The sequence below is a fragment of the Aquarana catesbeiana genome, linkage group LG04 (genome assembly GCF_042186555.1).
Source record: "Aquarana catesbeiana isolate 2022-GZ linkage group LG04, ASM4218655v1, whole genome shotgun sequence".
NCBI classification, from domain to species: domain Eukaryota; kingdom Metazoa; phylum Chordata; class Amphibia; order Anura; family Ranidae; genus Aquarana; species Aquarana catesbeiana.
The window spans coordinates 562487075-562625663 of NC_133327.1; the positions used below are offsets into that span (position 1 = coordinate 562487075).

The following is a 138589-nucleotide window of genomic DNA, read 5'->3' on the forward strand; positions in this document are numbered from 1 at the left end:
GAATCACGGTGGCGGCTATGTCAAAACCACCCAAGGATCCAAAAACCGGAGCCTGGGTGTGTGTGGCTGGCCCCGCTCTGCCCACACTGATCCACCCCCAAAAAAAGAGACACCGAATCGCAGAGCCCGTCCAAGAGGGTGCTGTGTCAGAAAGGCACAGACCCAAGTGCATGTCTGAAAAGATAATAAGAAATATGGCATTCAATTAAAAATTGTCTAAATCAGAGTATCAATCCATGGGTCATAGTTAGCTCAGTAAATAATATCGTACCTGGGTGCTAGGAACTATACGCTGGTGAATCTAGGACGGGTAAAAAAGAAGGCTATATGGAGGAAATGTGGGGTACCAATTAAATGGTCATTGAATAGCTTGCATGAACGTATTGATCTTCACAACAGCAGAGTCTGCAAACAAACAGAGAGAGTGCTGTGTGAGAGAAGGTAAATCGTTATAATATAAGTAAAGTGCCTAGACTTACATACAGCAGCAAGGCAGAGGCTTACATACCGGTATAAGGCTCTTTTGTTGGTGGGCGTCAGATCTTGAAGCACCTATGTCCAAACGGGTCACCTCCGTTCAGGGCAATGACAGAGTACACTGATCACTGCAGCGTTTAAGAAGGCTAAAAGGGGCGGGGTCGGGCGTGGCGTCACATTGGAGATGCGGCGTCATCACGTCAGCATAAAGGGGGCAAAGAGAAAGGAACCTCCGGGTGAGAGTGATTTAGCGGCGGCACTGCGCTCTCACTCCAGCCAGGGTTGACCCAAGACTCCTCCTACTATTCTGTGAGAGGAGACAGAACGTAACCACCTGTATCTTAGCAACCAAAAGCATCATAACAATGCAGCGTCATCACGTCAGTTAGCATGAAGGGGGCAAAGAGAAAGGAACCTCCAGGTGAGAGTGATTTCGTGGTGGCACCGCGCTCTCTGCGGCGTCCCCACGCTCTCACTCCAGCCAGGGTTGACCCAAAGACTCCTCCTACTATTCTGTGAGAGGAGACAGAACGTAACCACCTGTATTTTAGCAACCAGAAACATCATAACAATATACTGGCCGGCTATACAGTAAGACCACAGGATAGGTGGATCATGTCAAGCACAGATGTATCCATGGTTCTCCATATTTTTTATTTGAACATATTGAACAAAAATGGAACCTATTGTATGTTCTGAGTATTTTAGAAGAAGGGGGCATCATGTAAAAGGTGCCAGACAGGGCGGGGGGGATCCCGAGCCGTCACTGCACGGCGCACCCCACAGGCGTTAGCCTGAGAGGTGGGTCATGCAGCGGCGACCCACCGGCACAAAAAGGGCAGCCGAGCCAGGCATCAAGATGCCCGCAAGGACGCCGCATGAAAAAGGCCCCCCCCCCCCCGAAAAAGGACGAAGAGTCCCTGGGAGGCGCCCCTGCGCCGGGCGAGGCAAAAAGGGGCCAACAGATGTACCCGAACATATAGTGCACCAAAACCGGACACGGCAACGAGAAATCCAACAACTGCAGGACATAAAAACAGGTCAAATGTACATCATCAAGAAACTGGAAAATGATGAGCAGGTCAGGGGTAGACAAATCTGAGTAGATGATTTGAACATGACACTACACAGGTGAACAACCTAAATTGGACGATCAGACAGTATGTTTGACAAAAAAGGGGGGGAACGGTATAGGAGACTATAGATCTTTCTCACATTCTCCTGATGCAAACCCCTCTAGGAATGGCCTATAACTAAGCTGTTCATTTAGGCCCGGGGGCGAGGTGGCAGCAAGGTCAACAATCCAACGGACTTCCCGTTGTAAGAGGACCTTGTTCCAATCCCCGCCCCTGGGGTTGGGATGGATTCTATCCAGGATCAAAAATTGAATTCCTGGAAAAATCCCATGGTGTTCATGAATTACGTGCCTTCCCAGAGGGAGATCTGGGTTTGCCTTTTTCATGGAAGTGATGTGCCTGGAGGCTCGCAGGGAAAACTTTAGTTTAGTCTTCCCAACATAGAAACGTTGGCACTGACAGGTGAGAAGGTATATCACCCCCTCGATCTTGCAGTTGAAAAAGTGATGGGGTTGGTGCGGTCAGCCATTGGGGAGAATGATATTTTTGCTGGTGTTCATGTATCTGCATATTGAGCAGCCACCACAGGTAAAGGTCCCGAACCTTTTACGTGGATCGTTTCGAAAATCGCCTACAAATTCACTGTGGACCAATTGGTCTCTTAGTGAGCTGGTGCATCGATATGTAATGGCTGGTCGTGCAGTTAGATGTGGACGTAGCATGGGGTCATCATATAAGGTATGCCAAAACTTATTGAGAATTGATTGTATGGATTCGTGTTGATTGCTAAACCTCATAATGATCCTGACTGTCGGGCAGTCATCAGACTTCCTTCGATGGCTAAACAGTAGCTCGCATCTGGTATGTCCATTGGCTCGCTTGAATGCTTTTTTCAGAGTGGAAAGAGAATAACCTCTACTGAGAAGTCTGTCTCTGAGTGCAGAAGCCTCACGTAGGTATGATTCCTGATCGGAACAATTCCGCCTTAACCTCAGATACTGGCTGTAAAGGATAGCACGGAGAAGGGGCCGAGGATGGGCCCCTTCAATTGTATATTTAACAGAGCAGAAGGCAGCATTAATAAATGTTATTTGTTAGGATTTGCATATACCTTATTCCACAATACAATACAAAATACATTTACAGTTCTATATCATAAAAACTTAAACCAAGATGCTAAATATTAATTCTAGGTTGGGCAATATCACAACCAGTGAGTCTATGGTACTCATGCTTTAGCTTCAAGGGTTTTTTCTAAATTAAACAAATTATTAATTGACTTAATTTCACAGATATATGCGCCATGCTTACATATGTATATCGGGGTCTATTTATATTGCTTTCACATTCCAGGATCATTTAGGAAGTGAGCTCTTTAACATTCCTGGATGCATATGCTTTGATGGAGACCACTGCAGCTGGCAAGGTTAGAGTGGTCATTTCATTATGTTGACAGCATAACTTTCTTATATTTTTCGAGCCTTCACAAATAAACCACTGAATATAAGCCTATTTTTGTTGTAAGGCTATACAGTTGAGGACCTAGAAGGTAAAGTACAGTAAAGTAAAGGACAGAAACCTCACATAATTAAAATATGCATAATTTAAAATATGCAGAATATAATTATTTATATTATATGTTCAGAACAATGCCAATACAAAGCACTGTGCTTATAGGGTTGAAATGATGACAAAAGCCCTGTTGGGCACAAAACATACAGTGGATATTAAAATTCTACATACCCCTGTAAAAAATGCCAGTTTTTTTAGATGTAAAAAATCTGACCAAGATAAAGCTCTAATTCAAATAAAAACAAACTGAAATTGTTGTTCAGTGGTGAAAAAATAAATAAAAATAATATAACATGGCTGCATAGGTGTACACATCCCCTTATAATTAGGAATGTGGCTGTGTTCAGAAATAACAAATCACATTTAAACTGATCCTGAATAGTAGTCAGTACACACCTGTCACCAATGAAAATTACTCTGATTAAGCCCATATAAAGTTCGGACATTCTATTAGGGTTTTTCTTACAGTTACTCAGTTACAGCAAAAGCCATGGTTTGCAAAGAGCTTACAAAGCATCAAAGGGATTTCATTGTTGGAAGGTATCAGTCAGGAGAAGGTCCAAAAAATTTCCAAGCCATTAGATAGATATACCATGGGACACAGTGAAGATGGTCATCGACAAAGGAGAAAATATAGCACAGCAATGACATTGCCAAGAACTGGATGTTCCTCCCACTTTGATAAAAAGACAAAAAACAAGATGAAAACTTGTCCAGGAGGCTGTCAAGAGGCCTATAGCAACATTAAAGGTGCTGCAGGAATTTCTGGTTGTGTACTACATATGACAACAATAATCTCCAGTATTCTTCATATGTCTGGGCTGTGAGGTAGGGTGGCGGGACAGAACCCTTTTCTTACATTAAACCCCAGCTACATTTTGCAAACACCTACATTAAGGCTGCCAAAAGCATGTGGGAAAAAGTGTTATGGTCTGATGAGACCAAGATTGAACATTTTGGCCATAATCCCATAAAAATATGTTTGGTGCAAAATCACCAAAAAAACCCCCCATACCCATAGTGAAGCATCATGATGGCAACATTATGCTTTGGGTTTATTTTAATTCAGCCAGATGCAGGGTTTTGGTCAAGGTGGAGGGACTTATCAACAATTCCAAATATCAGTCAATTTTGGCACAAAACTTTAAGGCCTGTTAAAAAGCTGTAGATAAAGAGGAATTTCAAATTTTAACATGACAACAACCTGAAGCATATCTTCAAATAAACAAAAGAATGGCTTCACCAGAAGAAGATCAAAGTTTTGGAATGGCCCAGCCAGAGCCTGGACCTGAATCAAATTGAAATTCTGTGGTGTGACCTGAAGAGGGCTGTGCACAGGAGATGCCCCGCAATGTGACAGATTTAAAGCACTTTTGCAAGGAAGAGTGGGCAAAGATTCCCAAGACAAGTTGTGCCATGCTGATAGACTCTTACCTCCAAAAGACTAAATGCTGTCATAAAATCAAAAGACGTTTAAAAAAAAAATTATATTTTAATTGTGTGCATATTTGTGTAATCAAATCCTTGTAAGTTTTTGTTTTTTTCCCCTTTTAAAGATATATAATGGAGCTGCCACTTTTTTCATTTGTGTAAATCTACATGAATACATTCTTTACATGTTCGGTATAATTTTTTTTTTTGCAAGTCCTTGAGATTTTAGTCAAGGTTCAGTTTAATGCCTTTAAGGAATATCACTATACAGTATTTACTTTTTTTCACAAATAAAACTAGATAATTGCAGCTGTATTAAATTTGAACACAAGATGGCGCTGCTGCTTTCATTACCCACCGTATGTCCCTTCCACGCTTGGGTCACTCTGTCTCACTACAATTCAGCATTTAAATGCCACCCATGCAAAAAGCAGGAAGATGTTTAAATCAAATGTATGCTAAACTTTATGTGGCAATCAGACAAAACCAGTTTACTAAGATGTAAATGTGCTTTTTTTATTGTATTTATTTTAAATAATGTAACATGGAAATATGCACAGAGTTTTCAAGAGAGGGTGTTCATACCACTGGGCATTTCTGGAATGGCCTTGCCTCCTCCAAATATGGACAGACCTGTTTAACATGTGCCCCTTATGGGGGGAGGAGACGGGGGCACCAACCTAGGTGTAGTCATTTAATTTATTGCAAAAAGTATAGTGGCTACTCACAAAGGTAGTAATATATCAGGCATATCTCAAATAATGGTGTCTGGGCCAGATGGAAATGTCCCCAGGATCAGTCACAGGTGGAATGCCCTTCCAGAACTCTGCTCCAGGAGCTCTGAGAACCGAGTGATCGGCGGTGTTTGATCCCTCGGTTCTCAGCCAATTAAAAACAATTCCCATACTTTTCTTTTAATTGAACAAGCTGAGCTTAGAAGCCAATTGTTTTTTATGCAGAAGTGAGCCTGATTTTGCACTCTCCAACTTTAGTAAATAAACTCCTTAGTGCTCCTAATTGAGCTTTACAATGACAAACCTTGAGGCCTCATGCACACTGGACGTTTTTTGACAGTTTTTACAGCAGCTGTTTTTGGCTGTAGATGATTTTTTCTACAGTCATTAAACTCTCCATCATGTTATCCTATGTGTCCATGCACACATAGGCTATTATCAGCAGTTTTGGGCAGTGGCATTTTTGAGCAGTAAAAAAAAAACAAAACTAGTGGGTTCTGAGAGACGTTTTTCAGCTGTAAAAATGCTCTAACACTGATAAACGATGATAAACGCTCAAAAATGTCGCTCACCAGCGGTTAACATTTTTGATCCATTGAAAAAAAAAATAATTAATTTATTTCTTCAAAAAACAAAAAAGGCTAAAAAATGCTACCACGGAAAAACGCTAAAAAACGCTATTGCAAAAACGTTGCAAAAAGTGGAAAAACTCACTGCAAACCTACCAGTGTTTTTATAACGTTATTTTAACGTCCAGTGTGCATGAGGCCTTATACTGCAAAGAAAAAAAAAACTGTACCTATTACTGCTTAAAAAGTGTTAATTAGTGTTCGGGAATAATTTGTTAGTCACTTATGTAAATCTAATAGTCCATCTAACACTACCCTCTACAGCTGTCCACAAGTGTTGCTGTTGCTTCTCCATATGCAGAGGAACCACTCTGTAGGCAGGTGCAGGTTTTCCTCCATCCAGTAGGTGGCTCTGTGACATTATACAGAAGGAGTAGAGTTTTTTAGGGCAAATTGTCCCCTCGTGGACATCATCTGTGTCTCAGAGGGAACAGCCATTTGATTGGACTCCAGCTGATTGTCCTCCAGCAGCCATCTTGGGTAAGGCCACCTTTTTTAAATAGGGCTCCTCACATCATTTGGGCTAACTACTGTCGAGTGTGTAGTAGGGAAAGGACAGTGATTATCTCAGGGTTAGGTTCCTGGCAAGGAGGGATAGCTCAGGGAAAGCTCATTCTTCACTATAGATATACTTTAGTGAGCGGTGTGGAGCCTGCAGGAACATCCTCTGCCTATTCCTAAAAGGGACACTACCTCTGGTAACAGAAGCCGTCCTCTGGTGCCATATACAGTAAATGCTGTATACTCTTTAGACTGCTGATATCGGTGCTGAAAATTAATATCTGTTGCGGCAAACCAACTGTGCAAGATTTAGATAAAAGACATTAGTGCCATATATTGTATACTGTGTGCAAATATTTCCTCCCAATGTGCTCAATGTAAGCCCACCTACAACTCTGATGCCCTGTACACGCGGTCATATTTTCTGATGGAAAATGTGTGATAGGACCTTGTTGTCGGAAATTCTGACCATGTGTGGGCTCCATCACACATTTTCCATCGGAATTTCTGACACACAAAGTTTGAGAGCAGGCTATAAAATTTTCCGACAACAAAATCCGTTGTCGTAAATTCCGATCGTGTGTACACAAATCCGACGCACTAAGTGCCACACGTGCTCAGAATAAATTAAGAGACGAAAGCTATTGGCTACTGCCCCGTTTATAGTCCCGACGTACGCGTTTTACGTCACCGCGTTTAGACGATCGGATTTTCCAACAACTTTGTGTGACCGTGTGTATGCAAGACAAGTTTGAGCCAACATGGATGGATTTTGTTGTCAGAATGTCCGATCAATGTCCGACCGTGTGTACGGGGCATAAGACAGCAAGTGTCCTACTGATTGGATGACCAAGTGAAAATAAGTTAACGAAATGCTGCTTTAAGCCCCTTATGACTTAGTCAGTCCCCCATCACATCTGTAGCAGTGCACAAAACATCTGTCAGTCCCCCATCACACCTGTACCAGTGCACAAAACACCTTTCAGTAACCCATCACATCTGTGCCAGTGCCCAAAACATCTGCAATAGTGTACCATTGTGACATCAACATCTGTCAATGTCTGCCAGTGGCTAATAAACATCTGTCAGTGTCTGCTGGTGGCCGATCAACATCTGTTAGTGTACCAGTGTCCCACCAATAAATAAATAAAACATTTAAAGCGCCCCCATTTGCCCCCTCCCCCGCTAGCTTGCAAAGGCAAACGCAAATGTTGGTCCCGTATGCAAACGTAAACAGCGATCGGACCACACATGTGAGGTATCGCCGCGAATGTCAGAACAAGAGCAATAATTCTAGCACCAGATCTCCTGTGTAACTCTAAACTGGTAACCAATAAAGGCTTATAAATGGTCCCCTATGGAAATTTTCAAATACCGAAGTTTGGCACCATTTCACAAGTGTGCACAATATTAAAGTGTAGTACCCTAGTAGTAGGCAGGGTTTCTAACAAATTTAGCTTGCTAGGTGGTAACTAGCCTGGCTGATTGATAGGGGATTCACTGACTTTTCCCAAACTCTGGATTTGATGCACCTCTCTTTTCTGTCATTAGGTGACATTGTTGCCTGTGGCATTAGAATGACCAGGGCATAGTGAATTCAGACTAGGAGTGGATGGGTTGTCTCAGCTAATTGGCAGGGGTTTCTTTAGTCCCTTGGCCTGCTGGGAGAGCCTATTTATTCGGGAGGAGTCAGGTGATCGGTGTTCTGTGCCACCTGGATGGCTGTCAGGGTGGATGTGTGTCACAAGGCTCCGGGCTGCTAGGCCAGAAGCCTGAGGCCTATCCCGGGAGCACCTGGCTGTTAGGCAGTCTGAGGCCTATCCAGGTTTGAGAGAGGCAGCGCTGGGTTGGGGCTTCAGGCTGGAAGCCCAACCAAGTTGCAGAGGTTCCACTGGATGGAGGAACTGGATCTTTGCCAGCGGTGAGGGAGAAGCAGTTGCCACAAGGGATGACCACTTCTGTCGCCACGGGCAAGTGATAATCAAGGCCAGAGGTAAAGGGAGGAATAGTCACCAGCAAGGGACAACCATTCCTGTTATCAGAGGCCAGCGTATGGAAGTCTGAAGAAGTTCCAGAGCAGCCTTTTCACCAGCCGGGGACGGTAAAGAAGTAGGAAAGCTTCAGCAGAGTGCCAAGCCAGGGACCCAGTGGGTTAGCGTGGGTGAAGCTTGAGGAGTTTACAGCCGGTTAGCTGTGGAAGAGCTCAGAGGATCCAGTGACATCTGGGATCTTGAAGTCTAGTGAGAGACCTGAAGTTCAGTGAGAGAAGATCTACAGTAGGATACTGTGAGATGTGAGAGAAGATCTATAACGGGTTACTGTGAGTTACGTGTATGGGTTTTTATTGACTGTTCAAAGTTCAGTTGCTATAGGAGACAGTAGTTCTACAAATACAGTTGCTGCATCCAGATTAAAGGCCCTGTACCTGTATAGCTGTCTGCCTATTATTTTGTTTCGGAGTCTGCCAATTACTATTGCATCTGCCTAAGGGTGTCCTGGACCTAACCCTCTCTCTCCCAGTTCTGTTTAAGAGACAATAAACCTCTTTTCTTGCATTCCAAAAAGTCACTGGCGCCCATGTTTCCAACTTGCGATACACCAACCATGCCTAATAACTCACACTACAAGGAAGGATGTCAGCTCTCCTTGACTCTGGAGGTCACCATTAGGCCTTTGGAGGTCGGGGATGTCGCTACAAAAGCTTGATTATATTTGGTATATATATTTTGGCGCAACACCGTATTTTATATTTTACCAAAAATGTGGGTATTATATTGTCTCTGTGTGCATTGAAATTCATTAAAATGTATTTATGCGTTAGTGTGTAAAATTGTATTTTATTCTCTAGGGCCTCTGCTACAAAAATATGTAATGTTTGGGGGTCAGGTGCTATTTGAAAGTTGCGCTTCTCTATGTGGCCAGTCTGTGAAAAAGTCTCACACCTGTGATATCGCCATACTCAGGAGCAGTAGCACTAGCAGAATGTGTTTTGGGGTGTAATTGCAAGTATGCTTATGCATAGGAGAAATTACCGTATATATCGGCGTATAACATGCACTTTTTCCCCCTTAAAATCAGGGGGAAATCGTGGGTGCGTGTTATACACCGATCCCTGCTGTCTCTGAGGGAAGAGGAGCGAGCGCCGCTGAATTACCGTACATAGAGCTGCGATCTCCTGTGTACCCGGCGCTCTGTCACTCACAGCCACGCCTCCTGGCTCCACATTGGGCCACTGTTCTGTCTATCATATGAGCAGGGCCAGGAGGAGTGGCTGTGAGTGACGGAGCGCCGGGTACATAGGAGATCGCAGCTCTGTGTAATTCAGCGGCGCTCGCTCCTCCTCCTCTTCCCTCTGAGACAGCAGGGATAATCCAACACTGGCGAGGCTGTAATGATGGGAAAGGTGAGGCTGCAGATGGGCACGGAACAGGCTGCATTGTTGGTCAATTTAATAGCTGCAGATGGGCACTGAACAGGCTGCATAGTGGGTCAATTTAATGGCTGCAGATAGGCACTGAGCAGGGTGTATTGATGGACAATTTAGAGGCTGCAGATGGGCACTGAGCATGGTGCATTGATGGGCAATTTAGAGGCTGCAGGTGGGCACTGAGCAGGGTGCAATGATGGGCAATTTAGAGGCTGCAGATGGGCACTGAGCATGGTGCAATGATGGGCAATTTAGAGGCTGCAGGTGGGCACTGAGCAGGGTGCATTGATGGGCAATTTAGAGGCTGCAGGTGGGCACTGAGCATGGTGCATTGATGGGCAATTTAGAGGCTGCAGGTGGGCACTGAGCATGGTGCATTGATGGGCAATTTAGAGGCTGCAGGTGGGCACTGAGCAGGGTGCATTGATGAGCTGTGACCCTAACACCTGTGCATGTTATACACCGATAAATACAGTACTTATTTGCAACAATTTATAACAGAAACTAAGAAAAGCACATTTTCTTTTCAAAATTTTCGGTATATTTTAACTTATAGCACAAAAAATAAAAACCTTGGTGGTGATTAAATACCACCAAAAGAAAGCTCCATGCGTGTGAAAAAAAAATGATAAAAAATTAATTTGGGTACAGTGTTGCATGACTGAGTAATTCTCATTCAAAGTGTAAGAGCTGAAAATTGGCCTGGAGTAGGAAGGGGGTGAAAGTGTCCAGTATTGAGGTGGTTAAAAAACAGAAAATGTAATAAAAAATCAAGTCCCTCTATAAGTGAGCTTATTATTGGCAACTCTAGGCAAATCCCTCTGACCACTGGTAGGGGTCTATGGAACTATATAAATAAGAAGAAGCCACAGGTTCAATTATGTTTCCATTTCAAAGTAGCTGTGGAGGTGACAGACAAATCAAACCACTGTGACAGCTGGATACCAAGGAGGCAGCTGACCAGCTTACCCTGTTTCATTTCCTCTTTCAACACAAAACAGAAGTTTGGGACATGCTTTGAAACAAGTCATATTGGCAGGTTGAATTTATTGCATCTGTTAATGGGGATCAATCATCACTACTTAAAACTAGTCCACCTTTTTTACTCTAGTCACTGTTGACATTTTTTGTTTCACTCAACTTGACAACATATTATTATCAATAGGTGTCCAAACATGGACCATGGATACTATACCTCTAGCATAGATGAACATATACAATGAATGTTTTTGCTTTTTTTTTTTTTTTTAATATCCCTCCTGTACATTTTAGGACTTCTGTCACCTCTTGTTTTGCTATACGACATATGAAACCCTGTTTTGCTTTTATGTATATGAATCTGTACAAAATGTACTCTTAAACCCTTTCCTTGCCAGAGCAGTATTTTTTTTTTTTTTTTTTTGCACACACATTAAAATGCACATTTTAGGCCTGAAGGTTAGGTAAAACCCCCAAAATAAAGAGAAAATAGAAAATTAAATGGTGGTAGTGGCAATTTTTCATGTCACATGATGTTAGCGAACAGCGATACCCATTAAAAGATAAGATAAAGTTGCGTTAAGTATACAAATATCATACATGAGCTGAGGGAGCCATAGATGATGATTTAAAGCCTAATGCCCTGTACACACGAGCGGAATTTCCGTCGGAAAAATCTTGGATGGTTTTTCTGACGGAATTCCGCTCAAGCTTGGCTTGCATACACAGTCACACAAAAGTTCTCTGAACTTTCGACTGTCAAGAACACAGTGAGGTACAACACTACGATGAGCCGAGAAAATTAAGTTCAATGCTTCCGAGCATGCGTCAAATTGTTTCCGAGCATGCATGATTTTTTGCGCGTCCGAATTGCATACAGACGAACGCATTTTCGGATAGGAACTTTTTACGACCGAAAAATAGAGAACCTGCTCTCAATCTTTTGCTGGCTGGAATTCTGCCAGCAAAAGTCCGAGCATACACACGGTCGCAATTTCTGAGCAAAAGCTCTCATTGGACTTTTGCTGGCGGAATTTCCGCTCGTGTGTACGGGGCATAAATGTAATTACAAAAGTAAAATAAAAAATCAGCACAAGGGATGTTACTTACCTTCAGTAGGATGTGTCCCTTGTGCTGCTGTGTCCTCCTTTAGATGAAATCTTTCTGCTCCGATAATCCCCACCCTGCCGCCATAATGTTAGTACAGCTAAGGGGCTATCACAGGCTCTCCTCGGAAGAGCCTGAACATGCCCGTGCTTTCCGCCTACCTGCTCTATTCATAAAAGCCTTATTACAACTTCAATAAGTGAAACAGGATCTCTGAATAGAGGGGGTGCAGCTGTCAATTATTTGCCTGTCCTCCATTCTGAGATTTTGTGGGGAGGGGGGGCAAGAAGATTTCATTTAAAGAAGGACACAGCAGCACAAGGGACACATCTTCCACAAGGTAAGTAATGTGCTGTGTGCTGATTTTTCTTTCCCTACACTTAAGCTTTAAAAGCCTTTACAGGTCATCAGCTTAATAACATCATTCATTACCCATGAATGAGGGCCCTGGAATTATTGCTCCTAATCTCTGCCCTGCACTCTGATGAAGCTAATTAAGCACAGATCACGCTTGCTTAGCATGAAGGCACTAAAAACTTAAAGTGATGAAATGCTTATGGCTTCTGGGTACATTCTCTGGATGAACGATCAGTGAACTAATGTTCGCTGATTTGTCTCTGCTCTACCCACCAATACCTGCCATGGCCATCCAGGGAACACATGAGAGACGGTAAAGCCCAGGATACATGGCAAAGGGAGTCAATGAATGCAAACTGCTCCTTGACTGAACGAGCTGGAGATTATTCCAGCATGATTCATTGAGAAAAATGCTAATTTTCCACTGAACTATGCCCAAGCATACTCACTTTACAGAGAGTGGTGAGGGAAGTTTTTTTTTTTTTTGTTCCTAAAACTCATTGCAACTGAAGAAGTGGCTTGGATATTCTACAAAAAATTTTCAACATTACAAAACAAGCCCAGCTGAATGAGACTAACTTCTGTATAGCAGCATTCTTACCATTAGGAAAGGGCAGTGCTTGGGAATTAATTGGAGCAATTTCCAAGTACTTGGAAATTAATTGGATTTCTGTGAAAAGAATAGGCATAGCCAACTTCAGATTTCTAATGTACTACCAAAAGGATCATTCACAGTCTGGCAAATGGGTTATACCATATCAATAAAGCTGAAGTACAAAACCCCAAATGACCATTGATGCCGTGCTTGCTGTGCAGGGAAATGCGTAGTTATTGGGATACAAAAAAATCTCACAACCGCCCACACACTGCAAGTTCACACTCTCTTTCTCTCCATGCTATGATTGGGCAGAGTGACTGGACAAGGAGAGGAGAAAGAGCCAGCCGGAGGGCACATGCATTTTGATAGGGCTACAGCAGGAGAGGATGGACTCTTTCATGTAATAGCTATGATTTGTCAGCCAAGAACAAGGTTTCTTGTGTAATGCACCCCCTTAAAGGCTGCAGATAAACTGGGATCCCCCACCCTGCACAGCCAGGCACACCAAATTTCCACGGGCACTCCAGAGACAAAGAACAGTCCTTGACTTTGTTTTTTGTGGTTTATTTAAGGTTAACAACTCAGTCAGTCAGATTTAGCAATAGCCCTTTGCAAGCAGGAACTCAAAGCCCCTTGTTGTGTAGCAGAACACAGTGATTAGCTGCAATCTCCCTCCTGTGGCTACTGGTCCCAGCACTACCTCTTCAGGCACTGCCAACCCACCTGGCTGCAGCTGCCCCTTTCACTAGCCCTCCAGGCTAACTTTCCTCCACAGTCCTCCAGACTGACTCACACCAGCCCACCGGCTGACTCTGCAGGAAATCTCCCAAGGAAGGGAGACTTGGGAAGACTTGACACAATGTGGTCTCCCCTCTTGTAAGTCCCCAGTAGTGCTGCTCTACTCACACTGTCCTCTCACTTGCTCCCATGCCTCCAGGAAGCACTTCCTCTGTGTGTTGTGGCAGGATCCTTCCAGCACCCGAGCCCCAGTCCAAGGTCACCCCCCCAAGACTAGGGGGTACCCCAGAGGGCCGCCGACAGTTTCCACAGCACTACATCTACATCTTCCACCAGACTCCCCTGCTGGCATGGCCCATGCCCATTTATGAGGTAAGCCTTGTACCCTGCCAGCCCTCTAATGGGGATTGGCTGAGGTCCTCATAAATATTCCAAACAGATCCTCCTAACCTCCACCCACTAGCTCTAGAAGTTTCTACAACCTTCTAGAAACAGGGGGAGGCACCAGAGGAGCTACATAGTTACATAGTAGGAAAAAGCAGCAAAAAAGCAGCAAAAAAGGGTGGCACTTTAAATTAAGCTCATGATAGAAAATGAATAGAAGGTGCATGATAAAATATTTAATAATCCATAAATACATGTTTACATACATTACATTTCATATACATAGAAATGCACACTTTCATAGTGTCAATTTCTAACAACCCTATTGTGGGGTCACTCACCAGTATGGAATTTGTAAATTGAAATCATATCCCCTCTCAAGCGTCTCTTCTCTAGAGAGAATAAATTCAGTGCAACCTTTCTTCATAACTAATATCCTCCATGGCTTTGTTGCCCTTCTCTGTACTCGCTCCATTTCCAGTACATCCTTCCTGAGGACTGGTGCCCAGAACTGGACAGCATACTCCAGGTGAGACCGGACCAGAGTCTTGTAGAGTGGGAGAATTATCACTTTATCTCTAGAGTTAATCCCCTTTTTAATGCATGCCAATATTCTGTTTGTTAGCAGCAGCCTGGCATTGCATGCCATTGCTGAGCCTATCATCGACTAGGACCCCCAGGTCCTTTTCCATCCTTGATTCCCCCAGAGGTTCTCCCCCCAGTGAGTAGATTGCATTCATATTTTTGCCACCCAAATGCATTATTTTACATTTTTCTACATTAAACCTAGTTTGCCATGTAGTTTACCCACCCCATTAATTTGTTCAGATCTTCTTGCAAGGTTTCCACATCCTGCGGAGAAGTTATTGTCCTGCTTAGCTTAGTATTGTCCGCAAATACCGAGATTGAACTGTTTACCCCATCCTCCAGGTCGATTATGAACAAAATAAATAGGATTGGTCCCAGCACAGAACCCTGGGGGACCCCACTTTCCACCCCTGACCATTCCGAGTACTCCCCATTTATCGCCACCCTCTGAACTTGCCCTTGTAGCCAGTTTTCAATCCATGTACTCACCCTATGGTCCATGCCAACGGACCTTACTTTGTACAGTAAACGTTTATGGGGAACTGTGTCAAATGCTTTTGCAAAATCCAGATACACCACATCTACATGCCTTCCTTTATCTAGATGGCAGCTCACCTCCTCATAGAAGGTTAATAGCTTGGTTTTGGAAGAACGGTTCTTCATGAATCCATGCTGATTACAGCTAATAATACCATTTTCATTACTAAAATCTTGTATATAGTCCCTTATCATCCCCTCCTAGAGCTTGCATACTATTGATGTTAGGCTAACTGGTCTGTAATTCCCAGGGATGTAATTTGGCCCTTTTTTAAATATTCATGCTACATTGGCTTTTCTCCAATTAGCTGGTACCATTCCAGTCAGTAGACTGTCAGTAAAAATTAGGAACAATGGTCTGACATTTACTTCACTGAGTTCCCTAAGGACCCTTGGGTGCAAGCCATCTGGTCCCGGTGACTTATTAATGTTCAGTTTTCCAAGTTTATTTCTAATTCTGTCCTCTGTTAACCATGAGGGTGCTTCCTGTGATGTGTCATGAGGATAAACACTGCAGTTTTGGTTACTGAAGCCCCCGGATTCCCTCGTGATGACTGAGGAGAAGAATAAATTCAATACCTTCGCCATCTCCCCATCCTTTGTAACCAGATTTCCTTCCTCATTCTTTATGGGGCCAATATGGTCTGCCCTCCCTTTTTTATGGTTTATAAACTTAAAGAATTTCTTGGGATTTTTTTTGCTCTCCTCCGCTATGTGTCTTTTGTGTTCTTTCTTAGCTGCCCTAATTGTACCCTTACATTTCTTGTTGTATTCTTTGTAAAGTCTGAATGCTGATGATGATCCCTCAGCCTTGTATTATTTAAAGGCCTTTGGTGTTCTTTATTCCTAAGATTTAATCCCAATTTATATCTTCTAGCAAGGTTTGTAGTTTAGGGAAGTTGGCTCTTTTGAAATTCAGTGTGTATTCCCCTTATGTTTCCTATTTGTGTGATTTATACTGAAGCTAATTGACCTGTGATCGCTGTTTTCTAAATTGCCCCTTATTTCCACATCCGTGATCAGGTCTGTATTGTTGGTAATCAGTAGGTCTAGTAACGCTTTGTTTCTAGTTGGTGCCTCTACCATCCAAGCCCATGAAATTGTCCTGCAAGCCATTTAGGAACTGGCAAGCCTTAGACGAATGCGCGGTTCCTTCTGCCCAGTCTATGTCTGGATAATTAAAATCCCCCATTATGATGACACTTCTTATCCTTGCTGCTAATCCAAATTGTGATAGGAGGTCCCTCCCCCTCCTCCCTCAGGTTAGGGGGCCTAGAGCATACTCCTAGTATCTTTTTCCCCTTAGTTTTATCCCTTTTCAAGCTCTACCCATAAGGGTTCCACCTTCTCCCTAGCTCCCTTAGTGATCTCATCTCTCACATTCACTTGTACATTATTCTTGATATACAGGCATACCACTCCCCCTCCTGGCATTGGTGAACATGCCACGTAGTTTAAACCGGTCACATACTGTCCTCTTATTGGGTGTTCCGAGATTGCATATAGGACTTGTTACTATACTTGCCTCGGGTTTATGTGCTTTAGTCAACCTACCACTAATGCCCCCAATACTACCCTCTAGAATATGTTCCACGCTGACTATCTCCACCTCTAGACCCTCCCCCCGTCACCTAGTTTAAAAGCCCCTCTAACTTTTCGTCTATTTTCACTCCCAGCAGATCTGCACACTCCTCATTTAGATGCAGTCCATCCCTTCTATAGAACTGGTGACCGACTGAGAAGTCGGCCCAGTTCTCCAGAAACCCAAGGAGTTGTCAGAATATATGTCATCCAGCCCTGACTCACTGAAACCTGACTCAAACTAAATTTCCCTACACTAACAGACCTACGCTACAAACCTATACTACCCACTAGCACACACTAGAGGGTGCTACACTTGCAAGGAACATGACTTATTATGAAAGAGGAACTGTAGTCTGCTCCCATAACTTGTAATGACATTTTTTTTGCCATTCTGAAGCTTCCCTCCAACCACTTTGCATATTATTTTATATATACTGAGATTCTGTATTTGCCAAATATGCTGCATAAATCTCCCTCCACTGAGCCTGGCTGCAACCATTTTAACTGTGGGCAGCTGAAGCTGCTGCCTTGTTCACTTCCTGGATTTACACAGAGGTCCAGCTCTGCAGCTTTCATTGGCCCTCTTATGACTCATCCCTCCACCCTTCCTGGCAAACTCTCACAAGAGTCAGAGAGCTGTGCATGATGTCATAGCCTAGGCTTTTTAGCAGGAAAGAAACAGGAAGTGGGCTGTATAAGGTATTTACTGGCAAAAAAAATGTTTTACTATCCAAAGTTAAAACAACAAGGGCAGAAGATTTAATAGATAGAAAGTTGAAAAAATGACTGAAAGTCCGCTTTAATCCGATGTGTCCCTTGTGCTGCTAGTTCCTGGACTCCTTGAAATCTTCCTTCTCCAACTCCCATCCACCCCCTAGCCCCACCACCATATTCTTCTGATGGAAGCTGTGACAGGCACTCATCAAGAAACCCTGACTACACCCGCCCTTTCCACCCAGCTCCACCATTCAAAGAAGCTGTAACTACATCTTTCTATAACAGGGGTGTCAAACTCAATTTCATTGCGGGCCGCATAGGGTTGCCACCCATCCGGGATTCACCCGGACAGTTCGGGTTTGGAATCATGTGTCCAGGTTTCAAACTGCCTGAAACCCGGACACATTATTCAGACTGGACTATGGCTTCTCAGCAGGGTTGCTGGCTTCAGCCGAGAGTGTCTGTTACACTCTCAAACTGTCCAAAGCCAACACTAACAACCCCCCCCCCCCCCATGCACACACAGACAGGAGAGAGGGCTTGATTTGGTCCTCTTCCTCCCGCCCCTACCCCTCTGTGTCTACCCACACCCCAATCCCCAGCGCTGTGCCTCATAGAAGGAAAGTAGGGGTTGGAAATTTGAAGTCCAGCAGTCTCAGACACATCTGGATGAGAGGTGCCGACTGCCAAGGGGTGAGTGAGCTCACCATCCATCCCTGTCTGTGACTGAAGTCTCCCCCTTCTCTCTCCTGCCTCAGAGTGAGTACACTAAGGTAAATCACATCAGAGTTCCCCTTTACACCAGAAGTCACAGTGTTCCCCCTTACATCAGGGTCCTCACCATGCATCAGAGTTCTCAGTGTTCCCCCTTAAATCAGGGTTCCCAGAGCATCCCTTGTGTTAGAGTCCCCAAAGTTCTCCCTTACATCAGAGTCTGCAGAGCCCCCCTTACAGTGAATGGGAACTCTGCGAGTTTAGATGTAAAAGGGAAACTCTGTGGACTCTGATGTAGAGGGGGACTCTTGTGATTAACTTCATATGATTAGAAATGTTATTTAATTGCAAAATATATGTATAGTTTATACCATTAAAAAAATTGCTGTGTGCCGCTAAAGTGTTCGGGTTTGATGTGAAGAAAAGGTGGCAACCCTAGGACCGCATCAGCATTATGGTTTCCCTGGGGGGGAGATGAGCCTCTCAACAAATGCACAGAGAAGCATGCAGAGAAGTTCTGCCATGAGATAAAAATTAGGATTTTTATTATCTAATTTTACTCTTTTCTCATCAGATACAAGAATCTAAAAGAAACAGCCTTCAATGATAACAAGAAAGAGGTGAGAAATACTTTAGCTTCCATTGCTGACATTCTTCTGAAAATGCAAATGTTCTGGTTTTCTTATTCTAATCCATTAGCTTTACATCTGACTGGCTCAGAGCAAGTAGGCAGCCCAGAAAAGTCAGAAAGCAATCCACAAACGGGTTTTAGCAAATTAATGTTCACGCTGGTGTATTGCATTGGGTAACAGCGACACCTTGTGGCTACAAGCAAAATGACCATGTGAGAATGATATTGCTGGATTTGCTACAGTATTGACAACTAGTATTTTTTATAGATCTTCACCTTAACTAATATATAATACATAACATAATATGGCATGGCGCAATTAATCTAATCTACAAAACAATTATGAAAAAAGGGGATGGTTATCTATGGCAGCCAGTTTGAATATCTCAATTTTTGCACAACGCCAATAAATTGTTATACATAATGCTGATCTGTACACACTGTCAAATTTACAGTGCATTTGCTTCACTTTTCCCACATTGTTATGTTATTCCAAAATGGATTAAATTAATTATTTTCTTCAAATTTCTACAAACAATACCTCATGACTACGTGAAAGAAGTTTGTTTGAAATATTTGCAAATTTATTAAAAATAAAAAAAGGAAAAAATCCCATGTACATAAGTATTCACAGCCTTTGCCAAGACACTCAAACTTGAGCTCAGGTGCATCCTGTTTCCACTGATCATCCTTGAGATGTTTCACCTTTGGAAAATTCAGTTGATTGGACATGATATGGAAAGGCACACAACTGTCTATATAAGGTCCCACAGTTAACAGTGCATCGCAGAGCACAAACCAAGCCATGAAGTCCAAGGAATTGTCTGCAGACCTTTCGAGACAGGATTGTATTGAGGCACAGATCTGGGGAAGGGTACAGAAACATTTCTGCAGCATTAAAGGTCCCAATGAGCACAGTTGCCTCCATCATCCGTAAATGGAAGAAGTTTGGAACCACCAGGACTCTTCCTAGAGTAGGCCACCTGGCCAAACTGAGCGATCGGGGAGAAGGGCCTTAGTCAGAGAGGTGACTGAGAACCCGATGGTCATTCTGACAGAGCTCTAGCGTTTTTCTGTGGAGAGAGGAGAACCTTCTAGAAGAACAACCATCTCTGCAGCACTCCACCAATCAGGCCAGTATAGTAGAGTGGCCAGATGGAAGCCACTCAGTAGAATGCGCATGACAGCCCGCCTGGAGTTTGCCAAAAGGCACCTGAAAGACTCTCATGCCGCATACACACGACCAAACTTTCCGGCAGAAAAGGTCAGACGGAATCATTCCATCAGATATTCCGATCGTGTGTGGGTTTCATCTGACTTTTTCTTATTTCTGTCGGACCTAGAAATAGAACATGTTTTAAATCTTTCCGACGGAATCAATTCCTATCAGGAAAACCGTTAATCTGTATGCTATTCCGACAGACCAAAAATGACACAAGGGCAGCTATTGGCTACTGGCTATTCAACTTCCTTTTTCTAGTCCCGTTGTACGTCATCGCGTTTTAAATGATCGGACTTTGGTGTGATCGCGTGTAGGCAAGTCCGTTTCAGCGGAACTCCGTCGGAAAAACCATCAGAGTTTATTCTGACGGAAAAAACAGTCGTGTGTACGCGGCATTAGACCATGAGAAACAAAATTCTCTGGTCTGATTAAATAAAGATTGAACTCTTTGGCCTGAATGGCAAGTGTCAAATGTAGAGAAAACAAGGCACCACTCATCACCTGGCCAATACCATCCCTACAATGAAGCATGGTGGTGGCAGCATCATGCTGTGGGGATGTTTCTAAGTGGCAGGAACTGGGAGACTAGTCAGGATTAAGGGAAAGATGAATGCAGCAATGTACAGAGACATCCTTGATGAAGACCTGCTCCAGAGCGATCTGGACCTCAGACTGGGGAGAAGGTTCATCTTCCAACAGGACAACGACCCTAAGCACACAGCCAAGATAACAAAGGAGTGGCTACGAGACAACTCTGTGAATGTCCTTCAGTGGCCCAGCCAAGGCCCAGACTTGAACCTGATTGAACATCTCTGGAGAGATCTGAAAATGTCTGTGCACCGACACTCCCCATTCAACCTGATGGAGTTGAGAGGTTCTGCAAAGAATGGGAGAATCTGCCCAAAATAGGGGTGCCTAGCTTGTGGCATCATACTCAAAAAGACTTGAGGCTATAATTGGTGCCAAAGGTGCTTCAACAAAGTATTAAGCAAAGGCTGTGAATGCTGTGTGTACATGTGATTTTTTTAATTTTTAATAAATTTGCAAAGATTTCAAATAAACTTCTTTCACATTGTCATTATGGGGTACAATCTCAGGCTCCAAGCATTACAAAATTACCCAATGGGTAATTATCAGTCTAGTTCTCAGCAGCCTGTCATTCTATTTGGCTTCTCTTTATTCGTATGGGTTTGGAGCTGCCATAGACCTTCATGTGTATCTATGGTCAAAATGTAAAATCATATATTCATTTCCACATTGTATTTCAGTGGTTTCTTGCCTACTCATATTGCTTTGAACAGTCTTGAAGCTTGTAAACTAACTTGGTGAAGATCTACACACATTTACTTCTTTAGAGTCTGAGAAAACAATGCAGCCACCGCAACTAAGAATTGGTGAGCTGCAATACAATAAATTATGCTTTTGGGCTTAATCCTTTCGCTGCCAGTGCCTTTTATGTATTACTTTGCACACATGCTTAAAAAATTATTTTCGGCCTGAAGATTACGTAAAACCCCCATAACATTATACATTTTCTAAAAGCAAACACCCTACAACACTAAAATAGTAGTAGTTCCAATTTTTAATGTCACACAATATATTACTGCAAAGGTTTTACGTAAAAAATACACTGAAGTTAATTTTAGGGCATGCAAATGCATTAAAATTACCAAATTTATGGGTTAAAATATTAAAGATGAGGTTGCATCAAATAAACAGATATCCAACTTGTCAAACCGTAAATTTGCCTGTGCCCATGAAATGGCGACAAACTTCAGTAACCTATATTTTCTATAGGCAACACTTTAAAAGCCCACCTATCGGTCATCAGTTTAGTGTTATGGAGGGGTCTGGTGCTAGAAATATTGCTCTCACTCTGGTAATATGTAACATCTGTATAGCAATCAGCGTTTTCATGCATGGGCAACAAACGCATGCGTTTGTATGAGTGTGTATGTGGGGGGCCTCAAAGATTTTTTTTATTTATGTGCTTGGGTGTAACTTTAATTTTTTTACAATTAAAAAAAAAAAAAATTTTTTTTTTTTTACGTAACTTTTTTTTCCATCACATAGGGGACAAAAAGTTCCCTATGTGATGATTTTTTTGGTGATAGGTTATCTTTAATGGTACACCCGAGGTCTAAAAGATCCTGGATGTCTCCCCTGTGCTTCAGACCGCATTGCAATACATTCTTTCCTGGCTATGGTGGTAAATCTAATGCTTACCTGGCACTGTCTTGTAATGTGCAAACAGCTGAAAAGACCACAACGACCATCACTACCAGCGCAGGAAGCTAATCTATTGGGTGTGTCAGTGGGAGTTACGCAGTGGTGAACCAGAGTTGTTGAACCATTACACCCCCACCCCAATTTCCTATTAACCCTCTAAATAAGCTCTTGCGCAACTAACTGCGTTCAGAAGTCACATAATTAGTTGAAAGGAGCCCACTTGCGTTGCAATTAAAATGTCATATGATCCAAAAACAAATACACCTGTTGTTGGTAGGCCCCAGAGATTGTTAGAGAATATGTAAACAGTCAAGACCAAGATCGTATCAACACAAGACCAGGATTAAATCCTTCAAAAATGCAGCAATCAGGGTTGGGTTTTACAAATTCCCTAAACTTTGAAGGTCCCTTTCAGCAGCACAAACCTATTATTACAAAATAGAATGTGGTATAACTCTAGAGAAACCACTTAAACTAGGAATAGGTAATGAGGGCATTAGTCAAACTACCAAAACGCTAATGGCATCTCTCAAGGAGCTGCATAGGGCATCAGCTGAGATAGAAGAAACCAGCCAAAGGACAATTATAACCTGAAAGCTCCAAAAATGTACTTTATCCGGACTTTATAGAAGAGCATCAAAAATCTGTCACTGAAACAAATGCATAAAAAGCTTGCTTTATGGGAGAAGAAATTGTTTTTTGTACTGACCTTAGGGACACAGGAAGTCATATCTAGTTGGATTATACTGCCACCTACAGGAGGACTGAGAAAATAAAAAATTTGTAGCACAACCTAGGCTAACACCATGTTTTGTTTTTTAGCAATGCAGTACCAAAAGCATGATCATGTCACAGAGGGGGAGAGATATGTCCCTCAACAGACTCAAAAAATAATAATTTAATGGTGAATACAAAAACGCTATTTCCTTCTCACCACTGAGAGACACGGCAATTCATATACTGTGGGGATATCCAAAAACAGATGAGTGGGTTGGGCAACAGTAACTGCCAACAGGCCCACCAAAACTAAACGGGGGCTACGTGTGGCCAGGGATGCGGATAGAAATCATGGGGCCCCCGTAGAGGCTGACATCTCACTTTTGAGAATGAGAAAGACTGAGGACATAGATTCCTCAGTTTCTTTTCTCTGGAGCCTCAGCTGCACAGATTCATGAATAGGAAGTGCTCTGAGGCTTCCTGTTCATTCAGAAATGGAAGCATAGTAAACATTTCACTATGTGATGAGGACAAGAGCGATTGGTACCTACTGCTCACTGTGTTCATTCAGGAAAGGAAGGGGCCAGTAACTGACATATTTACCGCCCCCACCCTTGTGTGGCCACAGCAGCCGTGGGGAGAGGAGGGCACACAGGGGTAGGAGTGATCAGAGTTGGGGGTGGGGGCTCAGATACCGATCCTCTGCAGTGCAGTCAGAGGAAGAGAAACCGGCAGTATTGCAGGGGGAACCACAAGAGGAGACAGTACAGCCAGCCCTCCTGCTCAGCAGGGAATTTGGTCTCATCTGGTGTTTGATTCAGGCAGCTCTTGGGCCACAGGCAGGGCAACTGATAAGGCAGCACAACTGGCCCTCCTGTACCAGACTCCATCAGTTGTACTGCCTTATCAGTGTCCCTGCCTGTGTCCCGGGAGTGACCTGAAGAACCAGTGCCTGAATCGGACACCAGATGTCACCATATCTCTGCCCGATAGGGAAACCTGCCAACAGCCCAGAGGGATGACACACATTACGCAGGAATAAGAAAAAGAGCCAACCAGAAAGGAATGACTTGGAAGGGAACACTGACCCGTGAACCAAGCAAGAAGCTGGTCAACCTAAACCCAAAAGGGGTGGAGCAAACAACAAATTCCTATTAAAGAAACAACCCACAACCTGATGTGGTCAACAAGGAAAGTGAGTGTGCAGAGACAGGATTGCAGAATCATAAGCTGGGGCTATGCCATGACTCTGGACCTGAGGAGTGTTCCACAACTAACTTTTGCTTGGATCTGCCACATTGCAGTGCCCAGGGGTAGAAGGTCATATACCAAACAATGTCCAGTCTGGGGAGGGGGGGCTGATCCGAATAGCTGCTATGTAACCAGATAACGCAGCAAAGAAGCAGGAATCTTGAAGCAGAAGTAAACCCATCTATTTAAGTTTCAAAAACATTTACATTCCCGGCTGTTACATTGGTTGTGTGCCCAACAGTGGCGGCTGGTGAAGTTTTAGGATGGGGGGGCGCCAGACCCCGCCCTTCCTTTTTGACCCCTCCCACTTGGTGAAAATGGGCGTGGTTTCAGCGAAATAGTGGGCGTGGCTCTAAGGTGGTGTGGTTAGCGTCTGAGATGAACGAGGGATGGAGGGAGAGGGATAGCAGGCCTAGATCCTACACAATAGAAATGTGTATTCTACAAAGTTTAACAATCAGCAGATAAAGATACTCCAAACACCTGGTGTTAGCGCTTCAATCATCCCGGCACCATGGTTGTTATGGTGTCAGGATGATTGAAGCGCATTATTACTATTATTACATTGTAATATAAAATGAAATCATTCAACTCACCATAATGCAGAATCAGTGGGAGCCCCGAGTGTGTCACTAGCCACGTCGCCTCCCACCAGATGCCATCAGGTGTCCCCCGCAGTTTGTCCTTACACGTAGCCTGTGTCACATCAAATGCAGCCTCTGTCCCCCCCCCAAATGCAGCCTGCCTGTGTCCCATTAAATGCAGCCTCTGTCCCCCCCAAATGCAGCATGCCTGTGTCCCCCCCCCCCCAAATGAAGCCTCTGCCCCCCCCAAATGCAGCCTCTGTCCCCCCCAAATGCAGCATGCCTGTGTCCCATTAAATGCAGCCTCTGTTCCCCCAAATGCAGCCTCTGCCCCCCAAAAATGCAGCCTCTGTCCCCTTACATCAAAGTTGCCATCAGTGTCCCCCCACAGCAGGTGGCCCCCATCAGAGCCCCCCACAGCAGGTGGCCCCCATCAGAGTCCCCCACCAGAGCCCCCCACAGCAGGTGTCCCCCATCAAAGCCCCCCACAGCAGGTGTCCCCCATCAGAGCCCCCCACAGCAGGTGTCCCCCATCAGAGCCCCCCACAGCAGGTGTCCCCCATCAGAGTCCCCCCACAGCAGGTGTCCCCCATCAGAGCCCCCTACAGCAGGTGTCCCCCATCAGAGCCCGCCACAGCAGGTCTCCCCCACAGCAGGTGTCCCCATCAGAGTCCCCCCAAAACAGGAGTCGCCCATCAGAGCCCCCCAAAACAGGAGTCGCCCATCAGAGCCCCCCACAGCAGGTGTCACCATCAGAGCCCCCCAACAGCAGGTGTCCCCATCAGCAGGTGTCCCCATCAGAGCCCCCCAACAGCAGGTGTAGACAACAAAGCCCCCCACAGCAGGTGTCCCCCATCAGAGTCCCCCCACAGCAGGTGTCCCCATCAGAGCCCCCTACAGCAGGTGTCCCCCACAGCAGGTGTCTCAGAGCCCCCCCACAGCAGGTGTCCCCCATCAGAGCCCCCCCACTGCAGGTGTCCCCATCAGAGCCCCCCCCACAGCAGGTGTCCCCATCAGAGCCCCCCCACAGCAGGTGTCCCCATCAGAACCCCCCACAGCATGTGTCCCCCATCAGAGCCCCCCCACAGCAGGTGTCCCCATCAGAGTCCCCTATCAAAGCCCCCCACAGCAGGTGTCCCCCATCAGAGCCCCCCCACAGCAGGTGTCCCCATCAGAGTCCCAGCGGTACTTACCTCGGGTCTCCTGCGGTGTCCTCCTCCTCACACATGCAGCAGCATTCTTCCTGTTTCCTCTCTCGGGCGCAACGAGAGAGAGAATCAGGAAGTGACATCTGACTCAGGGCAGAGGTCAATCAAATCTGAAGTGCCGTGTAGCTTCCGCCCGGCGCCTGTAGTATCTATTACTATGGCCGGGCGGAAGCTACTCGGCGCTTCAGAAAACGCCACAAGGCGGGCTAAACGCCCGCAAATGCAGCGCCACGTCTGCAATCTCGTGATTGCATAGACGTGGCGCTTCCTATAAGTGCACGTCCGAACACAGTGCACTTAAGGACCTTTTTTTCTCTTTTTTTTTCTTAAGGGCCTGTAATAAAAAAAATTTTTTTTTTTTTTGCTGCCCTATGGACGGGCCGCCACTGGCGCCCAACCAAACTATCAAACAGTCCAATGGCTGGTGTCATAACTGATCACATGGGCAACATCGTGGCAGTTAAAGTTTTAACAGAGGCAAAGATGGCAGCTTCCTCGGCTGAAACCGATAGGAGGATTTACTTCCACTTTAACTGAAGGTAAAAAAGGTAGCTAGTAAAAATGTTAACACATTCATCCTCCTAGGGCAGTAAAAAAAGAACATGAAGCATGTGGGGAGTAGGATGGGTAATGCTAAACTTATACATATATTTTTGTCCAAATCTGTGATGGCAGTATAACCCTGTTATTTACAATGTGTAATTTTGTATCTGTATACAAGTAGTTATGTTTTATTGTTGTTATTCATTGGCTAGGAGGATTGCTTGCTGCCGATCTTATCTCGGTTATCTTGAATTGAAAAAAGTTCACTTTTAGTCCAATGTTGTCAAACACCAACCGTGGTATCCAAGGACCATTTTATCTTTGCTTAGGCAGTTAAATGATGGAGATCACCACAGGATTTTATTTTTCCGCTCTAGAGAAAGGTACCAAGTTAAAAAGTGAAAGTAATTGTAAAGGTTGCAATTTAAAAAAAAAAAAAAAATCATGTTATACTTATCTGCTCTGTGCAATGGTCTTGCACAGAGCAGCCCAGATTCTCTTCTTTTTGGGTTCCTCACCAGTGGTCCTGGCTTCTCCCCCTTTTTCGAGTGCCCCCCGTTAGCAAGCCTCTTGCTATGAGGGCACTCAGGCAGGTTGGATCCCGAGCCATGCTCCTGTGAATGGATATTGTCCATTCACACACAGAGCATGGCTTGGCTCCACCCATGCTCTCTCCTCATTGGTTCACTGGCTGTGATGAACAGCAGCAGGACCCAATGGAGAGAGACCCGGGAGAGCTGCTGCTCTCATACACATTGCTGTATCAAGATGGGGCTCAGGTAAGTATAAGGGGTGTCTGGGAGGGGGAGCTGCACCCAGAAGGTTTTTTTACCTTATTGCATAGAATGCATTAAAGGTAAAAAAAAAAAAAAAAAACTTCTGCCTTTATAACCACTTGAATTCTGTAATTATAGGCACACTTTAACCTGTAAAATGTAACATAAATCCTTGGACCATCAGATTCGTCCTGTATTGAATTGTATTGTAACTGTACTGTCTGCCCTCATGTTGTAAAGCACTGCACAAACTGATGGCGCTAAATAAATCGTGTATAATAATTATATACTATTATTTTATGGGTCCTAGCGGGCCTGTGATATTTAACTAAAAAATTAGAGAATTCTCATGAGACACGACTAACTAAATGTAACCCACTACTTCTTGTTTCCGTAAGACGGAAAGTCTCCTGTTAAATGCTCATCACACTGAATACACCGTGGCAAGTGTGTACTGAGACACGTGTGGTGATCCGACAATCCCAGCGCATCACATGGTGTACTTTTTTTTTTTTTTTTAAATAGAAGTTTATTGAAAGGTCACGATTTACTTTTTACATTTTTTTTAGATGCGAGAATGCCAATCAAAAAGGAGGATGGCCACAACATTTGGCATGAGTGACATTTTAATACAGTTCTATTCACTACAGCGGCGTTGCAATGAGGTGGAGTTCATATCACAACCCACTGCACTGCAAAAAGTACTGGATGCTGTGTTTTTTTTTCAACACACAGCAACAATGTGGTGTGAACACACACAATTGGAAGCCACGCATTTTGCATTGTCTATGTGTTGGAGATGTGCTGGTAATAGTGGCCAGCATATCCTTAGTACATCTAGTGTGAACGAGCCACCAATGATCTTTGTCATTGGCACACTTACAGTAATGTGAAAAAGAATGAATATATAGGGATTGTTTTTTAGATAGCAATATCAAACTATTTATGCAGAAATCGCGTGTGAACTTGGAGTGCCACTCAAAGCTGGAGGATAAAAGGTGTTCCAACCAGTATTCAGAAAGTGGGAGTAGGCATCAAGCACAAATTTAGAAGTGTAGACATATGTGGGGTAAGATGCCGCTCAAAACTGACCCAGTGCTTCAGATGTGGATACGGCTGTGTATGGCCTCAGCCAGGGCTGCTCTGGCCGTGCCCCCTGAGATGTTTTACCCTGCCTACTGGTGCTTGGTCACAGAGAGGGCAGGGCCAGAGCAGCGCTGGCTGAGGCCATATACAGCCATACCCACATCTGAAGCACTGGGTCAGTTTTGAACATCGTCTTACCCATTTTCATGCAGAAACCCAGATTATTCCTACAAGTTCACAATTCATTTATCCCACAACCAGATCTCCAAATATAGGCGAGTTTATTAATCTTCAAAATATTTATTCAAGCAACACTTACCCTACAGAAATTGACCTTTCATCATGGTAGCTCAAGTAAGCGTGGTCAAGTAAGTGCTGTCCATGCACATTTTTTCAAATTTTTGTTTATTTTATTTTGTATAAATCAAAGGGGAAAAAAGACCAGCATACAAGTTTAAATGACTTATTAAAAAGACAATCTAATCTTTTCTCAGTGGAATCGACTCCTCTTTTATGCCATCCTTGGTGACAATAGAAATTTTCAGTGCATCTCCTGTGTACACATCTCTCTCAGCTGCAGAAATAAATACATCTTTGACAAGCTGCAGAGCCTTCTCCAGTGTCAAAGGAAGGTGCTCCACATTCTGCATATTCTTGTAGCCAATCTGAAACCCAAAGAAATACAATTAATATCTAAAGTACAGAGCAGGAGAAACGTGTTCTTATAGTAAAAATCACATGGGAAAGCGAAGGATAAACTTTAACAGGCCCAGTAACATTTCACTGACAGATTTAAAGTGTAACTCAACACAGATCTAATGAGTGGAGCCCGGGGTGGGGCTTATTGTGTCACTTCCGCCTTCATACTTTCCATTTTTCCAATCCTTGGAGAACAGAAGGCTCCAGGAAGTGTTTACATGTGATTAAGTTTGTGACTTACAAGCAATATTTTGGAGTAAGCACATTTTAATTTTAACTGCAAATAAATACAGGTTTACACTATTGGAGGCCGCCTCCTGGTTTCTTCCATTACATGCATGCACTGGTAGAGAGGTTTCAAGAGGTGGAGATACATTGCCTGTTGAGCAAGTCCATGTGTGGCAGGAGGAAAGATATATCTTAAAGCGTTACTGACCCACTTATAATCAATAGGGGTCAAGGAGCTCTGGTGAGTGTGGTGTTCAGGAGGGGTGCATGATTGATTACTGTGAATAATTGGAGACACAGCAACTGGCCGAAGCAATTTTTATTAGCATTGAATAAAAAAATTGCACTGAATAAAAATTTGCACTTTATTGCACAGAGACTTGTTTTTTTTTTTTTGGTTTTTTCCCTTCTGCTGGATTTATTGCACTTTATTGATAATTGCATTTTTTTTAAGGTGGTGATTGTGTATAAGGGGGAAGATATATTTATTTGTATGTAAGTGCTATGAATAGTAACATTGTAGGATAGGGGGAGGTGTTTCCTAGTACTGCTAGCACCACACCAATATATTTGGCTTTATTTAGCGTTATATCCTAATCATAGCGTATAAACATGGTGGAGGCAGCTGCACTTGCTGAGGGGTCTGCAGCACAGAGTATTGAATTGATCAATGGTGAACTGCTTTAACGCTTTATACATAGATGCCTTTATATTGTGGTGGTTTTTGTGGACACAGGTGCACTTGAGCTTGGGTTCACACTGATGCAGCCACCAGTCCCAGCAGGGCTCCGGTGCATCCCTGTATACCTATTTAGTTGCAAATCGGGTCCGAATTTTTGCCTGAGTTCACACCTGAAACTGAGCCAAAAGACACACAGGACCCTTTTGCAATGCGGACCGTAGCCGCCTCGAGGGGAAACCCGCATCCATTTGCATAAGTGTGAACCCAGCCCGACAGTCAATCACAAATGCATTTAAGATTAGTAGACAAAGAAACCAAATGTGCTCAGATCACCAATCATGTAACTGCAACAGTACTTGATCCATAAAAATATTCTCATAAAAATGAAGTCTACAGTTTTATACAGTGCAGTAGAAAAAAAAAACCCTTTCCAAACCAGGTGATTTTTTTTTGTGATACAGCACTGTGTTACTTTAACTAATTGGCAGTCATGCACCGCTTTACCCAAATAAAATTTATGTCCTTTTTCCCACAAATAGAGCTTTGTTTTTCACCACTGCAGTTTTTATTTTGTTGCGCTATAAAAAAAAAAATAAAAAAAAGTGTATACTAATTCGTTTGCACAAAAGTTATAGCGTCTGTAAACTATGGGACATATACTGGAATTTTATTTTTTTATACTAGTAATGGCAGCGATCATCGATGTATAGCAGGACTGCGATATTGTGGCAGACAATCTAAACACTGACACTGTGGAAACCGGTGACGCCAATACAGTGATCAGTGCTAAAAATATGCATTGTCACTGTACTAATTGACACTGGCTGGGAAGGGAGCAATTAAAGGGTTAAATGTGTACCTAGCCAGGGTTTTTTTTTGTACTTAGTTGGGTGCTTTTGCCAAAGGATGTGATGGATTTTATTGCCTGCTTTCTAGGAAAAGAAAATCCATCACATCCCTGCTGTCAGAATGGAGCTCTTCCTTGTTTACAAAGCTCCGTCCAGCCTCTCTTCCCATTCATTCACCGGCACCCACTGATTGGCTTCTGCTGTGACTAATCACAGCAGAAGCAGAGCGCCCCCCTAGGCATGAATGTATGTATACACACACACACACGTGGATCCTGCACAGAACGGCAGCCCTGTAGTAGTAAATCTGCTATGGGGCAGTCAGTGAAATGGATATGATATAATGCAAATAAATTGTTCATATTCACAACAGATGCAGATCTATAAAATCTTTTTGTATCTGTTGATACAAACCAACAAATGTGAATCACAGCCCCTCCTCTCCTAGCATATATGGGAGCATCTTAACTACATCAATACCAGGCCAATTCTGACAATTTACTCATACTTGCTAGAAAATTACTTCGTACCCCCAAACATTATATATTTTTTAAGCTTAGGCTCTAGAGAATAAAATGGGTAGTGTTGCAATTTTTTATTTCAAATAGTTTTTGCACAGCGGTTTTTTAAACGCAATTATTTTGGGGAAAAAATACACTTTAGGGAATTTTTGTGAACACAAACACAATAGCCAATTTTTTGGTAAAAGATTAATGATTTTGTTACGCCAAGTAAACAGATACTTAACATGTCACGCTTTAAAATTGCACACGCCCATAGAACGACGCCAAACTACGGTATCTAAAAATTATAGGTGATGCTTTAATTGCCTTTACAGGTTAGCAGACTAGTTACACAAGAGGTCTGGTGCTAGAAATATTGCTCCCGCTGTGACTTTTCCAAAGATACCTCACATACAGTATGTTGTGCGATTACTGTTTACATTTCTGAGTGAGCACAGGGCGATGGGGCGCTTTAAAATTTTATTAAAGAAAAAAACTTTACACTGTCCATTTTTTTTTATTAACTTTATTGCTATCACAAGGGATGAGCATTGTGACAGCATGGGCTGTGACAGGTCCTCTTTATGGAGAGATCTGGGGTTTATTCTCTAGCCCCCGATCAAACTAAGATCAGTTTGATCAAATGCTTGTACAAACTGCTAAACAAAAGACCAAAACCGGAAGTAACAAAATCCTTGTCGCTTCTCGTTTCTGATCTCACAAAAAGGGAGGAACAATATCAGTTCACAGGACGCCGCTGGTCGGGAACAATCCTGGGCTCCCCGATTGGACTCGGTAGCTCGGGAAAGGTGGCAGAAGGGGGCCTGTAGCAGTAGTGATCGAATAGCTGTAAAGCTGCTTGAATCACTTCTGCACAAAAACATCGCCAGCTGAAAATATTGATACTGGGATGATGTCTGTAGCTGCACACATCATCCCAGTATAACCACTTCAAACTGAGGACATTATCTGACATCAACCCGGGGGGGATAATTAGTCAAAAAGCATGCAGACAGCGTTGGGCATTATTAGTAGACACTCCACACTGCTGTGAAAAACATGCCATGGATGGAGCATGCAATAAATATTTGTAAAATGATCACATTAGTGCGATTTCTGACGCGGCTTGAGTCACAAAGAATCACATGACAAAAGAAACCAAATTTTATTCAATGGTGCCTGTTCTCATCAATGCCACGCAGCCCGCTGCAATTTTCGAAAAGGTTCCTGTGCTAGTTTGGTGTGATTTACAGTGCGACTTGGCCTGCTAGAATATGCAAAACCGGTGCAGAGTCGCGTTATATTGCACTAAAAATCTCGGCAAAATTGCATCGCAGTAGTGTGAACCAAGCCTAACATACAAAACATCAGTTCAATGAAAACATGCAAACGGTTAACAAAAAGCTAAAAAGACAAAAAATAAATAAATAAAAAAGGAAAAGAAAAATAATACTAGACATCTTACCTGATTGTCCAGAAGGGGCTGGAGCATGGCACTTGCAGAGCCACCAGCTTTGTATGCATCTCTCTGATAGGATCCTACTGGATCAAAACTGTACACAGCACCTTTGCCTGGAAAGTAACAATGGCTTTCAAATTATCACATGAAACAAGGCAAGAAAAAAAAAAAAAAAAAAAAAAATGTGTACATAATCCCTAAGCGAGTACAAACTCAGGGGTGGTCTGGTGCTGCCCAACCTTCATAATTGTTTAGCTGGCATTTGCCCATAGTAGATGGCGTCGGGGGGGTGATGGGGGCACTATTGTGTTAGAAGCTGCACTCCTGGGGTCTTAAAAGGCCCCATTAGTTTTTACTATAGAGGATCTGTCAGCTTCCTTTCTCACATGTTCAATTTGTGTGTTGGGGCAAATTCAAAAAAATTCTGTACTCCTCGGGAGCTAAACCCTCCACATACTCCCCACAGTAGCATAATCCTCCATTTTCACACTTCCTAGAGAGTTACCAGATCCAGTGATCTGGGACACCAAGGTGGTTAAAGAGGAACTACACTGCATCTGAGCACCACAAACCAAAAACACCATTTAATTCATTTATAATGTTCAGAGCAAACTCCCCTATCCTTTCATGTCTCGATGATTTATTTTGCTGACAAATAACTTTGGAAAAACACCCCCCTAGCATTTCTGGCTGTGGCCATCTTGAGTAAGGGCAGATGATTCATGTAACATTTACTTCCTGGAATCCATCTGCCTTTTGCTCAGACATGCAGGCAGGAGGGTGTGCTTAGCTGAGAAAACACTTCCTGCCTACCTGAAAAAACCTTGGGATGTAGGACATCATTTGCCTAGGCATGGAAAGCAGGAAGTAAAAAAGGGTTTAAAAGAACAAGCAAATATTATATAGTTTCCAATTTACTAATGCTAGCAGCATAAGGATTAAAATAGTCAATGTTGCTTTAGAGAGCGAAGTTCCCCTTAAAAACCCTCTGAGATATTCTACAAAAGGAAAGCTAATGATGTTTGAGGATCTACAGGAACCTATGACGCTATACAATTTCCAGTTGGATATTTGCTTACTGTGTGTAATGACTCTTTAGGAAAGCCCCTTTCTGGAATCTATAAAGAACTGCCCAGATCTTCAGGGTTAGGGGACTGGAAAGACAAGTGGGATTACCCATTTATGCACTTAGACTCTGCTACAGACTGACCTATCCATTAGAGGTTCTGCATAGAATCTATCCCCCCCCCCCCCAAGCCTGTGGGTATTTGCCAATCACTCTCCTGAGTGTTGGCATTGTACTTATTCTTTCACCGACATCCATCATATTTTTCTAGAATATATATTTTAATTTAATAGCATGTGTATGATGGATGATAATATTGCTGCTATAAACAGTACTAATAGAAATTTCATTGTACAATATGATTTCAAAGTATTTATCTTATCTAAGAGCATCTGGTTAGCAACATTTATATATATATATATATATATATATATATATATATATATATATATATATATATATATATATATATATATATATATATATATATATATATATATATATATATATAACAAAGCCCTCCAGTGGCACGCCATCACTGCCGAGAGGGCTGACATCTTTCCCCGGTCTTTTTTCCGGGTTCGTGGGCTCCAGCAGTGTGAGTGGCCGGAGCCACGATGACGTCACTTCTGCGCATTCACGTGGGAACCCTCAGTTCCAGCACAAACTTCTGAAGGCCTGGCACCCTGGCTGCATCCAGGGTGAATATCTCCTAAACGGTACACGTTTTGGAGATATTCATTTTACCTACAGGTAAGCCTTATTATAGGCTTACCTGTAGGTAAAAATCACAAAGCGGACTTTATTACCGCTTTAACAAACTGTCAATGACCACATTAACACTGCACATGTCCTTGACAATTTCAAGGCTAGACGGTTTAAAAAAAAATGTACATACCATGGTGGAATTCAAATGTAGCGCGTGCAATATCATTAATAAATTGTCTTCCAAAGCAAGCATGACATACATTTATGACACCAGCTGCTCTTTTCTAAGCCTGCCCCTTCTACTTCTTTGACTTAGATGAGGAAAGGCTCTCTTGACATGAAAGAGCAGAACGTTCCTGCTAAGCACACTCCACTAAATGCTGTTTTTTTCCCTAAATTTCCAGCTTGTGCATAGATTTTAGCAACTGGTTCTGCAAGTGTATGTCCCACCTGTACCCAACTACTACTCACACCATGCACCCCTTGGAGATATAGATCAATCAATGCAGACTGGTCTTAGAAACTCACCTTCTTCATCGAGGCCTCCAATGATATTGTATACATAATATGGAAAGAAGCGTCTTGAGTAGAGAATTGTGGAGAGCATTGCTGCAATTGCATTACTGGTCATGGTCTTGTTGTTTGAATGCTTATACATCTAGAAAGAGAAATAGTTCACACTGCTCTTACAGCATCTCCAGTAAGGCTGCATAAAACAATATACCATCATACTGATAGAAATGACTAGAAAGATTGGGTTATTCTCAAAATAGACACCTTTTCTGAGAGAAACATGGAAGGCTACCATTGCTGACTTTTTGCTCGGAAAATGCAAGAAGCCTGGTTGGCATGATAATCCTCTGGCTTCAGTACTTTGAGCTACTGGATTAAGCACACCAAAAAGAATTACAACTTTATCTGGACCTTCCTGACCTGCATACTTATTCTGGGTCAGTGACTCAAAGTAGTGAATTCAGGAGGTCAGCAATGGCAACCTCCATATTCTTTTCTTTAAAGTGGAACTCCACCCAAAAGGGAAAGTTCCACTTTAAAATAGAAGTTCAGCCCAAAATTAACTCTAAATCAACTGGCAGTCACATTCTATGACTAATCTATCTAATCCTGTAAAGCAAAAATCGCTATAAATACCTTTTTCCTGCAGCCAATCCGGTCCAGTCCCACGCTGAGCTGTCATCGGCGGCTTCTCTGTGTAGGGACATGTAGGAGAGGAAGCCGACAATAGAAGCCCCATAGTAAGTCTATGGATGACGTCACTTCTCTGGCATTTCCCAGCCACTGTCGGCTGTCTCTTCCACACAGCATCCGCCGCTGGATACCAGACCGAACCAGCTGCAGAAAAATATCTACAGCGATTTTTGCTTTACGGGGTTGGATAGATCAGTCTTAGAATGTGGCTGCCAGTAGATTTAGAGTTGGTTTTAGTATGAACTTCTACTTTAAGTCCTCCTCTCCCCCTACTCTGCCATATAATTTTGGGGGGAGGGGGAGTGGGTACCTAGTTGAAAGATTCCCACGCCTATTCACATAGGCAATCTGAGCGGAAGTTCAACCCCACCCTACAGTCTTCTGGGACACGTCACAGGCACTGTAAACAGAACAAAGACCAACTTCAGCCAAAACATTTTTTCACCCAGTTATCTTCCAGGACAGCACACGAGACTGTGGTTATACTAATAGGAAACCCAAACTGTCACAAACTATAAAGAAAAGACCCATGCGGAAGCCATTTAATGTAATGTTTAGCCTTTTCCCTGTAGTATACAGAACAGGGTGCTAATTTTTTTTTTACATTTTGTTATTAAATCTGCCAAACATTCTACTGCAGTATGTGTCTTTCAAACAGGAGCACCAAATAGACCGAGGCTAAAAGCTCTTCAGATATTTCAACTTTTTAAAAAAAGTAGAATTCTGGGATAGCCCCAACTATGTCAGATCGCTCTGGTCCAGTCACGCGATTCTGCTTCAATGTGTCAGCTAGTACCGCTGCAGGGAAGAGGAGGAAGCGCCAACAATGGATGGGACATTGAAGCCTATAGGTGATGCCACTGCCCCAGTGCTCTCTCCTCTTCCCTGCAGTTACCACTTGCTGACACAGGAGATTCACATGGTCAGAATGGATCTGAAAAAAAGCAAAGTATACACATTTTAGGTTAGTAAGCATAGATGTTAGGAGGGGGAGGAGACAGTTTAAGAGTAGTTAGTGTTGTCCAGAAATTCCACTTTAAAGAAAGGTTCTAAAGTTGTTTAACGTGAACATTAAAAGGCTGCATAATATACCTTTAATCTGGCCTCGATTATTTTGGTGAGGGTGAGGCAGTCTCCATGGAATCCACTACATCCAATAACGGTTTTGTCTGTCCTACGAAACAAGGATGAAATTGTTTTTTAAGTTGAATTAATAACAGCCATTAGTGCTCAAAGACTACAATATGGCAATAAGCAATCTATGGGAAGTGAACAACGTTAGAGATTAATATTTTCCATTATGCACCTGGGAGAGATAGTACGTACATACTTTCAATTTTATCTGTTCAAAATAAAGAGGCTTAGCTATAAGAATATACTACCAAACATGTTTTACAACATAAATGTGTCCCATGCCAAATGAGCAAGATGTGCATTAACAGTTTCAGCCCCGGAAGATTTTACCCCCTCCTGACCAGAGTACTTTTTACAATTTGGCACTACGTCGCTTTAACTGACAATTGCGCGGTCGTTCGACACTGTACCCAAACAAAATTTGCGTCCTTTTTTTCCCTCAAATAGAGCTTTCTTTTGGAGGTATTTGATCACCTCTGCGGTTTTTATTTTTTGCACTATAAAAACAAAAAAAAGCAACAATTTTGAAAAAAAAAAAATATATATATTTTTTACTTTTTGCTATAATAAATATCCCCACAATTATTTTTTAAAAACAAATTTCTTCATCAGTTTAGGCCAATATCTATTATTCTAGCTGAGTTAGACTTACCGGTAACTCCTTTTCTGAGAGTCTTCCAGGACAGCCCATGAGACCTTGGGCTCCTCCTACCAGGACAGGAAACACGTCACCCCCACCAGATAAAAGGGCAGTCCTTCAGGCCCATGTCAGTCTTCTCAAGAACCGTAGGACCCTGCAAAACATATGCATAATACACATAACTTCAGACAGAACCGGGTGGGAATCCGGCTGTCCTGGAAGACTCTCAGAAAAGGAGTTACCAGTAAGTCTAACTCAGCCTTTCTCCAAGCGTCTTCCAGGACAGCCCATGAGACGATGAGCCAGAACTTACCAGTCTAGGGAGGGACAACTGCCTGAAGGACCTTACGACCAAATGCCTGCTCCTGAGCGGATAAGAGATCCAGGCGATAATGTTTAATGAAGGTCGAGTAACTGGACCATGTGGCAGCCCTGCAAAATTTGTTCTGATGAGGCACCAGCCCTCTAAGCCCAAGACATAGACAAGGCTCTAGTTGAGTGCGCAGTAACAAAAGGTGTAGGAACCTCCCTAATTTTGTAAGCTTCAGAGATGGCTTGCTTTATCCATCTAGCCAATGTGGCTTTAGATGCACTATTCCCTTTGTAAACTCCAGAAAAGAGGACAAATAAGGCATCAGTTTTCCTAAAGGTCTTGGTGACCTCAAGATAGACTAAGAGAATCCTTCTTACATCTAGAAAACGAAATTTTCTTTCTAGGTCGCCCTGTGGCGAACTACAAAAGGTTGGCAGTACAATGTCCTGAGATCGGTGGAATGTACTTGCCACCTTGGGCAAAAAACCTGGATCGGTTCGTAAAACAACTCGATCGTCAAAAATCATGAGGAAGGGCTCCCTTACTGATAGGGCCTGCAACTCACTTACCCTACAAGCTGAGGTAACAGCTATAAAGAACACAGTCTTTAATGTAAGTAACTTAACTGAAATACTTCCCAGAGGCTCAAACGGAAATTCCACCAGAGTTTGAAGTACTAGGGACAGGTCCCAAGTTGGACAACTTCTCACCACTACTGGTCTGGCCCTAGAGATAGATTTGAAAAATCTGGCTATAGTGGGATTTTCCAGGAGAGAAAACTGGAGGAACACACTAATAGCTGCCGCCTATACCTTTAAGGTACTAACTGAAAGACCTTTGTCGACACCCTCTTGGAAAAATTCCAAAATAGACGGAATATCATGGGTTAATCCTTCATTTTCAGATAACCACGAGTTAAACCTTTTCCAAACTTTGGAATATATGGCTCTAGTAACCGGCTTCCTGCAATTAACGAGAGTCTTGACTACCTTGTCAGAGATCCCCTGGGCGCTCAGTATCTTTTCTTCAGATACCAGGCCGTCAAGTTTAAGGAAACCACCTGAGGGTGTGATACTGGACCCTGCAATAAGAAGTCTTCCCTTTTCGGAAGACTCCGCGGAGGCTCTGAAACCGGAGACTGTAGCAGGGAAAACCATGGCCTCTTGGGCCAAAATGGGGCAATTAGAATGAGATCAGTCTCCTCTAGCAGAAACTTCCGGAGGACTTCTGGAATCAGTCTGATTGGCGGGAAGGCATAGCATAGGCCTGAAGGCCACGGGTTTGCCAGAGCATCGATCCCCAAGGCTTGGTCTGCCGGGGTCCATGGAAAAAGAATATCTCCGTCTTGCAGTTTTTTCGGTTTGCGAACAAATCTGCTATGGGATAACCCCACCCCCTGGTGAGGTCTGCAAAGACTTCGGGATGAAGGGACCAGTTGTCTCGGTCTATCCTGTGACGGCTGAGATAATCTGCCAGGCAATTGTTTGTCACCTTCAGGTGTACAGCCGAAATTTAAGCTAGATTCCCCTCTGCCCATGAAAGAATCTCGTGGGCAATGGACTGAAGCATCCGGCTTCTCGTGCCTCCCTGCTTGTTGATATACGCGACTGTCGCGATATTGTCTGACAGAATTTGGAGGTTGTGACCTTTGATCTCCATCTGAAAAGACTGCAGGGCTCTCTGGACTGCTAGCAGCTCTCTTTTATTGGATGAGGCCCTTGCCTCCCTCGAGGACCACTCTCCCTGTACTACTGAATTGCTGAGGTGGGCCCCCATCCCCAGGAACTTGCATCCGTGGTAATTCTTAGGGATATGGGAAAGGACCATGGGAGACCTCCTGCTAGGTGCTGGCCAGTTCACCACCACAGGCTTCTTTTTATCCTGGCGGGAAGCCGGATCCTTGACTCCAGGGACCTTACGTCCCCGTTTCTTAATGGAAACATTTGTAACGGACGCTGACGGAGTCTCGCCCATGGTACCGCGGGAAAACATGAGGTCATAGGACCCACTGCCCTCGACACCTGTCTCAGAGAGACCGACTGGTTGGTCTGCAATGCTGACATAGTCTGGAACACTTTGGTAAATTTCTCCTGAGGAAGAAAAACTCTTTGGTTCACTGAGCAAAAATCGTAACCCAGATAAGTTGTTTTCTGGGCCGGGATCAAGGATGATTTTTCTTTGTTTATTAGCCAGCCTAGGGACTGTAAGAAGTCCTGTACAGCCTGGAGATCCTCCAACAGCCTCTGGTATGATTTTGCCACTATCAGGAGGTCGCCCAAGTAAGGGATCACAGTTATCGCCTTTTACCTTAGTGGAGTCAGCGCTTCCCCCAACACCTTCGTAAAGATGTGTGGGGCTGAGAAAAGACCGAAAGGGAGGGCTTGAAATTGAAAATGTTGGGTTCCCATACTCGTCTTCACTGCCAATTTCAAAAACTTTTGGAAGGCTGGATGGATAGGGATATGAAGATAGGCATCCCTTAAGTCCAACGTGGCCATAAAGCAGTTTGGGTATAGTAGGTTTTTGATTATAAAAACTATCTCCATACGGAAATGCTTGTATCTGATGGACTTGTTTAAGGTCCGGAGATTCAGGATAAGTCGAAACTTTCCCGACGGCTTTTTGACCACAAATACGTGGGTATAGAATCCCTTGCCCTGCTCTGACTGTGAAATAGGAATCAGGACTTTTTGATCCAATAAGTCTCCGATCTGGAGACCCAGAGCCCTCGCTTTCTCTCGATCTTGTGGAGGAAAGGTGACCAACTATCGTTCTGATGGTTGGTGAACAAACTCCAGCCTGTACCCATTGGGCACTAGGTCCAGGATGAAGGGGGTCAAAGTGACTGCTGCCCACTGTGGGATGAAGGCCCTCAATCTTCCTCCCACCGGGGAACACAAGTCACTGTGACTTGGCGGACTGTTGAGGAGGCTTAAACAGCACTCCCCCTTTGCCTCTGCCACTGTGCCCAGTCCAATGTTTTTTCGGCCTGCTGTCTTTTTCTCTAGGACTCTGTAGCCTGCCTTGGCCACGAAAAAATCTTCTGGCTGTCGGGATTCTCTTTTTCTCTGGAAACACCTTTTTCTTATCAGCCGTGCGTTCCAGAGCCTCCTGCAGTCCTGGGCCAAACAAATGATCGCCTGTTAAGGGAAGCCCACAAAGGCGTAATTTGGAGGCTGGGTCCCCTGACCAGGTTTTAAGCCAGATGCTTCTCCTGGCCGAGTTCACTAAAGCCGAAGTCCTGGCCGACATTCTTACCGACTCTGTGGAACAATCTGCCAAAAAACCTACAGCCTGAAAGAGGAGAGGAAAGGACTTCAAAATCTGCTCTCTCGAGGTACCCGCTGACAGGTGTGACTGAATCTGAGTCAACCAAACCTCCAGATTCCTGGCCACACAAGTGGAGGCTAGAGCTGGTTTCAGGTTCCCAACCGCTGAGTCCCAGGCTCTGTGGAGAAGGATATCCCCCCTCTTGTCCATCGGATCCTTAAGCGTGCCCATATCATTGAACGCTAGGTCCAAATTTTTTGAAACCTTTGAAAGAGGTGCGTCCAGCTTCGGTTTTTTATTCCATGGCTGTGCAATATCCTCATCAAAAGGGAACCTTCTTTTTAGGTTACTAGAGAAGAATGGTTTTCTCTCCGGGTTATCCCATTCCAGTTTAACAGTATCAACCAATGAACTATGGACTGGAAAAACTCTAGTTTTTTTCTTATGCAATCCCCTATACATAAGATCGTGTTTCGATAACTGAACCTCCTCCTCTTTCAATTCAAGGGTGATATAGATAGCCTTTAACAAGTCATCCACATCCTCTACCGATAACTTAAATCTCGAGCCTCGAGTGGATTCTCTATCCCTGGGCTCTATATCTGACCCTGAATCTTTAGGGGAAGAACGGGTAGATCTGACCTCAGCCTCAGAGTCTTCACTCTCTGCCTGCTGCGGAGTGCTGACTGAGGCTCTCTGTGTGGACGGACCCTCAACTGGGGTCTGGAGTTTGTCAATAAGTGTTCAAAAGAACTAAAGGTGGATGCAAGCTCGTCCCTTTCACCAGAAGACACCAGCGGCCAGTGTCTCATGTTCGCGCCGTTTAAGGAGACTGGAACCGGCGTCTCTGGCGCTCGGCGATGATGTCATATGCCCCGGAAGTGACCTGCTCTCAGTACTTCCTGTGGGCCAGCTTGGAGCGCAGATGCCCCGCCCCCTCTCGAGCACCGCAGCTTCCTGCTTCTCCTCACACAACTAGCCACGCTGCCTGTGAGGAGAGGAACCGCTGGTTTTCTAAGAATAGCGCTAGGGGAGCTGACACCATGCCGGTCCTGGCCCTCTCCAGGCACTGAGACACAGGAGACCGCAGCACAGCCAACCTCTCCAGCGGAGTGCTGCTACTGGCAGAGGAGAGGTTAGTGAAATGCCCCAAATAGCCCTATAGAGCCCCTGCTCATGAGACCTAGGGACCAGGTTCCAGGAACATGTTACCCCCCGTCCGGAGGAAACACAAATAACGGACATGGGCCTGGAGGACCGCCCTTTTATCTGGTGGGGGTGACGTGTTTCCTGTCCTGGTAGGAAAAGATTTATGGCATTTTTATTATTATTTTTTTTTGTACTAGTAATGGCGGTGATCTTTTAGCTGTACTGCGACATTTAGATCGGACACTTTACACTTTTTTTGGACCATTGATAATTATACAGCGATCAGTGCTATAAATATGTACTGATTACTGTGTAAATGTCACTGGCAGGGAAGGGGTTAACACTAGGGGGCAATCAAGGGGTTAACTGTGTGTTCCCTCAGTGTGTTCTAACTGTGTGGGGATGGGAGTGACTAGGAGAGGAGACATTTTTTCCTACTTAGTAGGAACGAACGATATGTTTCCTCTTCCCTGACAGCACAGGGATTTGCGTATTTACACACACACACACACACACACACACACACACACACACACACACACACACACAATCCCATGCTGGCGCACATGGCCGGCGGCAATCGTGCCCGCCGGCCACGTGCATCGGGTCCCCCGCCATGCAGTGCACGCACCCTCTGGTGGCCGAAAAGCGGAAAGACATACACGTACAGGGTTTCTGCCAGGGGAGCCATTCTGCCGCAGTATAGCTGCGTGAGCCAGTTGGGAACCGGTTAAAGAAAGCAACAAAATAAACACATAACTAAGGTGACCCAGGGGCAGGGATAGATATGGCTTTTCTTACACAACAAAATTTACACAACCCACCTCCATTTATGTACAGCAAGGGGAAAAATTATTTGATACCCTGCTGATTTTGTATGTTTTCCCACTGACAAAGAAACGATCAGTCTATAATTTCAATGGTATGTTTATTTTAACAGTGAGAGACAGAACAAAAATATTCAGAAAAACGCATTTAAAAAAAAAGTTATAAATTGATTTGCATTTTAATGAGTGAAATTAAGTATTTGATCCCCTATCAATCAGCAAGATTTCTGGCTCCTGGTGTCTTCTATACAGGTAACGAGCTGAGATTAGGAGCACTCTTAAAAGGGAGTGCTCCTAATCTCAGCTTATTTCCTTTATAAAAAGACACCTGTCCAAAGAAGCAATCAGATTCCAATCTCTCCACCATGGCCAAGACCAAAAAACTGTCCAAGGATGTCAGCGACAAGATTGTAGACCTATACAAGGCTGGAATGGGCTTCAAGACCATCGTCAAGCAGCTTGATGAGAGGGAGACAACAGTTGATGCGATTACTCGCAAATGGAAGAAACACAAAATAACTGTCAATCTCCCTCAGTCTGAGGCTCCATGCAAGATCTCACCTCGTGTAGTTTCAATGATCATGAGAACGGTGGGGAATCAGCCCAGAACTACACAGGAGAATCTTGTCAATGATCTCAAGGCAGCTGTGACCACAGTCACCAAGAAAACAATTGGCAACACACTACTCCGCGAACGACTGAAATCCTGCAGCACCCGCAAGGTCCATCTACTCAAAAAAGCCTGTCTGAAGTTTGCTAATGAACATCTAAATGATTCAGAGAACTGGGTGAAAGCGTTTTGGTCAGATGAGACCAAAATCGACCTCTATAGCAGGCATATGCAATTAGCGGACCTCCAGCTGTTGCAGAACTACAAGTCCCATGAGGCATAGCAAGACTCTGACAGGCACAAGAATGACACCCAGAGGCAGAGGCATGATGTAGTTTTGCAACAGCTGGAGGTCCGCTAATTGCATATCCCTTCTCTATAGCATCAACTCAACTTGCTGTGTTTGGAGGAGGAGGAATGCTGCCCATGACCTCAAGAACACTATCTCCACTGTCAAACATGGAGGTGGAAACATTATGCTTTTTTCTGCTAAGGGGACAGGACAAATTCACCACATCAAAGGGAGGATGGACAGGACCATGTACCGTCAAATCTTGGGCGAGAACCTCCTTCCCTCAGCCAGCGCATTGAAAACGGGTAGTGGATGGGTATTCCAGCATGACAATGCCCCAAAAACACACGGTTAAGGCAACAAAGGAGTGGCTCAAGAAAAAGCACATCAAGGTCCTGAAGTGACCTAGCCAGTCTTCAGACCTTAATCCCATAGAAAATATGTGGAGGGAGCTGAAGGTTTGCGTTACCAAACGTTAAAGTTAAAACAACAACAAGGGCAGAAGATTTAATAGATGGAAAGGTGAAAAAAATGACTCAAGTTCCACTTTAATGACTTGGAGAGGATCTGCAAAGAGGATTGGGACAAAATCCCTTCTGAGATGTGTGCAAACCTGATGGCCAACTACAAGAAACGTCTGACCTCTGTGATTGCCAACAAGGGTTTTGCCACCAAGTACTAAGTCATGTTTTGCGAAGGGGTCAAATACTTATTTCACTCATTAAAATGCAAATCAATTTATAATTTTTCTGAAATGCGTTTTTCTGGATTTTTTGTTGTTGTTATTCTGTCTCTCACTGTCAAAATAAACCTACTATTAAAATTATAGACTGACCATTTCTTTGTCAGTGGGCAAACGTACAAAAATCAGCAAGGGATCAAATACTTTTTCCCCTCACTAACAGTCAAATGGAAAATAGGGGTTTATATGAGAGGCCGTTAGTGAAACATTTGTATAGAAAAGTACATAACTAGAGATGCACTGAATCTTCGGCGGCCACAAATGGTGTATTTAGCATTTTGCTTATAAAGAAAAAGGTGCCGATACTGGCACCGAAAACGCACACGATTTTACCGTGCTTATGGTGTGTTTTTCATAGGTCATTTGACTCAAAAACCACAACAAAAAAGTAACGTGTGTTTTTAAAGCGTTCTTTCTGCGTTTTCAGTGCATTTCAACTAGGAAGTGCGTTTTTTTTTTTTTAACAAAAATGCAGCAAACAAGATTTTTAACACCACAAAAGGACCAGTGTGAAGACATACATAGAATTTAAAGGAATGCATTTTCTTGAGGCTTCATTGCGCTAAAGGTGCTGATAATTGGCAACAATAAATTCATATTAAATTTAAATTCATGCTATTAAATTAAAAAGTCGATTACAAAAAAATATATATTTTTTAGGGTAGCGCATTAATCAATCCTCCTTTCTTATATATATATATATATATATATATATATATATATATATATATATATATATACTGAAAAAGTTAATGCTGGTTCCATAAGAAAGGTGTCAGAGCACACAGTACATCAGTTTGTTGCATATGGGGCTGTGTAGTGGCACACTGGTCAGGTTGCCCACACTGACCCACGTCCACCCCCAAAAGTGCCAACAATGGGCACGTGAGCACATAGTTTAGTCCATGCCTCAAGAGGTTATGGTCCATGATAATATTTTGGCTGATCGGTGTGTGTCTATGTATTAGAGATAGATTGAGAGAAATTATATATACATACATATACACACATACATAAACAATGCATATGTAGAGAAAGCAAGAGATTTGCCTTTAGGACAGGTTTACCTAACACCCATAACTCAGGTGTGATGTGCAACATGCTCCAGACCTGGCCCCCGGACCCCTTTTTTCCTGCAAAAATATGTGCATTTATTTATTTTTTTTTCTTGGAAAGGTGAACTTAGCCTTTAGGCTCCTTTCACACTGAGGCGTTTTGCAGGCGCTAAAGTGCTAAAAATAGCGCCTGCAAAGTGCCCCGAAAGAGCCGCTCAATGCACTCCAGTGTGAAAGCCCCGAGGGCTTTCACACTGGAGTGATGCGCTTGCAGGGAGGTCAAAAAAGTCCTGCAAGCCACATTTTGGAGCGCTGTAGGAGTGGTGTATTTACCGCTCCTAAAGCGCCCCTTCCCATTGAAAACAATGGGGCAGCAATGCAAACCCGCCTGCAAAGCACCACTGCAGCGGCGCTTTGCAGGCGATTTTAACCCTTTCTCCGCTGCTAGCGGGGGGTTAAAACCGCCCTGCTAGCTCCACAAAAATGACGGTAGAGCGGCGCTATATTTAGCGCCGCTGTACTGCCAGCACCCACATGCCTCAGTGTGGAAGTAGCCTTAATAACTTTCACAATGGCAATGATTTCACTAGACTGGATGTAAGGCAAACTCTGCAAAATAGACATCTTAAAAAATCTGACAGGTTTTTTTTTTATTACTTTGTGTTGCTATTGGAGATTTTCTTTCGCTTTCTCTCTGAAAGAACTATTATCACCGGGGCTGTGTGTGAGGGCAATCTCACACAGCTCAGGTTAGCAGCTGCTGCTACCCAATAAGTGGTATTAATCCATCCCCATTCAGTCAAAAGCTGGAAAAAGAATTGGCTGGGCTTTACATTTTTGATAAAGGGGATCATTTGTTTATTAAAAAAAACAAAAAAAATTAAAAAAAAAAAAAAGCTGTACAAAAGTGACAAACATTTGCACAGCCACTATGAAAAACTACTGTACCATCTAGTGGCCAATTTTTCACTGCGGCTGTGCAAATGTTTGTCACAGTCATACAGCATTTATTTTTTTTATAATATAGACCGCACCACTTAGGAGTGCTAGCTTTTTATTGATATTTATCCTCTATTTAACAATAAAAGGTGCGTTGTAGCCACTTTGTATTAGTCACTTACAATTTGTAGCATTTTGGTGTGTTCCTGCTGTGGATTGAATAATCCTCACTTAGCCGTGTATCTGAAGCAACAAGTGCAAAATCTTCCCCAGCAAGAGCCAATACGGTACTGGAAAAGAAAAACAATTTTAGACACAGACACAACATATTAGACACAGTAAAAGACATAAAACAGTGTACAATATTTATACCACTTTAAAGCATAATCTTATCTATGAGAATGTTAAAAACTGGCCTCACTGATCAGTGTAAACAGCTGCATGTGTTGTCCAACAGGACACAAAATCCTCCCCGAAAAATGAAAGCGGAATGTGACTGAATGCTTGCAGACACATATGGTTCTACATAGGCCCATTGTTTGTTTTTGCAGTCATCATAAACAAAACAAACATGGCTGTTGCTTTAAAGTACAAACGTAGAACTATAGGTAAAACTTTTTTTCCTTATGGAAAGAGCAAGGGAGAGTTATCACACCTGTAAGTTTTTTTTTGTTGCCATTTGTGTCCCATTGGGGAGATTTCCTTCACTTCCTATCCCACAGCCAAAACAGGAAGTGAGAGGAAATGCCTGCAAATGAATGGAATCCCTCAAGGTCACCAGATCTAATGTCCCCATTGGAAGATATCACCTCTATTACTTGTTGGGGGGTTTTGGGGGGGGGATTGACAACCTAAAAAAAATTGATTTTTTTTTTCACTTTCAATGGTAGACAAAAAGAGAGGGTGGAACTTAAAAAAAAAAAGTTTTGCCTTTAGTTATACTTGATATCATGGTGGAAGCTGAACTCCTGTACCATTTGGTTCTGAGTGACTAAAGAACCTGAGGAAAGAGCTTGTCATTGCCTGAGATATGAAAGCAGAACTCGCTGTGACTTCCACAGTATTGTAACTAAAGGGTCCAAGTGGGAATTTTTAGAGATTCAACTACTGCATCCTACCTTATGAACTAATACATATATGAAAATGGTAATAGAACGAAACTAGTAGCCTTGGCTACAGTCATTTCAGCTTGATAAACAGTGACAGCTCTGCACATTTAACTAAAAAAATAAAAATGGGGGGGTGGGAGGCAAACCCAGGAATGCTGACCCGTTACTTCTGGACCACCAGCTGCTCCCCCATTCACCTCACGTCATCAGTGTTTTCACAGCAAGTAGAAAAATCTCAAAGGATTATTAGTGAATGACAATGCACAGTAAACAATGACAGCAGATTTATAGTGCTGCAGCTTTCACTTTTAGCCTGGTTTCACACATGTGCGGTGCGAATTGAAGCTCAGGTTTCACTGGGGAGATAACAATCTCCTGTTCAACGGATTCATTGCGTTTTTGCTCAGGATTAGAGAGCAGGGAGAGGGGGAGGGAGGGGGGGGGAGAGGGGGAGGTGTAGTGAGGAGAAAGAGAAAATCCTTGTTCAGAACGCAATGCATCTGCGAATCAGATGCGTTCCCATAGGAGATAATAGGCTTGTAGTTCGCACCGCAATGCCCAAAAAACGCACACGTTTTTTGTGCAATGCGCAGTGCGAATGCAACGCACATATGTGAACCAGATACATTCATATGAATGTATTTTAAAATGTCCTGCGAATTAGATGCGGTGTAAGCCGCATCTAATTCGCATAGGTGTGAACCCGGGCTTAAACTTATATCTTTCTGCTCACTTTTTGCAGGTAAAAAAAAAACAAAAAAAAGTGCATTTATTTTTTCTTAGGAGCCTGGCTTCTGCAGACTGTCAGTGTAGCTGTCTGCCTGTACCTCTGATATGGGCGGGCAGTTACTGAAGTCTCAGAAGCTCAACAGACTACGAGAGGAGTGCTCAACCAGTTTATTAAGAACTAGAAGCTGTCAGCCACATTGGATGACTCTACTCGTAGGCATTCATTCACAGAACTCTGTTTTCAATTTGTGACAGTGGGTGCGGAGAGAAGGTCCCCAGCCCGCTGTCACAAGGAGAAGACGGTTATTTGAGGGGGGGGGATGCTCAATATGTTACACCCTAAATTTGGGTGCAACATGTTGCGAAAGGTGAACTCTTTTTTTTTAAGCTCTATTCACACTTGTGCGATTCCAAAGTCATGCCATTTCCGTTGCGACTTTGATGCGACTTTGGCTGTTGCACAACTGTCGCATTGATAATATTACAATGCGACTTTCGAGAGTTTACATTGCAGTCTAAGGCACTCAAGCCGCATCAAAGTAGCGCAGGAACCTTTTTTAAAGTTGCATAGATTTGAACGGCTTCCATTGAAATACATGGGCTGTGCCTTTAAAGTGGAGCTCCAGCCACACCCCCCGCCCAAAAACTAAAAGTCAGCAGCTACAAATACTGTAGCTGCTGACTTTTATTATTAGGACACTTAGGCCTCATGTACACTGCTGCTGGTAAACAGACGTTCAGTGACAGTTGGCTGCTTTTTTCAGCTGCCCCTGAACATATCCAATGTTATCTTATGTGTACATGCACACAGGTTAGTTTAATGTTGTTTTTAGGCAGTTGCGTTGATAGGCTTTTCTTTGAAGGCAAAAAAAATGAAGTTTAGACGCCGAAGTTTCCGAAGCCAAACGTGGTAACTCGCGTTTAGCCAGGTTTCGTTTACAGGCATTTTCCATTTTTGGCTGCTATAAAAAAAAAAAAAAAAAAAAAAAAAAAGCTTTTTTTTTTTTTTTTTTTTTTTACACGCTTCTAAACACAAACGCGGCATGTAAACGCAGCAAAACATACGTGGGTTATTATCTGTCAAGTTAAATCGCTCAGGAAAGGTTGTAAAAATGGCCCGTGTACATTAACTCTTACCTGTCCAGGGATCCCACGATGTCGGCACCCCAGATTTTTCAATTGGCTCTCGGATGCTGCTAACGCCATTCTCCCTACTGTGGGGAAAGTAGAAAGGGGGCCAAACTTCCATGAGACCTCGTCGCTGTGAGGTCACCCAGAAGTGGGGATGGTACTGATCAAAAACCAGATATGCCCCCCCCCCCCCCCCCAAGGTGCCAAATGTGGCAGGGAAGGGGCGGGAAAAAGCAAACAACTGGAGCCTTGCTTTAACGTGGAAGTAAACTCATCAATTTGTGTTTCAAATAAAAAGTTACATTGGTTGTGCTCTTAACCAAACTGTCAAACCATCCAACGGCTGGTGTCATAACTGATCACATGGGCAGCATCATGGCAATTGAAGATTAAACAGAGGCCAAGATGGCAGCTTCCTTGACTGAAAGCGGTAGGAGGATTTACTTCCACTTTAAGACGCAAGGCAAATTGCAAAAGTGTAATTGGAATTTCAGTGAATGGAACCTATTCCTGAAAAACTGCCTTGCACAAATATTATGTGACATTAAAAATTGGAACAGCCGCTATTTTACTCTCCAGGGTCTTTACTTTTAGACAATACATAACATACGGAGGGTAAATTTTCTAGCAAAAAATGTTAATGTGTAAGTGAGAAAGGCCAAAGCTGTCCTGGGCAGCAAATGGTTAAAAGGAGGGGGGAGGTGGGGGTGAAGCTGAAGTTACTACAGTTCGGCCACATAGATTTACATGATAGGATGGGATGTGAGGGGTCAGCTCAGAGCCCCCCATATAGATCAGTGATGACAGACGACCCTACAGAATCGAAAGTGAAATCTGCACACCACACACAATAAGAGGAGGTAATGAGCTCCTCAGACTCGTCTGTCCCTCGCCTTTATCCCTCTATAGACTCACAATGACCATCCTGTGCTCAACAGCCTTGTCACCACATTGTATGGGGGTACAGGGGGTCCCCCTACTCCCCTCACTCTTACCCTCCGTTGAAGGTGTAAGGGCTGAACCTCTGCTGCACCGGCCCCGTGTAATGGTAATCCATCCCCCTGTAAATGTGCTCCCCGGTCTGGGACTCCGCAGACATATACATCCTGATACACGAACTCAGCAAGCGATCTAACACCTGGCAATCCGCTCTGCTGTCTCACTGCCAAGATGGCGACAGAAGCACTTCCGGCGTCCCGCCCTCTACTTCCGGTACAGCGCTCACAGTCCTGCACACACTTCCGTCTGCATTGTGTCGCTAATTGGAAGTTGCTGCCATGTTTTTGGTTATCATAGTAAGTCTAGTTTAAACAGATGCGGCTTCAGTGACCAAAGTTGTGAGCCTTGTGACATGAATAGGAGTATACACATTCACTGGAATCTCATAAAGGGTTTAACGTGTTAAAGAGGAACTTCACTTCTGTCTTATTTTTGAATCCCCTCTTTTGTTGTTCACTGGGGTATCCTCAAAATTAGAGAGGAGCTCCGAACCCACCTGAAGCTATCCCACCAGGAAGCTGTCATACGAAGCCAATCATAAGCTGCTCAGACATTCCCCTTGGGGCATGTGCAGTGTGTGCTTCATTGAACCGAAGTCTCCTGGGTTGTATGATGTACAAGTATACTAAGAGGCTTTGAGCCACTCTGGTATGTCATTCTCACCTAGAGCAGAATACAGGAAGTGGGGGTAGCCTGCAGTTAATAACACAGCAGCACATGGGTCATCCCAGTGAATGGCTGTGTGGGGGGTGGGGGTTGTCAGGACAAGTCTTATCATTGAAGCAGAGAAGCCTGAGTTCCCAGCATAGCTAGACTGCTGCTAGAGAACTGACCATGGTGTGTTCTTCTACTTAGTGTGGTCAGTTTTTGATAGGAAAGCAGAGGGACTGGCAGGAGCACCAGGGATTTCACACAAAGGAAGTAATACAAAGAGAACAGGATAGTCCTTTATACAAGTATATGGTACAGCAGGCACATATCAGGAATATGAAATGTGGGGTTTACATGCTCTTTAAAAGAACGAATTACTACCTAAGAACTACCTAAATGACGAGGAGGCTTAGGACACTGATATGAAGGAGGGACTGTGATGTGAAGGGGGACTGAGGGCACTGATGCAAAGAGGGGACTGTGGTGTGAAGGGGGGACTGAAGACACTGATATGAAGGAGGGACTGTGATGTTAAGGGGCAGAGGACACTGATGTGAAGGGAGACTGTGATGTGAAGAGGGGAATTTGATGTGAAGGGGGACTGGATATGAAGGAGGGACTGTGATGGGAAGAGTGGACGCTGATGAGAAGGCGGGAACGAGGACACTGATGTGAATGGAGGACTGTAATGTGAAAGGGGGCTGTGATGGAAAGGGGGGAGTGTGGTGAGAAGGGATCTGGGGACACTGATGTGAAAGGGGACTGTGATGTCAAAGAGTAACTGATGACACTGGTATGTAAAATGGACTGTGGACACTGATGTGAAGGGGGACTGTGATGTAAAGGGGGGGCTGAGGACCCTAATATGAAGGGGGCTATGATATAAAGACAGGACTGTGGACACTGATGATGAAGGGGCCTGTGATGTGAAGGGGGGGGGGGGGTTATGACACTGATGAAAGGGAGACTGTGATGTAAAGAGGGAACTGTGGCATGAAGGGGGGCTGTGATATGAAGGGGGGACTGTGATGTAAGGGGGGAACTGAGAACACTAATGTAAAGAAGGACTGTAATGTGAAGGGAGACAGAGGACACTGATATGGTGGGAAGGGATCTGGGGACACTGATGTGAAAGGGGACTGTGATGTGAAGGAGTAACTGATGACACTGATATAGAAAATGAACTGTGATGTGAAGGGAGGACTATGGACCCTAATATGAAGGGGGCTATGATGTGAAGAGAGGACTGTGGACACTGATATGGAGTGGCCTGTGATGTAAAGAGGGGACTGAAGACACTAATATGAAGGGGGCTGTGGTGTGAAGATGGGACTGTGATGTAAAGGGGGGGACTTGGGACACTAATATGAAGGGGGCTGGGATGTGAAGATGGGACTGTGATGTAATGGGGTGGCTGAGGACACTGATGGGAAGGGATACTGTGATGTGAAGGGGGGGGGGGGGGGGGGGGGTGAGGACACTGATGTGAAGGGGGACTGTAATGTGAAGTCTCCCTGCTACACAAATACACACATGTGTATCTATAAAGGATCCCCTAAAAAAAGAAAAATAAATAAAAGTTGCGCATACATATAGCTCCCTCACAACCCGAAATGACCAGCACTTACTGCCAGTACTACTGAGCCGAAACCGGAACTTCCGGGTCATAATAGAGCGCCGGGGAAGGGTAGCATGTGACGGAAGGGGGCTAGATCGCTAAAGCTGATTGGCTGAGGGAACACGGCGTATTGGGGCATGCGCAGTGGGTAGTGGCGCTGCTGGAATGGTGTGAGAGGTTCGGAGCGGTGCGGGGAGCCCGGGCTCAGTAGGAGAGGAAGGTAACGATAGACAGTGCTGCGTACTTAACAGGGTGCATATTACTTTATCTGACAGTATTCATGTGCTGGGTGATAAGGAGCCCATCCTATTCCCTCCCCCGGTCCATCCACATTCCACTAGATAGAGCACATTCTGCTCACTACATTTCTGTTTTCACTCACATTCGGTTTAAAGCCAGACAATAGTAGACCTGGGCTCAACTTTACTTGATAGCAGGAGTCTGTGCTTCCCAGTCCATGGCTCCTTCACCATGACAGCCCCAGGTGGACTTTGTAGGTTTTGTCATTCACAAAGTAGTGACCTGTTCAGACCTATACACCGGTCAGCCATAATAATATGACTATCCAGTTAATATTGAGTAAGTCTGCCTTGTGCCGCCAAAACAGCCCTGACCCGTGGAGGCGTGGGCGCCGCTAGAGCCGTGGAGGCGTGGGCGCCGCTAGAGCCGTGGAGGCGTGGGCGCCGCTAGAGCCGTGGAGGCGTGGGCGCCGCTAGAGCCGTGGAGGCGTGGGCGCCGCTAGAGCCGTGGAGGCGTGGGCGCCGCTAGAGCCGTGGAGGCGTGGGCGCCGCTAGAGCCGTGGAGGCGTGGGCGCCGCTAGAGCCGTGGAGGCGTGGGCGCCGCTAGAGCCGTGAAGGCGTGGGCGCCGCTAGAGCCGTGGAGGCGTGGGCACCGCTAGAGCCGTGAAAGCAAGCTGTGGTATCCGGCACCAAGATGTCAGTAGCAGGTCACTGCCTCCGTCAGCTAGTATTTTTCCCATACTGCATCCTGGTGCCATGTCTTCTCCAGGTAAGCGATGGACATTCACCCCGTCATCCACATGATGTGCAAGAAAATTTGATTCATCAGACCAGGCCACCTTCTTTCATTGCTCTGCGGTCCAGTTCTGATGCTCATGTGCCCATTGTAGGTACTTTTGGCTGTAGACATGGGTCAGCATGGGCAGTCTGCCACTATACAGTCCCATACACAACAAACTGCAATGCATTGTGTGTTCTGACACCTTTCTATCAGATCCAGCATCAACTTTTTCACCAATTTGAGCTACAGTAGTTCTTCTATTGAATTTGGACTACACGGACTAGTCTTCGCTCCCCACGTGCATCAATATGCTTTGGTTGCCGGTGATCCTGTTGCTGCTTTTCCTTCTCTGGACCACTCTCGGTAGGTCCTGACCGCTGCAGACCAGGGACATTCCACAAGAGCTGCAGTTTTGAAATTGCTCTGACCTAACCTCATCTAGCCATTACGATTTGGCCCTTGTCAAAGTCACTCAAGTCCTCACGCTTGCCGATATTTTTTTTTTTTTTTCTTTTCTCTGCTTTCATCACATTAACTTCAGGGGTAATATGTTTACATGCTGCCTAATATATCCCACCCATTTTTAGATGCCGTTGTCACAAGATAATCAATGTTCACTTTACGGGTCAGTGGTCATAATGTTATGGTGGATCAGGGTATATGCTTACAATTGACAGTGGTTGAGCCTGTCTCATGACCTATGGGTATTTGTCCCTTCTCAATAATGGCAGGCACCCTCTGGTCAAGGTCATCTGTTTTTAAAGCTGAAGTCTGGAATTGTTAAATGCTCATTTAGGCCCCATTCACACTTGCGGATGGGACCCTTTAGTGAGTGCTTGAGACTCAACAGGGGTTTCCCAGTGATTGGCTGTGGGCAGAAGCCCCATTGAAAGCAATGAGAGGCTGACCACTCCCACAGCTAATAGGAGCCTCTTGCAAAATTTTATAATAAACTATTTTTTTTTTTCATAATTTTCAGTCTTTTATTCTTAGCAAAACATAAAACCCAAATAGTGATTAAATACCACCAAAAGAAAGCTTTTTGTGTGGAAAAAATGATAAAGATTTCATTTGGGTACAGCGTTGCATGACTGCGCAATTATCATTCAAAGAGTGGCTGAAAACTGGCCTGGGCAGGAAGGGGTTTTAAGTGCCCAGTAGGCAAGTGGTTAAAGAGGAACTGGAATCTACTCACATAATTTTGCCACTCTGAAGCTTCCCTCCAACCACTTTGCATATTATCTTATACTGTGATTCTGTACTTGCCAAATATGCTGCAGAAATGTCCCCCCCCCCCACACACACACACACACACACACTCCAGAGAGAGCTGTGCATGATGTCATAAGCCTAGGCTAATGACCAGACAAGAAACAGGAGATGGAAAGTTGAAAAGCTGACTGAAGGTCAGCTTTAATGTTCTTTCTCAAGAATCCTGCTTTCTGGCTGGGTTGGGAAGACCCCCATGCGTTTTGACATTGTACTAACTTAAAACTTGCTGTCATTCCACAGACATAACAAATTGCCTAAAACCAAAATGTTCTGCTATGTACAAGTTAAACATTTTATTTTGTCTATGATCCCTCTCCCTACCAAAGGCGAGACCCGGCAGGTTTTGAAAATCATGGGCTTGGATCCCCTTGCTTCTCACTGGTTCCACCTCCCCTCATCATGCTTATATGCATAAATGGGAAGCCAATCTCAATATCACTGTGGAGCCAAAACAATGGCAGAAAATCTGGGACACCACCAAGTCATGTTCCCAGAATGTTTTGGTGCTGGAAACTAATTTACAAATGATTATAGCTGGTACTTTGTTCCAATCTGAGTTGTACGCTATACTCAGGGTTTTGCTAGGTCCTGCTTCCAAGGCTTTTCAGAGCCAGGTACTTGTCCAACTGTTCATGTTTTATGGACACAAGTCTGATATGCTGAAATCGCTATTCAACATTTACTGGTGCTCCCTGGAGCCTCGCTACTCAATTTGAAAACTGACGTGCTTTCTAAGTGTCAGTTTAAAGTCTATCCTGTAATCCTGGGTCCTGCTCTCATGTAATCGTGCTCTGCTTGCCCCCTGTACCTTGCCCTGCTGCTGCAACCCTGTACACTTCTGTCAAGTTGGACCCAGAATTCAGCATATGTGCAGAAAAAAGAAAGTACAAGTTTCACATTTCAATAGGTACGTTTTTTTGTTTTTTGTTTTTTTGTTTTTTTTTTTTTTTTTAATATTCTATTAAAGTGTTTAAAGTCACTAAAGTGACTTTACATGTATCCCATGCAGATATGCTGCCATTAATGAAAGTGTTAGAAATGAACAGAGGAAATACCTTTTTCTGACACTGCAGCTGTGCGCGGTCACATGATCCCCCTGTGCTGCCCAGCCTTGTTCTTAGCAGAGAAGTGGGAGGGGCCAAGATTCCCCTTGGCTGGCTGATGTCACAGGATAATCTCCACCCCTTCTCTCCATAGAGCAATGCTGTCCAGCACAGGGGAATCATGTGGCTGCAGTGTCAGAAAAGGTATTTCCCCTGTTCATTTCTAACAAACATTTACACTTTCATTAATGGCAGCATATCTGCATGGGATTCCTTTCATATGTGCTGCATTATGCAGCTGAATAGAGGCGGGAGGGGTGGGGAGGAAGGTGATCTCATGACAGGGAGGGAGAGGAAAGGAGAGAGACTGTCAGAGGAGAGAGCAGGGATGCGGATGACGGAGGCACATACTGACTCTGGTGTTAGGGCTCAGCAGCCCTGATAGATCAGAGTCAGCGCAGAGAGGGCAGGGTAGAAAATGGCAGGATCAGCCAGGTATTACAGGGGGCCAAATGACACAACACAAGCACTGTGCTATATAACATACTTTAACCACTTCAGCCCCGGAAGGATTTGCAGGTCCACCCACTGCTCCAAAATGTAAAAGCCAGCAGCTGCACATACTGCATCTGCTGACGTTTAACAATCGGACACTTACCTGTCCTGGAGTCCAGCGATGTAGGCACCGCAGCTGATGTTTCCATTAGCTGTCGGGTGCATGCCGCCTCCATTGCGAGTTAGGGAAACTGGCAGTGTGGCTTTTGGCTTCATGCCGGGAACCCTACTGAGCATGCGTGAGGCTCCGCACATGGAGATCAGCTTTTAACCACTTCCCACCCGCCATATAGCAAAATGATGGCCGAAAAGTGGTTCTGTTATCCTGACTGGGCGCCATATGACGTCCAGCAGGATAAGTCGCAATCGGTGGTGTGTCAGTCTGACACACCGCATCTCCAATCGAGGTAAAGAGCCTATGACGTAGGCTCTTTACCACGTGATCAGCTGTGTCCAATCACAGCTGATCACGGTGTAAACAAGAAAAGCCGTGTATCGGTTTTTCCTCCACTCGCACTGACAGGCACAAGTAGAGCAGAGCCGATTGGCTGTCATCTGATGGGGGGGGGGTCTGTGCTGATTTGATTATCAGCGGACCCCCCCCCAAGAATGCCCACCAGGTAAGCCCACTAGAGCCCACCAGGGATGCCAATCAATGCCCATTAGGGGTGCCTGCCAGTGCTGCCTATCAGTGCAGGCATAAAAGTGCCTCATCATCAGTGCCAATCAGTACTGCCCCATCAGTGAAAGATACAACTTATTTACAAAGTTTTGTAACAGACTAACTAACTTTTTTTTTTTTTTTTTTTCTAAATATTCGTTTTTTTTCTATTTGTAGCACAAAAAATAAAAACCCCAGTGGTGATCAAATGGCACCAAAAGAATGCTCTATCTGTGGGGAAAAATTTATAAAAAATTTGTTTGGGTACAGTGTCGCATGACCGCGCAATTGTCATAAAAAATGTGATGGTGCTGAAAATTGGTCTGGGCAGGAAGGTGTATACGTGCCCTGTATTGAAGTGGTTAACCAATCCATACACTATATATTGTTTTTAGGTTTACTTTTTCTTGGGCAATTTGGCTGATCAAAGTCTTTGAATCTGTTTTCCCAGCATCATCCTGCTGCTGTGTCCCTCCTAAAAGAAAATTCCGCTGTTATATTTTTTCCAATTCTAGAATTTGCAGCAGAAGGACTAGTGCTGGGGTGAGATGGTGGGGCTTTTACAAAGTTTTACTCTGTCCATTCCTGAGAACACAATAAACCGCAGGGTAAAGGCATAATGTGCTGGTATGCATTGCATAGGTAATAGCTAATTTTTATTGACATTTTTATTTTGGTACTGGAGATTTTAGTCGCCTAAAATGCAACTAGAACAATTCAGATGACGAACGCGCGCTTTGGTCCCGCACAGACGCAGACAGCGAGCGTCCCACACGTGAGTTATCACCGCAAATGTCAGATCATGGGCAGTAATTCTGGCGCCAGTCCTCCTCAAACTCTAAAGTGGTATCCTGTAAAGGCTTTGAAAGCGTTGCCTATGGCTAATGCAATTTACGTCATTTGTCGCCATTGCATGGGCATGCATAATTTTAAAGTGTGACCAGTTTGGTATCTATTTACTCAGCACTTCATCTTTTATATTTTTTATAAAAAATTTGGTTATGTATTGTGCGTGTGTGTGTATGTGCTGTGCAAATACCGTTTTACATATAAAATTGCAAACCAATATATTCTCTAGGACCTCCTGCTTTAAAAAAAAATATTTGAGGGTTCTAAGTAATTTTCTAGCAATAACTACAGAAGTAAAGTTTTGAAATATTTTAAAGTTGCTTTTCTGTTTGTCAAAAAGCACTATTTTTGTTTGTTTATGAAACTTGGTTTTATTTATAAAGACGGCTAAATCTGTGTTTTGTAGTGCATGATCGTACCTTAACCCTTTCATGACTAAGCCTATTTCTGACATTTGGCGTTTACAAGTTAAAATCCGTATTTTTTGCTAGAAAATTACTTAGAGCCCCCAAACTATATATATATATATATATATATATATATATATATATATATATATATATATATATATATATATATATATATATAATATCTCTATCTATATCTCTATATCTCTATATCTATATATATATATATATATATATATATATATATATATATATATATATATATATATATCTCTATCTATATCTCTATATCTATATCTATATATATATATATATCTACATCACACGCGGAAGTCGGAGAGAGTGTGGAGCGCAGCTGAGGCGCACGCCGCTCGGCTGTCAGCTTGCATCCACGAGCTTCCCTCCAGGCTCGACCTCCCAATACGCAGTGTGATAGTCTGACTCCTTTTAGGAGTACGGATTTTTTTTTTAACATTTCTTACTACTTACTTTTATGTAATTTGATTGCTGTCATTCAGCATTTTTTCAATAAAATTCAGTTGCGTTATCACACTATGGGAGCCCTGTTTCTTTCATATGAGGGGAACCCGGAGTTCTGAAGGATATACTGTATTTGGAGTGGAAGCCCCCAGGGACAACCTTACTGGAACCCTAGACGCCATCGAGTGCTGGATAGTATATGCCGATTACCCCTGTAGGGGTATATGGAGCTGGTGAGTGGGGACTCTTGAGGGGGAGCACCGGAGTCACTGGATATCAACTGTTGGTGTCACAAAAGTCACTTTACACAGAATATTTGAATTTGGAACTATATGGAACTTTTTATGCTGGGACTTTCACAATTAATTTTTTTATTTTTTTCATTTTTTATATTACATTTTTTACATTTAATGTGGTTCTAAATAACTATTTTCACAAGTTTTTTACACCTTTTTCTTATTACTATGTTATTTTTTAACGCTGATGAAATGTGTTAAGGCTGTATTTAGTTGCACAGCTGCCTGCTGGATAGATAATGTGGTAACACGTATATCAGATGTTATATTAATAATTGTATACAGACTGATGGTTAATGATCACATTAGGTGGAAGGAGGATTTCTATTTATTTTATTTATTTATTCATTTAATCCCCTCAACGCATTTAGGGGGGACGTTTACCAGATTACTTATACATTTTTGATCAATTGTCACTGATGTGGGTGTACCTAAACCTTTCTACACAATAAGGATTTATTTGTTTGTATACACTGGTACGGAACATTAATCCCAATGGGCACATATTAATTTATAACTTATTTTTACCTTTATTTTGAATAGAGTGCACATTTGCACATCCAGTAGAGACTATATATCCAACACGGTATCCAACACAGGTAGCGCCACTTGCCCCTATCTATAAACTCGCTTTAACATAACTCACCCCTTTGAGGGTGCGTAAAAAAAAAAAAAAAAGGCGAGGGGGGGGGCTGCAAGCCTCGGTCCGTGAGCGCGGAAACCTTTCTTACACTATTTTAGCAGAGAATCTAGTGAATAAAATGGCAATAGTGCATGGCCACTGTGCAGTTCGTTTTGCCCCTTCTGGGGTCCCCCGGCGGCGCTCGTAGCTCCTCCCTGCCTAATATAACCCCCTAGGACCCTAGGTGAAGGTCTCTTTCGGAGACGGGGGGAGGTTACCATGCGGGCGCGCTCCCAAGTCCAGCTTTTGCGTCCATAGACGCAGAATGCCGAACTCGGCCCCGGCGCCCGAGTCATTGGATTTGATTGACAGCAGCGGTAGCCAATGGCTGCTATCAATCAAGAGCAGAGACAACGTGCAGAAGGGAACAGCGCATCTCCGGCGAGGGAAATACTGGGCTCAGGAAAGTTAAACGGGGGGAGCTGGGGGGGGGTGTCAGTGACAGAAGTTTTTTCACTTTAATGCATAGCATGCAACCCCTTTTTAATACCAAAAATAATATGTTAGATTTTTACTCCAGGAGTTTATTAGGAGTTTGACAATTCTAGAGAAATGCTTAAATAATGCATTACAATTTAACTAAACCCATTAGATTTTTGTCTACTAAAATGGCGTCTTAGTCAAGACACTGACTTAAAGGGGTCATAAAACCTTGTGTGTTTTTTGTTTGTATTTTTTGTTTTTTTTTTTTCACTTTAATGCATCCTATGCTCTAAGGTGAAAAAACTTCTTACAGTGACCGGCCCCCCAGCCCCCCCTGATTTTTCTCACTCACTTGACCCCCTTTGTTCCCTTGGCGGAAACACGCTGGACTTCTCTGCCAGGCTCTTGATTGGATAGATTGATAGCAGCGCAGCCAATGGCTATCGATCAAGTCCAGTGACTCGGGAGCACGCCCGCAAGGTAACCCCCTGGGAGAACACTTCTCCTAGGGGGTTATACGATGCAGGGAGGAGCTAATATCGCCGCCGGGGCACCCCAGAAGAGGATGATCATGTCAAGTATGACATGTTTGTTTATTTAAAAAAAAAAACAAAGCTTTACAATCACTTTAACTAACTAAATCGAAAATTTGACGTCAAAATTAACATTGCTACAGTAGACCTGTTCTACTTAGTTTTGGTGGAAAATGATGTTTCTTACAGAAATAAATGAAACTGAATAGATTAACTGGAGCATGTGGAAAGGTCTTTAATTTTTTTTTTTTATCATATTGTGTTTTCCTCCTGGTAATGAAGACTTGACAAATTTGCTTTGTTTAATCTAAAAGGATAAAAAATGCATTTGGGACTTTGCGTGAGGATAGTGGGGCCGCTCATTACCCCTCCTCCATCCCGGTTCAATAAAAGAATGAGAGAGAACGGGTGCGGGACTTTGAATGAGGCATAAGGAAGCAGAAGTATAATTTGAATAAGAATGTAATTTATTGTTAAAATAATACAAAATTTCGTATATTTACATATTAAGGCACATAGCTCTATATATGTTGGCACATAGCTCTATAATGATAATTTGTAGTCGTCAAGAAAGTACATTCAGACACAGGTTTATATTGCAAACATTAACATACAATAAATTAGGAACGTTCATACGCATATGATGGATCATTGTGTACACATAACGGTAGTTGTAAGCTCTACGTCGTTTCGGGGCCTTATAGCCACTCATCAGGAGCATAACCGTAGTGACCACCTATAAATTGGGGAGATAGCAGTAATGAATGATATAGAAAGATAAATGGGTAGTGATGGAATAGGACTTTGTACTATTAACTCATCAAAAACATGGACCTGCAGCATGTATGCGCAGAGGCGGCGCGGCCCCACACGCCCAACCAGCCAGTATGCCAGGGTCCGAAGCTGAGGGGGCATGTCCCGGCGGCAACACCAACACAGATGGTCCCCCAGACTGGATAAGTGTAGGGAGATGGAATGAATGAGTGATGCATGTGGCCTCATAGAGAGGAAAAGAAGGTGAGAGGATTTCCAACCTATAAAAGTAACAGGTGTGGGGAATGGTGTGTAATTGACAAAGTTATGTGTAACAAAGGACAGAAAATTATAAAGTAGGAAGTGAATGGGGAAAACTTTTCAACTAATAAGATTCAATTTGTTCCTTTTGAATAGCAGGCAGAGGGCACAGAGATATACTCAGATGTGTTTTGCTTATGTTATAATTTTTTTGTATTTTTGCAGTTTCAGAAGATTTTGGGATGGTTTGAAACTACATATAAACGCCAAAAAGATTTTTCTTTCTGAGCTTGGAGAGAGGTGCAAGGAAGAAGATGGATCAGAATAACAGTATATCGACTTTCCAGGGTCTGGCCTCTCCACAAGTGAGTAAAGTTTTATCTAGCAATCCAACAGTGTGTATGGGAACCAATACCATTCTATAGCGTGCATCGGAAGAATCCTATTGTTGAAAAAGGTGAAAACTTTTTTTTTTTTTTTTTTTTTTATTACATCTTGTGCTGGGTTCCAGAAATGCAGTGCCCAAACTGACCATCCACAAAAACTGAAAAATAAAAATAAAAACACTGGTCACAAACCTTGACATAATAATAAATGGGGGCATTCTAATTTTTGCTTAGTCTAATGTTCTGTTTTTTTTCCTTTTTCATAGGGAGCAATGACTCCAGGGATTCCCATCTTTAGCCCGATGATGCCCTATGGCACTGGCTTGACACCCCAGCCTGTACAAACTGCAAATAGTTTATCGATTCTGGAAGAACAACAAAGACAACAGCAGCAACAGGCCCAGCAGTCCACATCCCAACAGGTTGCTCAGGGGGCAGGACAGACCCCACAACTTTTCCACTCACAGACTCTAACAACAGCGCCACTTCCCGGCAATACACCGCTTTATACATCCCCCATGACTCCAATGACTCCTATTACCCCAGCCACTCCTGCTTCAGAAAGTTCGGGCATTGTACCTCAGTTACAGTAAGCAACTTTCTTTTTTTTTATGTGTGTCTGGTTTATTTTTTCTGTTTGTTTTTTTATAGACTATGGTTAAAGGGAGACTTTCAGGATAGCAGTATATCAGCTGCTTAGATAAAGTGCACGCAATTAAAATTGTCCAAATAAACTCTTTAAGTGAATATAAAAGTGTTCCAAGAGGGTAGTGTCCATATAGACGAGTAAACTGAAGCTCTGAACTGCTGCTCAAGTTAGCACTCTGTGCGGAGAATGTAAACATTGACTCTGTGATTTCTTCAGTGCAATTGCACCTTCGTGTGAATTAGCCCCTTACGTGAAGTATGTTGAAACCTTGAATTTAACAGCCCGTTTGGTACTCACATAAAAACGAACGGGCTATTAAATTCAAGTTTCAACATACTTCACGATCTGGGCCCCCCTTTCTTTCCCTTTTATACACTGGCATTAGACCTGGAAAACTTCACCTTTTTTTCCATGCGTTGCTGAGCTGCACAGAGGAGAAACCACCAGCTATCTACTACAGGAGCCTGGATTTCGTTGGATGCTATTTTTCTTTCACGCTGTTACCTTACAGCAGTAAGGGGCTAATTTTATCTCTGTAGATGACCTTCTTCTCTTTTTTTTTTTTTTTTTGTCCCTTCAGATGCAAAATAAGTTGTTGGGGCAAGTTCCTTTCTGTTGCAGTGCTACTTTTAGATCAGCAGAGGGAGGAATTTGACTTGAGCTGTAACGTACTAACTCTGTCTCGCTGCTTCTGTTTAGAATTGCTTTGCTGTGTGACACAGAATTTGTTCACCTCCAGTGTTTTTAGTCATTAACCTGGAACAAGCATGCAACTAGTAGAGTTAGAGCTCTCGGTCTGCATATTTATTCCAGGTTGGTGTGTAACACATGCCATAATCATGGGTATTTTCTTATTTCCAGAAATATAGTATCTACCGTCAATCTTGGCTGCAAATTAGATCTGAAAACAATTGCACTTAGAGCGCGAAATGCTGAGTATAATCCAAAGGTGAGTACTCTTGGTTAAATTTATCAATATCGTTCAGAAAGCGTATACCGGTGATTGTAGTTATTGGGGGGTTGACTGGTTTGGAACAATTCTGTTGTAAAAAATATAAAATTCTACTAATTGTAACATTTTTGTTCTGTCCCTCCAGCGTTTTGCTGCTGTTATTATGAGAATAAGAGAGCCACGTACAACAGCACTTATATTCAGTTCTGGAAAAATGGTCTGCACAGGAGCTAAAAGGTAGTGTTCATGTTCCAGAAATGTAATAGGTGTGCTTTTTTTTGAGCTGTATCAAAACTATATTTAGTTGGTTTTCCTTGGTTGTGAATGATTTCCTCTCTATTGTTCTCCTTCACCAACCTGTCAAAGTTGGGGAGGAAAAAAAAATGTAATTTCATCTTGCTACAGTGCTGAAGGTAAAGGTTGCAGCAGCACTGTGTGCACTAGTGATGCATGCTTAGTATTTGTATAAGTTGTGCTTCGCTGGTTTATGAGATGCTAATCTGTGGTCTTATTGTAATAGTGAATATTGTATCCATAGTTTTACAAACTAGCATGGTCGATGAGGGGGGCAGGGACTTCTATGGACACTTGGATTGCCATTCTACATCTTGAAGCAATTTACTACTGTAACGGAGTGCTAAATGGGTCTGACGTTGAAATTCCAGTGAAAACCCATTTGACAATTTCATTCTCTTAGAGATTGTCTTGTTGTGCCTTAGTACTGCTCAGACCTTGAAGGAGACGCGCCCGAAAACTTGTCCTGAAAAACTATGTTCATGCAAACAAAGTATCATGGACAGTACTTGTTTGTCGCAAGTGCACTAAGGCCTCTTTCACACTGGCCATGTCCGCTCTGCTGATGCTAAGTGAAAATGGGCACAGCCTGATTTCCTCTATGGGCTGTCGGATGGAAACGGATCGCCTGTTCGTTTTCATCTGACTGTCATCCGGTCCGCCAGACAGATGGGGAATGAGGATGTTTTTTTAGCGGACAGGATTGGACCACATGTCGACGGGTGTTAACTGGCACGTGTCCGTTGACATCTGCTGCTCATTAGAGAGCAATGGATGATCCGCTCGGGTCCACCTGAAAAATGGACAGGCGGACCCGATTGGTCCGTCCATGTGAAAGGGTCCTAATACGGCTACAATCCCCTCCAAGACAATTTTATTGTAACCTTTTTAAAGAAATACAAACATTTTACCAGCACTTTCTCCAGCTAGTCAGCCCAAAAAGCTGAGTTGGGGAGACCCAAACTTTTCCTACCCATAGAAGTGATCGGGTGGCATTACAGCCACTGCTCTCTAGCAGTCTAATGTACTTTGTGCCCAGTCTCTTGACTGTCTTCTATAGAATGTATGCACTCTCCAACTACCCCTGCATGTTGTCTGCACTGCGATCAGATAGAGATAGATATAATAAAAAAAAAAAAAAAAAAAAATATCTGCATTCTGAGAGCCTTCTGATATATATCACAGTCCCTTGGTGACATCTGGGCCTGCTTTTTGGGGCCTCCCTATTACTTGTAAGTTGATTAGCACAGCTCTAAATAAAAAAAGAGTCACGCTGTTTATACAGAATATTAGTGCAGAGGGGAAAAAAAGCTATTGGATGCAATAGTTCGCATAGATGTTAAATATTTGGTACCGCCATAAAAACCATGCTCATTGTTGATTTTGCTTTCTTTTCTTTATAGTGAAGAGCAGTCACGCTTGGCGGCCAGAAAGTATGCGCGAGTTGTGCAGAAGTTGGGATTTCCAGCAAAGTTTCTGGATTTTAAAATTCAAAATATGGTAGGGAGCTGTGATGTGAAGTTCCCAATCAGATTAGAAGGCTTGGTCCTTACACATCAACAGTTTAGCAGGTAAATTCCAAACTTTGTGTTGCAATATTATATTCACCATACCAGTCGGTGTGCACATAAGATTTTTGTGCACTGCCTTTTGTAAAGATGTAGTGCAATTTACTAACTTTGATTAACTTAAACCCAAACCTTTTTTAAAATGGCTTTACACATAAACATTGCATACATAATCCCTAAATCATTAGCACATTCACTTTATTTCTAGAAAATAATAAAAACTTGGTTGAACCGGTCATTCACTGCCGCTTCCCTCCTTGTCTGTTTCCCCGCTTCTGCTTCAGATCTGTGGATCGCTCCTTGCCAGTTGTACTGAACATACTCTGTTTAGTGAACAGGCAAGCTCTTTTACTATGTCTTGTGACCAACACACCAATCCACACTGTGCGGACACAGGAAGCTAGTTCAGACATCCTTATATGATGTATCTAGCAACAAGGGAAAGATACTTGACTGCTGCACAACAAACTTAAATAAGGGTATTTAGAAGCTTTATTTTTAAACAGCAGCAGAAACATTGTGTATAAACATGTTTTGAATGTTTATTGGCAGTTAATTGTTGTGACTTTATGATCGCTTTAATGGCTGTGCATTGTTGGCTTTGTGTGATATTATGCAATAAATTTAAAGTGCTACATTAAATGCAATAACAAAGTACAAATTTTGAGATGGGATTTATTTTTTGCTATATCAGCCCAATTATGCGAAGTAGGGAGACAAGGAATTTTCCACTGCCACTAATTCTGAACAAGCAAGCCATAAAACAAAGTGTCTACAGTAAATCTAGATTTGTTCCACTACCAGTCTCCAAATTGATTGTGAGTGCTATATTGTAGAATGTAGACATATGCTGTATACCTCAGCACGGGATGTTTGGACTATGATTGGCTGTGCCAGTCACATGACATAAAGGCTTTCCAACTAGAGACTCAAAATGGCAATAATAAAGATATATCTGTAGGAGGTTCTGTCAATCAACAGGCTGTGCTGTTCCCCTCCAGCCTATGTCTATTGTATGGAACTAACCAGGAGGTGATGCCTCCATCTTTGGTCCCCCATAGTGACTAGCAATATGTGGGCATGGAGGAGTGGGAAATGGAATGTCATTTATCCCATTGTCTAAGCCCATGTGTGACTTGGCATATGCACTACTCGGATGCAAAAAAGAAGGAAATTAACCATTTAGAAGGGAGCTGAAGACTGAGCATGTGCAGTAGATATGGAAACAGCTTATCTATACATTCTCAAGTTGCAGTGGGGACACAAACAACAAGGGAGGGACAACAAAAGGCAGGATCAACCAGGTTTTTTGCTATCTACAGAAAACAAATTCTCTAGTGGTTAGGTGAGTATGCACATAATGTACTATAGCATGTATTGACAGTTTTTATAAATTTAGATTTATTGACACTTAAGGGAAGCATTGCCTGAGCAGACACATGGAGACTATCAGTCCTGACATTTTCTGCAAATGCTAATTGCCAGCTGTCATGCTGATCCTCTTTCATCAACACTTTTGAGTAACTAGTCCAAAACCGTGAATTTTTTATTTTTCTTTGGTATACTTGGTCAATAAATCCACAAAAATATAAAAGCCAAAAAAACTCAATATGGCAGCATCCACATTTCTTGGTAAAAGTTGACATCAATAGAAAGGAGTGTCTGCAGCTCCACTACATAACAGGCACAGAGAAAAGTGGAAGCTAAAGGTGGGTCGGGGCTTCAAAAACTTTCATGCCTATTGCGTCCTATTCTTACTAAGGTCTGAACGGCTCATGAGCCGCTGGAACGCTCTCAAAAGCGTTGGGAGGGGACGTCCTCCCAAAAAACGAATTGAAGGGACAAAAGAAAAATAATTTAAAATGCACCCATCCCTCCGTGCTCGTGCGCAAAAGCAAACCCATACGTAAGTCGCCCACACATATGTAAGTGGTATTCGAACCACACACATGAGGTATCGCCATGAATGTTGAAGCAAAAGCAATAATTCTAGAGCTAGACCTCAAACTCTAAACGGGTAACCTGTAAAAGGCGTTTAAAGCATTGCCCATGGAGATTTTAAGGTACCGTAGTTTGTCGCCATTCCACGAGCATGCGCAAAATTGTGTTTGCAAAACCACTGCGCAAATACTTTGTGACATAAAAATTGCAACGATTGCCATTTTATTCCCTAGGGTCGCTGCTAAAAAAATGCAGATTTTAACCTGTAAACAAAGTGCCAGGAAAAGCCAGGTTTTCAAGTGGTTAATAATCGCCTTTTTCGTGTTCAGCAATGCGTGTATGTGGTTATGTTACACGAGTCTTTGAATAACATGCAGACAATTTGCTGGTAATCAAAAATGCCTAGTTCATTTACCAGACATCCTGCAACAAAACCAAATTGACCCTGTCTAACAGTTAACGTCAAAAACAAGGGGGTTTGGTCACACACGTTTGCAAACATGCGTAGGCTGCAGTGGCCAGGTCAAGGCACCCCAGTGTACTGTGGTCCTAATTATAATTTTGAGAGTCTTCCAAGTGCTCCTTGCAGTAAAGGCTAGTTATAAGTTGGGGTGGTTGCCATTTGTACGGTTGAATTGGTGCGGACACGTACTGGATACCTTCAGCTGTGCCTTGCTGGGTGTACTGTGTGTCCCTGTATCTTTTAAGGAGGAGTGGGTTCCCTCCAGGCAAACCTGCCCTTAATCTGTACACTGCTATATATGTGCGCCAACTTGGGAGACTCAATTTTAGTTAGAATCGCAGTACACTGGGGTGCCTTGACGTGGCTTACACAAGTTTGCAGGTGTATGTGTGACCAAACCCCTTGTTTTTTTGTTGTTTTTTTTTTTTAAACATGAACTGTTTGACAGGGGTGTTTTGGGTTTGTTGGAGGCTGGCTGGTAAATGAGCTGGGGATTTTTTTGATTTGCATTTCCCCGCCATGTGCTCCTTGCTGCCAAGGATAGTTATAGTTTGGGGTGGTTGCCATTTGTTTAGATAATGTGTTTTTATAGCCTTTCTTCATTTACAACTCCATTTCTTTTTCTCATTCCCCAGTTATGAGCCAGAGTTATTTCCTGGCCTTATTTACAGAATGATTAAGCCAAGAATCGTTCTCCTGATATTTGTTTCTGGAAAAGTTGTTTTGACGGGTAAGTTGTTATAAAAAATTTCAGATGAATTAGTACAATGTAGGGATCATTTTCCTCATAACTAAAAACCTTAATTTATGATGCATGGGTTGTGTAATTCAGGATTGGGCTTCCTCAGGACCCTGAACTGCTTGTCCTTTTTAAATGGGAATATAATGGAGCAGGTGGAAATAGTGGAAATATATTCTCTGCTTAATTCTACCATGTGTAATTTAGACAGAGCTGTTGCAAAAATCTGCTGCTGTTTATTTCAGGTGCTTGCAGTTACTGTGAGCATGTTTATCCTGTCAATTTAGTAAAGCAGCTACTCTTGGATCCATGGTATGTATTGAATACGAGAGTGGCATAGGGTTCTCAATCAGATTTTTGCTAATAGTTTTCCAGGGATAGGTGCAGGTTTTTTTTAAAGGGAACCTGTACTGAGCAAATATGGAGGTCGCCAAAACTTAAATAGTGCTCTGCCTGTTATGCTAATTCCAATGAATTCATTACTTTCTTTTTAAATTACAGGATTAGTAGTTATCAGAGTATTTTCAGTTTATCAGTAATGGCAGCTTCCACACTTCTCCCAGAGCAGATTGCCTTGTAAAAAAAAAAACCATAGCGTGTCATGCAATCAGGTGACATCAGCCTAGCCTCGTCTTTGGGGGAGATTTACAAAAACTGGTGCATACAGAATCTGGTACATAGTAACCAATCCTCTTCTAGGTTTTATTGCCAAAGCTTAAAGTGGTTCTAAAGCCATAAGGTTTTTCACCCTAATGCATTCTAAGCATTAAGGTGAAAAATCTGTGCTGCAGCTCCCCCTCAGACCCCCCCTTTTTTCTTACCTGAGCCTGATCCAGTGATGTGCAAGAGTGCAGTGGCTCCAGCCACTGTCTCTCTCTCAATGGACAGATTAGAATTGGCTCCTGAGGCTGTCAATCAAATCCTGTGATGCAGGGCCAAGTCCAGCTGTCTGTCAGTGGATACAGCAGCGAGGCTCGGGAGCAAGCATGTACAGGTGCCCCCACAGAGAACTGCTTTCTGTGGGGGCACCCGACCTAAGAGGGGCCTGGAGTGCTTGCGGGAGACCCCAGTAGAAGAGGACCGGGCTGCTCTGTGCAAAAGCATTGCACAGAGCAGGTAAGTATAACATATTTGTAAAGCTTTTTTTATAATAAAATAACCACTTTAACTGAACAAGCTGAATTTAGAAGCTGATTGGTTACTATACACAGCTGCACCAGATTCTTTGTGCGCCAGTTTTCGTAAATCTCTCCCCCTCAATCTCTGTAAATCTATTCTGAAATTACTATTCTCCTCAAAATTTTGTGATAGCTGGGGTGCTAAGACCTGCAGGATTTTTTTTTACAGTAAGCCTATACTTTGGTCATGCTAGCAAAGTAAGTTTTATTGCAAAGTGAAAATCTTAGCTATGGTGTCAGACTTGCTTAAAGGGATGCTGTCACCTTTCCCTTGCAGGGTAAAGTGACAGTGTCTTTTCAAAGGGCATCCCCCAGCTCCCTTATACACTCCTTCCCTACGCTACTTTGCAGCTCCTTGCCCCTGCACAGCTGGTAAGTATAGTTAGTACTTGTGTGTATAGGGGAGCATGTGACTTGCTCCTCCTGTGACTGTGCCCAGACTTAGACTATGAATGAATGAGTAACTTGTATAGTGCTACATATGCAAACTAAAACGCCTCAAGACGCTTTTGCCGCCAGTGTCCATCTGAGTCTTCAGAAGAGATGGGTCTTGAGCTTCTTCCCGAAGACCAGATGGTTTTTCTTTCCGAGCGAAAGAACTATGGCTAGGCCCTGAGCACGGTGATATAACTGCTCCCCTGGCTCACTGACTGATTTCAGCATCTGCTGCAGAGGAGCAGGGAGCGCGTGCAAGGTGAAAATATGTTGCTTAGGTGATCCTCCTTGCAGGGACAACGTCCCTTTACCCTGCATAGATATGCTGACAGTGTCTCTTTACATCTGTAAAAAAATGACTTTTCAAAAAGTCAAAACTTGCACAGGAGTCAAAAGAAGCTTTGGCAGCTAATCGGGCCGCATTACAGGAAGGCAAGTACGGGCAGCAGAACAGTTACCATATATAGCATAAGCAAAGTACAGGCTTGCTTTAACCACTTGATATCCTTAGGCTGTCATATGACGGCCTCGACTTTCCGGGGTTATATCTGAATGATGCCTGAGGCTACAGACATCAATCAGATATCGGCATTTTCAGCTGGTGATTCCGTACATCATAAGAACGATCATAGCGGCTGTTCCGCCGCTTGATCGTTCTTAATGGCGGCGAAAGGGGACGTGTCCCCCCCTCCCGCCGCCCTCCGGGGGTTTTACCGACTCACCTCAGCGATCGATGAGTTGGAGAGTGGATCCGCCGGCCCCGGATGTTGACCATGGAGATTTCCGGCGGACCAGATGGTCGTCGGAGTCTCTATGATCGTTCGGAGGCCGGGCGCGATGTTATGATGTCACGCCTGGCCTCTGCATTCAAAAAAACGGCGCCACCTCGGCTGGGAAGCGGTGATCGTTTTTTTATTTTATTTTAGGCCTCCCAGCCTAGTGGTGAGATGTGGGGTCTTATTGACCCCATATCTCACTGTAAAGAGGTTGTATCATGCCATATTCCTATTACAAGGGATGTTTACATTCCTTGTAATAGGAATAAAAGTGATTGATTAAAATTTTTTTTTTAAAAGTGTCAAATTTTTTTAAGTGCCCCTGCACGCAAAAACTGTGTTTTTTTTTTTTTTTTTTTTTTTTTAAAAACGTGTTTGAAAGATTGCTGGGCAAATACCGTCCGAGATAAAAAGTTGCAATGACCACCATTGTATTCTCTAGGGTCTCTGCTAAAAAAAATGTATAATGTTTGGGGGTTCTATGTAATTTTATAGCAAAGAAATGATTATTTTTTACATGTAGGAGAGAAGTGTCAGATTTGGCCTGGATGCGAAGTGGTTAACGCAGGGGTAGATAACTTTGGCCCTCTAGCTAAGACAAAACTAAATATTCCATTTTTTGCTTCTGAGAGTCGTGGTTGTAGCTTTTGGAGTCTTGCAATGCCTTATGGACCCTGCAGTTCCTCAACAGCTGGAGGGTCAAAATTTTGGTTGTGGGGAATCACATAATTTCTAGGAGTTATAGTAAACTAATCCTGGCAGCACAGGTAAGCTATTACAGGCAAGAAGCCTTATTGCTTTGCAAACCATGGGAAAAGTACAGACTGACTTAAAGTGTATAGCAACCTGAACAATGAAATGGGCGCTGTGTAGATTAGAAGGTACTGCTTGGTAGCATAGTTTGTCTGCTGTGTACCTAAGGGTTGGATGGGGGTGGTCGCTTTTTGTGACCTAGAAACAGGTGTACTATGAGCACAGGGAATACTGATGAGCAGCAACCCATGGAAACCAAATCTGGCTTTGGAAAGTGAACCTTGCTGGTTGCGTTAAACCAGAAAAATGTATCTATTCTGCGATTTTAATGAATGTAACTTGTTTACTAACCCATTCAACTTTTGCTGTAATGCAGCCCTTGCAATGTGATCTTCAGTTTTCTGAATACAATAGCATAACCGGCTTTGATTTTTTTAATTTTTTTTTCCAGGTGCTAAAGTTCGAGCCGAGATCTATGAAGCATTTGAGAACATATACCCTATTCTGAAAGGCTTTCGGAAAACCACATAGCAGTTGGCGTTTGCCATTTTAACTTTTCTGTATATGTGTTCTATAATATGGAGACCTTTTTAACACGGCGCACCGTTAAGAAATGGACTTGGGTTACATATGGTGTTCCACTGACATTACTATGATCCGATGACATCTTACATCGCCACATATTTTCTTTACTTGCCAAATGTTTCTATTTTAAAGCAGGTTTTATGTGGAGGATATTGACTTTTTAAAAAAATGGTTCTGTTCCTTTTTATTCTATGTAGTTCAGAATTTATACACCATTTAAGTGCAACTGTTTTGGACCATGATGTCTGACTGAACAAGAAGTATTTCCCTGGAGACCGTGCACTTCAAGTGTAACATTGGGATCCAAACCTGGTTTTGTAAATATCACTTAAACATGAGCTCTGTATTAATCCTCCTGAAGGGTAAATTTTTTGGCACTGTTTCACTTTTAATAAACAGATTTTAGTCCAAAGTTAATTTATGACCATCTAATCTTATATTGATAGTAGAAAGAAATGTTAATTTAACTGTTGTTTAGGTCATAATCTGTATATATTTCTTTCTCGTTTTTAACTGTCCCAGATTAAACAGAACCGTTTTATGCTATGTGTCGTTCCCAGTAGGCTTTGTTTTATTTTATAAGGTTATTGCTACTAATACTAATGTGCCAGAAACATTCCTGGATTCCAGTGTTCAGCTTGGTAAAATAAATTTTGTCAACTTATTCTGAAGGTGTTATTTATGTGAAATGTATGCGGTTTGATCTGACATTGGCAATCAGTCTTTTGTGAACGTCTAACCACAATTCTAAAGCTAAAACTTTTTGTTTCAGTGTGGGGAAGGGTTAGGATCTCCTATCAAGATTCTTTTGCTTTTTGTAGCCTTTACTCCATCTATTTGTCATTGTAACCATTGTCACTGGAACTGAAAATTAGGTAAAATACTACATTTTGAGTTTGACCATCACAGGAACAGTGGAAAAATCTTCCGGGGGGGTAGGTATGCTGGATGAATAGACATGGTGTTTTTTTTCTTTTGGTTTTATAAATTCTTTATACCAAGATGGCTTTTAACACAACCATTACCCACAAAACTAGCAAAAAAAAAATGAAATCTTGCCTAACTAGGAGGGGTTATGACCAAGAGGAGACTTTCTGTCATTTTTTGGTTTGCGGCTACCTTCAGGTAGCCCCAGACACCTATTGTAATGGATATGGTTTTAGATTGTAAGCTTCATCGAGCAGGGCTCTCTGATTCATCCTGTATTAAATTGTATTTTAAATATACTGTCTGCCCTCCATGTTGTAAAGTGTTGCGCAAACTGTTGGCACTATATAAATCCAGTATAATTATGATACAGGCAGATAGAGTAGAGAATGGTTAAAACCCAACTTGGTATAAAGAATTTATAAAAACCCCCAAAAAAAAAAGAAAAAAAGTTTACTCAATCCTGTGGTGGGGGGGGGGGTGTATGCTGGATGAATAAACATGGTGTTTTGTTTTTTTTTGTTTTTCTTTTGGTTTTATAAATTCTTTATACCAAGATGGGTTTAATGGACGGAAACTAATTGTCCAGCGATCTCTGTGGTCCACATCCCAGGAGTGGACAATTCGAGGATTATCTCAGTCGCTAGTGCTTGGATACAGCATGTGCACACTGAAAGTATCCACTGGAAAGAAAAGATGGCATCCACTAGACTCCTGCAGCTCCATCCCCAGAGATGCTGCAGATTGAAAAAGAAAGGTAATTTTTTATAACATTCCATTACAATATGACTTGTTGCAATTGTATATGCTGTATTATTTTACTTTATTTGCTTTTTTTTTTTTTTTCCCCACGAAAGTAGAGTTACCCTTTTTATAGTGGAATTTTTATTTTTTTTTTAATAATAATAAAGGATTTTACACTGAGCATTTTTGTATCTTCCCTGTGGTCCATATAATGCTAATGTGGTGTGGAGTGTGAGATGGTGACCCTTAAAGGGGGGAAAAGCGGAGCAGTGAAAAGAAAAGTCCCCGACCCTTTCCAAAAAACGCACCAGCTGCAAAATGCATAGATGTGAACGTGTACCATAGGAAACCATGTTAAATGGACTGTAGTGTGTTTCTGCAAAATGCACTAAAAGAAACACAGCTGTGAACCGAAGGTAACTCTTAAGGCCTGGCTAGTAGCGTGTGTGTGTAAAGCAATTTTTTTTAAAGCATTGAATATAGCACTGCATATGAAATGTGAAGAGACACTCTTAGTTGTATTGGACCACACTATGAGTTGCCCATCACGCATGCTATAGCTTTTCATATTTTATGTAGGGGGTCCTCCTACACCTTTATTATATGCTTCTACGCATTTCACAGGATAGACCTGCTTCTTCAGGAAGACTTATCATAATGGGGGATTTTAATTATCCATACATAGACTGGGCGGAGGGAACCGCGCATTCATTTAAGGCTCGCCAGTTCCTTAGTGTCTTGCAGGACAATTTTATGGGTCAGATGGTAGACGCACCAACTAGAAATAAAACATTACTAGATCTATTGATTACCAACAATACAGACCTGATAACAGATGTGGAAATATGGGGCAATTTAGGTAACAGCGATCACAGGTCAATTAGTTTCAGTATAAATCACACAAATAGGAGACATGAAGGGAACACAAAGACACTGAATTTCAAAAGAGCCAACTTCCCTAAACTACAAACCTTGCTAAAAGGCATAAATTGGGATAAAATATTAGGAACAAAGAATACGGAGGAGAGATGGGTTTGCTTTAAGAGCATATTAAATAAGGGCATTAGCCAATGTATCCCATTGGGTAATAAATTTAAAAGAGCGAACAAACATCCTGGATGGCTTAACTCCAATGTAAAAATGCATATAAAAGCAAAGGAGAAGGCCTTCAAAAAATACAAGGTTGAGGGATCATCCACAGCATTCAGAATTTATAAAGAATGCAATAAGAAATGTAAGGGTGCAATTAGGATGGCTAAGATAGAACATGAAAGACACATAGCGGAGGAGAGCAAAAAAAATCCCAAGAAATTCTTTAAGTATGTAAACAGTAAAAAAGGGAGGACAGACCATATTGGCCCCATAAAGAATGAGGAAGGACATCTGGTTACAAAGGATGGGGAGATGGCAAAGGTATTGAATTTATTCTTCTCCTCAGTCTTCACGAGTGAATCGGGGGGCTTCAGTAACCAAAACTGCAGTGTTTATCCTCATGACACAACACAGGAAGCACCTACATGGTTAACAGAGGACGAAATTAAAATTAGACTTGAGAAACTTAACATTAATAAATCACCGGGACCAGATGGCTTGCATCCGAGGGTACTTAGGGAACTCAGTCAGGTGATTGCCAGACCGTTGTTCCTAATTTTTACAGACAGTCTATTGACTGGAATGGTACCAGCTGATTGGAGAAAAGCCAATGTAGCACCAATATTTAAAAAGGGCCCAAAAAACATCCCTGGGAATTACAAACCAGTTAGCCTAACATCAATAGTATGTAAACTCTTGGAGGGGATGATAAGGGACTATATACAAGATTTTAGTAATAAGAATGATATCATTAGCAGTAATCAGCATGGATTCATGAAGAATCGTTCTTGCCAAACCAATCTATTAACCTTCTATGAGGAGTTGAGTTGCCATCTAGATAAAGGAAGGCCCGTAGACGTGGTGTATCTGGATTTTGCAAAAGCATTTGACACAGTTCCCCATAAACGTTTACTGTACAAAATAAGGTGCGTTGGCATGGACCATAGGGTGAGTACATGGATTGAAAACTGGCTACAAGGGCGTGTTCAGAGGGTGGTGATAAATGGGGAGTACTCAGAATGGTCAGGGGTGGGTAGTGGGGTTCCCCAGGGTTCTGTGCTGGGACCAATCCTATTTAATTTGTTCATAAACGACCTGGAGGATGGGATAAACAGTTCAATCTCTGTATTTGCAGACGATACTAAGCTAAGCAGGGCAATAACTTCTCCGCAGGATGTGGAAATCTTGCAAAAAGACCTGAACAAATTAATGGGGTGGGCGACTACATGGCAAATGAGATTCAATGTAGAAAAATGTAAAATAATGCATTTGGGTGGCAAAAATATGAATGCAATCTATACACTGGGGGGAGAACCTCTGTAGGAATCTAGGATGGAAAAGGACCTGGGGGTCCTAGTGGATGATAGGCTCAGCAATGGCATGCAATGCCAAGCTGCTGCTAATAAAGCAAACAGAATATTGGCATGCATTAAAAGGGGGATCAACTGCAGAGATAAAACGATAATTCTCCCGCTCTACAAGACTCTGGTCCGCCCGCACCTGGAGTATGCTGTCCAGTTCTGGGCACCAGTCCTCAGGAGGGACGTACTGGAAATGGAGCGAGTACAAAGAAGGGCAACAAAGCTAATAAAGGGTCTGGAGGATCTTAGTTATGAGGAAAGGTTGCGAGCACTGAACTTATTCTCTCTGGAGAAGAGACGCTTGAGAGGGGATATGATTTCAATTTACAAATACTGTACTGGTGACCCCACAATAGGGATAAAACTTTTTCGCAGAAGAGAGTTTAATAAGACTCGTGGCCACTCATTACAATTAGAAGAAAAGAGGTTTAACCTTAAACTACGTAGAGGGTTCTTTACTGTAAGAGTGGCAAGGATGTGGAATTCCCTTCCACAGGCGGTGGTCTCAGCGGGGAGCATTGATAGCTTCAAGAAACTATTAGATAATCACCTGAATGACCGCAATATACAGGGATATGTAATACTGACACATAATCACACACATAGGTTGGACTTGATGGACTTGTGTCTTTTTTCAACCTCACCTACTATGTAACTATGTAACTTCAAGGGAAACATGGTTGGGGCTAAATTCCAGACTGCCACAAATCCTGAATGGGGGAAAAGGCTCCCCAACAACAGTGCAGCCCCTGTGGGAAGTGTAGGGGTATAGGAGTAAAGTCTAATCAAAATGCAATTCTCAGCTATACACCCTTCAAGTTGCATTATTGTAGGGTTGGCAAATTTAATGTTAGAACAGCATCAATTGGTACCAATCATCAAGAATTAGACTACTCCTATGGAAATCGTATTGGTCTAGATGGTATCTTAATTTATAATTTTATTGATGGGTTACGCACAACCCTGCTCCATCTGTACTTTTCAGGAAGATATATGCCTCCTCCCAATGCTACTGGGCTGCAGGAGAGTCAGAGGTTTCTGTAGGCACAATATAATAATATACCACCTTCACACTTCCTTCCCCATTTTCAAGAGCCTTGGGTTTCTTGGTAATGACTTGAAATTCCTTATGGTAGCTTTTTATAGTGGGCACCAAGTGTATTGACTCGAGGATCTTATGACTTAAGCATTTGTCGGCAAAAACCTCTCTGCAAGAAGCAAACCGAGAGGCTGCCCTTTGAGGACGAATGCTTGTTTGAATCATCTTTTGGATGCCTTCATCCAGAATGTAACACTGGGTAAAAACACAATCTTAGCCCCAACAAAGAAGGCGGCAGGTCAGAAATTGGAGAGGCCTTTGAAATTCAAGAAGAGTTCCGTTAGGAAGCGAACAGCATGTGTCTAAGCAAAAGCTGATGTAGTCCCCTCTGTTCTGTCTCTGGGACAATGTGTTGAAAAGAATGGTGGATGGTTCACTTCCTGCCAAGATTCTACCCAGAATTCCCTGCTTGCTGACAACACATACAATAAACAATTAAACAGAACTGCAGCAATACCAAAAAGGAACGTTGGATGGAGCCTGCACACTACATATGATTTCCTTAAGTAAATTACACATTTTGCATGTAAATTTAACACAGGTACAAATAGTCAGCGTGTACACATCTGGTGGACAGAACACCCTCCACTAGACTAATGTTGAGTTTTTGGCTTCATTGTAGTTAGTGGAGCAGTGATTTATTGGTATTGTGTTATGGGTTTCCTAAACTGGGTGTTTGATTTCTCTTACCTGCTTTTGGAAGAAGTGTCCAGAATATAGGGCACGGAGATTCAAATTGCCTGAATATTTCTCATGCCCCAGGAAATTCCTGGAAAGAGGCATCCAGAAGAGGTGAGAAATGTTTGAGAGGCCTTGCCAGTGTTCTTTCCGCTCTAGGAAGGGTTCAAGTTCTCATTGAGCTGTTGCACCTAGGAGAGAGCATCTGGGAGCACTGACTAGCAGTCAGAGGCACAGTGCAGATATACAACTATGAGACTGCAGACACATGAGTGCATGGATACTCGCATAACTGTGTTGCTATGGCCATTTGTATAAAAACTTTATTTTTTATAGAGTTAGGTTTAGTAACAGCATATGTTTACAGAAGCCCTTCCCCCTCCATTGATATGTAAATAAACCAGATGGATAGGTTTTGGAGCGGAGCAGAGGAAGTTGGTGTATGAAGGAAATGGGTGCGAGGGGCTTGGGGAGAGTTGGAAAGAAACGTGTTTGGACAACCGGGATGTTTTCGGGAGGACAAAGATGAAGACATGGCTTCCGGAAGCTGGATAACTTTGGAGACGCTTTTGTGAGTTGGACTCTGAGCAAGGAACTATGAAGGACATCTTAACCTAAGTTGAGTAAATGTTTAGTTTTACTTAATGTGTACATATTGTACATGCTTATATTTGTGGGCATATTTTGTAAGCTATAAGTTGTAATGTATTGTTCATTCTACAGTTTGTATGTGCAGATTTTTCCCTTTTTAGTAAAGCATTGATACACTTCAGAAGTCTAAGCTTCCTTGATTTTACCACAAGAACTTCATAGATAGACGTAAAGCATTACATTGGGGGCTCGTGCCGCGATCTGTGCTATAATTCAATTGAAGCAGGCCTGTTTTTCTGTAGTGTGTTGTGTAGCTTGTGCCAGGTAAAATGCTGTGTAAGCTGTTTAGGAAAAGCAAGGCTGCAGAGGGTTCTGGTGGCCAGAAGGAAGTTTGCAGCTTACCTATCTGAGCCAGAGGCAATGAGTGGAAGCCTCTTGCTAAAGAATTTGTGAAGTATGCTTCTCCCTTGAAGCTGACTTGGGGTGATAAAGTCTCAGATCATTTTGTAGATTTTAGCATTAAGGGGTTGGATTTAAGTAAAAGGGAAGAGGACAGTGTCCACAGTGAGCTGGTATTTCCTTCATGCTATTTATACCGAATCACATATAAGGGAGAAGGCAGAGGCAGAAGTTAAGGTATTAAAAGACCAGCTAGCAGTTGCTTCAGAGTGTGCACGTTCAACCGCTAATTGGGCTGATGATTTGCAAGAATGGTGTGCAGCCCTCATGACCAAATCAATTAATGACTTAAGGAAAAGGAAGGGGCATAAAGTAAAGCCAGGATACATGCCATTGTCACATCCCAAAATTGGGATTGTGAGGATGTGCTCTCCTCAAATGATAGTGAGGATGAGGAGATAGTTTGATATTTCGCATGATGATCTGCTAGGGGGAAAGAGAAAGTATGCCAGACCTCTCATTACCAAGCATAGGAAACGGCAACATGATAGAGAGGATGTGGCAGATGAGGAGGTGCATTATCGCAACCCCAGAGATGTTGAATTTGAAGAGGTACGGGAGCTTACACAAACCAAACTATGAGCTGGCAAAACTATACAAACAAAGGTCTGGGGAGTCCCTAGTGAGTTAGCGCCTACGCTTATGGGATGAAGGGGCGGACAAAGTTGTTTTGTCAGGTAAGGAAGCAGTGACAATGGGAGTGTTAACCCATGATCCACAATTGCGTCAGGCAATGTGAAAAGCCAGAGAGTTTAGCGTGAATTTTTCACTGTTAGACCTCGTGAGAGATGGAAAAGTCCGAGTATATGCTAGTCCTACTGACCTGGAAAATACCTACTCTTGGAGATCAATAGAGGGTATTTCCAGGTTACGTGAGATGGGTTGTATAACCGGATTAAATACGTTTCCAGAGTGGATGGGTCCAGATATATAACCCTTTACGTCTGCTCTGCGCTCTAAACTGATTAAGTCTGTGTTATTTAATCTCAGGGCTCCATTATTGTCCTTGTTGGGAGGCCTGGGATTAAACAGCAAGTTTCATGAAGCCACTATCATTTTAAGCTAGTTGGGGGAGATAGAGGAGACAAAACAAAACCTATCAGGGCAGTAGATGAGGTCAAGGCCAGACAGTAAGAACACAAGCAAAAAAGAACAAAGAAGAAAGGGGAATGGGGTAGAGAAGACAGGACGTGAAGAGAAAACCAGACTAGTTATTTCTAGGAAAGAAATGTGGGTTGACCTATTAAAGGCAGGAGTACCTAAAGATGAGATAGATAGCATTTCTACTGCAGAAATGCTGAAGAGGTGGAAACATTTAGTAGGGAAAACTGTCAGGGTTAGAAACACTACTCCTAGCGAAGATAACATCAGCCTAGACCAGTGATGTGAACCTTGGCACCCCAGATGTTTTGGAACTACATTTCCCATGATGCTCAACCACACTTCAGAGTGTACGAGCTTTATGGGAAATGTAGTTCCAAAGCATCTGGGGTGCTGAGGTTCGCCATCACTGGCCTAGACTTAGAGGAACCAGAACAGACCCCTCCTGTTAGCCCCAAACCAATTCCCAAAACTGAACATGAACCCAAACCCAAATCCCTTTATCCTGGGGAGGAGTTAGAGAGAATCAGAAAAGGTGATTGGGAGGTTCCTTATCCTTTATGAAGGGAAGGTGAGCCTCCTGTAATAGCAGTGAGGGCAGTGACAGAGGGAGACCGACGCCCATATGCACCTGTCACTGTATGGTGGGGGAAGTCATCTTCTCCTACACATGTAATGGCTTTAGTTGATAGCGGAGCTGAAGTTACACTTTTGCAAGGAAATCCTTCCCATCACAAAGGAGAATTGATTTATGTAGAAGGTTTGGGAGGGCAAACTACACCAGCAGTTAGGATACGGGTAATATTGGCTATTGGCAAGGGATCAAGATTTATGACAAATGTTTTGGTATCAGAGATATACCCAAAAATATTCTTGGGATGGATGAACTTCAAGCTCAGTCAATTCAGACTGAAAGAGGTACATTCACATTTGGGTATCCTGATAAAGTGTATCTGGTAAGGGCGGTGAAGGCTGTGGTCAGAGGTCATGCAAAATGGACCTCTACATTTCTCCACCAGAGAAGCCAGTCTGTCTTAAGCAGTACAGACTTCCTGGAGGCCACAAAGAAATTGGGGAGACTATTCAAGAACTGTTGAGAGTAGGGATCCTTAGACCTGCTGTAAGTCATTTCTCGTCTCTGGTGTTCCCAGTTAAGAAATCTGATGATCCATATAGAATGACTATGGATTACAGAGGTCTAAACAAAGTGGCACCTCCATTGAAGTCAGCTATACCAGATATGATCTCTATTGCTAAAGATGCAGGAGAATAACATGCTGTGATAGACCTGGTTAATGCTTTATTTTCGATTTTGATAGACCCAGAGTGTCAAGACCAGTTTGCTATGGTGTGGGACAGCCGCCAGTACACTTTCACCATGCTTCCTGAAGACTGTGTTCATTCTCCAAACGATTTGTCATGGACCGATTGCCCGAGATTTAGGTACCCTGAGTTTGAAAGTCGCTGTGTTTCACTACATTGATGACATCATGATCTCTGGAACAAAAGAAGATGTAACTGAAGCACTGCACCTGCTGATACATCACATGGAGAACAGAGGATGGGCTATCGACAAAGTCCAAGGACCTGGCACAGAAGTGAAATTCCCGGGGACTGATGTGGACTGGCTGCAGAGGAAAATTCCAGAGACAGTTGTGCAAACTATACAGGCTCTGTCGCCCCCTACTACCAACGAGGAGACACAGAAGTTCATTGGGGTTCTGGAGATCGTTCATCTCACATCTTGGACTGATTCTGAGGCCTATATATAATGTCACCAGAAAGAAGACTGAGTTCTTATGGGGTTCAGAGCAGCGGACTGCATTCCTGGCTGCTAAAGAAGCTATTTTGCAGCATCAGGGATTAGGACCCGTGAGACAAGGAGTACCATTTCAGCTGGATGTAGTGTAGCAGAATGGTACCATATCTTGGAGTCTGTGGCAGCCAAATGAAAAGAAAGTACTGAGAGCAATACCTATTGGATTTTGGTCCAAGCAACTGACAGGCACAGAAGAGATACACGCCCCTAGAGAAGTACCTGTTTGGGGCCTACACAGCACTTCAACATGTAGAAACCATTACAGGAAAGGACACAGTCACCATTGATACTGCATTGCCAATAGCAGGATGGGTGAGAGATAATGGACTGACCACTAGAGCAGCTGTAGCCCAGAACCAGACACTGATGAAATGGAAGTGGTACCTTCAAGAAAGAGGGGGTATTGTAGCTGGGGATGTTGGAGACATTTCAAAACAGTTGGCAGGGCTTGTTACTTTTACTAGCACCTGGCCAGAAGAAAATCCTGTGCTGCAGTCATCCCCCATACAAGAGGTTCCACCCTTTGAATCTCTGTCAGAAGACATGAAGGAGTCAGCGTGGTACACTGATGGTTCAGCCATAGTCGCCTCGTCTGGGCATAAATGGACAGCAGCAGCCTACAACCCAAGTACAGACACAGTCCTGCAGGAGACCGGAATTGGAGGGTCCAGTCAGTGTGCAGAATTGAAAGCTGTAGTGATGACTCTTCAGGAGCAGCCTTCTTCCCATGTCACTATCTACACTGACAGCTGGGTGGTTTTTAAAGGACTGACAATTTGGATGCCCACGTGGAAGTCTAATGAATGGATGATTAATGGAAAGGTGGTGTGGGGGAGGCAAGGAAGTCTGGGACTACATCTGGAAGGAAGCTCACTCCCGCACCATAAAAGTGGGGCATGTTGATGCAGATGTGCCCCTAATCCCAGACTTTGAGAACTATAACAGAGTTGCAGATGAAATTGCCAAAGTGAAGGCAGTTGTGCCAATTGATCCTGTCTTGATGAACTTGGCCAACTGGGCCCACAAGCAATCTGGACATTTGGGGCAGAAAGCAACATATGAATGGGCACAGCAGAGAGGATTGCCTATATCCATGGACATGATAAAGACTGTAATAGGGAACAGTGTGTACAGTGTGTGGAGAAGCGCGACAATGGCCATTGCAAAAGTACTCCACTGGGTCGATTAAGAGGGGTGAGAGGTCTGCAGAGATCTGGCAGATTGACTTCATCGGCCCCCTGCCCCAGGGAAACAATGGACTGAGATATTGTTGCACTGCAGTGGACACCTATTCAGGACTTATGCTTGTTCATCCTTGCAAACGTGCAGATCAAGCACAATGCTTCAACTGCTCCAGAAACTTGTCGTTGCTTATGGTTGTCCCAAACAAGTCCAAAGTGATAATGGCTCACACTTCATCGGATCAACAGTACAGCAGTGGGCCAAAGATTCTGAAGTGTACTGGTTGTGCCACATCCCATACCATCCACAGGCAGCTGGTTTGATTGAAAGATACAACGGGCTATTGAAGGACCAGATATGCAAACTTACACCCACACATACATTAAGCGGGTGGGATCGGGTCCTCACACACAGCAGTCATGTTGTTAAATTCTAGGCCAATAGCACACCATATGAGAGGATGGTAAGGGCTTGGGCACAGATTCCACAGCTGGAGTGCAGAGTTCAGTATTTATGTAAGGTTCCTGAAAGAACAGGGCTTAACAGATACCATGTTACTGCTTCCCATGCCATAGAAACCAAGAGTGACATAGCTGAAGCCTATCTAGGAATGAGAGGGAATCTGGCAGGAAGGTTTGAAGTTATATTTGCATTGGCAGATGAGCTTCAAGACAGTGGCTGGGACTCTGACTGGTTAGTGGATACTTCTCAGCAAGAGTGGAAAGTGAGGCTACATAACATCAAACCTTCCAAAATAAACAGCAGTGATCTTCTGGGAAATATCAGTATATTTCCTCTCCTCCCTGTTGATGTTCTTTAGTTAAATCGAAACCTACAAGAGGGAAACAAGTACCCTCCGGTACATTGGGGCTTAATGAGCGAACAGGGAAAAAATCATATGTAAAATATATAATTTCTTGAACAAATTTGGTTAAAAAGCACATGTGAATTAACACATATAGCAAACAGTTTGTATAATACATGTCAAGACACAGAATTGCTTGTAGTAAATTGTTACAGATTCTTAGTAAACGTCGATTTTCTCCTTTTGGCCTAACATGTTTCAGGAAAAGTATCCCTGCCTCAGAGGCATTATAGGAGAGAATATATGTATGTTCTGAAAAAGAACAAGGATAGTAATTTCAGCAGAATGTTTCGAAACCGCATCAAGGATATAACATATGAGCATGTCCACCATACATACCATCATTGACAAGTAAAGAATTTTCATGTAAAAACTTTAAAAACAGATTTTTATAGAGGAGTGAATTTATTGCTGTCTGTCCCTCAGGAGGCGATGAACCCCGTCCGAGCTCGGAACAGCCCTCACAGAGCAATTCTCATGGCATAGCCACAGAAAAAAAAAATGTTATGTCCTGGGAAAAATGATCAAATGTCCCATTATAGTAAACAGTATATATAAGTCTATGTAACAAAACAAAAAAGGGGGGGGAAATACTTAAACTATAAATGTTTGAAACCATCTCGGATGGCGTTCGTCACCTCCTGAGGGACAGACAGCGATAAATTCACTCCTCTATGAAAATCTGTTTTAAGTTTTTACATGCAAATTCTTTACTTGTCAATGGTGGTATGTATGTTGGACATGCTCAATGTTATATCCTTGATGCGGTTTCGAAACATCCTGCTGAAATTACTATCCTTGTTCTTTTTCAGAATATACCTATATTCTCTCCTATAATGCCTCTGAGGAAGGGATATTTTTCCTGAAACATGTCAGGCCAAAAGGAGAAAAATCGCCGTTTACTAAGAATCTGTAACAATTTACTACAAGAAATTCTATGTCTTGTCATGTATTATGCAAACTGTTGCTATATGTGTTATTTCACATGTGCTTTTTTAACTAAATTTGTTAAAGAAATTATATATTTTACATATGATTGTTTCCCTGTTCGCCTATAAAGTCCCAATGTACCGGGAGGTACTTGATTCCCTCTTGTAGGGTTTCGATTCAACTAATGTTTGGGATTTTGGCAACATTTCAGTGAGAATAATATTTATAAAATTTATCCTGGTGGTTCACTACTTTTATCTATTGATGTTCTTTGGGAGGGTCAGAAGTGGGTACAGGGGGGGGGGGGGGGGGAAGAGTGTTAGTCAGATATCCAGGCAAGAAGCCATTTAGAGGAGAGATTGTAGCTGAAGGGCCTGGATCTACTGTTTTGTATTATTAGAAGGAACAGATAATCTGCTTTGTTTTCCACTCCACAGGCTGTCTCCGATTTGATCCATAGGAAGACCAGAGAAAAGTGGTTACATGATGGATAGAATGACGCAAGAGCTGTGGAGAGCAAGGCCTTTGATTTATTACAAGCCTGGACTTTTTTCTAAAGAACTTTAGAATGAACTTTTTAGTTAAAGACTGAAACACCTTCTCGATCACAGAAATATGGGGAGGTGTTGCATTCAAGGAAAATGAATGTTTAGAATGTGTTTTATTAGTAATGAAGTGATTTTCTGTATGGAGTCTGAAAAAAAAAAAAATAAATAAATCTAGGGCGGAATATGTTGCGTTTGTTAAAATATGATTTTTTTTTTTTTATATTAATCAGACATCACGGTACAATATTACAATAGTGGTTGCTCATAGATTACTGTCAGGTTTTGGCTTGAGTAGATATTTCTCAAACAAATGCTGCTGCATACAATGGGTACATAGATACCATTGTTGTATTCAATTGACAGTTTCAACAGTCCATTGTTTCTACAGCTACAGTAAACAGGTATGTTTTCTGTTTGGCAACTATGGTAAACAGCCTGACACACAAAAGGGGGATTCAGGCATAAGCTGGGTACACATTAGGCTTTAAGATCAGAAGCCACTCATGATATAAGAAAGGTGCCTAGTCTCAAGGAGAATCGTTGCCAATGGAGATCACGAACATACAGTAACCAAAGTTAAGTAACCTTTACGTGTATTTGTAGTTAGACCATAGAGTGTTCATTTCCTAGCCATTTTGCTTGTTATAGATCTGTCAGTATTGTATTCCTAATATTGTATGTACAGCATCCTTGTATAGTAAAAGCACATTTATACACTGCAGAAGTCTCAGCTTCCTTGCTTATACCACAAGAATAGACGGAAAAGCATTACAATAACACTGCTGGACTATGTTTTAGAATAATTTATGTATTAAAATAAATAAATAATCCCCAGGTACTTTCTCACTTTGAGTTCAGGTAAACTTTCCACTAAGGGCCAGCAAGTATCTATTCCTAGCTGGGTCATGTGTGTGTGTGTGAGAGTGTGTGCTAATATTTATATATTATTTTTATATATAATAAATGTGCTTTTTTTTTTTTTTTTTTTTTTTTTTTAAGCTTTATAGTAGGTGTGTTTCTTTATAGCTGCTTTAGTATATGGCTGATGAAGCAAGGACCTTGATAGTATGTTTTAGGTTACTGAAAATTAAATGACAAAAAAAAAAAAAAAAACTGCTTGAACATTTATTGAAGCCTTTAAAACAGCTGCCAGAAATAGCACTAACAGATAAGAACACAGACATAAGATTTCACATGTCTATTATATTGCTATATAGTGCCTGAGGTTTTTATACCCTTTGTAAAACAAGTACAAGCTGAAAACCCACACAGCCCAGGCGCTGTACTAATTCCCTCTCCTGTAACATAGTTTGTAGGTCAAGGAGCTCAAACTGAGAAGTGCTGCTGAGCTGTGACTTGACCATGAAACTAAACTGAAATTGCTAGTCTGTATTCAGAAACAATAACTATTTATAAGCATATATAATGTGAATAAATGCAAAACAGTTCACCAAAGGAATATTCCATAGATGGACCCTTTAATCAAATTACACGTTTTGTTAAATAAACAAAACAAAACAAAAAAAAAAAAAAAAACACAAACCATGATATTTCTGCACCTTGCCCATTCATGGGTATCATGCAGCCTCTGAGCATGAATGGCCAAACGTGAATAAAGTTGCTTGGGTCAACGAAGGTGGTCATTGACCCCACATTAGCTCCACCATAGACAGACATGGAGCATACAGATAGGATGCAAGGGCCTGGGCTCCAACAGAGGAGGAAAAAAGCAAGGATCAATGGGGGACCTAAAAGAACTGGTCACATTTTCTTAAAAGTGACAGATTATTTTCATAAACAGACCTTAAAACATGAAGTACACGCAAGAGAACCTGGTAATAGTTGTGAAATAGAAGCACTCTGCAGGCAAAAATAGCAAGACAACTGACTTCTAGAAACGTTTGGAGGATGTGGTTTCTGTACAAGGGTGTCCAAACTTTTACATATAACCATGTATGCTTTATACTCAATTGCTTTACTATTCCAGCATTCTCTACAGCATGAGAAAGCAGATGACAGAAGTTATTTTCTCTCAGATTACCACAGAAACATGGCTCCACTTCCTATGCAGTCCAATTTATTACTGTCTGTAAAAACATAAAATTATGTTTTACACAGATCTTGTAGAATAGTCTTGCCAACACAAACACTATAGAAATTGCAAAGGGCCTCTTCAGATTTCATCTCCATTTCTCATGCTACTGAAGAACGTTTGGCTTGGTTCATGCTTCATATTACAAAACAAACATTTAAGACTCAATATTTTGCATTATAAAAAGGCAGAAAAAGTACAGTAATGCACACCGAGAAAAACCAAGGACCTTGGGATGAGAACTGGGCCTTAGAAAAGCCAAAATGTCAAGGAAGAGATGCATCATCTTAAAGTCCATATAGTCTTTTGCCCATAATACTTGAGTTACACCAGGTACTATGAGCTGACTGCACCTCGGTTGCTGCCAAAAAACATGAAGTGTTCAGCTTACTGACCCTATTCAGTGTGCTGTCACCTGCACTCACCAGCGATACAGTACGATACATTCCTATATCGTTCTGGATGTGCCAAAAGCAGCCAGACAACCAAATATCTACCAGAGAACAAGATATTTGCCTGTCCTCAAGCAAGATGGTGGCCTTGCTAGAATTCAGTCTAACAAAAAAAAAAAAAAAAAAAAAAAAAAAAGGCACACAAGCTATACTACTATTATTCCCTTACTCTTGTCCCTAAAAAAAAAAAAAATAAATAAAAAATGGGAGACAGTGTCACAAATGGATAATGTTTGAAATGAGATGTTGCTTGCTGTATTTGGACTATATATGGCCAACTGATCAGGTCAGACAGCCAAAGGCATCAACTATAGCAAAAGTCTGTACAGACATACAAAATAAAGGCACTTTAAGGATCAATTTTTAAAGCCACAACAGTCATCCATTTAGCATGTCACATTTTAACTCCCTTGTTTTTAAATTCAAAAAAATTATAGTCATCTGCGCACAACAAAAAGGTGGTTTGTTTTGTGAATATCCAAACTGTTAGGAGGAGAATGGGAAGTCTATAAATGTAAAAAAAAAAAAAAAAAAAAAAAAAAAAAAAAAAAAAAAAGGGCATTCTGCAGAAGCACAGTCTCACAGGATCCTCAGCCTTCTCAGGGAGGGTACCAGAAGCAAGAGTGTTTTGGAGTTTGTTTACAGCTGGCAACGTTAGATGAAAAGGTGATGTACCATACGCTTTTATTTATGTGAAAGCCGTTTTATCCAAGGCAGTAGCTCCTAGTGTGATGCCTTACTCTATAAAAGTAGACTTATTTCTATTAAAAAAAAAAAAAACAAAAAAAAAAAAAAAAAAAAACCACATCTTTCTGTACAGGTGTAACTCTTAAAAAACAGAACTTCATAAAATAAAGTGCAGTCATATTAAACACCACCTTTCATAAATAAATAATGTCCTCCAAAATGTGAGCATTTTCAATGAGCATATTTCATATGGTATTTCCTGGCACATCTTGTTTCCACAGGAATTCCTCCACATAATGTTTCTCTGCATTGCAGTTGGCAGTACATGTGTACACTGCTAGAATACCCCAGTCAATGCTTTCTTCAAGGCTGTCCACTTTCAGATGGTTCAGAAGCTGCGGCATTACCTAAAATAAAAATATTCAATAGTAGTTGAGATTCTACAGGTGTGTTAGGAGTACCCAGTTATACTGACTGAAGTAAAAAAAAAAAAAAAAAAAAAAAAAAAAAAAAACCCCCCCCCCCCCCCACACACACACACACACAAACACAACACAACCACACACACCCCTTCAGGCTTTTGTCAAAATTCCAGCTTTAGCTTTTTATTCATTTTGTTAAGCAATTCAGTCCGTCAAGGACTGAACTAAAGATGGCATCATACAAGTACAACCAATGTAGAATTAAAAATGTGCAAAAAAAAAAAAAAAAAAAAAGTGATAAACACAATGCAACACTATCCAATATACTGGATGTTACTAAAGTTCTATTTACCTGAAATTCAAACATCCTTTTGGCTCCGCATGCACACTTAGGAATATCATCCTTTTCTGGAACATGTTGGAGTGACAGCCAGAGAGGATCTCCACCTTTACAATACCTCAGGATCTGTAAGAAATTAGATTCAAATCATTAACACCATCTGCACAGCTCAGATACTCAGGACTCAAATCATTATCATGAGGTACCAGACAAGGGTGCCTGCTGCCCCTACTCTTTACACTTGCCATGGAACCCCTGGCACACCTATTTAGAAACATATAGAAAGAGAGGGAGGGCGCACCGACCTTGTGCATTACCAAAGATAACATTTATTTACACATAGTAAAAACAAGAGTAATAGTCAAACGTTTAAAAATGCTCAACAGTGCTCCAACAATTTGGAACCATGTTTTCTAGACATCTGCAACCTGGACTGGATGTTTGAAGGAACCAGATGGCATTGCAGACGGCTTATGCGATACGAGGGGAGTACCCTCTTCATCAGAGCCACAGCAATAGCAGACTGACCTTCTCAAAGTTCCCTCTATATAAAGCCACATTCACATGTCTAGGTGGACGCCCACCAGAGCCTGCCACACCCATCCAGATGGGCAACGCCCACCATGTCAGTCCATCATAAACATACCACATACTATATAGTGTCATCAACCATCTAAGCACTACGGATTTTCTACATAGGGTTATCTCTACTCTCATATACAGGGAACCATAACCCTGCACTAACAGGGTGCATCTCCTACATCCACCACGCTGTCATCCCATGTAGCGACCAGGTCTAATGCTCCCCATATCACATTATAAACATAACATTGATTGATCACCCTGAAGTGCACCTACCCTTTTTACTGTGTTTTTCATCCCATGCTGTACACCGTTCATATCAGATGTTCCTCCCTACAAGTAGGTTCACTTATAGGGCATGGGGTGGAGGAGGGAGAGGGGGGAGAGGGGGGAGGAGGGAGAGAAGAACAAGAACAGGAGAGATGGGGCGCCTCCATCATTTAATTCAAATTTTAAGTTGTAGTGAAGGGTGGCGTTCGTACTCCACACTGGGTGCTGCGTGGCACTACCACTATCTGGATCATGTGGTACGCACGCCATACCGCAACCAGGAAGTGCGAGTGGATTTGCTTTCCACCCACCACTTCCGGCAGACGCCACTTCCGCCCCGCTGGAAGTTTTGATTGACATCAATTCTGGCGCAAAGGCTCAGAGTGCACAGTAATTCGAGCTGACTGGCTCTCTCTCTCTCTAGCGGTACGGCGGCCTATTGCACGAGCTTACAGCCCGACGAGTCACTAGAAGCCCACACATACCCGGCGCCCTAGCATTGATTGGGGAAATTAACCAACCATTCTCTCCTGGAATAGGGACCAAGGGGCAAAGTATCTCAATTGCAGAGCTGCCATCCACACAGGGAGTGAAGCCCCTAGAGTACCCACCGCCACCCCAAAGGGAAAGCATAGGGAATAAAACTGTGGTTGATAACTTAAATATATACACCTCTATGCTCATTTGCTTAGAACAGGCATGTCCAAAGTCCGGCCCGCGGGCCAATCGCGGCCCGCGGTCTGGTTTCGGACGGCCCGCCTGGTAATTTTGACATATATATCTTTTGTGGCCCCCAACGAATCCCCGAGCGCCGGGGGCCATAAAAGATAGATATGCTGGCTGCCTTGGAGGGGGCGGGACAAGCGCCGTACAGGATACAGGAGAATTTCCTGTTTACACGGCGTCCTGTGTAAAAGGAAGTCCCGTCTCCTGCGCTGCCATTGGACAATTGTTTTGTCCATCATAGGAGGCGGGACTTTCAATTAAAGAGGCCGCCGTGTAAACAGGAATTTCTCCTGTATATCTGTTGGCGCTCGTCCCGCCCCCTCCCTGTCTCCTCCAAGGCTGCAGATGGACATGAATCAGGCTGCACTGACAGCAATGGTGAGTCTGCATTCATGTCAATGTGGTGGGGGCTGCCGTATTTATGTCAATGTGGTGGGGGCTGCATTCATGTCAATGTGGGGGCTGCATTCATGTGAATGTGGTGGGGGCTGCATTCATGTGAATGTGGTGGGGCTGCATTCATGTGAATGTGGTGGGGGCTGCATTCATGTCAATACGGTGGGGGCTGCATTCATGTCAATACGGTGGGGGCTGCATTCATGTGAATGTGGTGGGGGCTGCATTCATGTCAATACGGTGGGGGCTGCATTCATGTGAATGTGGTGGGGGCTGCATTCATGTCAATACGGTGGGGGCTGCATTCATGTCAATACGGTGGGGGCTGCATTCATGTCAATACGGTGGGGGCTGCATTCATGTCAATACGGTGGGGGCTGCATTCATGTCAATACGGTGGGGGCTGCATTCATGTCAATGTGGTGGGGGCTGCATTCATGTCAATGTGGTGGGGGCTGCATTCATGTCAATGTGGTGGGGGCTGCATTCATGTCAATACGGTGGGGGCTGCATTCATGTCAATACGGTGGGGGCTGCATTCATGTCAATACGGTGGGGGCTGCATTCATGTGAATGTGGTGGGGGCTGCATTCATGTGAATGTGGTGGGGGCTGCATTCATGTGAATGTGGTGGGGGCTGCATTCATGTCAATACGGTGGGGGCTGCATTCATGTTAATGTGGTGGGGGCTGCATTCATGTTAATGTGGTGGGGGCTGCATTCATGTCAATACGGTGGGGGCTGCATTCATGTCAATACAGTGGGGGCCACATTCATGGCAATGGAGTGGGGGCCGCAGATGGGCACTGATTAGGCTGCATTGATGGGCACTGACCCTTATTTTGCTTCACAGTTCTTTATTTAAAATTTAAGATTTTTTTTCCTGAAACTTCATTTTTAAAGTGAAGGTGCGTGTTATAAGCAGATTAAATCCGGTATATCCAAATAACACGCCCAAGCTCATCTATTCACCACACACAGCACAAAGGCAAGAGAATTCTTGTTGGGCCGTGTATTAGTGCTCGGATAGACACACTTAGACCAAATTTTAATGGTTTAAGAATGTCAGGCAAAATGGTCGGCCCTCAAGCATGTTCTATTCATCAAATCTGGCCCTCTTGGAAAAAAGATTGGACACCCCTGGCTTAGAAGTATATCAGAATGGAAGGACAGGCATAAAACGTCTCATATCAGGAGTTCCCCCAGACACGTGAACCCACAACGGACCATTGTAATGGTACACTGTGGGGACGAATGGTACATGCATATAAAAAAAAAAAAAAAAAAAAAAAAAAGCCAGTGAAACCTAAGTTTGTGCAAACCCAATCGCATAAAGTGCATTAGTAGGCTTACATCTCATTGTATATATTCATCATAAAAGTTATAAAAATTGGTCTGGGTCACTGCGACCATAAATGCATTACCATCAAGATATTCCATATTGGTAGACAAAACTATATCTAGGCAATGAGCTAGAGGAATAAAATCAAGCTTAGAAATCTATAAGCCAAAGTGCATATTAACATAATCATAAAAGTAATTGTGAAAGTTAAAAATCAGTCAAAGATGTGTGGGGGTTGTATACCACCCTTCCTGGGAAAACCCAATGCCACACTTTAGTCCACAAGTCCGACTTGTTAGAGAAAGTGACAATATGGGTATAGAAAATTCTAAAATATTATAAAATAAATGAGTTGGTTAATTATACATATTTTATTGAGTAACAATCTAGAGGGTGTTTTTGATCTAAAATTTCCTACCAATGAACCCAACATATCATGTAGTGGCCCTACCTATTCATACTAACTATGAGGAAGGAAAAAAAAAAAAAAAAAAAAAAAAAAAAAAAAAAAAAAAAAACTAACTACTACCTAAGAGAAGTATGCTTGTATGACAGAAGAAAGCCTGGGACCCCTATTGGACAGATTCCCTAAGGGTAATGGTTCGATTAGAGAGGAGTGAACCAAGATTAAAAGCCCCATGCAAAGTGGGACGAAAGAGGGATTCAAAAGGGTGCAAGATTTTACCAGAGAGAGTTGCGGGACTGGACCATACTAGCCAAATTATCAGGAGCCCCAACGGGGTTAGACTACATTATGTAGCTCAATCCCCTCGTTGAGACCTTGAGGGACCAAGGATCTTAAAGTGCATATCCAGAAGGCCTCTCTAGTGCATAATATTTGGCATTTTTTTGCCAGTATCAAGATCGTTCGTTATGGCCTCAATCCTTAGGCTTAGACTTAGGCCATTCACAGAGCTAACATGGGCCTCTTTGAAGTGTCGTGGTACGGAGTAGTTCTCTTTTTCAGGTGTGATACTACTCCTGTGCTCCTCTATTCTTGTCCTCATAGGTCGTGAATTACGACCAACATATACTAGTCCACAAGGACAGAGGAGACCATAGATCACAAATGGGGTCCCACAGCTGATAAACTGTTTGACCTTGTGGTTTTTGCCATCCACTCCAAATATCTCCTTCTTCCGATGGCTCATATGTATGCAATTACCACAGTTGCTAATCCCGCACTTATAGCTACCTTTTTGATCGAACAGTGGTCCAGGGTTTATTTAGACCTTTGTTCCTGATTTTCTTAACCCTACTTGGGGAATTAATACTTCTTAGGTCTTTCGGTCTCCTGAAGAACAGGTTCGGGTGTGAAGGCAGACTGGTCCTCAAGATTGGATCAGATCTAAGCATTTTCTAAATATTTTTTGTATCAAGGGAACTCTGTTATTGTACCTTTATACTTGATTTGATTGTAGCCGTATTAGCGCAATTGTGACAGAGAAAATTGAGTACTGTCCGTGATACTTTTTTTATTTGCACTAACATACAATTTTTCAGGACAAGCTTTCGGGGTATGTCCCCTTCTTCAAGGTCCAAGCAGTACTCAGTACTTGAGTACTGCTTGGACCTTGAAGAAGGGGACATACCCCGAAAGCTTGTCCTGAAAAATTGTATGTTAGTGAAAATAAAAAAAGTATCACGGACAGTACTCAATTTTCTCTGTACCTTTATACAAAATCTCACTTGTGGTCTCTCGTCGCTGGCGTCACGCTTTGCCGGTTTTCCTACTTCCATGGAGGTGCTCTCATAACTGTAGGTACTTCTGAAAAGCCTCATCAATATGCATATCATCGTACCCTTTTTCCTTAAAATTTGCTCTTTAAAATCAGTCCCTGTTCCTAATAGTCCTTCTTAAAAGCACACGTCCGTCGAAGGCTGCAAAATTGTCCAAAAGAAACATTCCTTATCCACCTGGGGTGGTGATGGCTGCGGGCATGAAGATAAGAGTTCCCTGTACTTGGTTTGAATAAGATGTAAGTCTACGAATGCACTTTATGCGATTGGGTTTGCACAAACTAAGGTTTCACTGGCATTTTTTTTTTTTTATATATTTATATGCATGTACCATTAGTCCCCACAGTGTACCACTACAATGGTCCGTTGTGGGTTCATATGTCTGGGGGAGCTCCTGCTATGAGCCGTTATATGCCTGTCCCTCCATTATGATATACTTATATACATATCTACACCCCTATGCTCATTCGCTTATATTTAAGCCATCAATCACAGTTTTATCCCCTATGGTTTCCCTTTGGGGTGGTGGTGGGTACTCTAGGGGCTTCACTTCCTGTGTGGATGGCAGCTCTGCAATTGAGATACTTTGCCCCTTGGTCCCCATTATTCCAGGGGAGAATGGTTGGTTAATTTCCCTGATCAATGCTAGGGTCCGTCACGCCGTAAGCTCGCGCAATAGGCCACCGTACCGGGAGAGGGGCTTGGAGAACCAGGCAGCTCGAGTTACTGTGTACTCTGAGCCTCTGCGCCAGAAAAGACATCAATCAGAACAGCAGGGTGGAAGTGACGTCTGCCGGAAGTGGCGGGTGGACCCCAAATCCACTCGCTCTTCCTGGTTGCAGTATGGCCTGCATACCACATGATCCAGATAGTGGTAGCGTCAAGTAACGTGCCACACAGCACCCAGCGTGGAGTACAAACTCCACCCTTCACTACAACTTAAAATTTGAATCATATGATGGGAGGCGCCCCATCTCTCCTGTTCTTGTCCCCCCCCCACCCCTCCAGCACCTCCTCCACCCCATCCTTGACCTATAAGTGAACCTACTTGTAGGGAGGAACACCTGATATGAACGGTGTACAGCATGGGATGGGAGAAAAAAAAAAAAAGGAACAGTAAAAGGGGTAGGTGCACTTCAGGGTGATCAATGTTATGTTATAAATGTGATATGGGGAGCATTAGACCTGGTTGCTACATGGGATGACAGCGTGGTGGATGTAGAAGATGCACAATGTTGCTAGTGCAGAGATATGGATCTCTGTATATGAAAGTAAAGATAACCCTATGTAGAAAATCCGTAATGCTTAGATGGTTGATAGCACTATATAGTATGTTATGATGGACTGACATGGTGGGCGGTGCCCATCTGGATGGGTATGGCAGGCTCTGGTGGGCGTCCACCTAGACATGCAAATGTGGCTTTATATAGAGGGAACTTTGAGACGGTTGGTCTGCGAGTTCGCCGAGGCTCCAATGAAGAGAGTACTCCCTTGTAACGCGCAAGTCGTCTGCAATGCCATCCGGTTTCTTCTAACATCCAGTCCAGGTTGCAGGTGTCTAGGAGGCACGGTCCAGGATTGTTAGAGCACTGTTAACCCTTTTTTTAAACGTTTGTGAGTACTCTTGTTTTTACTATGTAAATACATTTTATCTTTGGTAACGCACAAGGTTGCTGCGCCCTCCCTCTCTATATGTTTCAGCTCTAAGGATACCCATTGTTCTGAGGAGGGCAGAAAGACATTCCATATTCTATCCGAAGGGTTGGCTACACCATTTACACATTGACTAAGCTCCTGAGCGCAGGAGATTGTGTTGTGTTGTTTACACCTATTTAGAAGCAATTCCAACATTCATTGCAGAGACTTGGCGAGCACACATTAGTAGCTAAGCATCTTTGATGCTCTACTCCTCATCACAAATCTTACTACCACTATACCCAATCTCTAGAAAACCCATCAGGAGTTTGGCAAAGTCTCAGGCTTGCAATTCAACAGCAGTAAGTCTAAAGAACTAAAGATCCCCTGCCAGATTCCACAGTGGATCTTTATAAGCAGACATTGGACTTTCGCTGGAAACCAAAATTTCCCTACCATGGGGTATTCCTGACCGCTTCTTACCCTTTATGCAGCAAACTAAACTACCCAGCACTAAGGGTTCTTTTACCACTTGCCGACCAGCCACTGCAGTTTTACTGTGGCAGAATGGCATGGCACTGATCGCTGTATAAAAGGTCAATGGTCCCAAAAATTTGTCAAAAGTGTCCGACGTGTCGCAGTCCCAATATAAAAAATAAAGTCCAACACTCCTAAAAGCTTGTAAACGCACCTAAACGCTGGGCACATTTAGCACTTGAGTATTCATTCAAATTGCCAGAATAAATTAAAATTCTGGAGTAAACACCCAAATGCTTGAAATGCCTAAACATGTGAGCAAACTGTGGCTTTAGGCGTGTTTTTTTCTTGCCGGGGTAAAGCATCCAGGTAAAGGGGGGGGGGGGGGGGGACAAACACACACCTTGTGTGCAAGAGGCCAAAAAGTGGGCAAAATTATAACAATATTAGACCTTTTAAATTTAGAAATCATAGCTAAAAGCTAAACTTTGATTTATGCAATTCCACATAAGTACCTAGTGGTTTCAATATCACAAACCTTTCCCAATAATCCTCTGTACAACAGCACAACTGGGAGAGTATTAGAAGTAAAAGTAAAGTTCTTCTGCATTTTGTTTGCATTGACAATATACATGGTGGGCATGAGATGGATGATCAAATCAGTCTCCATTATTGTCCAAGCTGTGTAATTAAAGTGATTGTAAAGTATTAAAAAAAAAAAAAAAAAAAAAAAAAAGGGTTATACTTTCCTCTGTGCAGTAGTTTTTCACAGGGCAACCCAGATACTCCTCTTCTCTGGTCCCTCTTCACTGCTCCTGAAGCATCTCTCCTGTGGAGTGCCCCCACAGCAAGCAGCTTGCTATGGGGGCACCCAAGTCACAGCCCCGTGTGTCCATTCAGACACGGAGCCCCGACCCAACCCCACCCCCTCTCTCCCAATTGGCTGACTTTGACAGCCATGGAAGCCAATGGCACCGCTGCTGTGTCTAAGTCAGTCACCAGAAGGGTCCTGGACAGTCGAGGGACTCGTGGGCATCGCTAGATAGAGATGGGGCTCAAGTATTAGGGGGTGCTGAGGAGACCGCTACACACAAAATGCTTTATCTGAATGCATTCAGATATAAAAAAAAAAAAAAAAATTCTGCCTTTACAACTCCTTTAAGGATCAGGCTGTGTCATCTGGTATGGGCTCCTAGATCACAAACTGGCTGTACAGAAAAACAAATCCTTTGGTATGCAAAAAGCATCTTCCACACATGCATTTCAGTTCTGTATTTAGCTGCTCTAAGGCCTCATGTACATTGCAGCTGGTAAACGGACGTTTAGGAGCATTTGGCCGTTTTTTTCAGCAGCCCCTGAACTCTCCTGTATGTTATGAGTACATGTACACTCAGGCGTTTATAATCGTTTAGAAGCAGTTGAGGTTAAAAGCATTTTTTTTTTTAAGCAAAAATTTTCGTTTAGGGGCATTTGAAATGCCAAATGCTTGCAACAGCGTGTAAAAGAGGTAACTCGCATTTAAGCGTTTTCGTTTATAGACGTTTTCAACGAGGAATCATTTCTGACCATTTGCAATGTTGATGGGGAGAGGGAGACTCACAGGTTTTTCTCTGCATTGTAGGAATTTGGGAGGGCATACTGTAATGTAAAATCTGTTATCTGTCAAAAACGCTTCTAAAAAAACACAAATGCTCAACACCACAAAACGCACAAACACGCAGCATGAAAGTGGCAAAACTGACGTTTTATTAAGCATCGGTTACCAGCTGTCAAGTTCCAGCTTTCAGAAGAGGTTTTCAAACATCCTGTGTACATGAAGCCTTAGAGCTTTGCTTTAAAATTGCACACAGATGAAGCCTTGGAGAAAATCAGACAGTTACCTGCTCCGGTTCTGACGAAATCCGTTTCTTGAAGCTGTTGAAAACCTTGTCTTCTTTGGTTTCTTGTTTTGCCATAGCACTCAATTCATTCTCATCCAATTTTAATTCATCAAAGGACGATTCTAAAAGTACACAGCTTGTTAGCTATGAGCAGAGATTTCCAAATCACAAGTCAAATACACACACAAAGACCTGAATGCTGCGCTTGGCACACCACTCTAGTTTCCATTCTACTATTTCCCAGCTACTTTTGTCACTGACCGTTTCTGTAGCCCTTTTTTTCAAAAATCTGCAGAAAAATCTAATAGTGTATATGGGGTCTTATATTGCACTATTCTGTATGTGTCACTTCCAAAGAATGCCGAGAAAAAAGGTTTCCCTCTTATAGTGATGTGTTTAGAGGTAGATGTAGACATTCCAATAAACTCTTCTACTCTGTCAAACTAGTAATAAAGTAGATCTAAATTAAAAAAAAGGAGCTGTAAAAGACAAGGTTTATCTGAATGCATTGAGATAAAAGCCTTGTGTGTAGCAGCCTCCCCAAAAACTTACCTGAGCCCATCTCTCTCCAGCGAAGTCCACAGTGTCTCGGCCGTCTAGGACTCTCAGTCCCGATCGGCTGAGACACAGCAGCGGCACCACAGGCTCCTGCGGCTGTCAAAGTCAGATAGCCAAACAGGAGAGAGAGGGGGTGGGGGAGGACTGAAGCTCCATGTCAGAATGGACACCCAGAGCGGCAGCTCGGCTCAGGTGCTGCCATAGCAGGAGCAGGGAGGGGCCAGAAGCAGCAAAGAGGGACCCGAGAAGAGGAGGATCTGGACTGCTCTGTGCAACTCCACTGCACAGGGCAGGTGAGTTTTTTTTTTTTTTTTTTAAACAGAGAGAGACTTTACAATTACTTTAATGCATCTATCTCAATGTACTTTTCTACAGAATTACAGCTGTCACTGTACCTTACTGTGACCACATATGTACCATATGTACCAACTACGAATTGTGTGATGTTACAAAGAAAAAAAAAAACCCCACACACAGCAAGCTTACAATGCTGACCTTATGAAAATTGCCAGGCTGTTACTCCTATGTACTGACCACAATAATTTGACTCACTGACCAGGCCAATCATGTAGAGTCCTGACTACAATAGCTGTTCTCTTCTCAGTCAGAAGTTCTAAAGCCAGGCATAGTAAAACCAAGGCTCAGCTGCCCGTTTTTAACCACCCCACATCCACCCATGTGAAAGAGCCCATAGAGTTATTCAGGAACAACAGAAAACTACTCCACAGAGGTCCCCAGACTTCCTCTGCTGTGCTACATACTTGATCAACATGGGGAGGATATTCAGATATTTATTCAGGCAGAAATTTAGAGCCCTTTCACACAGAACTGCTCCACTTTGTTTAGCGGGAGATACGTGAAGCGTTCTCTTGCCGAATCAGAGCTGAACGGGATGGGTATCATTTGACATCCATGCAAATTTAGTTTGTGTCGGCATTTACAAGGCAAACATAGGCAGACCCATGGTAGTTCTACGGGTGGTCAGTTGCAAAATTAATTTGTGTCTGTTTACATATGGCTACCTCCGTTCCATCATGTTTAACACTGGAAAAATAAAAAGGATGCAGTCCTTTTTACATTTTTTTTTTCTGGACCTGGACGGACTCAGATGTAGGCGGGTATAAATGGACACAAGTATGTTTACCTCACCCTGCCAAAAGGGCTGCATGGAGCTTCCTATCAGGTCTGCCTGAAAAACCTGAATCAAAAGCAATTTGTTAGTACATAAGATATAAACAAAAATCAAATGGAACAAGGCCACTGGAAAAAAAAAAAAAAAAAACACCCTGATCCATGTAGGTGTTAGATACTTTCGGAACTTCACACAGCTTGCATTTTGGATATAGCATTGTGGGAAAAATATATATCTCCAAAAGATAAAACTCCATTTCCCCCCAAAGATGTCATTTTACCAATACATGAGGATGTGTCCTCTGATGTCAAAGTGTCCAACTCCATTCCTGTGCTGTCATCATCAGAATCTGTCTCCTCTGGTTCTGTGACAATTTCATATTCTGGAAACAGGAATCCATGATCTGCAACCTGAACACCCTGCACATCTGAACAATAAGAAGAGGATCAAGCTACAAAATCCATGGAATGTGCACCATCAGGTCTGTTCTAAATATTTATATCATCCAACAATGTTCAAATTGTATTTTGGTATATCACAAAAAGTATTTGGTACATGCACACGAAAATTCTCAGTACATGTATTGGCTTGTTTGCTTTTAACATTTGTTTTGGGATCAAATTGACTTTCCTGTATGAATATTACACAGTGTTAGATATTTGTTCATTCAAGAAAGAATTTCCATCCTGCTCCTTCAAAATTTTTTCGTCACTGTGGTCAAAGACGAACACCAATTTGACACCACCAAGAATTAGAAAAATCAAACAAACTTTCTTAAACTTAAAATTCTGAACAAAAGGTTACTAGTGTATAGCCATCTTAAAGGGTAACCCCACTTTTGTGGGAACAAAATTAGCATAATTAGCATGCATAGATAGATACACACACTATACAATCGCGACTCAAGTCATATTGTAATTAAATGTTATTAAAAATTACCTTTCCTTTTCAATCTGCAGTGCTGTAGTTTTCTGCAAAATTAAATGCAATGTGGCTACCTGGTGGATTGTGTACAGAATGCCCCCCAGATATGTCATTTCCTGCTTGTGCGATTGGCTCACTGATTTTCCCAGAAAACTGCACTAAGATACAAATCAGATTTCAGGCATCCCCTACAACTAAAACAATTTTTGGTGAGATACTCCCAAGGAGAAATCACGTCTAAAGGGATGCAGACCCTGTCAGTCACTTTTCCTCATTTGAGCCCTGCAGATGCAGCAGGTGATTGATAAATATAAAACCACTCACATTCACTGTGTACATGGACACAGACAAACAGCTGATTCTTCAGAACAAAAAGGTAGGAATCTACAACAACGTTTGTTAAAATCCATGTAATGTATATAGATCACCCAGAGGGGGAATGTTTTTCTCAAAAGTGGAGTTACTCTAATAGATACTGTCAAAACTCTCAACTTTTATGCAAGTGTGAAAATAGATTAAAAAAAAAAAAAAAAGTTTTTCAAACACCATTTGCTGTAGGTATGAAGAGAAGACAAAATGTTCAGATGGAGTCAGAAGTTCTCAGCATGAGCTATATGTGAACTACAAATGGACCGTGTCATATCTCGTGGCATCTTTTTTGTTTTGTCTCAACAAGTGCTTTTTCTGTTGTGTATACCAATAGAACATCAATGAGCTGTCATCAGGTCTGAGTACCAGGGTGGAAGGATGGACCGATATTGTTGAAAAGGTGTTCACCTTTGTTATTCCACCGATTATGGTCCCATGGGATTGTGGTCACATTTGATTGAGGCTCATCTTATCAATGACTTTCTAAGACTAGCAGCAAATGAATGATAGTGAACAGGATGCATACTAAATAGCTTACTACCATGGCTATCAAGAGGCTGTCCAGCCAGAGCACAGAAGAGACATTGGGCATTTTTGTTACTGCAAAGAGGGTCTTGGGGCAGCGTGCGTACACATACCTAAAAACTAAAAAATGAGTATTGCAGCCTACCAAATCCTTAGATGTGGTAGTTGAATTAGTTTCTTTTAGGACTTTTTCCTAGATTTTTCACCTGGCAATCCTGTAAATAACAGTGTTCCTTCATATCTATGCTTACTGTTTCCACTGTATCTAGCAGGATACCAATGGTCGCTGTGATTGGTTGTTTACCCTGATCTGTGATCAGCTGTGTCTGAAGAACACAGCTGATCACAGAGCGTGCCGCAACGGGCACGATCATGGGAGGACGTCATACGACGCCCTCCCAGAACTGGTCAGCCATGCTGTAGCTGTCATTTTGCTATAGCGTGATCAGCAAGTGGTTAATGACTTTCTACACCAATTCAACTTACCAAATGACTCATTACATAGCTGTTTATGCTGTAACTTCCAATCCATCAATTGATGTACTCGGCTACAGTAATTGACTTTATGACATTTGGAGCATGTTTTTGGTCCCAAGCAACCACACACTCTGCAGAGACGAAGGCCACACTTCAGCTGGAAGCTTATAGAGTCTTTACTTGCAGGTGGAGGTGAATCAGGCGGTGGGCCATAGGAATAAGTATCATTTTTCCGAGGGAGTTGGTTCCTAAAAACTAAAGAGAAATCTGGTTTAGACACATCTCATACAATTCAAACTGGTGTTCCTGACAGCTAACAAACTGTCCTGGACCACACTGTCTCTGGCCTAAGTACACAGGAGTGTACCTCTACTTTGCCCATTAAATGTCACAGGTTCACTTAAAGGGGTTGTAAAGGTAATTTTATTTTTTTTTTTTTTAAATAACTAACATGTCATACTTACCTTCACTGTGCAGCTCGTTCTGCACAGAGTGGCCCCGAACCTGCTCTTCTGGGGTCCCTCGGCGGCTGTTTCAGCTCCTCCCCGCAAGAACTAACCACCTTAATGCGAGCTCCCTCGCATGGTGGTTAGTTATTGCGGGCGCGCTCCCGTGATACAGCCGGTGGCTATAGCCGCTCACTGTATCACTCGCCCCGCCCCCCGGCGCGCCGCGTCATCGGATGTGATTGACAGCAGCGCGAGCCAATGGCTGCGCTGCTTTCAATCCATCCACTGCAGCCAATCAGCGACCAGGCTGAGCTGCAATAGAGATGACGGGAACGAGCAGCGGAGATTTGAGGTGTCAGGTAAGTAAAACGGGGGGGCTGGGGGCGGCGGTATTGTCAAAAGTTTTTTCACCTTAATGCATATAATGCATTAAGGTGAAAAAATTTTTACCTTTACAACCCCTTTAAGAACTTGTCCAGTCCATTGCTCATACTAACCTCTTCACACTGCCCCTTTATTTATTTTCTAAGTAAAAATGAATTAAAAAAAAAAAAAAATTTAATTGGTTTTCCCTCTAAACAGTGCTAACTTCTGATTGGCGATAAATATGCTCAGTAGTAACAGTAAGTTGCCTACTTTTTTTCCCCCATTGTGTTGGTGTGAACTGAAATATAGGACATAGGGACAAACTGCCCAACACATCCAGTGTGAATGGGCCCCAAGGGCGCTTCTGGGTATACAATTGCAGGTGTATTTTCACATCTGGGATAGACAGCTGCTGTGTACAGCCTGCCATAGTAATGAGTAGCCATATACAGGTTTATTGCGCTACATACATACAAACCAGCACATGCTTAAAGGGGTATTAAACCCAAAACCAGCAATTTAATATATTGCAGCTTACCAATCATTAGATGTGATGGATGAATTCGCTTTATTTTTTTAGGCTTCATTTACACTTGTGCGAGACCAAAGTCATGCGATTTACATAGCAACTTTGGATGGGTGCAACTGGCTTTGACTATTTTACAACTGTCACATAACATTGGGATGCGACTTTCGTGCAACTTCTGACAGTTTACATTGCAGTCTGTCACATCAAAGTACTGCAGGAACTTTTTTTTTTAGTCATAGATTTGAACGGCTTGCATTGAAATATCGTATTTATCGGCGTATAACACACACCCCAAGTTTAGGAGGGAAGTTTAAGGGAAAAAAAATAAATAAATAAAACACTTACATTTAAATGCCCACCAATGCAGCCTTATCGTGTCCATCTGCAGCCTTGTCAGTGCAGCTTTGCCCCAGTGCAGCCTTGTCAGTGCAGCTTTGCCCCCCAGTGGTCAGTGCATGCTTGGACAGATCGCCGCCGACATTCACATAGCATGTAGTTTTAAATATGGCGCCGCGGAGTTCAGAGGGACTCGGCGGAGCTAAACGAGCACCGCCAAGATCAGTAACTGGTACAGATACACAGAGCCGAGTGTTCTCGGCTCTTCTCGTTGCCGCTCACGGTACGCCCAGTCCCGCCCTATGATGGACATAAAACAGGTCCAATGGCGGGACTGGGCATGACTGTGAGCGGCAACGAGAAGAGCCGAGAACACTCGGCTATGTGTATCTCGGCTCCGCCCAGTCACTGATCTCGGCGGCACTCGTTCAGCTCCGCCGAGTCCCTCTGAACTCCGCGGCGCCATATTTAAAACTACACGCTATGTGAATGTCGGCGGCGATCGCTCCGATAGATCACAATTAGCGGGGATCGGCGTATAACATGCACCCACGATTTTCCCCTGATTTTAGGGGAAAAAAAGTGCGTGTTATACGCCGATAAATACGGTACATTGGCTGTAACTTTGTGTCCAAAGTTGCATGACAAGTTGCACAAGTGTAAATAGAGCATTAGGCTTTTTTCCTTATGTTTTCACCTGGTGATCTGGCCAGTAACATCTCCTGTTCTAGAATGTCCCCACTCTGGAGGAAGGAGCACGGTCAGTACGTGGGGAGGGCAGTGATAAACGTGCCAGCAGATTTAAAGTTAAAGTAGAACTATGGGCAAAACTTTTATTTTATTTTTTTTTATTTGGGATAGAGTAAGGGAGGGTTATAACCCATCAGTTATTTTCTTGCCATCTGTGTCGCATTGGAGAGATTTCTCTTCATTTCCCATCCCATAGCCAAAACAGGAAGTGAGAGGAAATCCCACCAACATGGGGGAATCCCTGGTTGTCACCAGAACTAGTATCCCAGTTGAAAGATTATCCTTCTATTGCTGTTCTGGTGACAACCGAAAAAATATGGGAGTTTTTCACTTTGGTGATAACTAGGTATGAACTCAAGCATATATACCCTAGTCTGAACCCAGCTGAGTGATCCCACCAGGAAGCAGTCACCCGTACTGTGCCAATCTTAAGCGGCAAAGCATTCTCCACACTGTACATATATAGGGGTGTGTATATGTGCAGGGAATGTTTAGGATTGACACAGTACAGATAAAAGCTCCCTGGCGGGGTTGCTTAGGTGGGGTTGGACTAGGATCTGAATGCAGGAGCTCATCCCTAATGATAACAGTGGACAGGACACATACAGGGTATCACAAGTATCCATGCATGGTAAAAATTAAACTCATATTCTATCATTTCAATGTTTCAGATTTGTTTTAATTTTTTTATACTTTCAGATACCTTTGAAGAAGGCCACTGTCAAAAGAAGAGTATTGAAATAATTTTCCCATTTTCCTCGTGTATGGAGACTTTTGGGACACCCTGTAGAGAGGGAGAATCTCCCTTATGGGGACACAGACAGCAATAAAACCTAATAGGTGTTCTAATCCCTCTCCACTCTATCCAAAGGACTGCCACATAGCACATTTACTGCTACAGGGCGGCCCTCTTGTGCAAAAATCACATATACATATATGAGAGAGAGAGATATATACACATGATTCTGCACTTGTGTCTTGGGGGGCCTCCACCTGCTGTGATTGCTCACAGCAGAAGCTGAGCTGCGGGTGTCGGGCACTGGATGTCCGCCAGCACCAGACAATCAGTAAAATGCAGAACAGAGGTCTGCCCATGTAAACAAGGCAGATCTCTTTTCTGATGGGGGGGCAGATTGTGTGCCCCTGCAAAGCAGGGAATAAAAGCCATCTCTTCACCTGGTAAAAAGCAGCACACTTCACTAAAACACTGGCTAGGCACAGTTAACCCTTTGATCGCTTTAGACCTTTAACCTTTTCCCAGCCAGTGACAGTGCATATTTTTAGCACTGATCACTGCACTAGTGACACTGGTTCCCGCAAAGTGTCCTGCTATAAGTTGCTTATCGCCGACATTACTAGTATAAAAAAAAAAAAATCCATAAATATATAGCATAGTTTGTAGATGCTATATAGTGTGCGTAAACCAATCAATATATGCTTATTGGGATTTTTTTTTTTTTTACCAAAAATATGTAGCAGACTATATTGGATATGTTTTATAGCAGAAAGTAAAAAAAAAAAATTTTTTCTCAAAAATTGTTGAATATTTTTTTTTGTTTTTTTTTTTTAAACGCAAAAAAAAAAAAAAAAAAAAAAAAAAAAAAAAGCACAGAGGTGATCAAATACCACCAAAAGGAAGCTCTATTTGTGGGGGGAAACAAAAAATACAAATTTTATTTGGGTGCAGCGTTGCATGACTGCACAATTGTCAGTTATGGCTTGTTCACACTTGCCTAAAAACATTCAAACTCCTATAGCAATTGCATGGCGCTAGAATGGGCTCCAGACAGGCGTCAATGAGCTCTAGTGTGGGCCCCAGACAGGCGTCAATGAGCTCTAGTGTGGGCCCCAGACAGGCGTCAATGAGCTCTAGTGTGGGCCCCAGACAGGCGTCAATGAGCTCTAGTGTGTGCCTAATGCCAGTGTGAACTCAGCCTTAGGTGCCATTCACATGTGTGACTTGTCATGCAACATTGATGTCCAAAGTTGCATGACAAGTCATTCCTCATGATAACTATTCATATATGTGCGACTTAAAGTTGCAGCGACTTCAAAATAATGCATGCAATACTTTTGTCCGACTTTCATGAAACTTGAGGGCCACAGACTTCAATGTTAACCCGCAGAAGTCGATGAAAGTTGTACCTGAACATTAGGCCCCTTTAAGACTTGTACGACCTGAGAGTCACACGACTTGAAGCAATGCATGTGTAATCTTGAGTTCTATGGACCTCAAGTCGCATCAACGTCATACCAAAGTAGTGCAGGGACTACTCTGAAGTGGCACGGATATGAACGGTACTCATTGGAAATCATGGGGTACGACTTGTCATGCAACTTTGCAGTCCTGAGTCACAGGACAAGTCGCACAAGTGAGAAAGGGGCCTTATACAATGCAACTTGTGTGCAACAGTTGTTCATTCTAGTTGCACCATGTTTGCACCCCAATGTCACCGCAACTTTGGAGTTGTACAAGTGTGAATGGAGCCTTAACCGCCTGCTGACCAGCCGCCGTCATTGTACTACGGCAGGTCGGCATAATCCCGTGAACTATCGTAGCTGTACATCGGTCCCTTTAAGGGATAGCAGGTGTGTGCTCGCCCACTTCAATGCATGTGATCAGCGGTCGCGATGACCATGCGCGGGCACGAGAGGCAGAACAGGGACGCGTGCGTGCGTGTGTGTAAACACACAAATCCCTGTTCTGTGAGGAGAGGCAGATCGTGAGTTCCTACTAGCTAGGAACCACAATCTGTCATTTCCTCCAGTGACCCCCACCCAGTTAGAACACACACGAGGGAACACACAACCCCTTGATCACCCCCTAGTGTTAACCTCTTCCCTGCCAGTGACATTTACACAGTAATCAGTGCATTTTTATAGCACTGATCTCTGTATAATTGTCAATGGTCCCAAAAATGTGTCAAAAGTGTCCAAGCTGTCCGCCATAATGTCGCATTCCCGAGAGAGAGAGAGAGAGAGAATATATATATATATATATATATATATATATATCTCTCTATCAGATCACCGCCATTACTAGTAAAAAAATAAATAAATGAATGAAAATAAAAAAAATGCCATAGATATTTCCCCTATTTTGTAGACGCTACAACTTTTGCGCAAATCAAGCAATATACGCTTATTGCTAATTTTTATTACCAAAAAATATGTAGAATACATATCGGCCTAAACTGAGGAATTTTTTTTTTTTTTTTTAAATTGGGGATATTTATAATAGCAAAAAAGTACAATAGTGTTTTTTTTTTTCCCCAAAAAATGGTCACTATTTGTGGTTTATAGTGCAAAAAATAAAAACCAGAAATGATTCCCACCAAAAGAAAGCTCTATTTGTGGGAGAAAAAAAAAAAAAAAAAAAAAAAAAAAAAGAAGGGGGGGGGGGGACGTCAATTTTGTTTGGGTACAACGTCGCACAACTGTCAGTTAAAGCGACGCAGTGCCGGATCGCAAAAAATGGCCTGGTCATGAAAGTAAATCTTCTGAAAGTCAAGTGGTTAAAGCATTTTTTTCCGGACAGCTGTCACTTTTATTGCGGTTTGTTCACTAATTAGGGAGATTGACCCTCTAATTTGTCTTATGTACCTTTTATCGCCAACAGTGAAAGAAAATCCCAGAGTAGAGGAGAAATCTTCCAATGGGGTCACTGGTTCTGGTGACAACACTCACTTTGGATGGATTTCCTCTCACTTCCTGTTTGGATATGGGACAGAAAGTGAAGGGAAATCTCCCCAGTGGGATTCAGGTGGCAAAAACAAAGCAGATGTTAGAACTCTCCCCAATAATATACAAAACAAATCAGTTTTGTATTTAGTTGTGTTATAATGGGATAGCAGGGAGCACCCACCTCCCGCCATTCATTACTATGGGTGGCCGCGTGTCCTGGGAAGCAGAAAGTAGCAGCCTCTCTATCACCTCAGGACTGAATGGAGAGTATGTGGGAGGAGCTGGGAACCTTACCTTTATAGCACCGTCTCTCCGCCCCCTGATGACACTGGGGGTCCCGGCAGCAGAAGATAAAGATGGTGCGGTGGAAGCTGCCCGTACACGGGGCATACACCTGTAATAAGAAGGCCAGGGGCTTCCCACACACTCCGCACTGTAGAGCCTCGGGGTCCGGCACCCCCACCTCACCCAACCACGCCGGCCGGCCTCCCGCCTTACTGGGGAACTGCGGGCTGCGCAACCGCCATGGTTCCGCCTCCTGAACGAAGCCCAGTTCCATGACTTTGACAGAAACTGCCATCACCTGCACCACAAATAACTACCACGTGTGGGGGGGAGGAGACAGCAGCGGGCTACGCAGAGCACGCGCGGCTCGCTCGGGGCATGCGCAGTAGAGAATCTCCCGAAGCATAGTCCGCCATGTTTACTGATGGCGCGGGAAAGGCGGGGTGTTTCGTCAGAATGTGTAGCAGAAGTGACGTTCCGTCGCCGCCATTTTGCTACACCCTGCACTCCTCCACAGTAAGAATACAGTGAGAAGGGCGAAAGCGGACATGTTGTTACACCCACCGGAGTTTTGCCTTGTACACTTATTTTTAACAGTGCAGTGAGTTTAAATAGTGAAATACAGTAGTTAGGTTATGTGCACTTTACACATCTTTAATTACAGTCCTCCTTTTATTATTTTTATGTTACAAAATCAAAGTAAACACCTTTTAAAAAAAGAAATACAGTAGTTAGAACTTTGTTACATTTTAAAAGCAGCGGGAAGCCTGCTGATCTCATAGATTTGCTAACCTGACAGAAGTTTGCTGCTTTTAAAATTAAACATCCAAACATTCAGACGGAGTTCTAACTACTGTATTTCACTATATAAACTCACTTTACTGTTAAAAAAAATGTAAAATGCAAAACTTCAGTGGGTGTAACAAGATGTCTGCTTGCTGCCTTCTCACTGTATCCTTACTGTAGAGGAGCAAGATGGCGGCGACTTCCATTACACATTCTAACGGGTCGCCTAATCTGATGAAACAGGGGACTAAACCATGACAGGCGATTCCATTGATGGTGCAGATTAACCACTTGACCTCCAGAAGATTTAACCCCCTTCATGGTCAGGTCGCTTTTTGCAATACGGCACTGTGCTACTTTAACCACTTACAGACCGGAAGATTCAAACCCCTTCCTGACCTGGCCATTTTTTGCTATACAGCACTGCATCGCTTTAACTGACAATTGCGCTGTCACGTGACCTTGTACCCAAACAACATTGACGTCCTTTTTGCGCAAAAGTTATAGCGTCTACAAAATAGGGAATAGATTTATGGCATTTTTATTATAAATTTTTTTTTTTACTAGTAATGACGGTGATCGGCGATTTTTAGTGGGACTGCGACGTTGCGGCAGACAGATCGGACACTTTTGACACTTTTTTGGGACCACTGACATTTATACAGAAATCAAAGCTATAAAAATGCACTGATTACTGTGTAGATTACACTGGCAGAGAAGGGGTTAACACTAGGGGGCAATCAAGGGGTTAAATGTGTTCCCTGGGAGGTGTTTCTAACTGTGGGGAATAGGACTGACTGGGGGTAGAGAAATCGTTGTTCCTAATCACTATGATCAGCCGATCTCTCTCTCCTCCCCTGTCAGAACGGGGATCTGTGTTTACATTGACAGATCCCCGTTCTGGCTCTCTTTCCCACGATTGCTGGTGGTGGCCACACACCTGCTATGGCTCTTAAAGGAGCTGACGTATAGATACGGCAATTCGCAGGAAAGAGCCGACCTGCTGCTGTATAATGACAGCGGCTGGTCAGCAAGTGGTTAACCACTTCCCGCCCGGCCTATAGCAGAATGACGGTTGGGCGGTGGTTCGGTTATCCTGACTGGGCGTCATATGACGTCCAGCAGGATAACATGCCGGCACGCGCCTGCGGGGATGCGCAGTGTGGCCATCAGTGGTGTTGTGTGTCACTCTGACACACCGCATCTCCAATCATGGTAAGGAGCCTCTAACGGTGGCTCCTTACCATGTGATCAGCTTCCCTCGGTTCGCGTTGACAGAGACGATCGGCGGCTCTCCCTGTCAGAGGGCAGGTCTGCACTGATAATCAGCACATTGATTATCAGCGCAGCCCCCATTAAGGTGCCACAACAATGCCAATCAGCTGCCAGTCAGTGCCCATCAGGAACTCCTGTCAGTGCCCACCACAGTGCTAATCAATGCCCATCAGTAACACCTGTCAGTACCTCATTATCGGTGCTGCCCATCAGTGTCATCTATTAGTGTCCATCAGTGCCGCCTATCGGTGCCCATCAGTGCTGCATATCAGTGCCCATCTATTCTACATATCAGTACCTCCTCATCAGTGAAAGAGAAAACAATTTTTTATAACAGAAACAAATACTTTTTTTTTTTTTTTTTTTAAATTTTGGTCTTTTTTAGTTTGTTTAGCAAAAAATAAAAACCTGAGTGGTGATCAAATACCACCAAAAGAAAGCTCTATTTGTGGGAAGAAAATGATAAAAATTTAGTTTGGGTACAGTGTTGCACTGACCGCGCAATTGTCATTCAAAGTGCGACAGCAATGAAAGCTGAAAATTGTCGTGGGCAGGAAGGGGCGAAGTTGTCTGGTATTGAAGTGGTTAAAAGACCAGGCCTTTTTTCTGACATTTGTTTACAAGTAAAAATCTGTATTTTTTTGTCAGAAAATTCTTAGACCCCCCCAAACATTTTATATATATATATATATTTTTTTTTTAATTTATTTATTTATTTTTCTATTGGAGACCCTAGAGAATAAAATGGCAATCGTTGCAACATTTTATGTCACACTGTATTTGTGCAGCGGTCTTTCAAATGCATTTTTTTTTAATATATATTTCTTCATAAATTTAGGCCAGGCTGTGTACTTCTTCATTTCTTTGGTGTAAGTCCACAAACTATGGTGTGTGTGTGTATATATATATATATATATATATATATATATATATATATATGTATAAAAGTCAATCAATCCTGATATACCAATGACCTAAATCATTCATTGATGCACAAAAACGCCAGGACAGTACAAATATCCCACAAATGACCGTTTTTTGGAAAGTAGACAGTCCAAGGTATTTAGCAAGAGGCATGGCAAGTTTTTTTAACCACTTGACGACCGCCTCACGCCGATTTACGTCGGCAAGGTGGCACGGACAGGCAAAATCACGTACATATACGTGATTTGCCTTCCGCGGGTGGGGGGTCCGATCGGACCCCCCCCGGTGCCCGAGGCGTTCGTCTTTTCTCCCACGGCGATCGGAGATGAGGGGGAGGCCATCCGTTCGTGGCCCCCCCCTCGCGATCGCCGCCGGCCAATGAGAACATTCCTTTGCTGCTGTATGCTAAACAGCAGCAAAGGAAATGATGTCATCTCTCCTCGGCTCGGTAATTTCCGTTCCGGCCCGAGGAGAGAAGACAAGTGAGTGAGTGCACAACACTACACACACACAGTAGAACATGCCAGGCACACAAAACACCCCGATCCCCCCCCCCGATCGCCCCCCCGATCCCCCCCCAATCACCCCCCCCCCCCCCCTGTCACAAACTGACACCAGCAGTTTTTTTTTTTTTTTTTTTTTTTTTCTGATTACTGCATTGGTGTCAGTTTGTGACAGTTACAGTGTTGGGACAGTTAGTATTACCCCCCTGTAGGTCTAGGATACCCCCCTAACCCCCCCTAATAAAGTTTTAACCCCTTGATCACCCCCTGTCACCAGTGTCGCTAAGCGATCATTTTTCTGATCGCTGTATTAGTGTCGTTGGTGACTCTAGTTAGTGAGGTAAATATTTAGGTTCGCCGTCAGCGTTTTATAGCAACAGGGACCCCCATATACTATCTAATAAATGTTTTAACCCCTTGATTTCCCCCTAGTTAACCCTTTCACCACTGATCACCGTATAACTGTTACGGGTGACGCTGGTTAGTTTGTTTATTTTTTATAGTGTCAGGGGACCCGCCGTTTATTACCGAATAAAGGTTTAGCCCCCTGATCGCCCGGCGGTGATATGCGTCGCCCCAGGCAGCGTCAGATTAGCGCCAGTACCGCTAACACCCACGCACGCAGCATACGCCTCCCTTAGTGGTATAGTATCTGTACGGATCAATATCTGATCCGATCAGATCTATACTAGCGTCCCCAGCAGTTTAGGGTTCCCAAAAACGCAGTGTTAGCGGGATCAGCCCAGATACCTGCTAGCACCTGCGTTTTGCCCCTCCGCCCGGCCCAGCCCAGCCCAGCCCACCCAAGTGCAGTATCGATCGATCACTGACACTTACAAAACACTAAATGCATAACTGCAGCGTTCGCAGAGTCAGGCCTGATCTCTGCGATCGCTAACAGTTTTTTTGGTAGTATTTTGGTGAACTGGCAAGCACCAGCCCCAAGCAGCGTCAGATTAGCGCCAGTACCGCTAACACCCACGCACGCACCGTACACCTCCCTTAGTGGTATAGTATCTGAACGGATCAATATCTGATCAGATCTATACTAGCGTCCCCAGCAGTTTAGGGTTCCCAAAAACGCAGTGTTAGCGGGATCAGCCCAGATACCTGCTAGCACCTGCATTTTGCCCCTCCGCCCGGCCCAGCCCAGCCAAGTGCAGTATCGATCGATCACTGTCACTTACAAAACACTTAACACATAACTGCAGCGTTCGCAGAGTCAGGCCTGATCCCTGCGATCGCTAACAGTTTTTTTGGTAGCTTTTTATTGAACTGGCAAGCGCCAGCGGCCTAGTACACCCCGGTCGTAGTCAAACCAGCACTGCAGTAACACTTGGTGACGTGGCGAGTCCTATAAGTGCAGTTCAAGCTGGTGAGGTGGCAAGCACAAGTAGTGTCCCGCTGCCACCAAGAAGAAGACAAACACAGGCCCGTCGTGCCCATAATGCCCTTCCTGCTGCATTCGCCAATCCTAATTGGGAACCCACCGCTTCTGCAGCGCCCGTACTTCCCCCTTTCACATCCCCAACCAAATGCAGTCGGCTGCATGAGAGGCATTTTCTTTATGTCCTCCCGAGTACCCCTACCCAACGAGCCCCCAAAAAAGATGTCGTGTCTGCAGCAAGCGCGGATATAGGCATGACACCCGCTATTATTGTCCCTCCTGTCCTGATAATCCTGGTCTTTGCATTGGTGAATGTTTTGAACGCTACCATACACTAGTTGAGTATTAGCGTAGGGTACAGCATTGCACAGACTAGGCACACTTTCACAGGGTCTCCCAAGATGCCATCGCATTTTGAGAGACCCGAACCTGGAACCGGTTACCGTTATAAAAGTTACAGTTACAAAAAAAGTGTAAAAAAAAAAATATATATATAAAATAAAAAAAAAATAGTTGTCGTTTTATTGTTCTCTCTCTCTCTATTCTCTCTCTCTTGTTCTGCTCTTTTTTACTGTATTCTATTCTGCAATGTTTTATTGTTATTATGTTTTATCATGTTTGCTTTTCAGGTATGCAATTTTTTATACTTTACCGTTTACTGTGCTTTATTGTTAACCATTTTTTTGTCTTCAGGTACACCATTCACGACTTTGAATGGTTATACCAGAATGATGCCTGCAGGTTTAGGTATCATCTTGGTATCATTCTTTTCAGCCAGCGGTCGGCTTTCATGTAAAAGCAATCCTAGTGGCTAATTAGCCTCTAGACTGCTTTTACAAGCCGTGGGAGGGAATGCCCCCCCCCCCCCACCGTCTTCCGTGTTTTTCTCTGGCTCTCCTGTCTCAACAGGGAACCTGAGAATGCAGCCGGTGATTCAGCCAGCTGACCATAGAGCTGATCAGAGACCAGAGTGGCTCCAAACATCTCTATGGCCTAAGAAACCGGAAGCTACGAGCATTTTATGACTTAGATTTTGCCGGATGTAAATAGCGCCATTGGGAAATTGGGGAAGCATTTTATCACACCGATCTTGGTGTCATCAGATGCTTTGAGGGCAGAGGAGAGATCTAGGGTCTAATAGACCCCAATTTTTTCAAAAAAGAGTACCTGTCACTACCTATTGCTATCATAGGGGATATTTGCATTCCCCGAGATAACAATAAAAATGATTAAAAAAAAAAAAATGAAAGGAACAGTTTAAAAATAAGATAAAAAAGCAAAAAAATAATAAAGAAAAAAAAAAAAAAAAAAAAAAGCACCCCTGTCGCCCCCTGCTCTCGCACTAAGGCGAACGCAAACGGCGGTCTGTCGTCAAACGTAAACAGCAATTGCACCATGCATGTGAGGTATCGCCGCGAAGGTCAGATCGAGGGCAGTAATTTTTGCAGTAGACCTCCTCTGTAAATCTAAAGTGGTAACCTGTAAAGGCTTTTAAAGGCTTTTAAAAATGCATTTATTTTGTTGCCACTGTACGTTTGTGTGCAATTTTAAAGCATGTCATGTTTGGTATCCATGTACTCGGCCTAAGATCATCTTTTTTATTTCATCAAACATTTGGGCAATATACTGTGTTTTAGTGCATTAAAATTTAAAAAAGTGTGTTTTTTCCCCAAAAAATGCGTTTGAAAAATCGCTGCGCAAATACTGTGTGAAAAAAAAAAATGAAACCCCCACCATTTTAATCTGTAGGGCATTTGCTTTAAAAAAATATATAATGTTTGGGGGTTCAAAGTAATTTTTTTGCAAAAAAAAAAAACTTTTTCATGTAAACAATGAGTGTCAGAAAGGGCTTTGTCTTCAAGTGGTTAGAAGAGTTGGTGATGTGTGACATAAGCTTCTAAATGTTGTGCATAAAATGCCAGGACAGTTCAAAACCCCCCCAAATGACCCCATTTTGGAAAGTAGACACCCCAAGCTATTTGCTGAGAGGCATGTCGAGTCCATGGAATATTTTATATTGCGACACAAGTTGCGGGAAAGAGACAAATTTTTTTTTTTTTTTGCACAAAGTTGTCACTAAATGATATATTGCTCAAACATGCCATGGGAATATGTGAAATTACACCCCAAAATACATTCTGCTGCTTCTCCTGAGTACGGGGATACCACATGTGTGAGACTTTTTGGGAGCCTAGCTGCGTACGGGACCCCGAAAACCAAGCACCGCCTTCAGGCTTTCTAAGGGCGTGAATTTTTGATTTCACTCTTCACTGCCTATCACAGTTTCGGAGGCCATGGAAAGCCCAGGTGGCACAAAACCCCCCCAAATGACCCCATTTTGGAAAGTAGACACCCAAAGCTATTTGCTGAGAGGTATAGTGAGTATTTTGCAGACCTCACTTTTTGTCACAAAGTTTTGAAATTTGAAAAAAGAAAAAAAAAAAAGTTTTTTCTTGTCTTTCTTCATTTTCAAAAACAAATGAGAGCTGCAAAATACTCACCATGCCTCTCAGCAAATAGCTTGGGGTGTCTACTTTCCAAAATGGGGTCATTTGGGGGGGGGGGTTTGTGCCACCTGGGCATTCCATGGCCTCCGAAACTGTGATAGGCAGTGAAGAGTGAAATCAAAAATTTTCACCCTTGGAAATCCTGAAGGCGGTGCTTGGTTTTCGGGGCCCCGTACGCGGCTAGGCTCCCAAAAAGTCCCACACATGTGGTATCCCCATACTCAGGAGAAGCAGATAAATGTATTTTGGGGTGCAATTCCACATATGCCCATGCCCTGTGTGAGCAATATATCATTTAGTGACAACTTTGTGCAAAAAAAAAAAAAAAAAGTGTCACTTTCCCGCAACTTGTGTCAAAATATAAAATATTCCATGGACTCAATATGCCTCTCAGCAAATAGCTTGGGGTGTCTACTTTCCAAAATGGGGTCATTTGGGGGGGTTTTGTGCCACCTGGGCATTCCATGGCCTCTGAAACTGTGATAGGCAGTGAAGAGTGAAATCAAAAATTTACACCCTTAGAAATCCTGAAGGCGGTGCTTGGTTTTCGGGGCCCCGTACGCGTCTAAGCTCCCAAAAAGTCCCCACACATGTGGTATCCCCATACTCAGGAGAAGCAGCTGAATGTATTTTGGGGTGCAATTCCACATAGGCCCATGGCCTGTGTGAGCAATATATCATTTAGTAACAACTTTTTGTAAATATTTTTTTTTTTTGTCATTATTCAATCACTTGGGACAAAAAAAATAAATATTCAATGGGTTCAACATGCCTCTCAGCAATTTCCTTGGGGTGTCTACTTTCCAAAATGGGGTCATTTGGGGGGGGGTTTGTACTGCCCTGCCATTTTAGCACCTCAAGAAATGACATAGGCAGTCATAAACTAAAAGCTGTGTAAATTACAGAAAATGTACCCTAGTTTGTAGACGCTATAACTTTTGCGCAAACCAATAAATATATGCTTATTGACATTTTTTTTACCAAAGACATGTGGCCGAATACATTTTGGCCTAAATGTATGACTAAAATTTAGTTTATTGGATTTTTTTTATAACAAAAAGTAGAAAATATCTTTTTTTTTCAAAATTTTCGGTCTTTTTCCGTTTATAGCGCAAAAAATAAAAACTGCAGAGGTGATCAAATACCATCAAAAGAAAGCTCTATTTGTGGGAAGAAAAGGACGCAAATTTCGTTTAGGTACAGCATTGCATGACCGCGCAATTAGCAGTTAAAGCGATGCAGTGCCAAATTGGAAAAAGACCTCTGGTCCTTAGGCAGCATAATGGTCCGGGGCTCAAGTGGTTAAAGTTGTTGTCACAATTTTTGTCACAATTTTTTATTTTTATTTTTTTTCACATACTGTCATCAGTGCAGTACAGTGTCATCATATAACTGATGTGACTGGTGACAGTGTGTAAGAAAATATTATTATTATTCAGGATTTATATAGCGCCAACAGTTTACGCAGCGCTTTACAATATAAAAGGGAGACAATACAGTTATAATACAATACAATACAATGCAATAGGATTAAGAGAGTCCTGCTCAGAAGAGTTTACAATCTAATAGGGTGGGGCAGGTGGTACAAAAGGTTGTAACTGTGGGGAATGAGCTGGTGGAAGTGGTAGGAGATTAGTTGGAGACGTGATAGGCTTTCCTGAAGAGATGAGTTTTCAGGGATTGCCTGAAGGTAGCAAGAGTAGGGGATAGCCGGATAGATGGAGGTAGCGAGTTCCAGAGGATGGGAGAGGCTCTGGAGAAATCCTGGAAAGGAACATGGGAGGAGGAGATGAGAGGGCTTGAAAGCAGGAGGTCTTCAGAAGAGCGGAGAGGTCGATTTGGGTGATATTTGGAGACAGGATTAGTGATGTAGCTTGGGGCAGAGTTGTGAATGGCTTTGTATGTTGTGGTTAGTATTTTGAATTTAATTTGCTTGGTGATTGGGAGCCATTGTAGGGATTAAAGTAGAGGGTTGGCAGACACTGAGCGGTTGGTAAGGTGGATAAGTCTGGCAGCAGCATTCATGATACACTGAAGAGGGGATAGCCTATGGAGAGGTAAGCCAATGAGAAGGGAGTTGCAATAGTCAAGGCGAGAGATAACAAGGGAGTGAATGAGGTGCTTGGTGGTTTCATTTGTTAAAAAGGGGCGAATTTTAGAGATGTTACGGAGGTGAATTCTACAAACTTTTGACAGCGATTGGATTTGAGGCTGAAATGACAAGTCAGAGTCTAGGATTACACCTAGTACCCTGGCGTGAGGGGAGGGACTGATGGTTGCCTTGTTGATTTTAATGGAAAAGTCATGGAGGGGGGCACGGGCGGGGGGGAATATTAATAGCTCAGTTTAAGGCCCCTTTCACACTTATACGACTTGTCCCACGATTTTGTACTGCAAAATCGTATGACAAGTCATTCTCCATGATTTTCAATGACTACCATTCATATTGGCACGACTTTAAGTCGTGCCGACTTGAAAGTAGTCCCTGCACTACTTTGGTCCAACTTCTATGCGAGTTGTATTCCATAGACCTCAATGTTAAAGCCTCAAGTAGCATGCAAATCGTGCCTGAATAATATAGACACGATTACGACTTTGTAAGCACAAGCCTGGCTCGCTGATCGGGAAAGGAAAACTTTTTTTCCTTTCGCGATGAGCGACAGGCAGTGCTGACAGCTGTCTGGTATGAATCCTGAGGGGGAACGCCGTGCCAAGTTTTAAATGAAAAAACCTGCGTGGGTTCCCCCCCAGGGGCATACCAGGCCCTTAGGTCTAGTATGGATCAAAGGGAAACCCCCTACGCCGAAAAATCGGCATGGGGTCCCCCCCAAAATCCATACCAGACCCTTATCCGAGCACGCAGCCCGGCCGGTCAGGAATGGGGGTAGGGACGAGCGAGCGCCCCCCCCTCCTGGACCGTACCAGGCCGCATGCCCTCAACATGGGGGGTGGGTGCTTTGGGGCATGGGGGGGCACCCTGCGGGCCCCCCCACCCCAAAGCACCTTGTCCCCATGTTGATGAGGACAAGGGCCTCTTCCTGACAACCCTGGCCGTTGGTTGTCAGGGTCTGTAGGCAGGGGGCTTATCGGAATCCCGGAGCCCCCTTTAATAAGGGGGCCCCCAGATCCCGGCTCCCCACCCTATGTGAATGAGTATGGGGTACATGGTACCCCTACCCATTCACCTAGGGAAAAAAGTGTCAATAAAAAACACAGTACACAGGTTTTTAAAATAATTTATTAGGCAGCTCCGGGGTCTTCTTCCGACTTCGGGAGTCTTCTTCCGACTTCGGGGGTCCTCTTCCGACTTCGGGGGTCCTCTTCCGACTTCGGGGGTCTCTCCGGCGTCTCCTCCTGGTGTCCTGATCTTCTGCCGGCTCCTCCGCTATCTTCTGCAGCTCAATTGCTAGCGGTGGCCCGGACTTCTGCCTTCTTCTTTTCTTCCAGAGATGTTGACACGACACTCTCTCCAGCTGGAATGGTCTCTGAACGCTCCGCAATGGACTTATATAGGCGGTGACCCCGCCCCCTTATGAGGTCACTGTCCCGGGGCATGCTGGGACTGTGCCGTCATAAGGGGGCGTGGTCATCACCCGGTGACCACGCCTCCTAAAACGTCACAGTCCCAGCATGCCCAGGGACTGTGACGGCATAAGGGGGCGGGGTCACCGCCTATATAAGTCCGTTGCGGAGCATTCAGAGACCATTCCAGCTGGAGAGAGGGTCGTGTCAACATCTCTGGAAGAGGAGGGAAGAAGACAATCCAGAAGTCCGGGCCACCGCTGGCAAAAGAGCGGCAGAAGATAGCGGTGGAGCCGGCAGAAGATGGGGACACCGGAAGAAGACGCCGGAGAGACCCCCGAAGTCGGAAGAAGACCCCGGAGCTGCCTAATAAATTACTTTAAAACCTGTGTACTGTGTTTTTTATTGACACTTTTTTCCCTAGGTGAATGGGTAGGGGTACCATGTACCCCATACTCGTTCACATAGGGTGGGGGGCCGGGATCTGGGGGCCCCCTTATTAAAGGGGGCTCCCAGATTCCGATAAGCCCCCCGCCCGCAGACCCCGACAACCAACGGCCAGGGTTGTCGGGAAGAGGCCCTTGTCCTCATCAACATGGGGACAAGGTGCTTGGGGGTGGGGGGGCCCGCAGGGCGCCCTAAAGCACCCACCCCCCATGTTGAGGGCATGCGGCCTGGTACGGTCCAGGAGGGGGGGGGGCGCTCGCTCGTCCCCACCCCCATTCCTGACCGGCCGGGCTGCGTGCTCGGATAAAGGTCTGGTATGGATTTTGGGGGGACCCCCACGCCGATTTTTCGGTGTAGGGGGTTCCCCTTACAATCCATACCAGACCTAAGGGCCTGGTATGCCCCTGGGGGGGAACCCACGCCAGTTTTTTTTATTTAAAACTTGGCGTGGAGTTCCCCCTTATGATTCATACCAACTACTGTATGTTTTCATTTGTTAATGCCAAAAATGTGGGCTCCCAAATTGCGGTAAAATCGTGGCAAATCGCGGTAAAATCGTGTGACTTTGAAGTCGTATAAGTGTGAAAGGGGCCTTAGATTTAGTTTAAGGAAGTGGTGCGACATCCATGCTGATATGTCAGTTAGTAAGTTAGTAATGCGAGAGGAGACTGAAGGAGTGAGGTGAGGAGTAGACAGATAGATTTGGGTGTCATCAGCGTATAAGTGGTATTGGAAGCCGTGGGCAGTTATTAAGTGACCAAGGGAGGAGGTGTAGATAGAGAAGAGAAGGGGTCCAAGAACAGAGCCTTGGGGGACCCCCACAGAAAGGGGCAATGGAGAGGAGGAGACAGAGTTGTAGGTGACACTGAAGGAGCGCTGTGATAAATAGTCAGAGAACCAGAATAGAGCAGAATCTCAGAGGCCAAGGAAATGTAGTTTATTGAGAAGGAGCGGGTGGTCAACAGTATCAAAATATAATAATTGCATTTTTCCTTTTTCCTTTTTTTTCTTTTTATTACATTTTTCAATGCTTTTTTTTTACACACTGTGACTAGAGCAATACAGTGTTACCATAGTAACACTGTACTACTCTTGGGAAGTGATCAGGACTTTTTTTTTTTTTTTTACACATTGATTGCTTATACCAGTGAATTTCACTGGTATCAGCAACCATTTTTACTGAATGAAACTGGTCCATTTAGTGTATATTGTTGTGATTAGCTGTGATTGGCCCTGTGTGCACCATGTGATCACTGTGACCAATCACATCTAGCAACGCAATTGTACACAATGAATGGCATAAATAGAAGGCATCTGTTTACAATTGTCATGTGATCTGCTATGATTGGTCACAGCCATCACATGGTACCAGCAGTGATCAGTCATCAGCAGCCGGTGACGGATCACGCCACAGGCAGATTGTACGTTCCAGGAGGAAGTCATATGACGTCCACCAGGAACAATGAATGTCCCTCTCAGCCATCATTTGACAATAGGCTGGGTGGGAAGTAATTAAAGGGTTAGTTCACCCGTACCAAAAAACTGCCTATGCAAATAAAGAGAGTCTGTAGATAAAACAAACTGTTTAGCTTTGACCAAAGTGCAATAATGGCCTTCTAGGTGTAGGATACTTATGTACATCATGAAGCCTTACTGGAATAATCTCAGGACATTGCTAGGTCATTGCTAAGTGAGGCCTAGGCATTACTGCTCACCTTCTTCTTTACAGGAGTGAGCTCTGAAACGCTAAGCTCAGAGCTACTGCATCAGGGGGGGAGAGTGCATATGAGGGGGTTTAAATCATAGAAAAAGCTCACTCCTGTGATGGAGGTGAGCAGTAATGACTAGTCCTCACCTAGCAACGTCCTGAGAGTATTCCAGTCAGGCTTCACGAGGTACGCAAATGGCCTACACCTACAGCAAGTGCATTATTCAACTTCAGTCAGAGTTGCAGTTTGTTTTTATCTACAAACATCTCCTAACTACATAGGCAGATTTTTGGTAAAGGTGAACTAACCCTTTAATGTACAGGTTTTACACAGAGGAGTGAAGGAGTTAATATACTGACTACATACAGTGGGAGGATGGAGATGAGGATGATGTGCAGGGTAAGGGAGGTGAAGAGTTACAGTGGTTGTACACCATGTACAACCACTTTTACCTACAGGTAAGCCTATATTAAGGCTTACCTGTAGGTGCTTGAAATATGCCCTAAACCTCCACGGTTTAGGAGATATTTACTAAAAAGACGAGCGCTGATTACATCGTGCCATTTCTATTAGAAGTTATGACTGGCGGCTCCCGTGCACATGCGCGGGAGTGACGTCACGTGACTCCGGCCAGTCACAGAGCTGGAGTTCGCGGCCCCGGAAGGAAGAGGGGCAAAGATGGAATCTCCCTGCTCGTGGGGACAACGGTGACAGCGCAGGCTTCTGTGTCAGGTAAGTAAGTGCGATGCATAGTAGCCCATTATGTTTTACCCACCAGGGTTTACTTCCTCTTTAACTTACAAGTCACATGAGACAGCATGTGTGGGAGGGGAAGGGGAAATGAAAGGGTTAATAAAAAAGATCACTGTCACTAAAGCAGAATGAATGAATGTGAAGCTGGTGATCACTTTACTATTTGCCTGTTCATAAATTCTTGATCTCTGTCCTTCTTCAGTTGTAAGGGGAAGGGGGAGGGATGCGGACCGTGAAGAGTACCATGTGATTGTTGTGATAACCAATCAAAGCGATCACAAGGTACCCAGCCCTTGGATCTGCTCGGTACAGTGTTTCTATGCACCAAAATGCCTGGATCTACAGCTGGCTATTTCTCCAGCGTCGTTTATAAATGGCGCTGGGTAAACAAAGCGCTGCCAATCCTCTGTTGATAGATGTACCGTAGTACAAAAGTGGTTAAAGTGTTTGTTAAAGTAGAACTATGGACAAAACTTTTTTTTTTCATTTTGGATAGAGAAAAGAAGGACTATAACTCCTGCCAGAATTTTTTTTGCCATCTCCCATTGCAGAGATTTCCTTTCACTTCCTGTCCCATAGCCAAACAGGAAGTGGGAGGACCCCCAGCTCACCAGAACTAGTGAAGATTTTCCCTCTATTACTTCTCTGGGAACAACCCAAAATCTGGGATTTTCTTTTACTTTTAATGATAATGGTAAACAGGACAAATAGAGAGGGGGAATCTCCCTAATGGGGGCACAGACGGAAATAAAAACTGACAGGGGTTCTAATCCTTCTGCACTCTATCCAAAACGGGAAAAAAGTTTTGCCTTTAGTTATACTTTAACCTAAAAAAAAGAAAATAAAGATCCTGTTCTTTGAAAGCATGTTATACAGCACAGTGCCTGTGCTGTGTCATTTGGCCCCCTGTAACACCTGTAATACCTGGCTGGTTCTGCCCTCCCATTTGTAAACTGACCACGGTGTATCATGGCTGCTGAGCCCTGACTCCTTGGTCAGTTTACGCGCTCTGTCATCCGCAAATCTCCTCTGTGCTCTCATCCGTCCTCTCCCCCTCCCCTCCCTGCCTGTCAGCCCTGTGTCTGTGCCTGCCCCCTCCCCTCCTGCTGCTCAATTAGGGTTACATTTACATTATCCTCTCGGTTGATTCATGTAATGTGCCCTGTGACTGTGTTTTAACCACTTGCCGACCGGGCCATAGCCGAAAGACGGCTACAGCGCGGTCGGCTAGTTCTGGGTTGACGTCCGTGGGACGTCATTCCAGAATGTTGCTCCCGCATGCCCCCTGGGGCGCGCACCCGAGAACATCCATGGCCGCCGGGTCCGGATCACAGGAAATAGCCAATGATCGCGGTCGTTTACAACGTGATCGTTCCATCAAATGACGGAGCGATCACTTGTAAACAAACCTTGTAAACTTGTAAACAAACCTCCCTCCTCCCTCCCCTCTGTGTACCGATCGGGGGAGAGATGGCAGCAGCACTGTGGGCTGGATGTTTAGTGCCCACAGCGCTGCTCAATGTAAATAATCTGCAATACTCTGCAAAACTGCAATACTCTACAACACTGCAATACTCTACAACACTGCAATACTCTGCAAAACTGTGCAATACTCTGCAACACTGTGCAATACTCTGCAACATTGTGCAATACTCTGCAACACTGTGCAATACTCTGCCAATACTCTGCAACACTGCAAAACTCTGCCAATACTCGCCAATACTCTGCCAATACTCGCCAATACTCTGCCAATACTCGCCAATACTCTGCCAATGCTTGCCAATACTCTGCAATAAATTTTAAGAGAAACAAAGAATTTTTTTTTTTTAGCCAATTTTCAGTCTTTTTTTATTTATAGCGCAAAAAATAATAAACCCAGCGAAAATTTCATATGGGTACAGTGTTGCATGACTGAGTAATTGTCATTCAAAGTGTGAGAGCACCGAAAGCTGAAAGTTGGTCTGGTTAGGAAGGGGGTTTAAGTGCCCAGTTGTCAAGTGGTTAAGAAAAAAATCAAGCTATATACCTGTTTACAGAGAGCAGATCGACGCTCATGTGATCTGCCAGCTCTCTCCTCTTTCGCATAACAGCTGCAGCGGGCGGGGCCTCCTCTCCTCCTCCCCTCCTGACTGACGTCAGCAGGGGGATCCTCTGCCCTGCCGCTGCAGCTGTCAGGCCAAGAGAGGAGAGAGTCAGCGGGTCACGTCAGTGCTGATCTGCACTCTGTAAACAGGTATACACAGTCAGGTTCATAAATATTGGGACATCGACACAATTATAATCTTTTTGGATCTATACACCACCACAATGGATTTGAAATGAAACAAACAAGATGTGCTTTAACTGCAAACTTTCAGCTTTAATTTGAGGGTATTTACATCCAAATCAGGTGAACGGTGTAGGAATTACAACAGTTTGTATATGTGCCTCCCACTTTTTAAGGGACCAAAAGTAATGGGACAGATTAACAATCATCCATCAAACTTTCACTTTTTTAAAACTTGGTTGCAAATCCTTTGCAGTCAATTACAGCCTGAAGTCTGGAATGCATAGACATCACCAGACACTGGGTTTCATCCCTGGTGATGCTCTACCAGGCCTCTGCTGCAACTGTCTTAAGTTCCTGCTTGTTCTTGGGGCATTTTCCCTTCAGTTTTGTCTTCAGCAAGTGAAATGCATGGATTCAGGTCAGGTGATTGACTTGGCCATTGCATAACATTCCATTTCTTTCCCTTAAAAAACTCTTTGGTTGCTTTCGCAGTATGCCTCGGGTCATTGTCCATCTGCACTGTGACGCGCCATCCAATGAGTTCTGAGGCATTTTGCTGAATATGAGCAGATAATATTGCCCGAAACACTTCAGAATTCATCCTGCTGCTTTTGTCAGCAGTCACATCATCAATAAATACAAGAGAACCAGTTCCATTGCCAGCCATGCATGCCCACATCATGACACTACCACCACCATGCTTCACTGATGAGGTGGTATGCTTTGGATCATGAGCAGTTCCTTTCATTCTCCATACTCTTCTCTTCCCATCACTCTGGTACAAGTTAATCTTGGTCTCATCTGTCCATAGGATGTTGTTCCAGAACTGTGAAGGCTTTTTTAGATGTTGTTTGGCAAACTCTAATCTCTCCTTCCTGTTTTTGAGGTTCACCAATGGTTTACATCTTGTGGTGAACCCTCTGTATTCACTCTGGTGAAGTCTTCTCTTGATTGTTGACTTTGACACACATACACCTACCTCCTGGAGAGTGTTCTTGATCTGGCCAACTGTTGTGAAGGGTGTTTTCTTCACCATGGAAATAATTCTTCGGTCATCCACCACAGTTGTTTTCCGTGGTCTTCCGGGTCTTTTGGTGTTGCTGAGCTCACCGGTGCGTTCTTTCTTTTTAAAGATGCTCCAAACAGTTGATTTGGCCACACCTAATGTTTTTGCTATCTCTCTGATGGGTTTGTTTTGTTTTTTTCAGCCTAATGATGGTATGCTTCACTGATAGTGACAGCTCTTTGGATCTCATATTGAGAGTTGACAGCAACAGATTCCAAATGCAAATAGCACACTTGAAATTAACTCTGGACCTTTTATCTCCTTGTAAATGGGATAATGAGGGAATAACACAAACCTAGCCATGGAACAGCTGAGCTGCCAATTATTCCATTACTTTTGGTCCCTTAAAAGAGGCACATATACAAACTGTTGTAATTCCTACACCGTTCACCTGATTTGGATGTAAATACCCTCAAATTAAAGCTGAAAGTCTGCAGTTAAAGCACATCTTGTTTGTTTCATTTCAAAGGGGATAATGTAAATTTAACCCTGTGGGTTTACAACCACTTTAATGTTTTAGATTATAGTGAGATGAAATTGGAGTAGACTAACTTATAGTTAACCGCTTGCCGACTGCCAGCAGTACATATAATGCTGGCAGGCGGCAGCCCCAGGCACTGCGACGTACTCCTACGTCACAGTGTACTTCCTGGTTTTGTGGCTCACATGCCCACGCCCCCTGCTGACCTGTGCTGTGATTGGACACAGAACAAGCTTGTCAGCAGGTTACAGCCAATCATTTTGACTGTATACCTGCTGATCAGCTGTGGCCAATCACAGCACAGAGATCTCTCCCTGCTTTCAGATACCATTCAGAACTGAAAGCAAGGAGAGACTCCAGCCAAATGATCAATAAATAAAAGCAGTAGCACACACTTATTAGGCACACATTTAGCCCGGGTTCACACTATAACGGGCTGCGGATCGCACAGGAGCGCTGTGCGTCCCTGTTCCCCTTTTCAGGGACGAATCAGGGCCGATTCTATGCCTGAATTCAGCCCTGAAACGGAGCCAAAGACGCACAACGTTTTTGTGCAGTGCGCTCCGCAGCCGCCCCCCCCGGAGATGTGTGAACCGGCTCCATAGGGAGCCAGTCACATTCTCCTACTATGCAAATTAGATGCGGGGAAATGCACATCTAATTCGCATAGGTGTGAACCCGGGCTGAATCCCTTGATTGCCCTCCTGATCACTCCCATCACCCAGCCAGTGTCATTGGTACAGTGTGCAGTATTATCACTGATCACTGTATTAGTGTCACTAGGAATGTCAGTGTCCCTCCCAACCAGTGTAAGTTATTGCCAGATTGCTCGCCACACCATTACAGTCACACTATAAGTCGCTAATCACCAACATTATTAGTATAGAGTCTGTACGAATTAGTATCTTGATCACGATCAGAACTATACTAGTATTCCCAATAGTATAGTGTCCCCAAAAACACAGTGTTAGCAGGATCCGCTCTGATCACTGCCAGCACTTGCGACTTGCTAGCACTTGTAGCAGAATACATTTTGACCTGAATTTATGAAAATATTCAATTTTATTAGATATGTTTTATAGCAGAAATGAGAAAATATTGGGGGTTTTTTTTCAAAATTTTGTGTCTTTTTTCGTTTATGTAATAAACAAAAAAAAAAAAAAATGTTATTCAAATACCACCAAAAGAAAGCTCTATTGGTGTGAAGAAAGGATATCAATTTAATTTGCGTACAGCGTTGCATGTAACTGCCAGTAATTGCCAGTTAAAATAGCACAGTGCTGAATAACAAAAAATGGCCTGGTCATGAAGGGGGTAAAAGCTTCCAGAGGTCAAGTGGTTAAAGTATATCTGAAGGAAAGCCTCTCTTAGGGCACGTTCACACACACTCGCATGCTTAACCCCCTCCCGGCGAGCGTACGCAGATGTGCAGCCTCGGCTTTCGGGGGTTAATCCGGGATGATGCCCGCAGCTGCAGGCATCATCCCGGTACCATTTTTTAGAGCCAGCGATCGGCTTTCCAGGTATAACAACCGATGCGCCTAAAAGCCGCTCGGCTGTTATACCAGAGAAGCGGGAGGGGACTTCCCCCCCTCCCGCCGCTCTCAACGGGCTTCCCGACTTCATGACGTCATATACAGTATTCAGAATCGCCAAAAATGGTGATCTGAATACTTTGAAGTGCAAAGGAGGGATCGGGGGTCTTTTAGACCCCCGATCCCTCCATAAAGAGTACCTGTCCCCACCTATTACTGTCACCACCGATGTTTACATTCCTTGTGACAGCAATAAAAGTGATCAATTTTTTTTTTTAAACACAATTTATTAATATAAAAATAAATAAAATAAATAAGAAAAAAAAATTTCTTTAAACCCCCCCCTGTCCCCGCGAGCTCGCGCAGCAAAGAAAACGCATACGGAAGTCACGCCCGCATTTAGAAAATAATAGAAAATAAAAAGGAAAATAAATTAGAAAAAATAATAATTTAAAGCGCCCCATCCCTCCGAGCTCACACGCAGAAGCGAACACATACGCAAGTCGCGCCCACTTATCTAAACGGTGATCAAATCACACATGTGAGGTATCGCCGCGATCGTCAGAGCGAAAGCAATAATTCTAGCCTAGACCTCCTCTGTAACTCTAACCCGGTAACTGTAAAAAAAATTTGAAGCATCGCCTATGGAGATTTGTAGGTACCGTAGTTTGTCGCCATTCCACGAGTGCGTGCAATTATAAAGCGTGACATGTTTGGTATCTATTTACTCGGCGTAACATCATCTTTCACATTATACAAAAAAATTGGGGTAACTTTACTGTTTCATTTTTTAAAATTCATAAAAGTGTCCCTTTTCCCAAAAAATTGCGTTTAAAACACCGATACGGTGTGACATAAAATATTGCAACAATCGCCATTTTAGTCTCTAGATTCTCTGCTAAAAATATATATATAATGTTTGGGGGCTCTAAGTAATTTTCTAGCAAAAAATACGGATTTTAACTTGTAAACACCAAATAGGCTTAGACATGAACTATCTCCATTATGGCTGGTAGGCAGGTGTCTATTCTGTGCTGGCAGTGGCGAGCCATGCCCTGCATTGTAACAACATAAGGCACTGTTTACCTTTTCCTTTTTTTTTTTTTAAACTTTATTGAAATATCAAAGATATATTTCATTCAAGGCTTTGCAAGCTCATTTGCAAAAAAAATAACAAATGCCCATTTTCTTTTGGTGCAAATAGTGTATATGTGCACTTGAAGAGGAAGTAAACTTCCCTCTAATGTTTGTACCTATAGATAAGCCTGTAATAAGGCTTACCTATAGGTACTGTAAATATCTTCTAAACGTGCACCATCATTTAGGAGATATTTACTGTATACTGTGCCAATGACGTCATCGGCACATGCGCTCTGAAGGAACGGCCGCCTGTGTCGTTTCTTCAGAGCCCTGTGCCGTGACCAGCGGCTCCCGTGTGCATTGGATGGGAGTAACATCATGTGGCTCCGGCCAGTCACACAGCCGAAGTCCACGAATCAGGAAGGAAGACGGGCGAAGATGGATGCGGCCTCAAGTGTGGACGACAAGTAATTAGTTTGCAGATAAGTGTCACATAATGTGATGGTATGCAATGCATACTAGTACATTATGCCTTTACTTTGCAGGTAAGAAAAAAAAAATCTGTTTACTTCCTCTTTAATATTTTTTCAAAAGGTTCATCCCTTGGTGGCATTTAGCTGCCTCGGAACAGAGCGAACTATCCATGGCTAAACTACCTTGTGAGCATAGCCTTAATGCTAATATGAGATTTTGTTGATCAGTTTTAAATCTAATCTAACCACTTCTGGATCGCCCGCTGTATATGTATGTCGGTACATTGCCATTATATACTGTGGTTATGGCGGCAGATATCTGCTATAACCCGGTATATTTTTACACAGTGGGCGATCCTCTTTCAGATAAAAGTGGTCCCGGTGGTGGAATTGCCACGGGATCACTTTGATGGGCAGCGGGAGAGGTGCCCCCTCCCGCCGATTCGTGGTCGTTTTCCCTGCTTACCGGAGATGTCGGTAGCGACAAAAAGGATCCGACTGTCTGGATTGATGGGCAGGAAGTCGAGTGAGGACAAGATGGCTCCCACTCAACTCTATGCCCTTGGAGGACCGGAGCGATGTCAAACATCACTTCCGCCCTCCGGCCATTAAAGGGCCCATTTTTATTTTCTGTGTGTAGCAATAACTCACGGTGGAGCTGCTGATTTAAAGCGGGCTGTTTCCGTCACCTTTTTACCTGTAGTTTCACCAACTCCACTCCATTATAACGGCAGTGGAGTCTCTTTCATTTCCTTGCTGTTTTTTTATACTATTTGTACGTTTTTATGCAATGTCTGCTATTTTTAATAAATGGAACTTAACCCTCTACACTATGGGAATCCTTTTTTCTTTTTGATACGGCTCACCCCCGCTGAGGTAATTGCTGTTTGAATCATCCTGTAAACACGCTCCCCTGAGGGTCCCCTGCTGCCACATACAAGCTATCTGGGAAGGAGGAAGGAGATCTGAGGGCCACCAGCTGTTATCCTGTTGGGACGTCCGCTGTGATCTGCTAAGCCTGTTTTGACCCCCCTGAGTAAGGGCGGTCGCAGGCTTTCTGGTAAGCCTCCAACTTTGTCACTTGGTGAAAAGCACTATGAAGTGGATTATCGTATTTGGATTCCTGCACTTTTACACAATTATCTTTGGACTTTTTTTGATTTTTTTTCACTTTACTTGAACATTTTCCACTATATTATAGTTTGTCATCTGCAAGCACTTAATTGTATTGATTGTTAACAGTATACTGGTGGATTTTTGTCACTATTTACACTATTTACCATCACTTTATCACGCATTTTTGTTTGTACTAATATTAGTTTGATTAGTATAATAATCTGCTTTGATATAGGTCCAGCGCTGCACTTTATTTATATATAAACTGGAACAGAGGCTAATCTAACATTAGATTGAATCTGAGCTATGTACAGAACAGATGACCCACTAAATTTACATATAAGCGGTAGATTGAAAAATCTACCAGCGCTACATACTCCCCCCACTACAATAGACGTTGTCCTCAACGTCTACCAAAATATAACTCTCAAGCCTGAGAGTAGGTATTTGAACTTAAAACTTGGATGAAGAAGGAGAAAAGACAGTATAGAAATGTTACAGTTTTAAAACATTTATACAACAACATATTCACATCAGCAAAAGAAATCACATTAATCATGTCATTCCACAAAAGAACGACACTCTCTTCCCCACATATTTTCCTTCTAAAGAAAATGAACTAAAGTAACTTGAAAAGTCCATCCCTATCTCTGGGCAAATTATATCCTTTCGATAAAGGAAATCCAGCTAGCAAAAAAAAAGAAGTCTTTGGATATAGAAGCGCTGAGGTGAATAAAATCTCTTGACCACGGAGATCTCCAAACACTGACACTATCTGGCTATATACCCCAAAGTTCTCTTTTCTTTTTTTTTTTTTTTTAGAATAGAAGACAACAGTCTCTTTGCATAATCACCAATAAAACCGGGGATCTGGTAATGTCAGTTTCTTCCCTAGTTTATGCACGGTGGTGATAAAGTAAACAATGTCATCTTTTCCGGTTCTGCAAATGACCACCTTGTCAGCATAGATGTGCCGACCATAGTTCCAATGCAGCAAACATCCATTAAAACGTTCATCCATAGTAGCAGAATACCCAGCTTTCCGGAAAGGTTTTGGTACAGACAAATTGTCCCAAACAGCTTAATGGTACCACTGTTCCCGGTTGGCCTCAATTTTCTGCATAATTTCCTGAGTAACGTAGGGAAATTCCAAACCATATTCTGTGGCAACATGTTTGATGAGCACTCTCTGTAAACGGGCAAGTCTAGGTAAAGCTCTATTTTTCCCCAAACCAGGAGGCACACAAGAATTTGGTGATTTGCGCACAATGGATTAGATGGGCGTCGGCTCAAACTCAAGCAAACTAGCAACTTTAGACAATGTCTCTTTGGTAGTACTGTGCGGCTCCACACAGGGTGATGTCTTCCCAGAATCCATGGCTTTCCATTCTGGAAAAGTAAGGGCAGAAGCAACATCTTCACCCTGGGCCCACAATAGTTCCTGTGACATTGTCTCAAACAAATCATCATCACCGGAGAGATCTGACATAGAATCTATCTCCGAGTCTCTCAACTCTTCCGCTGGCAAATATTTACAAAGAGTCCCAGACATTTTCCCCTTTGATCTCTCACCCATTCCTGACGTGGACTTCTCCGGATCCATATATTTCTCTGGCTCCGGTTCGGGTAGTCTCTGGGGCAGGCCTCAACCACGGCCGCGGGAAGCCTTCACATATCCCACCTTCCTTTGGACAGGTGCAGCGGTGATAGGTGTAGTAGAAGTAGAAATAAGAGTGATGTCCGCTGATGAAGCGGTGACAGAGACATCTCCCTCGAGAACACTCATGGTAGCAGACGAGATCACGGCCTGTTGCTCTCCAGCAGCAATGGCAGTAGTTTCCACTGTGGCGATTCCTGTAGCCCAATCCACGCGATAAGCACGGGGCGACATTGTAGGTTGCTCCACTGTGAACAAATATTCTCCGCACTGCAAACATCGGACAAATGGACAGAGATGTATGGCCAGTCCTTCACACTTGTGGCAAAGCATGCCCAGCCCTTCAATATTTCCAACAGTGTATAGTACGAACCGCCCCTGCGGCTTCAAACGAGTGCCGGTATCTGTCAGCAGGGTACCGGTTAGTATAGCACCCGCAGCGGTACTAGTAGGGAACATCTTGGACCCCATAGTTGACGGTACCAATGGGAAAGAAGACATGGCTGCACTCTGTTCCTTCCAGAACGATCACGAGGCCTCTCCTCTCCTTTGGCGCCAAACACACATACCCGTGTCCCACGCGGCAACAAGTAGCTGTGGCTCCTCCCACTTGTTCCTCTGATCACGTAGCTCCCAGGCTTTTACTTCTCACCCGCAGCCTACGCAGTCAGAAATATAGTCCTGCAATTTAACCCCTTCTTTTCCTGGAAAAAGTGACAAAGTCCAGAAACCTCTTTTAACATAGACTCTTGGTGAAATACTTCTCAGGACTGCTTAGGGCAATGGCAAACAATCCCGGACGACGCCCCCACATGTAGCAATAACTCACGGTGGAGCTGCTGATTTAAAGCGGCCTGTTTCTGTCACCTTTTTACCTGTAGTTTCACCAATACCGGGTCTAGGGTCCCCGTTGAGCTTATTATTATAAGACAATGTAGGCAACAGTCACTTTAGTACTTTTCCAATGCTTTAATGGGAGAAAACTGGAAGAAGTAGCAGGAAAGAGGTAGAAGAAGAGTTGCAGGAAAGTTCAAATACCTTTTCTTGGTGTAGTACTAAGGAATTGAAATCTCAAGGATGAATGTATCTTCAGTTCAGGATTAAATCTTTGCCCGCCCGGATAGGTCTCTCTCACTAACCTAGCAGCCGGAACGCAGCACGAACAAAAAGTCTCTGCCACAGACTTGAGTGAAACAAAACTGTACGATCCTCTGCCACAGGATGTAGTAGTTTTCGGTGAACAGCAAACACAGTACCAGAACCTTTAAGCCTAACCGGCAGTACTTGTGCGGTAAATTAGTTTAAGATGCATCCTCCAATCGAGTCACCAGGCCCTTCTTAAGACCAGCCTTGCATGGTCCCTTCCAAGATGGGTCCTCCCCTGGATCTTCCCGATTGTCCGGCTTCTTCCCGCAGGACAGTCAGCACAGGACCATCCCAGCGATAGCAGGCCCCAGACAGGCTTCTGGGTCTACCCGCACGGCTGCAGCAACGCAGCCCTCCAGCCCGGAGGGCCGCGAGGTAGAACTCACTAACACATACCTCTAGGCCAGGAGGGCCACGAGGCAAAAGACTCCTAGAAACATGGCGTCTGTCCCATAAATACTCCCTCCCAGAATGCAACCCGGAGGACCACCTCCGCCGAATTGTCTCCGGGACAGAAGAGCACTCATACACTTCAGCTTGTTGCTTTCCAACACTGACCTATGGTGACAACGACACCCACAGGCAGAATGTGGAACTGCACGCAACACAGCCAAACTGGAACAGAGGCTAATCTAACATTAGATTGAATCTGAACTATGTACAGAACAGATGACCCACTAAATTTACATATAAGCGGTAGATTGAAAAATCTACCAGCACTACATGTGTTTATGTAAAATGAATTTTTTTTTTTGCTTTTAAGTGTAAATGAGAGAGCTAAGCTCTTTTTTGACCCCAGATCTCACATTAAAGAGGCCCTGTCCTGCTTATTTCTATTACAAGGGATGTTTACAATAGCCATACAAGTGATCCAAACTTTTTTTTAAAGGGACAGTGTAAAAATAGAAAATAAAAAGGAAAATAAATTAGAAAAAATAATAATTTAAAGCGCCCCATCCCTCCGAGCTCACACGCAGAAGCGAACACATACGCAAGTCGCGCCCACTTATCTAAACGGTCTTCAAACCACACATCTGAGATATCGCCACGAACGTTAGAGCAAGAGCAATAATTCTAGCACTAGACCTCCATTGTAGCTCTAAACAGGTAACCTATAAAAAAAAATTAAAATGTTGGCTATGGAGATTTTTTTGTACCGTAGTTTGTCGCCATTCCACGAGCGTGTGCAATTTTAAAGCGTGACATGTTGGGTATTAATTTACTGTTTTTTTATTTTTTTATGCAAAAATTGTGTTTGTAAGACCGCTGCGCAAATACGGTGTGACATAAAGAATTACAACGATCTCCATTTTATTCTCTAGGGTCTCTGCTATAAAAATATACAGGCATACCCCACTTTTAGGTACACCCTGGGGTTTATTTACTAAAGTTGGAAAGTGCAATATCAGGCTCACTTCTGCATATAAACCAATCAGCTTCCAGGTTTTATTACCAAAGCTTAATTGAACAAGCTGGGGTTAGAAGCTCATTGGTTTCTATGCAGAAGTGAGCCTGATTTTGCACTTTCCAGCTTTAGTAAATAAACCTCATTGTGTATTTAAAAGTGGGGTATGCCTGTATATAAATATCGTGCATAAACGACAGTGCCATCATATAAACAAACACAGAACACTGTTCTCCTCTTGTGATGCCCTCTAGTGGATACTAGAGAAAGTGCTAGTGCACTAAAAGTCCATATATCATGAAGTTAATAAAATAAAATAATAAAAGTGACAGGTGCTCTTCATAAACTGTATTCGGTGCTTCTTAAACGTGCCCCATAAGAAAAGCACTCACCGGAACCTCCCCCAGCTCGTATACCTGGATCGTGCGAGGAGCCTGTGGGACGCAGTAGAACTGCCAGGACTACATACTTATGACGAGCGTGACTCCCACTTATATCTTGGCAAGCTGAAAGGAGATTATTTTATGCCTTACACCGCAAACACGGAAGCAACCAGCTGAAGCAGGACCAGGTTTTTCTGTGTGCTACACAGTGGCAAATACTGTGAAGGCGAAATACCTCCCTGTGGGGTGAATGGTTCAGGTGAGTGCATTTCTTATGGGGCACCTTTAAGAAGCACCGAATACAGTTTTTGAAGAGCACCTGTCACTTTTATTATTTTATTTTATTAACTTCATGATATATGGACTTTTAGCGCACTAACACTTTCTCTAGTATCCACTAGAGGGCATCACAAGAGGATATCAGTGTTCTGTGTTTGTTTATATGATGGCACTGTCGTTTATGCACAATATTTATATCTTTTAATATAGCACCAGATTGTTGCATTAGAAGTCGAGGGTTTTTTTTTTTTTGCATACAAGGATTGCACTAATTATTGGTCTGGCTGTTTGCACATCTGCATTCTCAGCAGTGTTGCACTAGACTGTTGCAACAGTACCCAGACCATTTGTATATTAAGATTGCATGTTTATTGATGTAGCGCCCTGCTCCTGATGGGCAGGTGCTATTTATGTAAATTTAAGTTGTCTGAAGCCGTAGTTTAGCTCAGACTAATTATGGTAAATTTCCTGGCATTTGTACTAGTTCAGCTGGGTTGCGTCCATTTCCACTTGGCCGTGGGTGTCGCTGTGGCCACCGGTAAGTGTTGGAAATGCAACAGGCTGACTGTATTGGGTACCCCTTTTACTCAGAAATAACACAGTGGGAGTGGTTCACTTGCTGTGCATTCTGGGTAAGGGTACTTAAGGTACAGGCGCGAATTGGCCGGGGTTCGTTGTTCCCGACCTGGAGGCCCTCCTGGCCCAGGGTGTGCCGTGGCAGCACTGCTGTCTCTGGGCCGGCTGGCCCGAGGCTTTGTTACTACAGAAGTAGGCCCAGGAGTTGTGGGGCCTACTGATCCAGAGGTTGGTCCTGTGCTGTCTTGCCTGCAGGGAGAAGCCGATCGATTGGAGGAGACCAGGGGAGGACTTCTCTAGAGGTGACCGAGCCAAGTATGCTGGTATCTAAGGAGGAGCCTGGAAACCCAATCGGGGGATGCAACCTGGATCATCTAACTCACAGTATCGCCGGGTCGGCTGAAAGAATCTGGTACTGTGCAGCTAAACTTAAAATCTAATCAAAGTTTGATTACACCATCCTGTGGCAGGGGATTGTATACGACCGTAATGATATTCTGTTTTTTCCATCAAGTCTGTGGCAGAGACTGTGTTCAAGCATTGCACCTGGCTGCTAGGTCAGTGAGAGAGACCTATCCGGTGATTGCTATATCCAGTTGAGGAGACTGTTAATCCTCTGGATAAGTAGAAATACCCTGACCCACAATCTAAGGTACCTGAATCTCCCTTAATCCTCCATCCCTGTTCTTTTGGATTCAAAGAATAAAATAATTGCAACAAAAGAAACTAAGTTTTTGGTGCAGGCATCATTTAATACTCTTTTTTCCCTCTTCACCATTGTGACCCCTGTGATGGACACGAGATAATGGTAAGCCCAATCAAAACCAGCAGTTCCTTAGTGGGTAAGTGCTACATTGGTTTGGGTTTGAATCTCTTTGATATTATCTGCACAGTTATTACATTAGGAAACAGAGATCCACTCAATAGGTTTATTTCAAATTTAGGGACTCTTCACATGTCAGGGGTGTGAGACATTTCACCCTAGAACAGCTCCATTTCTACCCTTTTACTTTTTATTCATCCTATATTTCTACTTAGGTGGAAATATTGGTAGAGGCAACAGTTTTTCCCCACTGTTTTCTCTCCATAAGCACGGGATCTCACTCATATATTTCTAAATATACTTTTTACACTATATATATATATATATATATACATATATATATATATATATATATATATATATATATATATATATATATATATATATAAATGTTTGGGGGTTCTAAGTAATTTTCTAGCAAAAAATACTGATTTTAACTTGTAAACAACAAATGTCAGAAATAGGCTTGGTCCTACTGTGAGTCTGTAAAAAGAACTGGAAAACATGCACTTTGAGGGATGGTTTTGGGAAACTTTATACTTATACCGGTTAACCGTTTAGTCTGTGTGAACAGGTTACAGTTACAATGCTAAAGTTGACCTACATAGTCATTTTTCATTACATTATCTTTGTGTATAAACATGCCAATGAAAGGCCTTGATAACTGGCAGCCGAGTAAAAATGTGCCTTCCCTTAAAATAACTTTATA

The 138589-nt window shown here is 43.2% G+C and overlaps 3 protein-coding genes across 3 annotated transcripts; 1 reads left to right on the top strand and 2 right to left on the bottom strand.

Annotated features, from left to right (window-relative positions):
• Positions 1-28660: 28660 nt before the first annotated feature.
• PSMB1 (proteasome 20S subunit beta 1) lies at positions 28661-50951 on the bottom strand. The gene is made up of 6 exons (XM_073628012.1): positions 50731-50951; positions 46949-47056; positions 36888-36969; positions 35118-35247; positions 32822-32928; positions 28661-29061 (listed from the first exon to the last, which is right to left on the bottom strand). The coding sequence occupies exons 1-6, from the start codon at positions 50838-50840 to the stop codon at positions 28876-28878; spliced, it is 723 nt and encodes a 240-aa protein (XP_073484113.1). The 5' UTR covers positions 50841-50951; the 3' UTR covers positions 28661-28875.
• A 1974-nt stretch (positions 50952-52925) lies between these two features.
• Positions 52926-73622, top strand: TBP (TATA-box binding protein). The gene is made up of 8 exons (XM_073628011.1): positions 52926-53223; positions 62464-62603; positions 62891-63213; positions 64135-64222; positions 64371-64462; positions 65923-66090; positions 69127-69221; positions 72824-73622. The coding sequence occupies exons 2-8, from the start codon at positions 62553-62555 to the stop codon at positions 72901-72903; spliced, it is 897 nt and encodes a 298-aa protein (XP_073484112.1). The 5' UTR covers positions 52926-53223; positions 62464-62552; the 3' UTR covers positions 72904-73622.
• A 13843-nt stretch (positions 73623-87465) lies between these two features.
• Positions 87466-110159, bottom strand: PDCD2 (programmed cell death 2). Its single transcript, XM_073628013.1, has 6 exons — positions 109788-110159; positions 103389-103634; positions 101365-101511; positions 99395-99516; positions 90359-90472; positions 87466-89991 (listed from the first exon to the last, which is right to left on the bottom strand). Exons 1-6 carry the CDS (start codon positions 110071-110073, stop codon positions 89830-89832), a joined length of 1077 nt encoding a protein of 358 aa, XP_073484114.1. The 5' UTR covers positions 110074-110159; the 3' UTR covers positions 87466-89829.
• Positions 110160-138589: the final 28430 nt, after the last annotated feature.

Coding starts and splice junctions, on each gene's coding strand:
- PSMB1 (XM_073628012.1), bottom strand. CDS start 50,840: ATGTATATGTCTGCGGAGTCCCAGACCGGGGAGCACATTTACAGGGGG. Junction 36,970..46,948: donor ACACCAAAATGCTACAAATT/GTAAGTGACTAA, acceptor CTTGTTTCGTAG/GACAGACAAAACCGTTATTG. Junction 32,929..35,117: donor TGGAGGCCTCGATGAAGAAG/GTGAGTTTCTAA, acceptor GTTACTTTCCAG/GCAAAGGTGCTGTGTACAGT.
- TBP (XM_073628011.1), top strand. CDS start 62,553: ATGGATCAGAATAACAGTATATCGACTTTCCAGGGTCTGGCCTCTCCA. Junction 62,604..62,890: donor AGGGTCTGGCCTCTCCACAA/GTGAGTAAAGTT, acceptor CCTTTTTCATAG/GGAGCAATGACTCCAGGGAT. Junction 69,222..72,823: donor TGGAAAAGTTGTTTTGACGG/GTAAGTTGTTAT, acceptor TTTTTTTTCCAG/GTGCTAAAGTTCGAGCCGAG.
- PDCD2 (XM_073628013.1), bottom strand. CDS start 110,073: ATGGCAGTTTCTGTCAAAGTCATGGAACTGGGCTTCGTTCAGGAGGCG. Junction 90,473..99,394: donor TTTCGTCAGAACCGGAGCAG/GTAACTGTCTGA, acceptor AATTTCTTACAG/ATCCTGAGGTATTGTAAAGG. Junction 89,992..90,358: donor AAAGGATGTTTGAATTTCAG/GTAAATAGAACT, acceptor TTTTTATTTTAG/GTAATGCCGCAGCTTCTGAA.